The 144179-nt window shown below is 41.8% G+C and overlaps 3 protein-coding genes and 1 pseudogene across 6 annotated transcripts; 2 read left to right on the top strand and 2 right to left on the bottom strand.

Moving 5' to 3' along the window:
- Nucleotides 1-48031: 48031 nt before the first annotated feature.
- On the bottom strand, nucleotides 48032-71144 carry LOC147455816 (guanine nucleotide-binding protein subunit beta-like). Its single transcript, XM_086514458.1, has 6 exons — nucleotides 70680-71144; nucleotides 69880-69974; nucleotides 50091-50509; nucleotides 49577-49925; nucleotides 49256-49369; nucleotides 48032-48575 (listed from the first exon to the last, which is right to left on the bottom strand). Exons 1-6 carry the CDS (start codon nucleotides 70783-70785, stop codon nucleotides 48540-48542), a joined length of 1119 nt encoding a protein of 372 aa, XP_086370584.1. The 5' UTR covers nucleotides 70786-71144; the 3' UTR covers nucleotides 48032-48539.
- Nucleotides 71145-71346: 202 nt separating this feature from the next.
- LOC147455814 (uncharacterized) lies at nucleotides 71347-120672 on the top strand. Of its 4 annotated transcripts, none has more exons than XM_086514456.1 (6): nucleotides 71347-71566; nucleotides 72939-73006; nucleotides 73270-73308; nucleotides 119156-120126; nucleotides 120224-120325; nucleotides 120427-120672. In XM_086514456.1, exons 1-6 carry the CDS (start codon nucleotides 71439-71441, stop codon nucleotides 120469-120471), a joined length of 1353 nt encoding a protein of 450 aa, XP_086370582.1. In that variant the 5' UTR covers nucleotides 71347-71438; the 3' UTR covers nucleotides 120472-120672. The 4 variants fall into 4 exon arrangements, 2 of the variants coding, with proteins under 2 accessions (XP_086370582.1, XP_086370583.1); XM_086514457.1 differs by having other exon boundaries at nucleotides 71496-71566; nucleotides 73246-73308; XR_015188415.1 differs by lacking the exons at nucleotides 119156-120126; nucleotides 120224-120325; nucleotides 120427-120672 and adding exons at nucleotides 90461-90530; nucleotides 117654-117689 and having other exon boundaries at nucleotides 71496-71566; nucleotides 73246-73308.
- LOC147455815 (uncharacterized) lies at nucleotides 99779-105380 on the bottom strand (annotated as a pseudogene).
- A 132-nt stretch (nucleotides 120673-120804) lies between the features above and the next one.
- On the top strand, nucleotides 120805-122564 carry LOC147455813 (uncharacterized). Its single transcript, XM_086514459.1, has 3 exons — nucleotides 120805-121401; nucleotides 121495-121596; nucleotides 121698-122564. The coding sequence occupies exons 1-3, from the start codon at nucleotides 121162-121164 to the stop codon at nucleotides 121740-121742; spliced, it is 387 nt and encodes a 128-aa protein (XP_086370585.1). The 5' UTR covers nucleotides 120805-121161; the 3' UTR covers nucleotides 121743-122564.
- Nucleotides 122565-144179: the final 21615 nt, after the last annotated feature.

Here is a 144179-nt window from a genome sequence, read left to right as displayed (position 1 = left end):
GATAAAGGGAGTACATGACATGCCATTTAAAGACATAGATATGTTTACAAGGGTCAAATAAAGTACCTGGACAAGTTTTATCAAGTTTGGCACAACATAACTCCATCATTCACCCAAAAGCTCTGAAAGCGATAAAGCAGACACAAATTTCACTATAACTCTCACCACAAGTTCCAAAAGCTATCAAACTTTTTGCATATCACTTGCAACTCATACACTTCCTATGCATTCAATTTGGAACCAATTTGCATGCACATACACCCATCTGCATCTTAGGCAAGCTTAAGATAAACTTTGCCAAGATTGTGCTTTTTAGTACTCTTTTTTGCCTTATTAGCTTTTCTACTTGGTTGGGACTTGCCAGGTTCACTCTCATCTACTTCAAGATCTCCAAAGAAGAAGACCATGAAGAAAAGTTAGCAGAGCTGCCACCATATCAACTAGAGGAAGACTCACTAAAGGAAGCTAATGTCATATAGCTTGCAAAGGAGTAGCTAGAGAGTCAGCATGTCACTGTCTACCATGGAACCTTCAAAAGTTCTCAAGGATCCAGAGTGGAAGTCCAAATGTTGTCAAAGAAATCTCAAGACATGGCCAAAGAAGAGGTAGTCAAGCCACTTTGAGAGAAAATTGGACTCAAAGAATACATGGAGCTGGAGCCCTACAATGTAGACTACAAAAGAGCTTATGAGCTCTTACACAGCATCACAAAAGAAGGAAAGGCAAACATTTCAAACTTGAATGAATCTCTAATCAAAGTAAACATCATAGAACATCAAGTTGCACAAGCCCTAAAGCTACAGAAAGGAGAAAAACCAATGAGAGACCGGCGGCTTCCCACAACCAACATCTTCACAAGTAGATCAGCCTCATTCTTAGACCTAAAGCAAAAAGAGATAGAGTGGGCACTTAATCTCTATCACCAACACTTTCATTTCATGCAAAGTGACCTCCCACATACACGATTTCAAATCATGCATTGGCTTCCACATTTACTCAGGCATCAAAGAAAGAGGGAATGATTAAAGTAAACCATGCCCACTATGTTTACACAACGCTCACCCATGTGAAGAAGTTGGAGAGTATCAAATTCTTGGAAGCTCCAAAATTACTAACACAGATAGCCTATCATGCTATCATCTAGGTAGAGCAACTAATACCTACCCTTGAGTATACCCTATGGCTTTTAAACAAGGATGATTATGAGGAAGAAGTACCTGGACCAGAGCCCAACTAATGGCCACACGACTGAGGACAAGATTAGCCAATGTCCCAAGCCAAGAAACTACTATTGCAAAAAAGGCTTTGAAAAGCGACAAAGAGGAAGAAGAAAAGGACAAGGAGGATACTTCTCTCAAAAGGAAAAAGAGAGAAGAAGAGAAAGGTAAATTAGAGGAGGATGAGTCCAAAAAGCGGCCAAGACCTGCAATAGCAGCAAAAGAGCTAGCTCAAAAAAAAGAAAGAGTGGAAAGAGAGACGATAGCTTGTGAGCTTGAGAGAGGACTGAAAGGTAGCTTTGAGGAGAAATGGGAACCATCTCCCAAGAGGTTCAAAGTTCAAACCAAAAAACCCATGTACAATATGAATGACAATCCTATGGAAGGCTTATAACATCTCTATCAACAAGAAGAACGTCAACGAGAGCAAGCTATAGCTTGCACTAGCTTGGTCTCAGTTTTATACATCTGTTTGAGGGGAGGTGTTGAGTACCACTTGGATTAGAGATATTTTGTCCCTTGGATTGGGGATGGTCTCCTAGATTGGAAATGTTCTTTTTGCTCCTAGATTGGATTGTGCCAGAGTTGTCAGCTTCCTCAATTTATTCCTAGCCCAAACCTCAAGAGGAGAATTGTAAAGTCTGAGCGTTGTCCTAGAGTACAAGAGTATGAGTCAAGGAGAGGAAAGGTGGAATTATCCCACGTCGTAGAGCTACTTAAATCTCATTTCACGAATGAATAAGGGTGAAAGCATGTATAGGTGGCCTGGAAAGTAATGTCAAGGACATTGCTTTTTTGCGCTTAAAAGTGGCTGTTTCAAAAGTGCTTCAAATCTCAAAAAGAATATCACTCTCCTAAGGTACGTAAATTAAGTCTCCTAACGTACCACAATTAATGAGACTAAATATAATTTACTGATGAACGCTGGATTATTGTCCGCCTCTTCTTTCCCGCTACAACCTGTCTGAGTTTTCTTTGTTTCTGAGATCTCTCTTGGAGCTTTATCTAGCTCCTCTCTGTCTCTCTCTCACAGAGCTCTTGTTGAGCTTTCTGTATCGTTGAGCCTCTCTCTCTCTCTCTCTCTCTCTCTCTCTCTGTCTCTCTCTCTCTCTCTCTCTAAGCATGGCTCCTCTTGTGTCTGAGCTCGTGCTCATCTCTCTCTCTCTCAACACTCTTTCTCTCTCTCTCTCACGAACTCTATCTCTATAGGTTCCTCTTCTACTTGATGATTCTTGAGGTATGTAAACACTTATTATGCTTTGTTAGTATCTTGCTAATTAGTGCAATAAGTGCCATGTATTAATTAAAAGTATAGCATGTAGTTATGATTTGTATTGTATTTCTTGTAGAGCAATCCTTTGAAAGTACTGCAACAATGGAGCACAGTGAAGAACTGTCTATCATCTCATCGTCATTGAGTAGAGAAGCTCAACTTCAGCGCAAAAAATTAATGAGGGAATTTTGGGCTGCTCAAAAACGAAAGCAACGTAAGGCAACGTTCAACTTTGTGACGGAAAGCAATACGGGGGGGATGGATGAAAGAAAGAAACGAAGGATATGTCAATCTATGGTACAACACTTTGATACATTAACCGTGGGAATGGATGCAAGTGGCAGGAAGGAAATCTTTGATGAACTTCTTCAACATCCTTGCTTCCTTACTATGCAGAGTAAATCCAAAGAGTTGGAAGCAATTATGCTGAGAAACATCCGCAACACTTTGAATCATGTGAAGGTCCCAAGATCTTCAGACGAGTTTTTTGTGAAGAAATCAGCAATGTTGATGTTGGTGAATGGTGGAAGCAAGGAGCAAAACACTGACATGAGCATACCACAAGCTGCCAAGCTTATGGGGATCCACAAAAGAAACTTATATTCAGCCAAACATCACTTAATAGTGTCAAGTGAATCCGATGGTTCGTTCCCTGCATCTACGTGTCATAGAGATGATGCACGGAGAACTCACATCACTCAAACTGTTAAAGACATAGTCTTTCAATTTTGGACGGATGAGACGAGGGTGTCCCCCAACAAGAAAGATGTTTGCAGTAAGAGTCTAGCTAGATGTTCATATGTAAAGCATCCAATCCACCTTCTTGAGGAGCCTCAGGTAATTGATATATTTTTTAAGCACTTTTTATTCGTGCTACAACTCATATTCCTGCTACAACATTATGTTTCTATACCACTTTTTATTAATTCTACAACTCATTACTGCCACAACATTATGTTTCTATACTTATTTTTATTAGTGCTACAGCTTGTTTTGGTGTTTTGCACCACTTTCTAGTGGTGTTGCAACATTAAAAAGTGGTGAAACATTACTATACTGGTCTCTAATTGTATCTGAACCACTTCTAAAATTTGATCAATAGTTCTAAATGTTTTTGAAGCACTTTTACTTGTGTTTCCACACCACTTTTTAGTGTGTTTGAACCAGTTTTTAATGTTTTGTAGCAGGTTTTAATGTTTATGAAACAATTTTTACTAGAAATGCACCAATGCTGCACCGTAAACCCTACAAAGTGGTGTTCACCCACTAAAAAGTCTTGTTTACCCAATGCTAACAGACGTGTTTTACAAACTCGTAGGGGTGTACCAAGACCACTTGAAGAAGTATGTCACTCACAATTTTATATTTAGGTGGCAAGCACAACAGTTCAAGGACTGCATTTCTTTGTTTCTAGATGATGTGGTTGTCTCCGTCGTTGACTTTGCAGAGAACTACTCCTTCAAGGAGCAAAATGAGATCCAATCAATGCATTGGTACACTAAGCAGGTCACTATCTTTGTCCTGATTACTTATTTCCGCATCGCATCAAGTGCAATAAAGAAGACCATGCACTTATTTGTCTCAGATGATAAACAACATGACACCTTATTTGTGCATCATGCTTTTCTCTTACATGCTCAATGGTTGAGAGATCAAGGGCTAAGCTTTAAAAAACATTGGGTTTGGTCAGATGGCGCAGCTTCACAATTTAAATCAAAGCGATCGTTTTACTTTGTTGCTAGATATTGGAGCCTTACTGGCATGGAAATGAATTGGAATTTTTTTTGCTCGGGACATGGAAAGGGGGAACATGATGGGGCTGGGGTTGTCATTAAAAGGGCTCTAACTCATGAGAAATTGAAGAAAAATAGCGTGTGGTTGACTTGTGCAGTTGAAGTTGTCTCTTTTTTTAGAATGCATCTCAGTACTAGAGCAACTGCTATGTATGACAAGCAAAAGAGGGAGGTTAGTAGGGTGTTCTGGGAGGTCAAGCTAGGCGATGTTCAGCGATCCCATCAATGGGACTGCAAACCATTGAAGGGATCAAGAGAAATGCACTGTGTGAATGGGTATTCTGAGAACAACACTTGTGCATTGAGATCAAAACGGTTGTCATGCTTTTGTTTTCCTTGCAGGCTTGGCCATTGGAGAAGGTGTATGAACAGATCACATGTGGAGACGCGGCAATATCACACTTTGGAGCCACTTGCTAATGATTCCCAGTCATATGGAGACTCAGACGATGAGGAGTTCTATGGTGCCACTTATGCAAGTCATTATGACTCCTTAAGCGATGCTCTCACACCTGGAGACAATTTTGCTGTCACTTATGAAGAGAATAATGAGGAGGCGTTGACTTCTACATTTTGAAGTGTGTAGTAGCTAAGGGCCTAACAACTAACGAGCAAATTGATGCATGGGGCAACAAGATAGAGAAGCATACTTATATGGTCACGGGCCATTGGTATAAATCCCTACAAGCAAACTTGTATGAGCTGTGGGATAAGAAGCCAGTAGTTTTCATATATTCCCACTTGATAAGGGAAATAAAGTTCCCTATGGATCCTGTAGTGCTCGATGGCATAGGAGAAGTGTTCGAACTTTCCAATGAAAACCATGAGGCAATATACAATAGCATGCCCTTTGAATTGTAAATCAAATCTGATTTTATATCATCTAGTGAAATATTGAACAAGATGGAATTGGTGTAAACGTACGATGGAATTGACATGTTGGTTTTTGAGAATGCTTCACCACTCCCCCTTCCCCCCCCAAACATCACCACTAAAAAGTGTTGCAGTTCCAGAAAAACTCCATAAAAATTTACCACTTTTTAGTGGTGCTAAAGTGGTTTAGCACCACTAAAAAGTGGTTAAGAATGCTTCACCACTCCCCCCGAACATCACCATTAAATGGTGTTGCAGTTCCAGAAAAATTGTTGCAATAACACAATAAAAATTTAACCACGTTTTAGGCATTTAGCACCACTAAAAAGTGGTTCTGAGACATTCAGAAGTGTAGAGACATGTATAGTGCAGAGACATGTAAAGTGCCAGAACTTTTGTATATTACAAAAATTATCCAGAAACGTCTACATATCCACCAAGAATGTACAATATATAACGTTTCTTAAATTACAGATGTACAATCTCATTCATCTCCATTTATAACAAAGTGCTCAAAGACTAGACTCAAAAGTTCATCTTTGAGATTGCTGATGGGGTTTGCCTTTGTATACTTTAGGGAATTGGGGGTTAGTGCCCATCTACACAGCCATGGCAACAGCATGCGCGTGAGGTAATCAGGGTCTTGGTTTTCATCAAGAGGATCAAAGGTGGGTGGACATATACAGTTGTCCCAGACATTGCGCATATTTTTATATCTGGAGTCATCTACCAGCAATGTCCGAGAGGAGTCATATTCTGGAAACTTGTTCCAAACATGGTAAAGGGGCTTGAAAGACACAAGTTCACCTGCAAGGTCTCTTGGAGCTCTAGCAATCTCTTCAAAATACGACCACTTCTCACATTGCTAGTATGAGAAGAGATCCCTAAAGTAATAAGTCCTATGTTCCCATATGTCTGGCCAACATGTACTGAGGATTAGCTCAATGTTAGCAGCAGTACAAGTGCTCCAAATCATTGCATCTGCTATTTGCCTCAAATCCCAAACAAATTGCTCAACATCTCTACGGTAGTAGATCCACAACTTCTTGTCCACTCTTTTTAGTTTAAATCTATTGGAAGCTGGACGTGGAGGGTGTTTAAGTTGTCCAGTCTTTGGATCAAGTTTGCTTACATCTCGTTTCATGAATAGTCCATCGAGATCAAGGATGATGAGCTTTTTGATCTTGAAGAAATTCGAAACAAGATATCCCCATCCAGGGCAGTTTGGAAAAATCTCCTCAATTTCGGGGCAAACTTTTGGTTCTTGGTCTTCCTCTACTTTATCTGGTGTTACATCTGCATCCTGCTCAGCTGCTATGTCTTCAACCTTCTCATCTGGTTCTTGAACATCTCCAATCCAGCTAAGTTCTGCCATAGACAAGTACCATGCCTTAAAAACCTCAATCAGACTGACATATTAACCTTTTCAAAATACACTTGAAAAGTATACCTTCCAGGCTATTGATTTCCATTTCATTAATTTCTTGAACTTCTATGGCAACAACAGTCCACTTGGCGGGAGATACTGGAGAAAAAATAAGCTCTACTTGAAGATGCTCATGATGATGGCGGAAAGAACAATACGATTACAATAAATAGATAGTCAATGAACAATATGAGTACAATAAATGGACAATCAATGAGCAATAAACAACTAGTGAACGAAAAATAAAGCCGTCATTTCATTATCATCAAAATGAGGTACAAAGACCAAATTACAAAGAGGCTACAAAGCACAAAAGGTTAATAGGGGCTACAGAAGTTTCTTGTGGGACTTTGGTTTGGGAGGTTTAAGGTTGGGTGCTTGGAGGTTAGTCTTTTTCCGAGCAGATGAAGGCTCCTTGGATTTTTTACCTCCTGGAGTAGGCTCTGGAGGCTTGGATGCAACCTTAGCTTTTTTCTTTGGTGTGGCGCACTCTTCAGTGTTGCTCCTCTTTTTCCTACGCCCCAAAATCTCTGCACAAACATCTGAAATAGGAAGATCCGCGTCCTCATCAGACAAGTTCACTGTTGTATCCTTTTCAATTGGCTTCTCATATGATTTTTCAGCGTCCTCTACGTCCTTGTTCACTGCAGGTTCTGGATTCAGAGGCACCTCGGCTGACTCCTTGGATGCGTCACCTTGAGCTCCCACTACATCTGCTCTTTTTTCAGCCCTTTTTTCTGCCTTTTGTTGGTCTAGAGTGTCTTCACCTGCTTGTTTTTGGGATGCATTCTTATCCCCGCACCCACCACACATGCTATCAGTATTGGGCTTGCGTGATGACCCAGCTTGGGAGTGTGCTACATAAAAGACAATGTAATAATACTCAATATTAAGTTATGTGAACATTCAAAGAGAAGAATGTTCCACAGAATATTACCAATTCCATCAACAGGAGATCCAAAGATGCCTTCCATTGGATCTTTCTCTGCAATTACATGGAGAAAAGAAACAAAATGGTCAAGAAATGAATCTACAATCAGCTTCATATCATAAGGTATAAAAACATCGATTACCTGTACCAACATGCTCATCCATGTTTGCCTTTCCAGGTGCTAGCAACTTCAAAGCATTTTTTAAAGGTTCCTCACATCCATGAAATAGACACTGGCCGGTAGACTTACAGGCAGTTACAAAACAAAGTGGGTGATACGGATGTTGACACCGGAGCATGTAGACACCGGTAACAATAGTCTGCATGATAGACATCCCACAAGCAACACAATCACCTAATTGCACACAGCTATTGTCCGATCCCAAATGAATAGGTGGCCTGACAGGAAGGATAGGCATTCTTGACTTGAACAAATTAATAATCATTTCCACAAATCGAAGATGCCCTGTCACCACTTCTACTTCCCATAACAAAGTGTCATGTTGACCCTGTAAAAAAATAGCACTACGTACTTTATAAAACAGTATAAGTGTTTGTGCATTACTTTCAAGAGTCTTCATCACTTTATGTGGTACCACTTAAGAGTGTTATATAAACACATTTAAGTGGTCTTTTACCATATAAAATGGTCTCTAACCATTTTTTTTCTAATTAGAGTTTAACCACTTTTAAGTAATATCAAATACTACTAGATGAATCAATCAAGCTTACATACATGTAATTGTGCTGTCTCTTCACCTAGGTTATCGAGATTGTGCACTTCAATATCAAGTCCCATGTATTTGAGAGCCTCCTTTCTGATTTGAATGAAGGTCTCAAGCTTTGCCATTGCTTCCTCGTTTGGTACAAGCCCAGCCTTATGCAACTTGAGTTCCTCCATATCCTTGTTCAGTCTCTCTATGATCTTGGTGGCGCCTCACATCAAACCAACCTGCTCATCTCTCTTTGTCTTTGATTGATCTAAAGCAATTTTTATTGCTTTGAGACATTTCTACTTCTCTTTTAACGTTTCACAGTATTATCCTTCATGTTAGAAATAGCTGCTACATCAGCCGTTGACGCAGGAAATGTAGTCAAGGAAACATTTGACATTCCAAATGTTCCCATCGAGCCAAAGGCCCACTTCTTTAGAAATTCCTCCTTAGCCTGCCCTGAAAATTGATGTCCACCTGAGTATGTCTGCTAGTCAAAGCCTATGCCAGTACTGTCAGTGTAATTAGGCATATTTTCTGCATTAAATTTCCACTCGCTTCCAAGACATGGACTGTTTGTGGACCTCCATTTCTCCAATTTCCTATTTAAAGTTTTCTGTTGGCGTAACATTTTGATAACACCTTCAGCGTACACAGCCCATGCAACTAAACCTTCAGAATCTTCAGTGCCTTTGCACTTCTGCCACGTAAATCCATGTGCAAAATGCACGCCTACCTCGTTGTTTGGGGGAGCTCCCTGATATACTTTGTGGTATAGCAAGAGACATTCTTCATATATTTCAAGCCTCAACCCCTTTAAATGCATCTTCTCCTTTTGGTGGCGCTTGTAAAGCCATATCCTAAGCCACTCCTCATCTGAGAAATCATCATCACATAGGAGCTTCGGATCTTGGCCAACCAAGCATAGCCCATATTCGATATGAAAATCTTCCTTGGTGAAGCAAAATTTTGTTTGAGTGGGTAAGGCCACTCGTGGTACTGTCCACCTCCCTGTAAAAACATATATGAATGCATTTTAGTATGTAATGAGCCATAATTAAACTTGTTTTATCAACAAGAAGAAGTGGTTGAAATGATTTCTGCACCATTCTCAGTGGTACTGCAAAAATTTTAAGTGGTGGTGTACCACTAAATGGTTCTCAACCACTTAAAACTGGTTAGGTAACACTAAAAAGTCCTGCTACACCACTATTTGTTGGTGATACATCACCTTTTGGTGTTTCTTCACCACTTTAAAGTGGTGCTCCAGCACATAAACGTGGGCTGAACCACTGTTCAGTTGTGCTACACCGATGTGAATTGTTGTACACAACTTAAAACTGGTGCTACACTCCTAAAAAGTGGTGCTACACCAATAGAATGTGGTATCTCCTTGTAAAGCTTCATCACTTAAAAGCACTTAACCACCACTTTTAGCAAAGATGCAGAACTAAAGATTATTGCACTTTTGTAAAGCATCACTAAAAAGTGGTTCTACAGCACTGAAAGTGGTTGACCATCACGGACCACCACTTAAATGTGATTTGAACCACAAAAAGTGGTGAACACCACTTTATTGGTGTTTACCACTTTATACCAAATAACGTTCAGGTTAAGAAGCACCACTTTTCAATGGTTCTACACACTTTTAAGGTACCGAATAACGTTCTAGTTATAGTGGTGCTTCTTAACTAGAACGTTATTCGGTACCTTAAAAGTGTGTAGAACCATTGAAAAGTGGTGCACCATTGTGATGCTTCGCTTAAAAGTGATGCTTCACCACAAAATAGTTAGGGTTTTTCACTGGAAAGTGATGCACCCATTGTATCACCAGTTTTTACTAGAGCCTTACCTCTTTTTAGTGTTGCCCAGCACTTTAAAGTGGTCTAGTATCACATTTAAGAGATGGTGCACCATATTAGCATAACTATGTAGTGATGCAACCATGGTTTCTGCCCAACTTTAAAGGGTGCTGCAGGTGCACCACTTCAACACAGCCTATCAGTGGTGTTGTACCCATAAAAAGTGGGGTTCACCCACTTGATATTTACTAGTGGTGTGCACACTACTTTTTCCTGCTAAAGCAACACTTTAATTGAATCCATGGGGGAAATACCTGCATCTAACCTGCTGAACATTTTGCTTCTTAGGTGTACCCTTGGGGGACTCGGAAGTTCTTTTTGTAGCATGCATGTGCAAAAAATTCAAAAATTTTACAAGACATAAAACCAATTTTAGAAATGCATGCATGATGCATCTAACCTGTTTTGATAGGCGACTCCTGCATAGAGCTCTTTCCCTTCCTAGGTGTACCCTTATCAGAGTCTGAAGGTCCTTTTGTAGCCTCGTTCTTCATCCTAACAAAATCACAAATGCCACATAGATACAACATCAATAGTTAAATGCATTCATGCTTGAACCTGCATGATGCATTCGTATAAGCATGCAAACACAGTTGATAAAATCTGCATTCATGCTTCAAGCTGCATGATGCTTCAAACTGGATGATGCATTTTTATAAAGCATTCACAAGGGTGATCAATTAGATGTGCACAATGCATATACATTCCAAAAATAAATTCTAAACTCACACATGCATCATTAATAGTTACAATCCACGATTATCTTGTCACACATTCTTTTTTTTTTCTTTTTTTTTTGCAATGCCCTCCCCAACAGAGGGTAGACCATATCGCCAGGGGTTGAACTTGGGTCCTTACAAACCCACCCATTCACTTTAACCACTAGGACAAGCCCCCTTTGGTTATCTTGCCACACATTCACAGACAAGCATACAGCGCTTCTACATATGTATGAAGCATGTTAAAACATGGATCAATGCTATCTGGAAATGCTACCTAGGAAAACGAGCCACATTCAAATTCAACCAACATTCGAGATAGAATGCTTCAAGCTACATGATGACACATACCTGTTGCTGTTGCAAGGGATATTTACTGAAGTTGATGACCAGCCCAGCAAAAAGTACTCCTCCTGAATTTGCTTGATGTTGTTGTGATGTTGCTGCTTGTTGCTTCGGCTAGCAGAGAAACGCAAAGGAGGGAGGAAAGAGGGAATCAGAAACCTGAATGGCACGGGTGAGACAGAGAGAGGGGGGAGGAACGAGTGAGACAGAGAGGGAGGGACGAGACTCGAGAGAATATTTGCATTAAATGATTGAAAGTACCTTGAGGTGATCATTAACCACTAAGCGCTTTCACTTAGTACACGTCAAATTAACCCTTTTTTCCCATAAATTTTGAATTTAATCCCACTGTTTCAAACACCTAAACCACCCATTTTCTCAATCCCAAAAACCATATACTATATAGTGGCAAAAGCGGTCCACCTATACATGCTTTCACCCATAAATACAAGTCTATTTTGCATTACATCTCTCTTGTTTATAGTGAGCTTGTGATGGCTTAGCAAATACTCAAGATCGTATTTATGAGTCCAAGTTAATTGATCTTAGAACCTAATTCACTTGATTGATAACATATCCACACACACTCACTTGTGTGTAGTATGTTTCTCTTCCATCCACCATAGCTAGCATGATCCCATTCCCATTAGACACGTTGTCGAAAAATTTGCCGTCTTGCCAGGAAAGCACCAGGATTTTAGATGTGAGAGTTTGTGAGAGAACTCCAAAAACTATATAAAAGAGTTAAACCATAGATGCCATGAAGTTTAGGGTTTGGAAGGAAGTACAAACAAAGAAGCCCTACTCTTTCTCTCTTGTACTCACACACACAAAGAAATAACACAAAAGCGAATATCAAAACAACACAAAGATGAAAACATCAAGGCTATGGTCATATTGTATCATGGGTAATATGAAAGGGTTAATAGATGAGTTAACGGTGTTCAATCTTTGCCGACCAAACATTGTGTTCTTTGGAATTGTAATTTTGTGCTTACCATAATATATATGTTTTGTCTAGTGATTGGGATTAATTGTGTGTACAAATCCTCTTGTTTCATAGCAAAAAGAAAAGTTATAGTCTATAAGGGGTAGTATGATGGGATCCGGTGAAAGAATTATTTCATTGAGCCTTTCTGGACCAAAGAGAAACACTATACGTTGTTGAAAGTGTATTTTACGACTAATCCATACGTTAATTCTAATAGATCGCATAGAGTGGAAGCGATAGAAACTCACATCATTTGGATTATTCATCTAGGATAGTATGTGAGAAATGTAGATATGAGAGAAGTGAAGAGATAAGAAGTTTCCCGCTAGCCCTATTCTTGCTCGTAGACAATAAGGATATTGCGGGGAGAGATGACATGTATCAAGGAGACCCTAGAATTTGTAGAGAGAATGAATTTCTAGAGTGAAAGAGATAGGTCTAGTTAGAGAGGGAGATGAAATTAGAGATATGTGTTGGATTAGAGATGAAAAAGAAAACAAGAAGAAATCAACAAAATATCAAAGTAGAACACATCTTACTTGACAAACCCTTTGGGAGTTATTCACCATTTTTTACAAGATAGATTACAAGATTGGCTAGTCTTCCTCTAGGAGTAAGTGTAGGCTTAGGCTTATGTTTATGACTAAGTACAATTATGCAAGATTGGCTAGTCTTCCTCTAGGAGTAAGTGTAGGCTTAGGCTTATGTTTATGACTAAGTACAATTATGCATTACTACTCTCACTCCCTCATGAAATCATCATATGAATGGCTTGAATGGTTTTCAAGGAAGAAGAGGTCCCCTTTTATAGGTGAAGGGAACCCCCAACGGTTTACACAAGAAGGAGAAGAGCCAGTGTGAACACGAACTGGCAAGGTTTGAAATGAGTTATCCCTGCATGATATGGACAGACTGGGGTCCCGTATTTTGATCATATCTCCTCAACCGTGGCTCCAAATAAAGAAAAACAAAATGGGAGCAAAAATTCAGCTCATTAGCTATGACTCCCATTTTATATACTTTTTCCAATTCGGATTGGAACCTTGTGTAAAACAATCATTTTGGTAGCAAAAGTCTTCTTGTGGTCCCCTTAGCCTAGACTTTTATTTTATTTCAATGGACACCACAAGCCATATGAAATCATGACATTGCTCCTTGACAATTTTTGTGATCGTGCTTGCAATAATGCATTAAAATAGGTGTCCCACTAGGATTTGATTTCTTCCTAGTAGCTATTAAAAAAATATATAAGAAATATATGAAAATACATAGAATATATATATATTGGAAGTTACCCTAGATATAGGATCTAGCTAGGGTGTGAGATAATAATGAGATAGTTGAAAGAAAGAATCAATGTTTTTTGTCCCAAGTTACAGAGACGGAGCTATTGACGCTTTTTCCCATAGTACTTTCTAATGGTAAAGTAAGAATATGTTACCCTTGAGATAAATAATAGGATGAGATAAAAAGATTATTATTATACTTAGATATGCATATGTACATTATAAGAAATATACTTATGTATCTAAAAAGTTACAAAATAGATCTTGTAGCATTCATTCCCACTATGTACGTGTCACAGTCCGACATCCACCCCCTCTAAACCTGCACATCCTCCGGTATGTGCCACATTTTCTCTTTGTAAGATCAGCTCTCTTGTACATCTTCCTTGCTTTCTTCTTCACTGCATGATTCCAAAGCTTCATCTTCACCTATTTTTTGCTCTTCCTCCTCATCAACAGCTTTTGGATCATTGTCTCCTCTTCTCTTAGACATTTTGATCGTTTTTCTTACAATGGGAATATTTACTTCTATACCATCTAGTTTAGACAAGCTGTAAGTAGCATTTTCATGCACATGATTTACAACATACGGTCCAAACCATCTTTTTGAGAACTTATGCATGACTGTGTGCTGGTTATCAAGGCTACTATCATACACTAAAACCCAGTCACCTTTGTCAATTGCTTTGCTCCTCAGCTGATGTCTCTTATCAAAGTAGTCCTTGTTTTTCAACCTTGCATTTTTGAGTCGTTCTTTTGCAGCCTCAATGTCTCCAGGTCTTCTCTCTAGTTGCCGTATGCGCAATGCAAGGAGACCTTCCCTACTAAGCCCCTCTTGCCAAGGTAGTACATTCCATGTGGGAATTGTATCTTCAATTGGCATCACTGGCTTTAGACCATACATTAGCTCCGCATACATATAGCCAGTTACTGAGCTAGGTGTTGTACAATCAGCCCATAAATCATAAGGTAACAGTTTTGGCCACTCACCAACTCTTCCTTCACAAGCCTTGGCCAAAGCTTTGATGATAGAAGGATGCCCTCTTTCACTCTTTCCATTGCCTTATGGGTTGTAAGCTGTAGTAAGATCCTAAATTCTTGTTCAAACCAATCATCTTGTTTTGCTAGAGTACTCAAATAGCTTCCAATAAGAAGCCAATCACCTTCATAAAGCTCTTTCAAGAACAATTCAAGTGGATTAGTCATGCAGACATTGTTACCTTTAACATGAAAGATAGAATAGAACTTTGTGCCTACATCATCTCCCTCGTCAATCATCTATGACTCATCTTCATACCTTGCTCTTGATAGCATATCTACCACTGTATTGTCTTTACTCGCAATGTGCTTAAACTCGGTATTTAATGACTTAATGTAGGCAGTCCACCAGAACATAGCAATGTCTGGCAGTGAGCAGCTTGTAATCATCCCAAGAAGTGGAAGACAATATGTTTTTACAACCACACATGCACCAATTAGGTACTCTTTCACAGTTGTAACCATATCCCATAACTCTCTCTTTATCTGTGGATAGTTTCTTTGGTGAGCACTCAGTACCTTTGCTCCAAATCTGACCACATACCTGTGTCCTTCTTCATTATCTTGCCCTATTGTCCATCCAATTTCTGTAGGACTGGTGTCTACTGTCACAGTTACTGGCCTTTGACACACATAGTCTACCTTTCTCAAAGTTGGTGCTGACTAGAGCAACTCCTTTAGCTTTTTCATAGCTTTTACATGTGCTTCTGTCCATTAAACTTTTGATTCTTTCTAAGCAATTGATAAAGAGGATCATTTACATGTGCATAATGTGGAATCCAAATAACATAAAAGACACATGCTCCCAGAAACCTTCTAACCTCAGTGATGCTAGTGCATGTTTCTTTCATTCTTTGCATGGCATCTACCTTTGTTGGACAAGGTTTCCTACCATATGGCCTGCACATGTGCCCCACAATGAGCACTTCATTGACACCAAACATAGACTTTTTTCTTGACAAAGTAAGATTCACTTCCTCCAACCTAGATAGAATTTTATCACAATCATTTATGTGATTTACCACAAACCTACGACATCCCCTGAGATCCAGAGCTTCATCTTTTTGAATTTATTCACATCCTTTGATAGGAAAATCATCAATGAAAGGCATTGTGATTTGAGGAATAAAGTCACATAAGACCTTATTCATCCCATTCGTCATATGTGCAACCGAGTTGGTTGCTCCTTGCGGCAAGGTACATATCCTTACCAAACCCAAAGGTGTCCTCATGGTTGTCAAGTCTCTGCTTTCAATTGCAAGTTGAAATTGATCACACCCTAAGTAGAGATCCCCCATTGAGTAGATTGCCCTCTCTGCAAACACCTCTGCAAACTCATCCACATTTGGTCTTGTACCTACATTTCTAATTGTCACCTTGTTCACTGGTTGCATATCTTGGATGAAGCGTAGAGCACCATTCTTCTTCGGAACTGTGAACCACCTATTTGAATATGGAGCACAAGAAGACTCCAAAATCCCCATTTTGATCTTTTCATTCAATAGCTCTACTAACTTGGGCAAATGAGCCTTTGAAACTGGAATAGGCCTTAGCTTCCAAGGCACATGAGGTATTGTAAAAACTACCATAGGAGCTACAATATAAGGATTAACACATCCTATCTCATGTGGCTCAAATGCAAAAGCCTTACCATGCTTTGAAAGCATTTCTTTAAAGCACTTTGTCTCCTCCTGTGTTAGAAACTCCGCGCCACCAACTTGCAACTCTTGAAAAGACTCCTTTGTGAAAGTGTGCCCAATCTTTTTAGGATTCCTCAAACTTGGTTGCAAAGCAGCTTGCTCAATATTTTCCCTATTTTTGGGTGGTAAGGGTGAAGCTACTGGTTTCACCTTCTTTGCTACACTCTTGTATTTAGTTTCAACATGGATTATGGGCCAACTGTTTGCTTGAAACATTGGTTTTCTTTAAAGGCTTCTATGACTTGATACATTTCCATAGAGCATACTTCCACAACTTCATTTTCAAGATGCAAACTAGACTCCATTATAGCATCAAGCTCACCCATAGTATCTACAAAAAAACCTTGTTCACACAAACCCAAAACATTTTTAGTAGGCTCTAGCAACCCACTCTCTTTCATGCCTATTTGTACATTATGTACATATTTCCTCTCACATCTCTTCAAATCTTCAAGTTTTGTAAAACGTATTGATCCATTCCTTGTTACCAAGGAGCCCCTTGAGAAAGTTTCACCTATTTTTGGATCAGGTGACACCTTTTTTTTTTCTGTACCACTGCAATCCTGCTTCACAATGGTACTTAGCCAAAACCCATCATTTCCCTGTGATCATGAAACTCTTTGCTCACCTTTAAAATAAGATGGTCTCTAAGGTTGTCATGATTTGTTTCATGGTTTACAAAAACTGTGAGAAATTGGACAGCACGTTTACCATTTTTGTTGCGTATCCTAGCATATGCTGAACCATCGTCCAATTACCTTTGTTTCCATTCAAACTACCACAATGTAGGGTTGTCCAAGGATGAGATGATATGAAGATGTGTCCTGTATAAAGAAGTTTTGTTCAACCTTTACATCACCTATTGTTAGCTTTACACTTGGACATGCTGCATACAATTCACTTGATGAATTGTTTGTCACTCTGACCATCCAACCATGTTTTGTGTCCATTGTCCATTTACATTTGTTGTAAAGATTTTTTGACATTATATTTATTTCAGAACCATGGTCAATTAAGGCAAAAAATAGTTCTTCAAGATCACCTACCTTGATCAATGTCTCTATAGTAGCTCGTGCCCAATGGCTTCTAGAATAGTGGCTCCTAGGAATACTTTGAGATTCTTCCCCATTATCAGCAAATTTCACTTGCCTTACATTCCAAGAAGACTGGTAGCATCCCACCATAGCTTCATCACCTTCTTTAGTATGCACTTGTACTCCTTGTGTCTTCACAGTATCGCCTTTAGCTTGTGGGCGAATAGACTCTCCAAGTGTTTACTTCTTTCTCTTGATGATGTTGATAATTTCTTCATGGAATTCATGCTTGGCTATGCCAAGCACCTCACCCAAAGTAAATCAACCTTGCTATTCAGAATCCTCTCCTCAAGAACTTTCTTCAAGTCTGTAGCAAGCTCAATGTTATATTGTAGTTTGTAAGCTGGTCCTTTTGGCTTACCTCTTGTTGGCTCCTTTTTCTTTCCTGTTGTACTAATTCCTCCATGGTCACTTCAGGTGAAGGTTCCTCTTGTGTTGCTGGTGCTCGTAAAGGTGTTGTATCATTCCTCCCTCCACTTCTTGTAGCTCTTTTTGAAGACCCTTCATCACCATTTTCACGCCTACGCTTGTCTTCTACAATTGCTTCATGTCTTTGGCAGTTTGTAATGTAGGCATGGATAGACATTGAATCCATTGGATCACTCCACCCTGTTTTGGGACGTATGCAATCACATGCTTCATGTAGAATCTCTTTTGTAAGCTTTCCTTTTTTAGCTAATTCCATGACATTTAGCCAAAGTCGACCATGATGATCAATCACCTCTTCATCACTAAGATGCTCAATTTTTACTCCATAAGTAGATGCCTCAACTGAAGAGGTGGCATGGTTAGTTGCCATATCTTCAACTAAGGTTTGTATTTCCCCCTTCCCAAAGTTAGTTCTCAAGGGTAGACCTGTCTCTCTTAAGTGGATTTTACCATCCTTAAAAAAGACAACATCTTTTGTCAAAGCATCACTAAAACTATCACAATCCCTTCTTACATGGTCTGTACTATCACACCAAATGCATCTATTAACAAACCCTTCTTTGGGTTGTTGTCTTTGCCTAGGAACTAGCCCTGATGGTTGGCCTTTTTCTTCAAGCTTTGCAAGGTTCACCTTCAAGTTGCGCATTCCCTTCACAAGCTCATCTAGCATGGACTCATCAAACTTAGTAGCTATAAAATTAGGCTTTACCATTTTGTCAGAAGTTGAGGTGGAAGAACTTGTAGTGTTTACCACCATCTTGTCCCTTCTTCTTTGTCCTTTGGCAAGTAGTGAGACAGCACCTTCAACTTCATTCTAGTTGGTCTTTAGTCCTTGCTCAGCATCTTTATCTTCAATAAGAAGCTCCAAATTTTCTTGAAACTTTTTACCTGCAGCTTGTATGAGAAAAGATTTGTCTTCTATGCATCTAGTGTGGCCCTTTCTGTCATGGTGAGTTGTGCATAACGCCGCTCAAATTCCCTAAGTAGCTCTGTTATTGATAGTCCTTGCTTTGGCTTGACTACCCATTCTAAGAATGTCCTTTTGGTCACTCTCTTAGAGTCCTCCATGAAATATTCCTCCCTTAAAGCTACTTTGAGTTCTTCACAGTTTCTCCCATGCCCATCTTTAATTCCCCTAACATGTTCCCTAATTTCTGGAGCAACAATTAGCTCAAAGCTTTGAATCATCTCACCTTCTGACACGCAATGCAGCTCCATCTCCTTCATATACTATGTAAGTACTTGGTTACATCTTTTCCATTGAACTGATCCATTCTGTTGACGACCGCTTGTATGGCCTTGGTTGTTGAAATCTCCCTTCTTTCAATGGCATGTTGTTCTTGCATGAACATTGCAAATGCTTGAAACATTTGCATTTTTGCTGGGTCAAAATGCATACCCTGTTGCTCAACATGATCACCCATAATTACCAAAAAACTCTCACCCTGGCAGTTTCACGTCGGGTTCACCAAAAATATGTCAAGAAATTTGCGGCCTTGTCAGGAAAGCACCGAGCTTTTGGCTGTGAGAGTTTGTGAGAGAACTCCAAAAACTATATGAAGGAGTTAAACCATAGATGCCATGAAGTTTAGGGTTTGGAAGGAAGTACAATCAAAGAAGCCCTGCTCTTTCTCTCTTGCACTCACACACACAAAGAAAGAATACAAAAGAGAATATCAAAACAACACAAAGATGAAAACATCAAGGCTATGGTCATATCGTATCAGGGGTAATATAAAAGGGTTAATAGATGAGTTAATGGCGTTCAATCTTTGCCGACCAAACAGCTACATGTTGCTCTTTGAAATTGTAATTTTGTGCTTACTAATATATATGTTTTTTCTAGTGATTGGGATTGATTGTGTGTACAAATCCTCTTGGTTCATAGCAAGATAACTACACTTACGTCAAAAGAAAATTTATAGTCTATAAGGGGTAGTATGATGGAATCTAGTGAAAGAAGTATTTCATTGAGCCTTTCTAGGCCAAAGAGAAACACTATACATTGCTGAAAATATATTTTACGGCTAATCCATACATTAATTCTAATAGATCGCACAGAGTGGAAGCGATAGAAATTCACATCATTTGGATTATTCATCTAGGATAGTATGTGAAAAATGTAGATATGAGAGAGGTGAAGAGATCAGAAGTTTCCCTCCCAAGCCCTATTCTTGCCCGTAGACAATAAGGATATTGCGAGGAGAGATGTTTCTGTAGCAAGGAGAACCTAGAATTTGTAGAGAGAATGAATTTCTAGAGTAAGAGAGATAGGTTTAGTTAGAGAGGGAGATGAAATTAGAGATATATGTTGGACTAGAGATGAAAAAGAAAACAAGAAGAAATCAACAAAATATCAAAGTAGAACACATCTTTCTTGACAAACCCTTTGGGAGTTATTCACCATTTTTTATGGAGAGAGAAGAAGAGGGAAGACTTCAAGCCTTGATTGATGCACCAAGTTCAAGTCCTTCTTTGATTAGAGCTTATATTTCAAGGATAGGTTACAAGATTGGCTAGTCTTTCTCTAGGAGTAAGTGTAGGCTTAGGCTTATGTTTATGGCTAAGTATAATTAAGCATTACTACTCTCACTCCCTCATGAAATCATCTCATATATGGCTTGAATGGTTTTCAAGGAAGAAGAGGTCCCCTTTTGTAGGTGAAGGGAACCCCCAAGGGTTTACACAAGAAGGAGAAGAGCCAGAGTGAACAGGAACTGGGAAAGTTTGAAATGAGTTATTTCTGCATAATGTGGGCAGACTACTGGGGTCCAGTATCTTGATCATATCTCCTCAACCGTGGCTCCAAATAAAGAAAAAAATAGGAGCAGAAAATTCATCTCATTAGCTACGACTCCCATTTTATATACTTTTCCAATTTGGATTGGAACCTTGTGTAGAAAAATCACCAATATAGGGTTTAAACTTTGGCAGCAATAGTCGTCTTGTGGTCCTGCATGACCACAAGAGCTATCATGCATGATGTGGGCAGACTGAGGTCCAGTATTTTGATCATATCTCCTCAACCATGGCTCCAAATAAAGAAAAACAAAATAGGAGCAGAAAATTCAGCTCATTAGCTACGACTCCCATTTTAAATACTTTTTCCAATTTGGATTGGAACAATGTGTAAAAAATCATCAAAATAGGGTACATTTTTGGCAGCAAAAGTCTTCTTGTGGTCCCCTTAGCTTAGACTTTTATTTGATTCCAATGGACACTTCATACAATATCATAGCATGAAATTGCTCCTTGAGAAATTTTTGTAATCATGCTTGCAATAATGCATTAAAATAGGTGTATCTTTGAGAATCATGCAAGCTAGCTTCCCAGAAGGATTTGATTCCTTCCTAGTAGCTATTAAAAAGAAATATAAGAAATGTATGAAAAATACATAGATTGTATATATATGTTGGAAGTTACCCTAGATATAGCATCTAGCTAGGGTGTGCGATAATAATCAAATAATAAAAAGAAAGAACCAATTCTTTTTGCCCCAAGTTAAAGAGGCGGAACTATTGACGCTTCTTCCCATAGTACTTTCTAATGGTAAAGTAAGAATATGTTACCCTTCATATAAATAATAGGATGAGATAGAAAGATTATTATTATAGTTAAATATGCATATGTAAATTATAAGAAATATACTTATGTATCTAAAAAGATGCAAGAAAGATCTTGTAGCATTCGTTCCCACTATGTACGTGTCATAGTGTCGGGGGATAAGTATGCGAAAGGTGAGCCGGGAAGGCACCGGGCCCCTAGCTGTGAGAGGTGCAGGGAAAAGAGTTGCAGCAGACACAATTAACAAGAACAAAGCTCAAAACAGACAGTTTATATTAAGCCTAATAAACAACAGCATCCCTGCTTAATCAAATGTTAATGGAAATTTTTATGCTCTTTACAAAGTTAGCCTGTCTCAATCCAGGTGATAATCAAGACGATCATTAGGAACTGCCTTGGACTAACTTCTGCCTTCAACTCCAATGGCCTTGGTTGGTCCAATTTAATTTAAGGGTGCCGGATTAATTCTAGATTGAATGGCTTAGGGTTGCTAGCTAATGAATAAGAGATTAGGCTTAGGGATCGTGATCATCAAATCTTATGCTTAGTTTAATTAGGGGCGACATTAGGCTTAACAAATGAGAGTTAAGGATTATGACTTGTGGGATTAAGAGGTTCAAGATCATGCTTGGTCAATGAAAGCTTAGTTTTGGCTTAAGAGATTAGGCTAAGCTCAATGAGATTAAGATTACCTTCGCTTAGGCTTGGCTTGGTTCAAGAGATTAGGCTTCGGCTTAGCTCCGTTCAAGAGATCAGGCTTAGTTATTCCTCCTCCGGAGAAAAGACGATCCGTCCCCCAAAGAAGAGAGCTTTCCAAAGAAAATGAGAGAGAAGTTAATGAAAAGAGGAGAGAGCTTAAGAGGGAGTCGTCCTCTTTTTATATAGGTTGCATGCTTCTTTTCTAAATTTGGCCTACCCATTAGCGATGTCGTTAATGGGTAGCCACCCTTATGACGTGGCAGGCGGGGTTTTGGACCTTCATGAAAGTCAGTGTGGCTAGTACCAAACCTATGCGCAAGGAGATTCCAAGCGTTTTTCATTTCTACGGCGAAGTCACCTGAGGCCCCCCTTGACTGGCATGAGCCCCTTCTTTCTTCTCTACGCCCTCGACTGCTGCTGCCCGCCATGGGTTTTTTCTTTCACACTATGTATAATGTGTTTTTTGTTTATAACGGCCGGGCGGCCAACCTACCTAATGGTGGACGGCCCTTTGCTCCTTATATTGGGCGCCATTGGTTTTGGTTTGGGTGGGCATTGAATTAGGCCCTTGGGCATCCAGTCTTTGGCTTTACAAGGCACCATATTTGATACACATTTTGGCCGAGGCAAGGTATCAAATTCAGGCATACATACCGGCCATGCAATGTTTTCCAACAAGTAAAAGACTTCATGTTCGGTACACATGTCGGCCAAGGCAATGCCAAGCACAACATCTCACTTAAGCAGTCCCTGTCAACAATCTCATCATGAATGTGCTTTCCTTTATCAAATGGCTTCAATCACACTGCAAGCTTCCAAAATACCCATATATGCCACTCTGATACAATATCGGGCAAGGCATTGGTAAGCATAACACCTTTCCCCTAGCAGCCTCGTCGAGCAACCTCATCATGAAATTTGTTGCTTCTACTGCGTTCCAAACCCTGGCTGCTGCTCAAAATTCCAAAATGGCACACCGATCGAGCGGATTGGACTGGTATGGAACCGGCCCCCGGTGAATCTTAAACGGTCAATAACTTGACAATCGTAAATCTAATCAGTGATCTGAAAAGACCGACGCGCTCCTCAGAGTGAGCACTTCAGGCCCGTACATTCATTTCAATTCTGTCACCTTAGCTGCAGTTGTACAATCCGGTACGGATATGCAATCGGCTTGAACTTTAAACTACCATAACTTCTTCACCGTAGCTCCAATCGATGAGTCGTAAAGACAGGCTAGTAGAGCACATCGATCACTGAAGTTCTAGGTCACAATATCCCATCTGTGTCCACTTCAAGCATAACACTTATTAGCATCATTAAGGCATGTTTTGGGCCTTTCAGCCGCATTTGACATACATTCAACATTAAACTTGGCTTGTTACCATGCCTTAATCACTATTCATTAAACATATTAGGTTCAAAAAAACTTGATGTGCATTTTTCTGGCATCTTTCTTAGCATGGGAGCGGAGCTGCACGACAACCACCCCCTCTGAACCTGCATAGCCTCCGGTCTGTGCCCATTGCACTTAATCAGCTTCATTAAAATCATCATCAGACATATCATCTGATGTATACATAACATGATCCTATGGAGGTGGATCTGAATGGGAATCTTCACAAACAATCTCACCTTATCGCTTCTTGAACGACTTGATCATTTTCCTTGCAATAGGCACCTTAAGCATAGTACCATCTAGTTCACATAGTTGATATGTCGCATTATCAAAAACATGTTGCACCACATATGGTTCAAACCACCGTTTAACCATTTTTCGCATAGCAAAGTATTGGTTCTCCAAGCTACTGTCATAGACAAGTACCCAGTCACCATCTTTGATAGCATGTGGTCGTAGTTTATGCTTTCAATCAAATGCTGCCTTATTCTTCAATCTTGCCTCCTTAAGCTTCTCTTTAGCATGTTCGATATCCTCTTGACTCGCGTAACTGCTTCCTCTGTAGGCATAATGGGTTTTTTCCCATGCATCAATTCAAACGGCATAAATCTTGTAGCTGAACTGTGTGTAGTGCGATCAGCCCATAAAGCAAATGGCAAGAGTTTAGGCCAATCACCAATATGTCCTGCACACGCCTTCGCTAAAGCTTTAACAATAGGTGGATGTCCTCTTTCACTCTTCCCGTTACCTTCTGGATTATATGTTGTAGTGAGAGCAAGTTTAATGCCCATACGAGCAAAAAAATCTCGAGCGCCATTTGCATCCAGCTCTCCTCTATCTGCAGTAATTCTACCAACACATCCATACCTAGAGATAACATCTTCAAGAAAAAACTTACGTACTAAACTAGTAGCTTTGGTACGCAAAGCTCTACCTTCAACCTGATTAGTAAGATCTTCCCTGGAAAGAACAATATATCTCATCTGCCACACTCCTACTGGCATTGTAATAAGGTCCACCACCCACTTGTAGTGCATAGCCAGTGGATAGGTGGGATGAAATCCATCTCTATGTCGCAGATTAGAGTATTGTTGACATATTAAGCATGACTCCACAAATTGAACCACATCTTTGTACAAACCTTTCCACCAATACCGGTCTTTAATCTTAACAAAGGTTGCCCAGACTCCTCTATGTCCAGCCCATAGACTTTCATGAAACTCTTTAATCACCTGCTGCTGTTGAGTTTCTTTGTTGCAAATAATTCATTGTGGTACCCCTCCTGGGCGCTTTGGTTGCTTCCATAAATGTCCATCTTCAGGAAATAGCCACAGGCCTTTTTCTTGATCTTCTTGAATTCTTGGTCACTCCACCCTTCTTGTCTAGTGAGAGTACTTAGGTAGCGGCCAATCATAAGCCACTCTCCATCATAAAACTCTTCAGAAAAGACTTCAAAAACATGAGCAATATTTCCACAGTTGGCATGTAGATAAGAAGAAGTGTAGAACTTCAAGCCAACATCATCACTCATGGTCAACATCTCTTCTTCATCTTCAAACCTGGCTCTTGATAACATATCTGCAACAAGGTTATCTCTACCTGCAATATGACAAAATTCAGGGTTAAGAGATTTAATATAGGCTATCCATCATAGCATGGCAATGTCCGGAGTAGAGCAGTTTGCAATCATCCCTATCAGTGGCAAGCAATCATCCATATCAGTGGCAAGCAATTTGTCTCTACCACAATAGAAGCTCCAATAAAGTACTCTTTACCGGTCCTTAGAGTAGTAGCAACACCTCAAAGTTCCCTCTTAACCTGTGGATATCCTCGTTGACAAGCATTGAGCACCTTGGCTCCAAATCTCATTGCATACATGTGTCCTTCAGCATCATCTTGACCTATAGCCCATCCAATATTTGTCAGGCTAGTGTCAACTGTTAAAATAACTAGCCTGTCGCATTTATAATCAACTTTCCTCAAGGTCGGAGCCTCAAGAAGCATCTTCTTCAATTTCCTGATAGCTTGTGTTGAACTTCTTCCCAAACAAACCTTTTACCTTTTCGTAGCAATTGATGCAGCGCCTCTGCAACATGAGAAAACTGTGGCAACCAAATACGATAGAATACACACGCACCCAAGAATCGACGAACTTCAGTAACCGAAGAACATGTTTCCTTCATCTTTTGGATTGCTTCAACTTTTGTTGGACTTGGTCTTCTTCCTTCAGAACTGCACATATGTCCCACAATTAAGACCTCCTTAGCGCCAAAAGTCGATTTTTGACCTGAAAGTGTTAAGTTAACTTCTTCAAGCCTCAATAATATAGCATCACAGTCAGCAATATGTTGAGCAACAAATTGTCATCACCCCCTTTGGTCTTTTGTTTCATCTTTTGAACCTTCTTCATAGCCCTTAATTGGTAGATCATCAATGGAAGGCATAGTAACATGTGGGATAAAGTCCCTTAATACTTTATTCATGTTGTTCATCATATGAGCGACTGAATTAGTAGCACCCTGTGGCAGAGTGCACATCCTTACCAAACCAAGAGGAGTACGCATTGTAGTAAGATCCCTGCTCTCCAAAGCTAACTGGAATTGATCATATCCTAAATAAAGATCACCCATGGAGTAAATAGATCTACCTGCAAAGGCCTCATCAAATTCATCCACAATTGGGCCAGTACCCACATTGCAGATTGTTACCTTGTTAACTGGTTGCATATCTTGATTGAACCTTAATGTACCATTTTTCTTCGAGACATTAAACCATCGGTTAGAATATGGTGCACATGATGGCTCCAAAATTCCCATTTGAATCTTTTCATTAAGCAAATTGATAAGCTTTGGCAAGTGAGCTTTAGGAACTGGAATAGGACGTAAGCTCCATGGCATGTGTGGAACAGTGAAAATAACCATAGGTGAAACAACACTTGGATCCACACACCCAATCTCACTTGGATCAAAAGCGAAAGCTTTACCATGTTTTTTGAGCATACCTTGAAAACATTTGATCTCCTCTTCATTGAGGAAACCGTCTTCTCCAACCTTCAGCTGCTGCAGTGTCTCCTTAGTAAACTTATGCCCTATGTTCTTTGGATCCCCGAGTATAGGCTGTCGAGAAGCCTCCTTGATCATCCCATCACTTCCTTCTGGCAGCGGTGTAGCCACTGGCCTCACTTTCTTTGCAACAATCTTGTATTTTGTCTCTACCTGTGCTTCAACAATTTCACCTGAATCATCTTCAATTTCACCTGAATCATCTTCAATATGCGTAAGTGCTTCATATAAACTTAACTCATCATACATGTCCATTGAATGGACCTTAACTACTTCAATTCCACTTCGTAACCTGTTTTGCCTGATCTCCTCAAGCTCTGACATAGTATCTACATAAGATACCTCTTCAAAGACTCCTGAAATCACATCGTCTGATTCAAGCACATCACAACCTTGCAATTCACTTTGAATACCTTACACATACTGTTTTTCCACTTTGGCAAATCATTAAATTTTTTAAAAGAGATTGAACCTTCAGATGTTTACCCCAAGAACCCCGAAGAGAAAGCTTCTATTTGCGAGAACTTCTCCTCACTTGTACCACCATATTCCCGCTTTATAATGGCACTCCGAGAAAATCCTGTGCAAACCTGTGTTCTCTAAACTCCTTATGAATCTTCGGCATTGGATGATCATGTAGACTGTCCTTAATCCTGGCGTGGTCAACACATACAGTCAAGAATTGCATAGCTTTCTTACCATCTCGGCTTCGAACCCTGGCATAGGCCAAGCCATCATCCAGCACTTTGGTTTCTATTTGCACAACCATAATGTAGGATTTCCCCAGAATTAATGGATAAGAGGAATGATCCTGTATAAAGAAATTTTGCTCATCACAGACATCCCCTACCGTTACCTTAACATTGGCACATGCACCATTGAGGTCGCCTGGAAGCATATTGGCAGCTCAAATCCGCCAACCATGGTCCACATCAATAGGCCATTTCCCCATCTTGTGCAAGATTTTAGCCATCAAATTGATCTCCGATCCATGATCTATGAGTGCTAAGACCGGTTCTTCAATGTCACCAAGCTTCACAACAGTTTTGCTTGTTGCCCTTGCCCAATGAGTCCTTGAAAAGTGACTCCTTGGTATACTGTCACTATCTTCATATTCATTGAAATGAGCATGCCTTACCTCAGGTACGGTTGGATTTGACACCACCACAGACCTCGACTCTTCTTCTTCTTCAAGATTCGCCACATACTCTTCATACTCGTCCAAAATTACTTCAATGTGGCGAACACCTGGCTCTTAACTGACTCCAGCTCCTATTCACTTGGTATTTGCCGCTTTCTTTTGATGATATCTATTATCTCCTCATGAAACTCACGTTTGGCAATGCCCAAAATATCACCCAATGTGAGCTCCACTTTGCTATTCAGAATTTGCCCTTCAAAAACTTTCTTTAAATCTGAGCTAATTCAATGTCAAACTTAAGCTTATATGAGGGTCCCCTGGGTTTACCTTGCTTTTTGTCCTTAGGTGCATCCTCCATCACCACTTCAGGAGCGGGCTTAGGAGCAGGACCTTCTTCTTGCTTGATGTTGAACCTCGTTGTCCTTTTTGATGTCCCAAGAGCTTCTTCATCTCTTTTCTGCTTTTCCTTCACCATAGCCTCATTAGCTTGAGACTTCCCAATGAATGCATACACCGAGAGGGAATCCACTGGATCAGTCCACCATGTGGTTTCTTGAATTGAACTCCCTACTTGCCGCAGCTTCCCATAAGTTACCTGACCTGTTTCTGTTGTCTCCAAAGCATAAGGCCATAATTGACCCTTGGTACTTGCACCATCATCATCACCCTTCCCACAAACTTGCATCCCATATGTAGCTGCTTCTACAAGAGCAACATTATGCTGAATCTCTTCAACTATCTTTTTCATGCCGCCCCTACCGAAGTTCAGACGGAGCATCTCATCTATTGGCCTAAGGTGTATCTTCTTGTCCTTCCAGAACACCACGTTCCTTTTATAAGCTTCGTCAAAATCATCACATTCTTTAACGTACTTGTGGTCCACTATCACACCACATGCATCGGTCCCAGCCTTGCGTGGTGGCTGTTATCTAGGCTCAGATGTAGACCCCTTTGCAGCTAGTCCGTCAAATTTAACAGCTTTAAAATTCAAATTTAATTCTTGAATACCTTTCACCAATTCATCAAGAATGGCTCCTCCACTCTGGGTATTGCCGAGGTTGTTTTCTCTTTAGGTTCCTCTTCCGCAAGATCCATGATGTCAGCCACGATCAACTTATCGACTCTCATCTGTCGTTTCACAATCATGTTGACTGCTTCACTGACTAACTTCTAGTCGGATGTTAAGCCCAATTCTCCTATTGAATCCTCCAGCAACTGCACTAAACTCTTCTAAAGTCGAGGATCAGCAGCCTGAATGAACAGCTCAACCTTATGATCTCTCATTGAACGTTGCTCTGTCGAGGACAATTGCTCGAATTTCTTCTCAAATTCTCATAATAACCCTCGTGTAGATAGATTGTTCTTCTTCTTTTGCACCCACTTCATAAAGCTTTGCCTGGTTACTCTTTGCGAATCCTCAAGGAAGTATTCCTCCTGAAGCGCCTTCTTGAAATCCTGCCAATTCGGGCCTTGAACCGCCTGAATTTCTTTAATTCGAATCCTAAGTTCCGGCTCCGCAATTAAATGGAACCCTTCCACTGCATTTTGATCATCAATTCCATTCTCTTCCATTGCCTGCTCGTAGATATTGCAAAATTTGCTAATATCCCGGCCTTCAAATTGATGCAATTTCTCGGTAACCGTGTGCCGAGCTTTACGGATCCTCTCTTGCAAATTAAACTCTTGTTGGGCAGCCTGTTGTTGTTGCATGTAAGCAGCAAACTATTGCATCATTTGCTGCATGGCAACCTCTTGCGGTGTCGACATCTTCTTCCACCACACTGCTCACCCCGGCTCATTTCGCGTCGGGTTCACCTAGAATGTCGGGGGATAAGTATGCGAAAGGTGAGCCGGGAAGGCACCGGGCCCCTGGCTGTGAGAGGTGCAGGGAAAAGAGTTGCAGCAGACACAATTAACAAGAACAACGCTCAAAATAGATAGTTTAGATTAAGCCTAATAACCAACACCATCCCTGCTTAATCAAATGTTAATGGAATTTTTTATGCTCTTTACAAAGTTAACCTGTCTCAATCCAGGTGCTAATCAAGACGATCAATAGGAACTGCCTTGGACTGACTTCTGCCTTCAACTCCAATGGCCTTGGTTGGTCCAATTTAATTTAAGGGTGCCGGATTAATTCTGGATTGAATGGCTTAGGGTTGCTAGCTAATGAATAAGAGATTAGGCTTAGAGATCGTGATCATCAAATCTTATGCTTAGTTTAATTAGGGGCGACATTAGGCTTAACAAATGAGAGTTAAGGATTATGACTTGTGGGATTAAGAGGTTCAAGATCATGCTTGGTCAATGAAATCTTAGTTTTGGCTTAAGAGATTAGGTTAAGCTCAAAAAGATTAAGATTACCTTCGCTTAGGCTTGGCTTGGTTCAAGAGATTAGGCTTCGGCTTAGCTCCGTTCAAGAGATCAGGCTTAGTTATTCCTCCTCCGGAGAAAAGAGGATCCGTCCCCCAAAGAAGAGAGCTTTCCAAAGAAAATGAGAGAGAAGTTAATGAAAAGAGGAGAGAGCTTAAGAGGGAGTCGTCCTCTTTTTATATAGGTTGCATGCCTCTTTTCTAAATTTGACCTACCCATTAGCGATGTCGTTAATGGGTAGCCACCCTTATAACGTGGCAGGCGGGGTTTTGGACCTTCATGAAAGTCAGTGTGGCTAGTACCAAACCTGTGCGCGAGGAGATTCCAAGCGTTTTTCATTTCTATGACGAAGTCACCTAAGGCCCCCCTTGACTGGCATGAGCCCCTTCTTTCTTCTCTGCGCCCTCGACTGCTGCTGCCCGCCATGGGTTTTTTCCTTCACACTATGTATAATGTGTTTTTTGTTTATAACGGCCGGGCGGCCAACCTACCTAATGGTGGACGGACCTTTGCTCCTTATATTGGGCGCCATTGGTTTTGGTTTGGGTGGGCATTGAACTAGGCCCTTGGGCATCCAGTCTTTGGCTTTGCAAGGCACCATATTTGATACACATTTTGGCCGAGGCAAGGTATCAAATTCAGGCATACATACCGGCCATGCAATGTTTTCCAACAAGTAAAAGACTTCATGTTCGGTACACATGTCGGCCAAGGCAATGCCAAGCACAACATCTCACTTAAGCAGTCCCTGTCAACAATCTCGTCATGAATGTGCTTTCCTTTATCAAATGGCTTCAATCACACAGCAAGCTTCCAAAATACCCATATATGCCACTCTGATACAATATCGGGCAAGGCATTGGTAAGCATAACACCTTTCCCCTAGCAGCCTCGTCGAGCAACCTCGTCATGAAATTTGTTGCTTCTACTGCGTTCCAAACCCTGGCTGCTGCTCAAAATTCCAAAATGGCACACCGATCGAGCGGATTGGACTGGTACGGAACCGGCCCCCGGTGAATCTTAAACGGTCAATAACTTGACAACCGTAAATCTAATCAGTGATCTGAAAAGACCGACGCGCTCCTCAGAGTGAGCACTTCAGGCCCGTACATTCATTTCAATTCTGTCACCTTAGCTGCAGTTGTACAATCCGGTACGGATATGCAATCGGCTTGAACTTTAAACTACCATAACTTCTTCACCGTAGCTCCAATTGATGAGCCGTAAAGACAGGCTAGTAGAGCACATCGATCACTGAAGTTCTAGGTCACAATATCCCATCTGTGTCCACTTCAAGCATAACACTTATTAGCATCATTAAGGCATGTTTTGGTCCTTTCAGCCGCATTTGACATACATTCAGCATTAAACTTGGCTTGTTACCATGCCTTAATCACTATTCATTAAACATATTGGGTTCAAACAAACTTGATGTGCATTTTTCTAGCATCTTTCTTAGCATGGGAGCAGAGCTGCACGACAACAGCACGACAATGTCTCAGGTTTTCAAGCTCAAAAATTAAAACTAATATTTGATTTCAAATTTGACAGACCAATCCATAAACTTTAACAATCGTGATTCCTCTGCTCAAACTGTAGCTCGAACCTTGTTGCCTTTCACAACTTTCTGCCTATTGTTGTAAAAGAATTATCAAAGCTAGTATGTCCTACATATTTCATGAAATAGCACAAAGATGCTGAATCTTTTCAAGATGCTAGAAACGCAAAGGTGCACGATGACATGAGGATCAAAAAGCGGTGGGCATGTGTAACAAAGGAGATAGAGAGGGGAAGAGCTAACCAAGGTGACTCCAAGATCTTGTGCGATGCACACCTGGTAGGGACACAAGTGAAGTAGGTAAGCTTCTCTTTTTGTAATGAATATTGCTCATGGACTTTTTTGCACGTTAGCCTTTGTAGGGGATTGGCTTAGCTCAAAAACCTCTAATCACGATTGATCTCACTAAGCATAGTCTAGGTAATGAGCTTTTGGGTTTTGGGTTGTTTGATCTTGTAATGAGTGTTCTAGCTAGCTCAAGTTTCAATGTTTCAACTTGACCAGTATGTAGTCACCATTTTGGGTTCATTTTTTTTATCCATATCTTGAAAGGTGCTCTTAGTGGCTTCAAGGAAAAAAGGGAGAGAGAGAGAGAGAGAGAGAGAGAGAGAGAGAGAGAGAGAGAGAGAGAGAGAGAGAGAGAGGAGAGAGAGAGAGAGAGAGAGAGAGAGAGAGAGAGAGAGATAAAGAGAGAGAGAGAGATTCCATGCATAAGAGAGACGAGCAACACAGAGATTTTTTTTCTAGGTTTGATGCATCAATACGAGCTCAGAGACATATGTTTTTTTTGTGCTTTTATAGCCATGGTTTGTGTGTGTACTTTGCAACCTCTCTTGCTCATTGTCGATTGAGCCACAAGATGGCCTGCATCTGGGCTGCTTCTCAGTGCTAATGATAGATTTTCTACTTGTAGATTCTTCTTCATTATCTCTTGCAGTGCTTTCATAGCCCACCTTCGGCTCCCCTCTTGAATTGTCCTTCACTTCCAATTGGCCTCCCTTATTAGTAATGGCTTGCTCAATAGCTTTCGAGTGGACTCAACTCATATTGCACCTTGTCATCTCCTTCTCCGACTCCCTCTGCATGTCACCCCAGGTTCTACACACCCTCCCCCTTGTGTGCCTAGTATGGCGACCTCCTGCAGCACCTTAATGTGAGCCACTTCAGATGATGACTCGGTTGAGCACCATGGCAACCTCTTTTGCTTGGAGACACCTTTTTGCAGCTTTGTATCCCCTTCTCTCTCTCATGCTATGTTGAATGGCCTTGCAGAGATGTGAATCAAGGGAAAAGTGAGCAATGAGTGCTCCCAGCTAGTGTAGGGAGGCTTGCACAATGAATGGGCAGCAAATGGAGACTATTTGAAACCTTTTTTTGCATGAAAACACGTCATCTCATGAGGTTTCAAGTCAGGAGCTCAAGAGGTAATCGTGAACAAGCGATCAATTTTGTGCATCGGCTTGCCATAACGATGGCACCGAGGGGGTGAGAGAGAGAGAGGGGGGGGGGGGGGGGGGGGCACTCAAAGCAAGATTGCGACATGCTCTTCACTCTGCCTCCAAATTCTAGATTCTCCAAGAGATTGTTCGCTCTCTCTCTCTCTCTCTCTCTCTCTCTCTCTCTCTCTCTCTCTGTGTGTGTGTGTGTGTGTGTGTGTGTGTGTGTGTGTGTGTGTGTGTGTGTGTGTGTGTGTGCACGCGCGCATGCACAAGGCTCGAAGGTATGTGGAGAGGGAGATTGCAACGCATTGGAGGAGATGTGGAGGGAGGGATTCTAGATGGAGCATTGTACAATGGGAGGTGCCAAAAGCACTTGAGCAAGTGTGGAGGAGCTCACTGCAACATAGACAAGGTGTGGACGACAGCAGATGCAATGGAGTGAAGGAGAGGAGGGGGGGGGGGGGGGGGGGGGGGGGGGGCAACATGCAAGGTATGATGCTTGCAGAAGGGAAAGCAAAGAGCGACCAAATATTAAAAATTTGTGCTAATAAACTGGATGTAGAACCATTCATAGTAGAACTTAAGTTTTAGCATTTTCTCATGTAGAATAAGTACTACTTCGGGCATACAAATTTTAAAAAAAAGCTCCTATTCTTTCACTATGCAACATAAATTAACAATTCTTTCTCTATCACAAACTAACACACTCCAAAATTGAGTTTTGCACATGACAACTAGACCAAGTTTTTAAAGAAGTGGCATTGAACATGGCAACCCCCGCAATTAACCATCTAAGGCCCTTCAAGTTTCTTCAAATTCTACCTCTACCTCTAGAGCAAGGCATTTATGTTAACTTTACAATTCAAAAATAAATGTTTCCCATTCCTTTTCATACTCTTGATACCCATCTAACATTAAAAAATTTCCAAGTTCTCTGTATACTCCTGATTCATAGCACAATGCAACCTTTTTGAGTTAGTAGAATCAGACACCCAACCATTGGCAACAATGCAACCTAGCAAAGTTGACACCAATGGCCCAACCTAGCACAATGCAACCGCCACTCAAGAGCATGGTTCACAAAAATTTATCCCAAAATTTATAAATATGTCTTTATTGCTATAGGTATACAGAGACGAGCATACAAAAAAGGAAGGACGCATAGAATAGATCAAATGCAAGTGAAAGGTTGTTACAATGGCTTTCAACTAGAGAGAGATAAGGCAGCAAATTGGGGATAATACAAGGATTAGTTGTGGTTTCTTGAGCCAACATCACACTTTTCATTTGTAGCCCTCCACTTTAAGTACTCTTGCTTCGTATTACCATAGAACTACTTGCCTATGTCACCAGAAGAGGCGAGGACATAACTAGCCATAGTACCAAAGTATGCACTTCTTGAACCCATAAATCCCAAAGCAGGTCCGAAAACTCTAATGGCTTCTTGCTTCTCAAGAGTGCCTAATTTGAAAATATCATACAAACTTTTCAACCTTGTGCTCCTTGGTAAGGTCAGTAAAAACCTTCAAATAGTCAAGAATTTCATTGTTGAAGCCTTCTAGAAAGCTCTGCAAATCAAGGGGACATTAAACATTTCCCTGACATAGACAAACTTAGACAATTGCTTGCCTTGGTAGAGTAGGTCCATCAACCTGTTATCACTTGTCTCCTCAATGTCTCCAATGTCCACACCCCTCCAAACTCTTCATAGTCATCTTTTTTGCACAACGAGGAATAAACCTTAAAAAATGTTATACTTATGTTTAAAAAATATTTATATATTGAAATGTGTGTTGTGTTAACGCTTAAAAAAATTTCAAAGTTGTGTCTGAATCCTAAGCAAAAATAGTGTAGTCGAACACGTGTCCGACTACACTATATGCGCGTAGCAAAGAGAATATGTTTCAAAAAATATATATATATATATATATATAAATATTTGTCATGCTAACATTTAAAAAACAAATTGGGACTATGTCCTCCTTACACGAAATTAGTGTAGTTGAACGCCCGACTACACTATTTTTGCGTAGCAAAGACAATTTGCTTGAAAATAAAATGTCATTTTTGTGCCAAAATAGAGTACCCGGACGCATGTCCGGGTGCTCTAGTTTTACATAGAAAAGACATATGAAAGAAAAAACCTTCATTTTTACATTGTGTCACCTTTGTGTGATTTTGAAGTAAATGATAAGACATCCGTCCTCATTACTTTCACGTAGGGACGACACACCTTTAAAATTGCATTTTAAAAAATGTTATAAAAAAAACAAAAAGATAGGTACCTTTGGGTTTTGGCCTCAACATCATTTTGAGCTTTGAGTTCCATTAAAAAACCCTAATAAATTACAAAATACCAAACAAAAATGACATTTATCAGCTTTGATAGCTATAAATAGTTTTTCAATCATGCACCTCAAAGCTTGTGCACAACGGTCAAATTCATATATAATGGTCAAATTCATGCATCGTAATTTGTACCGATTCAAAATTTATCTTGGTAACTGTGCACTACTATGTATATAAGATTTTGCAATATATGTTTTTTGACCATTTTCTCTTATCAATTCCTTTCCTCTATCCACACAATTTATTTTTCTTAGCAAGGTCAATTTAATCCGTATTTTTTTCTACAAGAGTAATTTTTTCTCATTTTCTTTACTCAAAGCATTGGATATCATGGAATTATCGATTGTGAGGTGAACTTTTGAATTTGTATATGTATTCTATTTAAATTTTTCAACATAAAGTTTTTTCAATCTATGTCCTCCCTATGTGAAAATAGTTTAGTTGGAGCATGTCCGTCGAATACACTATTTTTGCATAGAGAAGACACAAAAGCTTTTGTGAAATTTTTTGAGGTTGTGTCCTCCCTACGCAAAAGCATTGTAGTCATACAAATGTCTGACTACACTATTTTCGTGTAGGGAGAATGCAAAATCTTTTGTGAATTCTTTTAAAGGTTGTCTCCTCCTTAAGCGAAAATAGAGTAGTCATGGCTACACTATTTCTATGTAGGAAGGACACAAAATCTTTTGTGAAGTTTTCTTGAGGTTGTGTCCTCCTTAAGTGAATATAGAGTAGTCATGTCTACACAAATTTCGCGAAGGGAGGACACAACCTCAATTTTTGGTGCAACTTTTTGAGGTTGTGTCCTCTTCAAGTGAATGAAGAGTAAGTTTAAGACAATGTAATAATTTTGAAGCTAAAACTAAAGTGGCTATATATTTTCTTTTTTTAGGTATAGTCTTTAGATATAGCAAGGACCAAACAAACTAAAAGGAAGCTTCCTAGAGAAGATGTCAAATCAGGAGATGTCAAAGGAACACCAAACTATATCAAATCAATCATAAATTTGAGAGATCTAAAGGAGATAAAGGTGAGCTCTCAAAGGGGGGTAAATGTGAGAGTTGAAAGTGAGATAAAGAAGCTGCATCTTCAAAGCAACCAAACAAAAAGGGAGTTGGTATGAAACTCCCACTTGTAAAGAAAAGGATATTCTCTTAGAAGATAAGATGCTTGAGGGAGATAAGGAGAGCACTGAAGGCGCTTACAATTTCAATTCCAGGACTTCCTTTTCAAAGACTCTATAAACAACTAGCAGAGCTGTTTAAGATTGATATGAGGTGGACAAGAGGTGCCTTGGCATGTATGCAGAGGCTACTGAGGAATTTCTAAGTGAGGTCTTCCAAGATGCATACATATGTGCAATCCACTCTCGTAGGATCACACTAATGGACAAATATATGATTATCTTGAGAAAATTAAGGTACACATTCAACAAAATTCTTGAACCAGTACCTCTTCAAGATGAGAAAACCTTTAACATCCTCAACATACCCCCATGGAGAAAGGCAAAAGAGCCTAAAAGTGATTATTGAGGAAATCATAGAGGAGGAGGATTTTTTGGAATAAGGGGAGGAGATTAAAGTTGACATGGAGGAGCTTGAAAGAAGAAACTCAGGGATATTGAAGCTCAACTCCCCTCATTGTTGAGAAGTGTCAATCCCAATGGCTTTAGAGTGGCTCCCTTCTTAGAGGTGACCTTCTTCAAAAGAAAAGATTATATTTCCATGGATGGTGAGTCTGTTGACATTCTCAAAGATTGCCAAAAAGAGATCAATGATCGTATTATCCTGGTATCCTTAAGGTTTGCCTTACCATCAACATTCTATATGTGTTTTTGCATGTTGTTCATAGTAAATAAGTGTTCTTTAAATTTTTTGTAGATTCTTGATGCATGGCTATAAGTTAGATGTCCAACATAAAGTGGACATGGTTGACCCAACCATCTCTCACTATTTGAGAATTGATTTTGACATAAGGAATTGGCTATCCAATATTGATTTTGAGACTTGTGAGCTCCTTCTCTGCCCGTATCATGAGAGATATGTTTTTCTACAACCCTAGCACAGTTTTAGTTTTTCATTTTTGCGGCTTTTGACAATGACTAATGGTCTTTCCACAGCTCACGTTGGAGTCTTATTGCAATTGTTATCATTGATAAAACATGTTCTATATTGAACTCTATTTAGGCCACCATCTAGCTGTAAGTGTAATTATCCAATAATTTAACCAGTGCTCCAACTTTTAGTTATTTTCTCTTTGATTAAGCCAATGATTTGGATCATTTTAAATAGGGCTACCTCAAGGCTGATAAAGGAAATTGAGCAATGCCTCCCATCAAAAAGCTCATGGATGACATACAAATCTTAAATGTGAAGGTATGGTGTTGTTAGGTTGTAAGTAAATACACTTTAAAATAGTGTATTTATCTTTCCCCTTTTGTTTGTGTAGCCACCCTTGCGGAAGGAGGCTTTCTCATGTGGATGGAGAGTGATAACAAATGCAAAGCTAGTGGTTGACTACACCTACTGCAACCCAAAAGAGAATATTAGGTTAAAAATTTGACCATATAAATATAGCTATTACTGAATTCTTTTAAAGATCCAACACACTAAAAGGAAGAGAGGCCCAAGGAGGAAGAGAAGCCCAAGGAGGTTCCAAAGGAAGAGAAGAAGGCAAAGAAGTTTGTTGCCTCCAGAAAGAGCCCCAAAAAAACACAAACTCATGCGAAAGAGGATTAGAAGAAGGACACAAAGAAGAAGAAAAGGAAATAAAAGGAACCAAAGCCCAAGGAGGAAGAGAAGCAAAAAAACACAGCCAAAGAGAGATAGCCTAAGGAGGACGAACAGAAATAAGAAGAGCCAAAAACACCAAGGAAGAGCCCAAGAAGAACAAAAGTATTTTGCAAACCAACATTTTGTAAATAGCAAAGTAGTATATATACCCTTTCATTTTGCACAACACATTAGAGTAAACGTTCACATAGATAGAAATATCTTTTTCCAATAACTCATTGTTTTTATGTTTGGTGCAGAAAGACTCAGGGAAATATTGGCATCGCCCAATCCAATCATACTGCCACTCATCAATTATGAAACTTATTTTGATGTTTATGTGTTCATTTTGTTTTAAAGGCAGGAACAAGGAGTGGTGAAGGGGTGCTCAAGAGCTACATGAAGGAACAAGGTCTTCAAACCGGCAACAAAGAGTAGCACATGAATCAAGATCAAACCAATGAACCTTTTAGGCCTATTGCCCATCAATCTATTCACATAATCATTGCAACTAAGTTTAGGTTTTAATCTATAATAAGAAGGATATTTGGATCCACTCACCTCAATGAGATCAATGCCTCAGTCAATCCATTTATCTTACCTATGATAAAAGACCAATTAACAATGGGCATGTACATTTTCATTTTAATGTAATCAGCTTTATAGTGTCAACAATCTTATGTTGCCCATAAGAGAAAATATTCTTGAAAAAATAATCAAAAATCTAAACAAAATGTCAAGTGCTTTTATGCAAGAAATGGAGAAGATGCTCAAGAGTTTCTTGACAAATTAGAGATGGCACATATCAAATCTGGGAGAGATGAAGAGAAGGTGAAGCTACGAGCCTTCTCACTTGTTCTCTAAGAAGAATCTAAAGCATGGTATGAGACCTTACAACCTCAAATCAAGTCAAACTAGGAGAGATTGTGAGCAAGCTTCCTCAAGCCAAGTTTGGGCAAGGTGATACTCTAGAAGGACTTTGGAAATTTCTAATTGGACATAAGTAGGTATCACTTGAAGACTATCCCTCTTATGAGGCAACCTTTGTCAGTCTATGGAATAGGTGGGAGGCTACACTAGAAAACCATGGTGGTGCACCCAACTTTCTTAAAAAAGAGAGACTCGTGGTTGATTTGTATCCACTTCTAAAGCTAAAGTAGAGTTAAAATTCCCTTCCGCCGTTGAAGAAACATGCAAGGTAGCCATCATCAAGTTTAGAAAGATACATTTTCAAGCACATAGAGCAAAGGGTGTAATTAAAGTGATTGAGAGGGAGTCTTTACTAGGGGCCCTCTTGCACAATCTTCACAAATAGGAGATAATTCTCAACAAGAGGTCTTACAAAGGTTAACTCAATAGCTTGAGAACCTCGCCTTGAATTTAGTACAGAGCCTACCCTAATGACAACCAAGAGAAGGGAATCGCAACCAACAATGGCAAGCTCAAGAGTTGCAATGGATTGAAATTGTAACGAAGTGGACCATGGCATGTACAATTGTCCGCACCCAAGGCGACTCCTTAGAGACATATATCCCCCACACTCCCACCTCTCATTGAATAAAGAGAAGAAAAGATCAAAGCGAAGGAAAATAGGTATCAACAACTTCCCATTGGGGAAAGAGCTAAGAGCCCAACAACATTTTGGAGGATCTGCAAACTCAAAAGCCCAACATTTTGTGGCGCAACTTCTACATCTATCAGCCAAAGTTACAAGGTAATTGCCAAAATTGGTAAGTACAAGAATTCCAAAGATGAAAGCAAATGTTTCCACACCCAAATTTCTTAGAGAATGGGTGTGAAGAAGAGCTTAAATTCATATCAAACGCTTTGAGAAGGCCAAATTTGCTTTTTGAAGCATGTCATTCTGAGCTACATGTCAAAACTTATGGTGAAAACAATGTAAATTTGTCCCAATCACAGCAAAAGAGGATTGTAAATCAGGTAAATCAAGAGGGTAATATCTTACCCTACCCCTCTTCTAGAAGTTGAATGAGTGTCTTAAGGTCACATGCATGTGATGGGACCGATCTAAAGATGTAGGCCAAGATAGACAAGTTGAGATACCCTACAGGAGCCACCCATAGGGCGTCATGGTGGGGCCCACATACATTATGCAACCCTACGAAGCCTTCATGGTCTAAAATGATATTTTCTATGAGTAAAATAATCCCTTCTATGTCCAATAGTCGTGGTCAAAGGACACTTAATTAGGACTAATCACTCACCCTCATTAAGTGTACCATAATTTCACTCTTGCACAGCTATAAATAGCCTCTCTTGGAGAGACTCAAACACTACACACACAGACCTATCCCAACTCCATTTTGTTCTTGATCAATAATAGAGAAACCCCTAAACTCTCTCTCACTCACATCTTAATCTCTCGATCCTAGCCCTCCTCATTGAAGGAAGTTTCATTCTATCCCCCTCTCCCTATACTATAATCTCTTATCCCATCAATCCAATAAATGTTGTAGCACCTCAATAATATGTAAATACATCATGATCTCTCTCATTCCTATGGTTAATGAGCATTGCAACTAGTGATGGTTTGCAAAAGTTTGTTCTCCCCTTAAACTTGTGCGAAATCGAGGAAGTGTTCTAATCAAATTAATTAAAGATCATTCTTGCTCCAAATCTCTTTTTTTTCATTGCATATGCATGTGGCTCACCCTCATGGTGATCTTATTTGTGGTGGCATTTCATAGATGGAGATTACCTCTCTATGCAATGCGTGCTAGTTTGTTGTAAGTAATTTCTTTGTGGGAGACGAAATTATGTGCATATGATCTTTGATGTGTATTTATGTGAAGACAAGTGTAGATATCTTATGTGTTTAGTTTATGGGAGAAGTTTAAAACAAGTCCATGAATTGCATATTTGCTTTCAGTGTGTCAGCTTGTGTTTGCTTAATTTGTTGGTGGTGTCAAGTGTCCAAAACATGTATGGTAAGGGGTTCTCAAAGCTCATTGCTTGAGTGGGTGTGTGCATGAGTTGTTTCTTTCGTTTCCTTCTCTATTCCCAAAAGAAGGTGGTGCCCCAAGTAGTGTGTGCACATCATTCATGTGTATTTTGTGAGGGCCGGCTCATTGGTTTGGGTTTAGAGGCCCCATTTAAAAAAGTCCACTCTCAATAACTTGGGAGGTTTCACCACTTTTCATGTGGTAGTTTCTAGAGTACAAGGACCCCCCCCCGGACAACAACATTGAGGTATGTTTACTTCCCTCAAACAACAATCAAAATGGGACAACAAGAACTCAAACCAAACTAATAACTTGGGAGGTCTTACCACTTAGTGAAGCAATCCTTTATTTGATGATTGTTGTGCCCACAAATTGCACAAGATCTAGTACCGGTGAACATTCTCGTTGAAGCGAAGGTAGAAGTGCAACCACATACTTCATTTGCAATAGAAATTCTAAAAGAAATGGCATAAGATTCTATTTTCTCCTCTTCCTACAAGGATTAATAATACCATCCAAATAAGGTAGAGGATATTTCTCTTTTAAGATGGTTACAATTTGATGAAATTCAATAGGTAAGCTATTGAGTAAAACAGTTATAAGATCTTCACCAGGTACTAGAGCTTCAACATACACTAGCTGAGTTTTGATGCTCTTCACTCTATTACCTAATGCTACTATATTTTCATTAGCATGCATGGTTAGAGAGTATAATTCCATGGCTCATCATTGAAAATTTGGCCTTGGCACCAAAAAGAGTCTCTAATTCTATCCAAGCAGCACTATAAGATGTAATATCATCCAAATAATGAATAAAATTGTCTTTTAAAAAAGTCAAAATAATGCCCAATGCTTGCTTATTTTTCCTCTCTTTTCAGCAGATAAAGCTCTAATGATTGTATTCATTGTTCCCGCTTCGTCCGTTGAAAATTTGATCCATCAAACTTGACGATTTTGGATGCCATATTTGGATCTTTAAAGAATCAATGTTTGTCCACCCAGTGGATCAGACTTTACCAAGCATGATGTCGCATGGGCTTTTAAAATTGTTAATTTATGCTTTTTGGATAATTGCTAACCGCTTAGACTCCTCCAAAACACAATATGTTTTGATATAATTGCTGAAAAACCTACCTATGTCCTTATCACCGCTTGGAAAACCCCTTTGAAGTCGTTAAGCTCAAGAAAAACCGTTGTCAAATGGCTTTTGAGAAATTCGAAGCTTGTTTTGGATGCTCACCTCTCTATTATTAGCAACATTGTGAGAGTTTGCCTATCTTGAATGTTGTCCTCTCTACTACTCTGTGCCACCACCAGTGTGCTTGCTTACTAGTAGCATTCTGAGACACTATCTGTAAAGAGCTCACCACTTGGGAGCATTTTGGTATGCCACACCTAGATCCTCCACAATCGCCAAATGGTGTTTGAGAATGCATACCAGAACGCTACACCACCTAGGCTTGAAAAGGATGCCACCAAGGCTCTGATACCATTTTTGGGTGCACATAGCTATGGAGGATGGTAAAGAGGAAGAACCATGGTGGGAGAGTGTGCAAATAAAATGAGAGAGAGAGAGAGAGAGAGAGAGAGAGAGAGAGAGAGAGAGAAGACTTCAATGACAAGACAAAAATGAATGCTATACGATTATTGATTTGAAGTTCTTTACATATAGAGTAGCCAAGCTATTGTTAGCCACACCTTTTTTACTATGCAAAACTAATCAAAATAGTGGCCTATTCTAAGCTTTGAGATGGCTATTTCCCATAGGCTAGAGAAAATAGGGCTTGAACCCAACTAGCAACAACATGATGATAAAAACTCCCTCGATTTCATATGAGTTTCATTAAAAAAATTGATCACCAAAGAGAAAAAAAGCACACTAAGAACTCTCTTTGATTTTAGGTTTAAACATAACAAATGATGAAATCACGAGGCCTACTTATAAATGGAGAGCTATAGTAAACTAACTATATATATTATATAAACAAGTGTATGACCCATCCTAAGAGGAGGAGAGAGAGAGAGAGAGAGACGGTGAAGTTACGAACCATTTCTCCATATTATTGTGAAGTCTAGGTAGGTCCTGTTAGGAAATAAGACGTAGCTAAATAGATTTTTGAGTAGATTACTTAATGGAGAGAGATAGATTTCACACACAAGAGATTATAGAGTAGAGAGAGAGAGAGAGAGAGAGAGAGTACACACGATATACGTGGTTCACCCAATGTGGGCTACGTCCACGGGAAAGCAGCCACTCAATGGCTTTAGCACTTCAAAAGAAGAAGTAGTTTACAAAGGGATTAAACCCTTGATAGAGCTCCCGTCTTGCTTCACTCTCACCACCTCACACTCACCTTGTTGCATCAACTTCACACTATGAAATGTGTGTAGAAATGGCCTCCTTTTATAGGCCAAAAGGCCTGCCCTCTCTTATGAGAGGCAGCCATGTGTAGCCGCCCTTGTGCGAATAAGTCCAAATCGGACCCTCCAATCCGCCCATGTGTGGCCGCCCTTGAGAAGACAAGTCCGCTTTTGAATTCGGTTACCGGCCATTGAATTCGGCCACCAGCCACCGGCCATTGACTTCCGACCACCGGCCACCGGCCATTGACTACAAGCCACCGGCCAACTGACCGGTTGTTTTCCGATCACTTTCCAGCCGCCGGCCGGCCATAATATTCCGACGAAAAGGAATATTCCGGCAAAAAAAAAGTCTCGGGGGCCTTTGCCCCCGAGGCCTCTAAAGTTACCCCTGATTCTTGTCCGTGAAAATTTTGGTTTCCGGTGAGTGATTTTCCTTCACGCACAATGGCTTCTCCTCATAATGGGGGCCTTACAAATGTACGCTTTTACCATAGAAAATTACAAGGGTAAATCAGGCTCCATACTTAACAGTTCCAACATAAGCTAATACTTCACTCCCATAAAAGCTACCTTTCTTAGAATAACAAAGCCTGAACCATGTTATAAAGACACAATATCAAAAAGTAAGTCATCTAACCATTCTAGTTGGCTCACACTCAAACTAAGTGGAAACATTTGCTGCCCACAAGTCAACTCACCACTCTCTCTAATTTTGGCAAGTTTGCCTTCAACCAAATGCAGTGACATGTAAAAGTCTGAAAGGGAACGTGAGTGTTTATGAACCGGTTGAAAAAGCCTTAATTTGGCCATTTCTTTTAAAAGAAACAAGAGAAAAAGGTTTTTAATAACCATTGACCACTATTTTCATCTCCCCCCCTTCTCTCTCTCTCTCTCTCTCTCTCTCTCTCTCTCTCTCTCTCTCTCTAGCTAGCTAGTCACCTCCACAGAGGACTTGAAGGATCGTGCAGTGCTATGCACACCAATCCACAATGTGCAAGGATGCGAAAACAACATCTATTGCTAGAGTACCAAGCAAGGCAACAACAGGTTCAATGTTTACTACACAAGTGCTACATTAGAAGAGGTTGGGTTTGGAGCAAGGTGCAATTGAGAGCCAAGGCAACAATATGCTGAGCAGGGCTAAATAAATATGGGTCAGCCTATGCAGAGGGGTTAAAGCATGGTAGGGTGGTACAAATACTTGTGTCCATGGACACCAGCTATTGAGCTATTCCTCTGATATAGAGTGTCAAAAATTAAAGTACAGTGGCATGTAACTGAAGCAAGAAAATGGGGCCACACAATGTGCACAACTCTCTCTCTCTCTCTCTCTCTCTCTCTCTCTCACACACACACACACACACACACACACACATCAATTTTGATAGAATGTGGTTGGTCAGAACTGATGTTTTCTAAGCATGTTCTTCTTCAATGGGAGAATTTTAGGAAGAAAGGTTGGACGAATTCTCCCTTTGCAGATGGAAACATCAAGGATGTCTTCGAAGAGGTATTAGTTGTGGAGCAAAGTTTTGAGGGCTTGTCATCGACTGGTGGTCATATGTCTCCATTCCCATTCTTGCCAATATCAATGGGTGAAGGTTTCTCTTGTGAACATAAATGAAGGGATTTCCTTGATGAGCATGAAATCTTATCAGTGAGGAAGTATGAATGTAAAGTCGAACAAGAGTATCGAAGAAGACACTCACCCAAATACGAGCGCAAATTGTTGATGTTGAAGATGCAAAACTTCAAGCAAGCAAGAAGAAAACCGCTAATCAAATTGTTCAATACATTCTAAGGAGCTTAAGTGGTCATGACAAAGAGGATCAGATAATTATAATGTAGGCAGTGCTAGGTGACAAGAGTATCGAGGAGTACACAAATAGGACACATGACCATTCTATCAACCTTGCAAACGCTTTGAGATTCTCCCTCCAATTGCTAGAAAGTCCCAGAAGAAATGATGAATAGTTTTTGAAGTGAACCACTGCTCCCTTTTGTGCAACTTTGATGATGTGGCACCTTAAAGGGCCCAAAAATGAGCTCAAATTTTTCCTAATGTCAAGGTGAGAGACCATCCTTGGGTGAAGTAAGCAATCCACCATAGGGGAGGAAGGTGAGCATTAAACTTGTATCGTACCCGTAGTGCAAAAGAAAATGTGGGTACAATGGGTTGCAGTTCATCACGACAAGGGCGGAGCGCATTAACCCTATAATAGAGACAAAAAGAAAGCTCAATTTTGGCACAATGGAAGAAAAATGGGAACCTCCCATCAATTTAGTGATATATTAAATAAGGGGATAATCCCATAGGTAGCAACTATAACCATAAGCTCCAATACGTATAGCATAAGCCAGATTCACCCCTTGAGGGAAATGCAAGGTAAAAATTGTTAGCAAGGAGACCCAAGAACTAGTATGATCCGGGCACCATAAGACCCCCCAGTCCGAGGTATACAATGCAAGGTAAAGCCGCATGGTATCACCCATAAGATAGCCGTCAACTCCATCATGCATAAGCCAGATAGTGTAACCTGAAGTGAGAAAGTGAGTGTGTACAGTAGTAAGGTCACCAAAAGAATTTAGCAGGATAAAGCAATCACAACCAAGTACTAGGACCAAGTGTGTGTGTGTGTGTGTGTGTGTGTGTGTGTGTGTGTGTGTGTGTGTGTGTGTGTGTTTTATACAAGGGGCTTCAAAACCATTCCATGCAGGTATAGAGTGTTTTTGAGTGGCTTGCAAACTAGTCCATGTCAACAAGGAGTGTGTCATACATGAGAATTCTTAGGCAGTATACTATCCACATTGCCTCCAACTATACAATATTATTGGGAAGGTGCATGCATGTAAAATGCTTTTCTAGCACAATGAAATAAATAAGCCATATAGCTAGATGAGTGTATCATACACACATGCACACGCGCACACATACATTTATACATACATATGATTACACATGGACAGTAATGTAAAGCGATATTTAAGCACATGTACGTGTGTGTGTGTGTGTGTGTGTGTGTGTGTGTGTGTGTGTGTGTACGTGCACGCGCACGCGTGTGTGTGTGTGTAGAGAACACGCACATGTATTTGGAAAAGTTGTTGCAATTGATAGTGGTGCTTATCACCATATATGAAAAAAGGGCAAAGGAAACTGCCATTATAATGTCCATTCTTGTAGAGAAGTTTAACCATTGAGTGAAGGCAATTGCAAAAATAAGAACAAAGGAATTTGATACGAACTTGGATGATTGTGCCCTATTCTGATGGCCATAGCCTCAATCAGCCCCAAAGAGTGCATAAGCTTCAACTAGATATCATTCGACTTCTTATTAAGGTCCCGTGAATTTGCAAATCAGTAGAGTGCCATGAATTTGTAAACCTATTTCCGTGCATAAGACCCAAAGTTGGAAGAGGAGCATGAAGAGGTGATGTTGGAGGACCCCCTAATATGAAAGGACAACAATGAAATAGGATTTACTTACTCCGTGGAGACCCTAATTTTGAGCCATTCATCAGGTTTGGACCAATAGAGCCCCGTATCCGGGTAATGAGACATGAGTATACTACATGAAGGCAATGTTTAATTGTGCTCTCTTTATGAGGGGTGCAACATTTTGAACATATGCTTACAAGGATATCAGGCTGGTCATGTTACTAACTTCTTATGTACAAAGGATCCACTCCTCTTTCCAACGAAGCCACCTTGATGTCACTCTACTCGCTCGCATTGCTTCTACGCGGTGAAAGCTTGAGCGGATCAAAGACTGAGCAAGTAGCCCCAATCACTAGTGGGACAAGTACAAACACACACTAGTGACGATAGGAAAAACGAAGCTTCTAATTTCTGCTGGAAAAACTTGAATGCTACTGGGCATGCAGCAACAAGCAGCAGCCAACAATTTTGTTAGGCATAAAGGTGTACTATCAACAATGGAACAGGCGCGATTACGCATGCTACTTTATATCTTGGGATGCACACGCTCATGCACGTACACAATTGTACCTCTGTACCTACCGATTATATGTGCTGCATGAGTATATGTGCATACATGTGTAATCAATAGCAAAGCAAACCAAATTCCCATTCTAAGACATTCCAATGTTTGCTTTGTGGCTTTGAAAACAGCTCTTGAAACACGATTCCTCGGTCGAGGGCGTTACAGGTTAGTCGAGGGCCAAGGTGGATAAGAGGCATCAAATGCAATACGCAAGTACAAAAAAAAAACTTTGTACAGTATTGGACACCCTCTTCATCCATCATAATCAAGATTCAATAAGCCTTGAAGGCTTGGCTCATCAATCTTAATAAAAACGTCTCTAGGACGATGCAATAATAGCAACCTTCAAAATTATTTACAAATAAAAACAACCAGTACGAAAGTATTGGATGACCAATCCATACTGTATAGAATTTAACATCTTGCGTCTTGGACAATAGATATGGAATTTATGGTTGATTACGACTGCTCTAGCTTAGACTCTCATCACCACTCTCAGAGCAATTAATTCACACTCAGTTTCCAATGAGTTAGTCCAAAACACATAACAGCTTATTTTTAGAGTATTGGGAGAAGGGAGAGAAATTAAATCACAAAACTCAATGGAAAGTTCACTGTTCAATCACAAACTACTTGCTACCTGGTCGAATAGTAGCCATTTCACACCCAAAAGCCCCATAAAATCAATTATCAAGATACCTTGGTTTATAGAAATGTTTTGCAGTCGAATCTAATGGTACAACAAGAAAATGAAGAGCTAAAACTATGCAAGCTGGTAAAGGTTTGCGCGAACGCACTCCTGCCAAGTAATTCTAGAGCAAATTTATTAGTGAGAAGATGATAACATGATGTGCACTCTAAACGTTACAAGCACATCCCAGGCCCTTGAAGACTTCTTTGGCGATGAGGGCATATATTTGCTTTGCTGACAATCTATGACTTCATTTCTTTGGCTTCTTAGAAGCAGCTCTGCTAAGCTGATAACTTGAAGGTGCTACAGTCAGTCCTCCACAGAATACTACTGCGGATATGATGAAGCAGATCACGACTTGCTCAAAAGAATACAAGCACAAAGCTTGTAAAGATATATCTATAGTAAATTGGAAATGTATGATTATATATTGGAAATGTATGATTGAAATATTGGACGACTATCAAGCAACATGTTAATTTCTCCTCGACTCAGTATCACATGCCCAAATCTGCAAATGAGTTCATGAGCAAACATCAGTCAAAATGGCAAGAAAGAACATCAGTAGAAATCGCAAGAAAGCTTCTCAAAAGACTGCACAGAGGTGAACTGGAAGCAGTCAAAGAATCATTAAAAGACCAGCTATGCATAGCAACTACAGGACAACTTTATGTCATCAGGCATTGCAGATCGAGACAGAAAACTTTCCTTTAAATCTCTTTTATGTCAAGTGGGTAGCCCCGGATGTCATCAATTCAGCTCAAAATCAATGCAGCCAATAAAACAAGTGGATGACCATGCATTACTAACTGATAAGTAGCACAAACAGATTATTTATGAAATGCCACTATAGAATGCACAAATCAGGGCCCCCCCCCCCCCAACACACACACACACACACACACACACACAAAAACAAAAAAAACAAAACCCAAAAACATATATATATTTCTATATTAAAATAATATCTTCATAAGGTCAGAACACAAAATTATAACAGAGGCCAAACCACTCACCAAAAACACAAAAGCAAGGGACACAAGAAAACGGATAAAGAAAAAACTAAATCGTTCTATTTGTTACTAAACCCAACCAGAAAAACATGTTTATTTTTAAATAACAAAAATGACTATTACAAATTTCACCCCTTCATGCTTGACAAACATAATATTGATAACAACATTGGCATACCTTCAAGCATCGGTCCCAGCTTCCTGTGCTCAAAGCGCTTCCATCAGAGGACAAACCTAGGCAGCTTACAAGCTGTGAGTGCGAGTCTGGGAAGCTTTTAATATTAGAAATTAGCTGCACAGACAAGAAATCTAGAGTAAAGCTCACATTCTTCCATCAGATCGCCACAATTTCAGCATAAGCTCTTGTGGAGGCTCATTTCACCTAGATAAAAAGGTCTCGATGAAAATTCACCAAGACTAACGCACGTACACAAGCCTGAAATGTCGTCGAGAACCTACAAGTCTTACAACATCGACAGTAAAGAGAGGATGCACTCACATCAGCAGTTAATGTATCCCATATGTAGCAGTCTGCATTCGAATACGCAGCAAAAAGTAAGCGACCAGAATGCGAGAATGCAATAGAGTTTGCCCTGACAGTCTGATTAGAATGCTTATATTGTTGTAGCTCATGCCCTGTTCGGGTGTCAAAGATTCTGCAGGTGCTGTCATCAGATCCCGTCCCAAATCGAAGACCGTCCGGAAAAAACTGCACTGTGTTCACATCTGCCTCATGACCCTCATACGTCTGTGCCGCTCTGCCCGGTGCCCGTATGTCCCAAAGCCTTGCTGTCCGGTCACATGAGCCTGATACAAATTGCTGTGTATTTGCTGAGCTGATCGATAAACTGAACAAAAACCAAACAAAATAAATATACCTCTAATTTATAGATACCTGTAAATCATCTTTAGCCCCACAATTTACAAGGATAGTGAAAAATAAAGAAACATCTGTAGATCTAGTTCCCCTTAATAGTTTGGAAGCTTAGTTGCAAAAGTGAGTAAAACCTCACCTCATTACATCAGCAGAATGGCCTGCTGATGTATCCCCTCCAAATGTCATCAATTTCTGGCCGACATCTGTGTCCCATAAAGCACATGTGCGATCCCCTGAGCTCGTGAGAAGCTGGTTGTCTTTGTCTGGTATATACTTGCAGCAAGATACATACCCTTTATGTCCAGTTAGCACTTTGGAATCAGGTAACGCAGAACCCTGTTGAGAACTCAGTGTATAGACCGTGCAGACACTATCAAGTCCCCCACATGCCACCGCATGGCCACTCGGTGAAAATGCACAAGTCATTACCCAAGAGCAAGCTAATTTGATTGCATGCATCTTCTGGCTTGTCAAGGCATTCCAAACAATGAGATGGCCATCTTGTGATGCACTCACAATGCGATCCTTTCCTCGAGCCCAATCTAACGAATAAATCTAAAATCCAAACAGCAGAATGAAACTTAAATTAGTCGTCTATGTTAACTGGTTGTTGAATTTGATATCAGCACAATTTTTTTATATACCAATGCTAATAATTACTCTAGGGAGACAATTTACAGACCAAATACATCAGTCGATTAATTAGCCATAGATCTTGTACCACTACACTTACAAACAATGGAAGTGTCAAGATTAATGCCATTCCTTCAAAAAATATTCACAAGAAAGGACTCCTCTCTAATAAGAAGGCAGTGCATCTATCTCACACATTGAAAGGCTCTAACAAAAGGTTCTCGGACCTATTGGATATCGTTACCATCAAATTCACCCTTTGTTTTGATTGGATGCCTCAAAAAACTTGCCAAATGTGTCTACACCCCTTTTTGTGGCCCCTCATCATCGTTATGGGAAGCGAGGAAACATGAACAAGAATGGAAACGGAAACAGATACAGAAACAATAGTTTTTGGGGAGTTTCTCATCTGCACGCAGTCTCAAAGAGTTGGACCCTCCATCTCTCTATTTTCAAGTTGTTTTTGTCACAAAGTGATGACGTGGCGGACAGCAGAAACCCTAATTTCTGCCAGAAACCCTTCAAAAAACCTGCAAACTCTAATTTCTGCCACAAACCCTAATTTTTGAAAATCCCGGAGGTCCATTTTAAAAAAAAAATGGGGATATTTTTGAGCGACGCAAATCTCAGCTCTTGGCCAGAAAAGCATAATTGCTTTTTATTGCTCTCATTGAGAGAGAGAGAGAGAGAGAGAGAGAGAGAGAGAGAGAGAGAGAATTTGCTTTTGCTTTCAGAAACTCTCAGTGAGAGAGGGAAAAGAGCTTTTGCTTTCAGGGCTTTTGATTTTGAAGCTTTTGGGGCTCTGCTTTTGGGCATCCCTTGTAATCTTTAAATTAGTGGTGAGGGCCTTACTTCTCAGAGCATCTGGACGCAGAGTCTGAGAGTGAAACCCTAACCGCTCTCTTGTACTTTGATCTGATTAATATAAAAAGAAATACCGAAAGGGGCACCAGTCTTTGGGGCCAATATCTCTCGGCACGGAACTCCGCCGGGCCAGTGCAAATCTATTGTGATCTGTGAATTGTTTTGAAGTGGTTATTTGGTGTTGTCGCGGTTGATTCTTGACTTGGAGTGTCCAAGTCTATTACAGTGGTATCAGAGCACGGCCGATTTCTCTTCTACGGGAAATCCGATCCCCAATTTTTTTTCTGCGGCACCTATGGCTTCAGGCAATGATCAGTCGACTCCCTCTGCATCTGGAGATGCGGGCAAGGATCACAACGAAGATTCTGGCACGGAGTATGGCCCGCCTAGGCCTGCTCAGGCGGAGCAGCAAGAGATGGAGCGTCGTCAATTGATTGGCGATGCAACAAAGATGATGCTCAATTTTGCCAAGGACACGAAGATGGCAAAATATATGAACCAGACCTCTTTGGAAGAGGTACAGACGGAGTGGCAAAGAACCACAACACCACTCCCGAAACCCGCTCTCAAGAAACCTTCTGCCTCCAAGAAATATACGGAGAAGGAACTGGAGAACGTGGTTGATGCATGGATTGCTCAGTTTTTCGACGTGCAAAAGACAAAAAGCACGGCAAAAAGCAGAAGAAAGGCACTGACTTCCCAGGATATTTGGGTCGTCGGTCGACATTCGACAAGGCAAAGAAACAGAAGAAGCGTGTCAAGTTTGAAGGCTTACCCAGTTCTTCTTCTTCTTCTCACAGTTCTTCTAGCTCTTCAAACTCGAGCGAAGAAGACAGAAAAAGCAAAAAGCGAAGCAAGAAACAAAGCTTCGGAAAGGGCAAGAAAAAGGCAAAGAAGGCTACATCTCGCCCAGAGACTGACAGTTCTACTAAGGACTTGTCTACAGACAGCTCAGATTCCGATGACGGAAACTTTTATGCGAGCAAGAATAATTTTTTTTACAAAGCTAACCAGTATGACTTTCTCGAAGATAAAAGCAAGAAAGTCCGAGAGTTTAAGGAAGGTGGCCACTCGATCAAGTTTGATTCTTTTTCAGGATACTCGGATGCTTCGAAGGCTTTGTCTTTTATACAGCAGTTTGACATTGCTTTCGCAAGAGGACGCTATTCAGAGCACTCTAAGATTCGAAGAGCTGCCTCTTATTTTAAGGGGAATGCTCGCACTTGGTGGTCCACGCTTCTATTAAGCAAGACTGTGTCAGTTACATGGCTGAAATTCAAGAGGCTTTTTATTTCTTCTTCGTTGACTCAAGAGTTTGAGCGAGATATACGAGCTGCTTGGAACCATCTCCGGATGACCAAGAGCGATACAGTGAATTCTTACTGTGACCAAGACCTCTTGGAAAAGGGTCTTGTCCAACCTAGTACTTCACCGTATTGCTCTCCAATGTTGTTGGTTTTGAAGAAAGACGGATCTTGGAGAATGTGCATCGATTATAGCGCTCTCAACGAAATCACCATCAAGAACAGATTTCCGATTCCTAGGATCGATGATATACTCGACAGCTTATAGGGATCCTCGTGCTTTAGCAGGATTGACTTGAAGAGTGGATATCATCAGATCAAGATAGCGCCAGGAGATGTCTACAAGACAGCTTTTCGGACGACTTTTGGGTTATTTGAGTTTTTGGTGATGCCTTTTGGCTTAACCAATGCTCCTGCGACATTTAACCGGATGATGGACAGAATTTTTCGAGAGTACAGGCTATTTGTTGGCACTTTCTTTGACAACATCATTGTTTTCTCCAAGAATGAGGCAGAATACAGAGATCCTCTACTTCAAGTCTTTCAGGCATTACGAGATCACACGTTGGTGATTAATGCAAAGAAAAGTGAATTTTTCCTACCAAAGATACACTTTTTGGGACACATTGTGTCAGCAGGAGTGCAAATGGACCCGGCCAAGATAGAGACTATCCGTGATTGGCCCAATTTGAGGAATGTCCATGAAGTTAGAAGCTTCTTGGGACTGTTTTCGTACTACAGACGGTTCATACGAAAGTTTACAGAGGTTGCTTCCCCTTTGCATATCTTGACACAGAAAGGAGTCCCTTTCTCGTGGGGATTCACAAAAGTGACTGCCTTTCAGACATTGAAGAGAAATTGACTACGGGACCAGTTTTGACTTTGCCGGACTTGCAAAAGTCATTTGAAGTATATTGTGATGCTTGTGGTCGTAGTCTGGGTGCGGTCTTGATGCAAGAAGGCCATGTCATTGCTTACGAGAGCCGATTGTTTCTCTAGGCCGGGATGACAGCACAGATATATGAGAAAGAGCTTTTGGCAGTGATCCATGCTCTTGCTCAGTGGCAGCACTACCTACTCGGAGCAAATTTTACTGTCTTTACAGACCATCAGAGTTTGCGCTACTTCTTGTCATAGAAGCAGCTTTCGGAAAAGCAGATGCGGTGGGCGAACATCTTGTCACAGTTTCACTTCCAGATTGTCCATGAGCAGGGACAGAAGAATGTGGTGGCAAATGCTTTGTCTCGGAAGCCGTTGGATCTGGCTATTTCCACGATACATCATAGGAGTTTCGAGGATATGGTCGATCAGTATGCCACAGATACAGATTTTGCAGATATTTTCACACGGATAAGGGATGGTGAGACAGTAGCTGGATACTCCCTTCGGGAAGGCTACTTGATGAAAAAGACTATGTTGTGCGTTACACAACTGTTGAGGGAAAAGGTTATGACTAAATGCCACTGTCCACCTTTTACGAGTCACCGCGGCATTGCTACCACCATGAAGGGGGTAGAGAGATACTTCTTTGGGCCGAGACTCAAAAAAAAAAGGATGTGGAAGAGTTTGTGCACAGTTGCTTAGTATGCCAAAAGATCAATTTTGACAGGCATAAGGCACAGGGATTGTTAAAGCCTTTACCCATACCCACCCGCCCCTGGAAAAGTATTGAAATGGATTTCATTTTTGATCTCCCGAGAACACAGAATGATCACGATGATTTTCCGATTACATGGCACGTCTGAGACGATTGTCTTCGATAGAGACCCCAGATTTATGAGTTTGTTTTGGAAGGCAATTTGGGAGAACATTGGCACGCGGTTGCAGTTCTCGTCATCGTTCCACTTGCAGATTTGAGATTGCCAATTCAGTGATTTTAGATTTATTGAAGTCTTGTATCTCGGATCAGAAGACTCAATGGGAAACGAACTTACCTTTGGTAGAATTTGCCTACAATAACACGATACACTCTTCGACGGGGAAGGCGCCATGTGAGATTGTTGAAAGTGCTACGAAGGTTCCATCCTTTCTGAGCACGAAAGATAAGATCTTTGAAGCGGATGAATACACGCGAGATCTGGATACGGCTTTTGCCAAGGTTCGCGAGACTTTGAAGAAGTCTCAAGAACGACAGAAAAAGGCAGCGGATCGCCATCGTCGCGACATGAAACTGAAGGAGGATGATTGGGCGCTCTTACTTTTGAGAAGGCACGCCTAAGAAAGAAAAAGGGAAAGGAGAGGCTTTTTCCAAAGCTTAGTAGGCGATACTACAGACCTTTCCAGATTACTGAAAAGATAAATGATGTCTCCTTTTGATTGAAACTGCCAGATATTTGGAGGATTCACAATGCATTGCATGTGAGTCTCGAAACCTATTAAGGGTGATGTGCCTGATGATGGGGAGCCTGATGAGCAACCCGAAGTGGAAGAAAACGAGGAGATCCTTGTTCTTGAATAGATTTGGCACATAAGAATACGAAGACTAAAGGTAAAGTCCGAAGGTGGTTCTTGGTTAAGTTCAAGAACTTTCCTGCATTTGATGTGAAGTGGATGATGGAGGAGGACCTAGCAGATACTCCTCGGATTGTGAAACTTTACCTCGATGTTTTGGTTTAGCATAGTCTACTCCAAATGGAACCCACAATTCAGCTTGGCCGGAGATCTAGTGCAGTGGGATGCACAAGAGGGGAGTCACTCCGCTCCCTTGTCAACAGATGCCTCGATTTTGATACTAAAGTCATTGATGTCTCTTTGAGTTTCAGGGATACTGAGAGCTGACAGTATTCTGCTAGATGACTTTATGAAATGGAATTCCTGATTATGATACTGATTTGTTCTTGACTTCTTGTGAGTGCAAGAACTGATAGACAAAATGACTGCAGCAATTTGTTCTACTTGATCTCGAATAGACATGGTTGCAATAGGGTTAGTCAATCGGACATCGATGAGGTCCCGATTGGACCTAGATGTGATTGCTAGCTACATTGCCGATAAATCATGGTCTAAGATCCGAATGAATGTTGAATGTCATGTGATGTCCTCTGATGTCTGGTGATGTCTTGTGATGTGACTGTCGATTTGGTACATGTGCTAGATGTGTGTCCCTAGTACGTAGGTACTAACAGTCAGTGTCTGCTAAGACGGTTTATGGCTTTTGTTGGTTTTGCAGGCGTAATTGCGGTCGATTACAATGCTTTCGAGAGGGGAGTATGTCACAAAGTGATGACATGGCGCACAGCAAAAACCCTAATTTCTGCCAAAAACCCTTAAAAAAACCTGCAAACCCTAATTTCTGCCACAAACCCTAATTTTCGAAAATCGCAGAGGTCCATTAAAAAAAAAATGGGGATATTTTTGAGCGACGCAAATCTCAGCTTTTGGCCAGAAAAGCATAATTGCTTTTCATTGCTCTCATTGAGAGAGAGAGAGAGAGAGAGAGAGAGAGAGAGAGAGAGAGAGAGAGAGAGAGAGAGAGAGAGAGAGAATTTGCTTTTGCTTTCAAAAACTCTCTGTGAGAGAGGGAAAAGAGCTTTTGCTTTCAGGGCTTTTGATTTTGAAGCTTTTGGGGCTCTGCTTTTGGGCATCCCTTGTAATCTTTAAATTAGTGGTGAGGGCCTCACTTCTCAGAGCATGTGGACGCAGAGTCTGAGAGTGAAACCCTAACCGCTCTCTTGTACTTTGATCTGATTAATATAAAAAGAAATACCGAAAGGGGTGCCAGTCTTTGGGGCCAATATCTCTCGGCACGGAACTCCGCCGGGCCAGTGCAAATCTATTGTGATCTGTGAATTGTTTTGAAGTGGTTATTTGGTGCTGTCGCGGTTGATTCTTGACTTGGAGTGTCCAAGTCTGTTACAGTTTTGAAGTACTAAAAGTGTTACCAAGTGTGTAGATTATGGTTATCTCTGTGTTTCCGTCCAATAACTCGCCGGAAGTGATTACAATTGGCCCCAGCGACTAGGGCCCCTTTTGGTATTTCTTTATTATAGCTTTGCAAAGGTGAGAGAGAGAGAGAGAGAGAGAGAGCACGGCGGAGTTTCGAGCCAAGACACGTTGGCCCCAAAGATTGGCACCCCTTTCCGCATTTCTTTATTATTGATCTGCAAAAGTATAACTCTCGTTAGATCCAGATCTTCCAGCTTTGCGTACAGATGCTCTTGAGAAATGACCCTCTACGCACTTATAAATAGTACAAGGGATGCCAAAAGCAAAGTCCCAAAAACTATTGTCCTAAAAGCATCTTATCCCAAAAGCATCTGTTCCTAAAAGCTAACACTAAACACTACTAGAATCAACCAACGTAAAAAGCAGAAATCCGTACAATCTGTCGCATCATCAACAACAGCGCGAAACGCGGAAATCTATACAGGAGGTGTCGCATGTCACTTCACCGCAAATCGCGGAAATAGCCATAGAGCTTGCCACATCATCATGTTGCATGCGATATGTACTCTTTGTGTGTGTGCGTGTGTGTGTGTGTCCTTTTATAATTTAGACACCTTCACAAAAACCCGTAAGTTGGTATTTCTTCTCAGTCTTCTTCATGCCACGTCATAATTTTGTGACACCGACTGTCCAGAAGGTTTTGGACGGAATCAAGAAGCCGCAAGGAACAAATGTCGATGGGCATAAAGAAAATCCTGTCGGTGGTAACAACCCACAAGGAGAAAACGCGGAACGAGGTGCCAAAGCGCACAAGGGATCTCCAGAGCGGAACAAACAACCTTCCAAGAGCAAGGGCTAGGAAAAAGAATTTTCTCTATTGAATGAAACCAAGGCATAGTTACCAGAACGAAAACTGAAACGGCTAACGACTGTTAGATTTACACCACTCTACTACTTCACACAGGTCTAGGGCACTTCCTTGTATGGCTAGTGTCTCCAAGCTGGCCACCCATAGTCTAGGTTGTACCTTGTCCGACCGCCCGAGTGTGGGGCCGGCCACCCACTTGAGTTGGGCGCCCACCTTGGGCACTCCTATATATGGAGTCAGTTTCACAAACTGGTGATGTGGCAGAGCCACCAGACATACACACGCGTGCTGACGTGGCAGTACGGATTTCCAAGTGTGGTGCTGACAATGCTGACGTGGCAATACGACGGCTGACGTGGCAGACAGTACAACATTTTGGGATTTGTGCTGACAAGTGATGACGTGGCAGCCTGTACGGATTTCCGCAAATAGCACTGATGCTTTTTCTGCCAGCTTTTGGGACCAATAGCTTTTGGAGATTATTGCTTTTGATTTTGAAAGCTTTGGGGGCTCTGCTTTTAGCATCCCTTGTAATGTTTACAAGTGGCCTTAAGGGCTCACTTTGCAGAGCATCTAGACGCAGAGTCTGAGAGCAAGCACCCACGGCCTCAGTTGTACTTTTCTCAAAAATTAATATAAAAATAAAATACCGAAAGGGGCGCCAGTCTTTGGGGCCAATATCTTTTGGCACGGAACTACGGTGGGCCGTGTCGACTTTCTTGTAAACTATGAAGAAATTTGAAGTGAATCTCTGTTGTGTCTTGACTTGGGGTGTCCAAGTTTGTTATGGTGGTATCAAAGCACGGCCTATTTATCTTCTACCGAGAAATTTGATCCCTTATTTCGCGACACTTATGGATTCTGAAAAGAATCAGTCGACTTCTTCTGCATCCGCCGAGGCAAGAGGAGACCAAGCAGAAGATTTAAACGAATTAACAAAAGAAGAGTACGGGCCACCTAGGCCTACTCAGTAGGAACTTCAAGAGATGCAGCATCAACAGCAAGTTGACGAGTGCACAAAGCTGATGATTCAATTTGCGAACGACCCTCAGTTTGCAAAATTTTTGTCTCAGCAATCCATCGTTGAAGTGCGCACTTAGTGGCAAAAAGCCATTGAACCACCAATCAAACCGGCACTCAAGAAACCTTCTTCTTCGAGGATGTTTACAGAACAAGAATTGCAAGAGGTGGTTCAGACTCAGCTCAATCAGCTTTTGGACACGAAGAGTTAATCCAAAAAGCATTTGAAAAAGCGCAAGAAGGGGACTAAGTTCTAACTACCCTAGTTGGGCCGTCAATCTTCTTTTGCATCTGCAAGAAAGCAGAAGAAGCGTGTACGCTTTGATGGACTACCCAGCTCTTCTTCTTCCTCTTCTTCTGACACCTCTTCTAGCTCTTCTTCTTCCTCTTCTTCTGACACCTCTTCTAGCTCTTCTCACTCGAGCGAGGAGAGAGACTCGAGAAGGATGTGATACTTCTTTTGGCTGAGACTCGAGAAGGATGTGGATGAGTTTGTGCACAGTTGCTTGGTATGCCAAAAGGTCAAGTTTGACAAGCATAAAGCACAAGGATTGTTACAGCCTTTGCCCATACCCACCCGCCCCTGCCCATACCCACCCGCCCCTGGGAAAGTATTGCAATGGATTTCATTTTTGATTTCCCGAGAACACAGAGTGGTCACGATGGTATCTGGACTATTATTCACAGATTTAGCAAGCAAGCTCAATTCATTCGAGTGAAGAAAACAGTCAAGCCGGATCACTTAACGAGACTGTTTGTGGCCCAGATTTTCAGATTACATGGCATGCCCGAGATGGTTGTCTTCGAGAGCGACCCTTGATTCTATTGGAAGGCTATCTGGGAGAACATTGGCACGCGGTTGCAGTTCTCATCGTCTTTCCACCCAGCTCTTCTTCTTCCTCTTCTTCTGACAGCTCTTCTAGCTCTTCTCACTCGAGCGAGGAGACAGAAAGGGTAAAAAGCGAAGCAAAAAGCAAAGCTTCGGAAAGGGCAAGAAATAGGCAAAGAAACTCAGATTCCGCCCAGTTTCTGATAGCTCTATGGAGGAGTCATCCTCTGACAGTTCGGACTCCGATGACCATATGTTTTATGCAAAGAAGAAGCACTCTTATAGAGCCAGCCAATATGACTTCCTCCAAGACAAGCAAGAAAACAAAAAATTTAAACAAGGTGGACAGTCCATAAAATTTGAATCCTTTTCTGGATTCCGAGATGCTCCGAGGGCTTTGGCCTTCATCCAGTAGTTTGACATAGCCTTCTCTAGAGGTTATTACTCAGAGCACTCCAAGATTAGGAGGGCTGCATCTTTTCTCAAAGGAAATGCTCGAACATGGTGGTCCACTCTTCTTCTGAGGAAAGAAGCTCTAGTCAAGTGGTTGAAATTTAAAAGGCTCTTTATTTCTTCTTGGCTGACCCGGGAGTACGAACGGGATGTAAGAACCGCTTGAAACCATCTTCGGATGACCAAGGGAGATTCTTTGGACGCTTATAGCGAGAGGTTTTGGGACTTTTTCTACCAACCTCTTAGTTTGAGAAGGTCACTTTTAAGGAACAAATTGAGCAGTTTTGCTACGGACTCCCTACGGAGATTCGAGACAACTGCCTTGAACACCAAGAATTAATGGGTCATGTGAAACAGGGGTTCTCGATACATTCGGGGAATTTGACTTGCCCCACTAATGCACCAGACAGACCTCCAGCAATGAAAGTAGAAAGAAAAAGAGTTTCCAAGAAAAGAAGGATACACGACCCCGACTGACTCCTCGAGAGAGGGCTAAGCAAAGTGCTCCATAAAGGCAAAGTAAGGACAAACTGAAGACGAGACAGAGAGTTCTAGAGCAACAAAGGAACATGGCAGAAAAGGCAAGATGAAAGCAGGACTGGTACCAAATTGCATGGGTACTGACCCAAGCCTGATAGATGAAAGTATAGGACTTTGTCGAGCTTGGGGCAAAGCGAAAGATCAAGAAACCCTTCTTTTCTTCGATGGAGGAGCCAATGCCAACTTCATTTCACCTGAATTGGCGGCGCGGCTCGAGATTACACCCGGCAGGATGGGACCACCAGTAGAGGCAGTTCTAGCGGCACCCGGACGGGACATAGCCATTACGTCTGTCATTGGCAAACTTCGTTTGCATTGTCAGGGGTATTTAGGGCATGAAGACTTTTACATCATGCCTTTGGAAGGGTGCAACGTCCTCCTAGGGCTTCCCCTTTGCATATCTTGACACAAAAAGGAGTCCCTTTCTCGTGGGGACCCACAGAGGTGACTGCCTTTCAAACATTGAAAGAGAAATTGACTACACGACCAGTTTTGACTTTGCCAGCCTTGCAGAAGTCATTTGAAGTATATTGTGATGCTTGTGATTGTAGTCTGGGTACGGTCTTACTACAAGAAGGCCATGTCATTGCCTACGAAAGCTTCAAGGCCGAAATTGATAGCCCAGATTTATGAGAAAGAGCTTTTGGCGGTTATCCATGCTCTTACTCAGTGGCGACATTACCTACTCAGAGCGGATTTTATTGTCTTCACAGACCATCTTGTCACAGTTTCACTTCCAGATTGTCCATGTGCAGGGATAGAAGAATTTGGTGGCGGATGCTTTGTCCTAGAAGCCGTTGGTTCTCGCTATTTCCGTTATACATCATAGCAGCTTCGAGGATATGGTCGATCAGTATGCCACACATACAGATTTTGCAAATATTTTCACTCGGATCCGGAATGGCGAGATAGTAGCGGGGTATTCCATTCGGGATGGCTACTTGATGAGGACATGTTGTGCGTTACACAGCCGTTGAGGAAAAAGGTTATGACCAAATGCCACTGCCCACCTTTTACGGGTCATCGCGGCATTGCTACCACCTTGAGAGGGGTAGAGAGATACTTCTTTTGGCTAAGACTCAAGAAGGATGTGGACGAGTTTGTGCACATTTGCTTGGTATGCCAAAAGGTCAAGTTTGACAAGCATAAAGCACAAGGATTGTTACAGCCTTTGCCCATACCCACCCGCCCCTGGTAAAGTATTGCAATGGATTTCAATTTTGATCTCCCGAGAACACAGAGTGGTCACGATGGTATCTGGACTATTATTCACAGATTTAGCAAGCAAGCTCATTTCATTCCAATGAAGAAAACAGTCGAGCCGGATCACTTAACGAGACTGTTTGTGGCCCAGATTTTCAGATTACATGGCATGCCCGAGACGATTGTCTCCGGCAAGGACCCTTGATTCACGAGTTTGTTTTGGAAGGCTATTTGGGAGAACATTGGTACGCGGTTGCAGTTCTCATCGTCTTTCCACCCAACTCTTCTTCTTCCTCTTCTTCTGGCAACTCTTCTAGCTCTTCTCACTCGAGCGAGGAGACAGAAAGGGTAAAAAGCGAAGCAAAAAGCAAAGCTTTGGAAAGGGCAAGAAATAGGCAAAGAAACTCAGATTCCGCCCAGTTTCTGATAGCTCTATGGAGGAGTCATCCTCTGACAATTCGGACTCCGATGACCATATGTTTTATGCAAAGAAGCACTACTTCTATAGAGCCAACCAATATGACTTCCTCCGAGATGAGCAAGAAAACAAAAAATTTAAACAAGGTGGACAGTCCATAAAATTTGAATCCTTTTCTGGATTCCGAGATGCTCCGAGGGCTTTGGTCTTCATCCAACAGTTTGACATAGCCTTCTCTAGAGGTTGTTACTCAGAGCACTCCAAGATTAGGATCCTAGGGCTGCATCTTTTCTCAAAGGAAATGCTCGAACATGGTGGTCCACTCTTCTTCTGAGGAAAGAAGCTCTAGTCAAGTGGTTGAAATTTAAAAGGCTCTTTATTTCTTCTTGGCTGCCCCGGAAGTACGAACGGGATGTAAGAACCGCTTGGAACCATCTTTGGATGACCAAGGGAGATTCTTTGGACGCTTATTGCGAGAGGTTTTGGGACTTTTTCTACCAACCTCTTCGTTTGAGAAGGTCACTTTTTAAGGAACAGATTGAGCGGTCTTGCTACGGACTCCCTGCGGAGATCCGAGAGTACTATCTTGAACACCAAGAATTAATGGGTCATGCGAAACAGGTTTCTCGATACATTTGGGGAATTTGGCGTACCCCACTGATGCACCAGACAGAACTCCAGCAACGAAAGAAGAAAGAAAAAGCGTTTCCAAGAAAAGAAGGATACACGACCGCGACTGACTCCTCGAGAAAGGGCTAACTATCTCAAAGAGGAGAAGTGTTTTGATTGCGCGGAACAAGGGCACATATCCGCAAAGTGCCCCAAAAAAGCACAGCAAGGACAGACTGAAGACAGGCCAGAGAGTTCTAGACAGGCCAGACAGGCCAGAAGTGTTTTGATTGCGCGGAACAAGGGCACATATCCGCAAAGTGCCCCAAAAAAGCACAGCAAGGACAGACTGAAAACAGGCCAGAGAGTTCTAGAGCAACAGAGGAACATGGCAGAAAAGGCAAGATGAAAGCAGGACTGGTACCAGATTCCATGGGTACTGACCCAAGCCTGATAGATGGAAGTACAGAACTTTGCCGAGCTTGGGACAAAATGAAAGATCAAGAAGCTCTTATTTTCTTCGATGGAGGAGCCAATGCCAACTTCATTTCACCTGAATTAGCGGCGCGGCTCGAGATTACACCCGACAGGATGGGACCACCAGTAGAGGCAGTTCTAGCGGCGCCCGGACGGGACATAGCCATTACGCCTGTCATTGGCAAACTTTGTTTGCATTGTCAGGGGTATTTAGGGCACGAGGACTTTTACATCATGCCTTTGGAAGGGTGTGACGTTTTCCTAGGGCTTCCCCTTTGCATATCTTGACACAGATCAAAAGGGTGTGACGTCCTCCTAGGGCTTCCCCTTTGCATATCTTGACACAAAAAGGAGTCCCTTTCTCGTGGGGACCCATAGAGGTGACTGCCTTTCAGACATTGAAAGAGAAATTGACTACAGGACCAGTTTTGACTTTGCCGAACTTGCAGAAGTCATTTGAAGTATATTGTGATGCTTGTGGTCGTAGTCTGGATACGGTCTTATTGCAAGAACGCCATGTCATTGCCTACGAAAGCTTCAAAGCCGAAATTGACAGCACAGATTTATGAGAAAGAGCTTTTGGCGGTTATCCATGCTCTTACTCAGTGGCGACATTACCTACTCAGAGCGGATTTTACTGTCTTCACAGACCATCAAAGTTTACACAACTTCTTGTCACAAAAGCAGCTATCAGAAAATCAGATGCGATGGGCGAACATCTTGTCACAGTTTCACTTCCAGACTGTCCATGTGCAGGGACAGAAGAATTTGGTAGCGGATGCTTTGTCTCGGAAGCCACTGGTTCTGGATATTTCCGCTATACATCATAGGAGCTTCGAGGATATGGTCGATCAGTATGCCACAGATACAGATTTTGCAAATATTTTCACTCAGATACAGAATGGGGAGATAGTAGCGGGGTATTCCATTCGGGATGGCTACTTGATGAGGAAAACCATGCTGTGCGTTACACAGCCGTTGAGGGAAAAGGTTATGACCGAATGCCACTGCCCACCTTTTACGGGTCATCGCGGCATTGCTACCACCTTGAAAGGGGTAGAGAGATACTTCTTTTGGCTGAGACTCAAGAAGGATGTGGACGAGTTTGTGCGCAGTTGCTTGGTATGCCAGTTTGACAGGCATAAAGCACAAGGATTGTTACAGCCTTTGCCCATACCCACCCGCCCCTGGTAAAGTATTGCAATGGATTTCATTTTTGATCTCCCGAGAACACAGAGTGGTCACGATGGTATCTTGACTGTTATTGACAGATTTAGCAAGCAAGCTCATTTCATTCCAGTGAAGAAAACAGTCAAGCCGGATCACTTAACGAGACTGTTTGTGGCCCAGATTTTCATATTACATGGCATGCTCGAGACGATTGTCTCCACAGGGACCCTTGATTCACGAGTTTGTTTGGGAAGACTATTTGGGAGAACATTGGCACGCGGTTGCAGTTCTCATCGTCTTTCCACCCGCAATGTTAGGTGCAACGGAATGAATGTTTTATTTTTCTCAAGATTAGTGATCTTTATTGCTCAAGGTTCCTTTTAGTTCTTAGGGAAAGAGAGAGCTTTCCGTCTTATGGAGAGTGCTATGATCACGGACAAAGTGAGTGGATATTGTGCGTGCAAGTGAATGAGACTGAGAGAAGGAGAGAGCAGAGATACGACACCCGAGAGGTTGTAAAACCCTCCTCCGAAGGCCCCACTCTCGTCGGCGAGAGTGGTCTATTCTTTGATTGCACAAAGGTGTACAATGCGTATGCCGGACTATGCAACTTGGTCTATGCCGATGACGACGACAGTGACGACGACGACAATGACGATGACGACGGCTGAAATCTGAGATCTTCTAATCGCTGAATTTCGGGACTGTTTTGGTGGCTGAAAATGACTGTTTTGGCTGCATTTTTATGGCTGAAAAATGAGGTTTCTTAGGGCTGAAAACCGATGGTCTTTACGGGCTGAATCTGCTACACTTTAGGTGAATAAAGCCGGTCTTCATTTGCTGCTGAAATCCAAAAACGCCAGGGGCTGAAATTGGTCCTTCTGTCGCCGGGGTTCTGCAAATGCAAAAACACTAGGCTGATCTGCTGCATCGTGATGACGCCGGGGCTGATCTGCTGTGCACAAATCGCCAAGGCTGGTCTGATGCAAAAACGCTAGGTCTTCTGTGGAGAAAACGCCAGAGTAGTCGCGGGGGTTGGTCTTGCTGAGAAGTTGCCTGTTGAGCAAGGTGCTCCTGCTGCCTCTTCTGCCAGAAAGTGTGAACTTTGGTTTGCTTATATATTAACTTAGCAAAATTGCCCTACCTACTTTTGTTGGAAAGTCGCTTAAAAATAATAAGTGAAAATAACCAATAAATGGAAAAATAGGCTAAATGCACTGGAAAATTCCCCTAACTGATGCTAATGGATTCTGATGGGAATTCTAATGGTCATGCTGTGTGCAACCGGAGGATATGCATCTATGCTAAGTAACTGGGCATGCACGGTCTACGAAGACTCACAAAAGTGCCAGATCACTGCTAATCTAGACTTGACTGAACTGATTGAACCCTGCTGTGGTGTAGCTTGTCCACGGACACATAGGGTTGGGATGTCACGTGACATCCCCTCCTTTTCAAAGTGAGGTACTGGTACAGAACTGTATGGCGTCGTGGGAGACCGCCAATAACATCCGGAATCCTGGAAGGGACTCTTCGCCGGCCCACTCTGATGTGTGGGTCGTGCGGTACTTGAACTTCATAAAGGTCTGCAACGCTTGCTTCTTTGGGCCACGCCGAAAGCGACACAGTCTTTTGTGGCTCCTTCAATGCTTCAACTTTGTCTAGAGTCCTGCTTCTTTCGTCTTCAAGAATCTCCATGGCTGAAAAATCCTGAAACCATCTCCAACACAAAGCCATGAACATACCCATTCCATGTAAAGTGAAGGAAAAAAATCTTGTCTTTGCTAAAGACTGTGTATGCAATGTAGATGAACATAGAGACGGAGTGACAACCCGTTCATCAAACACATGAACATAGAGACGGAGTGACAATGAGATCGAATCTTTTCTGTTTGATCAAAATCAATCAACTGTGGCAAATCACAATGGAAATGCCCATGCTGGGTGCTCATACTATCATGTGCTCTTTCGGAAACTGTCATGCCAAGGAAGAGACATGGAATGTGACTTCCTGACATACAAACTTTTCAGCTTTTCATGCACAATCCGCATATATTCGTGCTCATTTATGAGAGAAACGTGCTCAACATACAATATGTCATGCCTAGAAAAAGGGATCACATAACGATGCTGACTAAAATACAGGAAACCTTCACGAATGAAACACTCGAACAATGCGTGCGTATCAATCATGCGAACACATAATACTTCCTGTGATGGTTCTTTGGACCAAGGCTCGAGAGCCCAGATCGGTTCTTCTTGAATGATCGAATCGTCCTGTGGGGGTTCTTTGAACCTCGACTCGAAAGCCAAGATCGGATCTTCGCGATCTACCGAATCTACAACGAGGTTAGCTTCGCTAGGAAAAGCATCCACTAACACATCATCCTGGTGAACAATCACATCTTCTTCATGCAACTCATCATGCTTGTGAGAAATCACATCTTGATCATGCAAATCAGCATGCTTGTCATTCATATCATCATGCAAATCATTGTCAATCAAATCATCATCATGCTTCACACAATCATGCAAATCCTGTGTATCATGCTTTGGAGAAGAAGAGACTGAGAGAGTCTTCTTTTCTCGAATTTGTTGCATCTGTGCTTGGATTCAAGAAAAGAGTCGCAACATCTCTTGCATTCTTGCTTTGGTCTCGCGATCAAATCTTGCTTGACTTTCTCTTTCTTCCAAGTCGAACTGACGCTCTATGGCTGCCATTTCTTCTTCGTAGGCCTTTCTGTCTGCTTCTCTTGCTTGGTCCAACTCCTCCATAAGAGTTAGTGCAATCTTTGTCATACATGGAAAAGGGGGAGGGTCGGAAAAACCTCCTCGTGGGGAAAATTCTTCTTCGCCTCTCTCATGCTCATCACCTCCAAGCGAAGTATCCATTCCGCTTCGAGTGATGATCATTTTGCAATCGTGGTTCTTGTGGGTTCTTGTGTTCTTAAGTCCACGAGGGACTTGGTTTCTTGTGGGTCTTGGGTTCTTAAGTTCACGAGGAACTTGGGTTCTTGGGGGTCTTGGTTCTTGAGGCTCTTGAGGTTTTCTTTCGCTTGCAAATCGCGTTGGAGAAGGATCTTCTCTTCACCGGAGTTCTACTCCTTTCTGCGGGCGCACCCCTTGGCGGCCTTGCGCTCACACCAAGGTTGCTTTTTCCCACCTCACGTCGATTGGCCGGCCGCTAAGTGCACGGTCCGCTCTCAATGAGTGAAAAGAGACTTCAGGGGAGGCTAGACAAGCCCTTCTTTCTTGGGATTCCTGTCACTCTTCAACAAAACACGATTAGGGATCGCCACGACCAAGTAAACTTGGGTTCGTGCGATTGCAACAAGCAAAAAAATTCTTGTGGTTCTTTCCTTGAGTAATGCAGAACACTTCCAAAGCTCTGATACCAATGTTAAGTGCAGCGGAATGAATGTTGTATTTTCTCAAGATTAGTGATCTTTATTGCTCAAGGTTCCTTTTAGTTCTTAGGGAAAGAGAGAGCTTTCCATCTTATGGAGAGTGCTATGATCACGGACAAAGTGAGTGGATATTGTGCGTGCAAGTGAATGAGACTGAGAGAAGGAGAGAGCAGAGATACGACACCCGAGAGGTTGTAAAACCCTCCTCCAAAGGCCCCACTCTCGTCGGCGAGAGTGGTCTATTCTTTGATTGCACAAAGGTGTACAATGCGTATGCAATGGACTATGCAACTTGGTCTATGCCAATGACGACGACGGTAACGACGACGATGATGACGATGACAACGGCTGAAATCTGAGATCTTCTAATCGCTGAATTTCGGGACTGGTTCGGTGGCTGAAAATGACTGTTTTGGCTGCGTTTTTATGGCTGAAAAATGAGGTTTCTTAGGGCTGAAAACTGATGGTCTTTACGGGCTGAATCTGCTACACTTTAGGTGAATAAAGCCGGTCTTCATTTGCTGCTGAAATCCAAAAACGCCAGGGGCTGAAATTGGTCCTTCTGTCGCCGGGGTAGCCCACTTGGGGTTGTGCCAGGGATTCACCATCCTTCTCATACCCTCTGCACTCCTCCGGACCCTTCTGGGAGCATACGAGCACGCTGAAAATCGTTGGACAGCAGCGTTTTCATCACCTCGCAGTTGCATTTATGGGTAGACAGTAGCCTCTTGGCTCGTGTTTTTCACAGAGGATGAAGTTACCTCCTGCAAGGACACCATCCAATGGTGGTCCGTGGGGTCTCTCTGTGACTGCTGCAGCACACGGTATCTTCGACATCAGCTTGATCATCTACGGGCATACGATCCTTGGGAGATCCATTCATTCCAGCCCTTCTTCGGCGGTTGCGCACTCTAGAGGGGGTGGTGACTTGTGGTTTGCTATGGACACACCTATGCACTCATAAGAGGAGTTCACACGAGATATGGCCATGCTCATGGAATATGGGATTCCGACATTCCTAGGGAAGACACCACCATCTTGGGTGGACAGACACTTACCACGTGACCTCGACACATCAGATCACTTGCTTACACAGGAGCATCTATATGGACTTACGAAGAGGATCTTGGATCTCTTCTTGAACAAGTTCATTGCTTTGATCCACAAATTAGAGTGGGACTTCAGTGCTTTGGACTCTCTTGGAGAGTTTACCCGCGAGATGCGTGAGATCAAGCATCCCGCCACTACATCCGGAGTCACCCGGAGCTTGGCTTGGATGGTAGTGCAGTTGCTCTTCTGCACTCCTGATCATTTGGATTGCTACCTTCAGAGTTGCTTACACTCACCCTCGGTAACCTTACAACAGACTTGTCCCCCGACCAAGGCAGTAGGCCACTCCCAGCTCATTCACATTGAGAGCCACACCGAGGTGCGGTTTGGTGGTGTTGTTGGCACGGATTCTGTTTTGGTTTGACACCGGAGGATTGGAGGTAGTATATACAGGCAAGACGACGCAGACAGATTGGTCTGGCCTTTCCTCTTCTCAGAGATTACTCAGAACACAAGATCAGGATGTGATTGCTAAGTAAGGCATGATGATTCCCAATTCATGTCTAATATCTCAATGGGGATGATGATCTGAAGGCAATTCATGTCTATTGAGTTGGTTCACAGTTTACTATTTACTTTCTATTTTGCACGTGTAAAGGAGGGTGATTACTCCTAAGGGGGTATGTCACAAAGTGATGACGTGGTATGACCGATTGCGCCCCACGACCGAAACAAGAAGAGCTCACCTGCAACCCCCGCAATTCACAATGTGAAAATGCCGCGAGAGAGCGACATGAAAGGCAAGCTGCTGCCGTGGCATTGCTTTTCCGGCTAAAGGTATTGAAAACATTGACTTTTGAGGACGCCAAAGCTTTTGGGCGCCTGCTTTTAATAGCAGTTGCTTTCGGGCCTGCGTGCCTATAAAAGAATGCCTAAAATGTTACTCATTGGCAGATCAGTGTATCGTTACGTAGAGCAGAGTGACTCCCCCAGCAATTGTACTCGATGACTGTACCATCTGCCCTAGGGGCCAATGCATCTAGGAGGGAAAGTCCACCACTTCGTGTCTCATCTCGCCGCCTTGCCAGTGGCTTGCCGGTTATAGGCCTCACTTTTGTTTCAAGAACGCACACACTAAATGTTATAACATTCTTGGCAATCTTCAATTCTTGCAGTTTATAGGCAACAAACTTACTTTGCCTGTATGTCCTTGCAAGGTCCTGCAGCAAGTGAAGTCTTGCGAACGCAATTGGATGGTGCTATATCCATTCTCCCGAGCATATGTAGCAACTGCCAATAGCAAAAAGAGAAACTTTATTAGAAACTCTTTGAAGCGTACAAATCTGACCAGCAGGCCTTAAAAGTTTCAAGTAACGCTGATACCCTTGACTAACATGTTGCAGCTCAAAAAGCGCATTAGCTGTCATTCCTTACCCCTCTTCATAAAAATAAGCAATTGTTCCCTATTCACTTGCAGGTCATATTCCTCTCGTTTCCTGGCTTAGTGACAGGGGATGGTCATTTTCAGATAGAAGCTCGTCGCAAAGACAACATCTTCCCTAATGCATGTCACTATAAAGTAATAGGAAATGGCCTTTCCCAACTTTTTCCTGTTGCAATTGTCAACTGTGTTTACTACTTACTATCAAACTACAATAACGTGGATATTTGTGCTGCCCTTTCCAGACCTTTTGAAAGACGCATGAAATAGCTTTCTTTCACCCCAACTCACAACATCAAGCCATCATCAAAATTAGGCATGCACGTTTCTCCTTTTGAACTTGCTATCCATGTTCTGTTACATGAATACAGGCAGCTGTTGGGTGTCTTTGATTTTGGTCTAGCTCCTTCCACAGAAGATGTTCTTGATGCAACGATTGTTAGTTCAATTAGATGGTCTCCAAAATACAAGATTTTGATATACATGTGTGATAGAGGCAAATAGATCTAGCTAAACTCTACAAGTAAGGAAGAGGAAGGAAGGTAGCCACTGACCATTAGTGTCTACAAGCTCCATGCGCTTCTGCTGCACTCTCTCTCTCCTAATTTTGACTTCCTGAGTTGCCTGCTTGAGCTTTTCTATAAGCTCTGCCATGGACATCTTTGTATTTGTGTGCGCGTCAACACTCAATCCCGTGTAGTTGTCTGGGTCCCCACTTGTTTACTATGTCCCTTACGTACTTGGATCGAAAGCCCAGACTCTAGAACCCACCGAGCGTTGCATTTTAGCATTACGCTAATCCTTCTGCATCCTCTAAATGCTGAGTATCCATCTCCGCAAACAAAACCTGCCGTCACAAAAGCATTTGCCCATTTCGAGTATGTTGCAGAAACTGCATCTCCTCCTTCAAATGTGCACAATCTCCTTGCACCTTCAAGGCCCCTGATCTGATAGTCCTGTCCTGGTTGAGCCGACTCTCTCTCTCAGAGTCAAAAACCTTCAACGCCTGCTTCTAAGTACTCTCTTTCAAGTTCGCACTGTACCAAAGTGACAATGGTGAACTAGGCCTAGAAGTCGTTATACTTTAGAAGTCTGCAAACATATTCACACCAGGTAAGTGATACCATATTTACTCGGTGAGCCAAAGGACCTTTTTGCTCTATCTGATCGCACAATCCACCACGTGGCACATTCTCATTGGTAGCTTTTCACGCTAGCAAAAAGCTGAAACACCTAGCGAACAACGTTCGCAGAGTTGCAGTGAAGCCTCAATACGCCTCAGTAGAAACGTGCGGCTCCCAGGTAGCGCAGGTATGTTGGCAACTTGCAGGTTCGAGAAGCAGGTTCCCCAGAAGCAGCAGCTTTGCAGCTCGCAGGCAGCACAAGTAACGCCAACTAATCATCGATTGAGATCTAATATTGTCTGCTTCAGAAGCAGCAGGTTTGTCTGTGAGAGAGAGATAGGGAGAGAGAGAGAGAGAGAGAGAGAGAGAGAGAGAGAGAGACATACGCAATAACTTTTGGTAATTCGACTCCAGATTATGCCAACTGATCATCGATTTAAATCTGTTATCTTTTGTTTCAATAGCGCTAGAACAGACCTGATCTGCCATGGCTTGATCGCACGAAATATCTGAACTTTGAGAGTGCTCATCACGTCGGCAAGCATCCGAAGTACCTTCCATCTTGATGATCTGCGAAATATAACCAGCTCTGCCATGGCTTGTTGATCGCCCCCAATGAGGTTATGCTGGGGAAAAAAACATTGAGGAGAGCTCTTCTTCATTCTCTCTCTCTCTCTCTCTCTCTCTCTCTCTCTCTCTCTCTCTGCCTCGAGTCCAGTATTATGCCAGAATAAACTGGTGCAACCTTTTTGTGGGCTTTTTCGGTATGTGCATCTTGGTTTGCAGAGCTACTGGACAGCCACAGTAGCAATTGAATGTCGTGGAAGGCCGAAAGGAGGAGCAGGGGATCTGAAGAGGAAATCAAAAGCAAACATGAAACACGAAGAGAGAGAGAGAGAGAGAGAGAGTTTTCTTTCATCATCTGCTCCTCTCCCTGCTTTTGCTTCTGCTTCAGCTTCTGCGACAAGTCTGTGGCTATGCATGTCTCTTACATGAGCGGCTGACCTTCCTGAGCCCACTGCTCTTGTGATTACTTGAGTCCACAAGCAGCCGCTTTGTATGACCAAAGCCATTGCCCTTTACCTTAATCAGATGGCTTCAAATAATAGGGCATGCTTTTATATTATCTAACTAAAAATCAAAGCGGCGACTTGATCTCCTTATCCCACAACTGTCTCCTTTTCTGACCTCCTTCATGGATGACATTGTACGTACTACCCATACACGATTATCAGGTTGGTAGTACAATATAATTTTTCTAATTTGTTGATGCTTTTTTACTTTTTGAGTTTGTCAATGCTCATTCTTGATCATTGTATCTATTTAGTTTGCCAATGCACTTTGCATTTCTTTACTTAAGTGCTAGATTCTTGATATCATTATGCATATATTCTATTATGTTGCATTGATGATGACGATGAATATTGTCTATCATTGTCAGGACAAAAGTATGGAGCAACCCCCTAAGCTCACTGACATTCGTGTTGTGCGTCGTCCTAAACGCAAACAAAGCATTCACATTGAGCGCTTTTCAGTGTCCCTGATGAGAGAGAGAGAGAGAGAGAGAGAGAGAGAAGCTAATAATGATCAAAGGACATAGAACATAAAGTTACATCTGCTCCCCTTTAAGCTTAATCAATATCCTACATCTTCTGTATTCGCCTTAATGTGTGTTTTGTGTATGGCAAGGAGGACATATATTCACAACACTGGACATTGTGATTGCAAGCGCGTCTCCATCTCAACAACACTACAAGGTTCGTTATTTGCATCCAATTTCCCATGCGCATGCGTTTGCTTGGTGCAACACATAAACGCTACGGGGCAGGGCACGGCTTCCGTTTCTTATATTTTTTTGGAGAGACCACAGTGCCAGCTCTCCACCATACTTTTGTATGGCACCTCTGCATGACATGCACTGTATATTTTGCACTTTCAGTATGTGAGGTTTCATTATAAGACGATATGTTTAACTATTCACATCGCTTTTTTATAGCTTGACTCAAATATTGGCCTATAGATTGGACAATCCGCAAAAAGCACAAGTACAACATTGCAGGTCAGTAAAGCACCTCATTTCTTGTTGCAGTTCATTGATGCACTTAACGTTGTATCCTTCCATAACACAATAACAATTTTAAAATGTGCGTGCTTCTCTTTAAAAATCAACTAACTCTCTTAAAAATCACCCCTATAATCTCTATTAGTTGATGCCACTTATTTGTCTCTAACCAAAAATATAATAACATTTTCTAAATGTATTTCCCTCTCAAGCCATTGCGGAGTTAGACACAATCTCGTTTCCTTTAGTGCTAGATGATAAATGTCAATTTGCATATGTCCTGTTATATTCTATAGTTGTTATATAGCAAGGCCCGCCAAGCAAGACTAGTTCTTGAAATGCTTTCTTGAGTGGAATCTTCTAAGATTCTGTGGGTGAAGGCACTGAAAGATAGAATGAGGGCAATTCTCATCATGCACAATCTCGGTCTCTCTCTCTCTCTCTCTCTCTCTCTCTCTCTCTCTCTCTCTCTCACTCAAATGCTTTTTGGAGTTGAATCTTCTAAGATTTTGTGGGCAAAGTCAATGAAAAGTAGTGCGGAGGCATTTGTCATCATGCAGTGCCACCATGCAAGGTGATATATCTCGTCTGCATGAGTGCAATTTTGCCCTCATCAAGTAGTGGAGTGGATTTTTGCCTCTCACTCTTAGACTAAGAGGTCCTCCCTCTCTCTGTCTCTCACTCTGTCTATTAGAGCATGCACCTCTCTCTCTCTCTCTCTCTCTCTCTCTCTCTCTCTCTCTCTCTCTATATATATATATATATATATATATATATATATATATATATATATATGCTTTTTGAAGTGGAATATAATAAGATTTCATGGGCAAAGTAGTGTAAAGGCATTTGTCACCATGCAAGGTGATATATCTCGTCTGCATGAGGGCAATTTTTGCCTCATCATGTGGTGGAGTGGCTTTTTGCCTCTCGCTGTTAGGCTAAGAGGTTCTCCCTCTCTCTGTCTCTCGCTCTGTCTATTAGAGCCTACCTCTCTCTCTCTCTCTCTCTCTCTCTCTCTCTCTCTCTCTCTCTCTCTCTCTCTCTCTCTCTTCCTTGATTGTCTAAGACTGTTTAGACAATGGAGCATGGGGAGTGTGGCCACTTGGCAACATTTCATTGGAAATAGAATAAAGGGAAGATCTAAAATAAAGCTTCCACAATAAAAGAACGAACATTGCATGGAGATTGCCGGACCTTCTATATCTTAGGATGAGCAAGAAGGGGGTTGTCACTTTTCGCTCTGTGCTGGCCTCTGGCAATGGATGGAACCATAGTCGTGGACCTTCCAAGGGCAAGCACGTTTGTAAGACACTCAAGATCACCCTGCTGTGTGGGTTTGTAACGATTCTTACCATTGGTCTAGGGTTGGTGGAGCGACATCAGAAGACTCCACCGAGATTATGCAAGAGGTAGGGGATCCAAATCTGCTTGAGGGCAAGGCCATGGATGTTGAGGAGAAGGAAGAAGTAGAGTTTGAGAGAGAGAGAGAGAGAGAGAGAGAGAGAGAGAGAGAGAGAGAGAGCTTAATGATACTTACAACATTAGCAGAGGTGTGCTTAGTCAACGGAGAATCTTGAAATTGGTAGCTTGGATCAGCACGTCATTCAAGACCTATTCTTGCAAAGGCAAAACCGCTCAAGGCATGCTTCATGCCAAGTGTGCTACTCTTGTTGGGGACCACAACAGGTAATTGACTATCTGTTGGTCAAAGTTGTCTTCTCTTGCGGGACATTGTAGTCGCCTATTCGAAGGCAAGTGGTATTATGCATGGCCACAAGCTCGGGCATGTAATAGTAGGCAAGAACTTGACACATGCATGGCCAAGGACTCCTAGAAAAACTGTCCATCATTGAAATGCTTTGGACATGTATGTCAAAATGTGGTGTAATTTTGAGAACACAAATGTTATTGATGAGATTTTTATTTGGGAAACAAGATTTGGGAACACAAAATGGGAAAAAATAACGTGGAACTACAAAGGGAAAGAAACTATCAAAACGAGAAAAGGATCTGGGATCCCAAAGATGGCCATTTCCATTGACTATGGTCTCTTGGAATGTGTTGATTGTAGGATACGCCCAGCATGGGTGGCACCACAAACATAGGGCCAAGAAGCAAGAGTTGCTCAAAGTGGGTTGGGTGAAGAGGAGCTACATTGCGATCACCTATGCTTGCACCTTGAAGGCATCCAAAGGCATGTGGTATTATGCATGGCCATGGGCTCTTGGTTGTTTTTATTGAGTGCGAAGTGAGGGACTCTCTCCAAATATGATTGTCTATGCCTTCATCTTGAAGGCATGTGGCATGTTGCATCATGCATCACAATGTGGACAAATAATTAAAAATGAGCTCGTTGCTCAAGGGCTACTGAGTGCTTTCCAATTTCTTGGGTTGCATGTGGCAAAATTCAGGATGTTGGCATGGGTAAACGAATTCATTATGAGAATAATACTCAAAAGGCTATTAGAAAATGACATTATGCTTGGTAATGCTTTCATTGACATGTGTGCAGAATGCCATCAATTGATCACCCATTAGGGCACTACCAAGAAGCTTTTGGTTGATTTCAATAACTATGAAATGAGTCAGTGCTTTTGTATCTGTTTGAAGAACGAGCCACACACTCGAAGTGTGAAGCTACTTTATTGAGCAGTGATTTTGGAGACTATATTTCAACAAATGCAAAGTGAGAGCCTCCACACTCTTAAAGCGTGAAGCTACTTTATTGAGCAGTGATTTTGGAGACTATATTTCAGCAAATGCAAAGTGAGGGCCTTTGTCCAGATGCAATCACCTATCCGTGCATCTTGAAGGCATGTGGCTCTACGCAAGATAATGACATGGGCTTAAAAATTTACTCTAATATTGATAGATAGGGGCTATTGCAAAATTTTGGGTGCTAAGCAATGCCTTGGTCAATATGTATGCCAAATGTGGTGCTCCTGTGTGGGATTCATCTCTTGGAACACATTGATTGCAGGATATGCGAGAGGGACAGGGCCAAGAAGCTTTGGGTTGTTTTCAGCAGATGCAAAGCAGGTGCGAAGCGAGGGTCTTTCTCCATACGTTATCACCTATGCGTGCATCTTTAAGGCATGTGGCTCTATGCAAGATGCTATTGAAAAGAGGAATCTTTCTAAGCATTGCCTTGGTCAATATGTATGTCAAATGTTGGTGCACTTCATAGGGCACAGAAACTGCTTGAGGAGCTTCCTATCCGGGATGTTGTCTCTTGGAGTGCATTGATTGCGGGATATGTGCAACAAAAGCAAGGCCAGAAATCTCTAGGCTGTTTTTAGCAGATGTTTTGCTAAATTAGACGGTTGGCCAACAAGGATGGTCCATTCAAAGCCATTGTCTGCAATGTAGTGCTTGGCAACCTTGTCTTCGTCTACTCCACCGACCTTGTCAATAGATATTTTTAGTAGTATGCGAAGTGAGGGCCTTTGTCCATATGAAATCACCTACACGTGCGTCTTGAAGGCATGTGGCTCTATGTAAGATGCTGATATGGGCTTAAAAATTCATTCTGATATTGTTAGTCTTGGGTTGTTGCACAAAAATGTCGTGCTTGACAATGTCTTGGTTGATATGTATGCCAAATGTGGTGCACTTCAAAGAGCACAAAAAGAGCTTGAGGAGGTTCTTGTCTGGAATGTTGTCCCTTGGAGTGCATTGATTGTGGGATATGCACAACAAGGCCAGGGCCAAAAATCTCTAGGCTATTTTGAGCGGATGCAAAGCGAGGGCCTTTCTCGTGATGCAATCATATACGCATGCATCTTGAAGGCATGCGGCTCTACGGAAGGTGCTGATATGGGCATAAAAAATCACAATGATATTGTTAGTCCGAGGTTGTTAAAAGAGATGTCGTGCTTGTGACTGCCTTGGTTGATAAGTATGCCAAGCACTCATTGCAGGATATGCACAACAGTCGCACGACAAGAAAGCTCTAGGCTATTTTCAACAGATGCAAAGTAAGGGCCTCTGTCCATATGAAATCACCTACGCGTGCATCTTCAAGATACGTGTCTCTATGCAAGATGCTAATATGGGCTTAAAAATTCAGTCCGATATCGTTAGTCTTGGGTTGTTGCAAAAAAAATGTCATGCTTGGCAATGCCTTCGTCAATACGTCTGCCAACCGTGGTGCACTTCAGAGAGCATAGAAAGTGCTTGAGGAGCTTCCTCCAGAATGTTGTCTCTTGGAGTGCATTGATTGCAGGATATGCACAACAAGAACAGGGTCAACTCTCTAGGCTGTTTTGAGCGGATGCAAAGCAAGGGCCTCTCTTGTGATGCAATCACATACGCATGCATCTTGAAGGTATGTGGCTCTACAAAAGGGAATAAAAGTTCACGTTGATGCTGCAAAGGCAACGGCTGTTGAAAAAGCTGTCGTGCTTGGCAATGCCTTGGTTGACATGTTTGTTAAACGTGGTGCACTTCAGAGAGCACCATTACTTCTTGAAAAGCTTCTTGTCCAGAGTGTGGACTCTTGGAATGCACAAATTGCAGGATTTTCCCACACGAGGGCAAGGCCAGAAAGCTCTAGTCTGCTTTTAGCAGATGCAAAGCAATGGCCTCTGTAATAAAATATAATATCTAACTTTACCAAATGATTTTCTCATATTAAACTGATCATGGGAGAATAAACGGGAACAAGAGTTAGAATAGAAACATGTGCTTCTAGACCTATCTCAACACGGGACAAAAAGGAGAGATGGTTGCATCTCAATAGGGTCCAAAAGGAGCTAGTTTACCAAAGAGCAATGTGCAATAAGTGCTTCCAGACTTACCTCAGCAGGGGACCAAGAGGAGAGATGGTTACATCTCAATAGGGGTCCAAAAGGAGGTAGTCTATCAAAGAGCAACGTGCATCTAATGCAGCTTAAAAGACCTTACAGTTAGCTTCATTAAATACCTCCAATGGTTAGTGTTAAAAGTCCTTTGACTTTAGGCAAGCTAGGACTGAGCTTGAGGTGGGAACCTGACCTAAGCTTGAGGTGCTTGTCGTGCTTGATGACTAAGGTGCTTGAGGTGCTTGTCATGCTTGATGACTAAGGTACTTGAGGTGCTTTTCATACTTAATGAGGAAGGTGCTTGAGAAGCTTCCCATGCATGGGGGGTAAGGTGCTTGAGTCAAAAAGAGACCTTGCAAACTTAATGAGGAAGGTGCTTGAGAAGCTTCCCATGCATGGGGGGTTAAGGCGCTTGAGTCAAAAAGAGACCCTACAAAATAATGAGGAAGGTGCTTGAGAAGCTTCCTATGCATGAAAGTCCCAAAGTTAGGGGAATCTTTGACTTAACCTTCCACTCACCCAAAGGGCACCCATTTTCTCAAAGGGCACATGGGACACATGTCAGACCCTCCCTATGCTTAACCACATGGTGTGCTTGCATGCTATTGGTTGGGCTAAAGAGGGGTCCATGAGCTTATAGTTCCATCCAACAAATATCTAGATATTTTCAAGCTCTCTCTCTCTAAGGGGTAAGGAGGACACTTGTCCAAAGACTACCCATGTACTTGAATGCATGCCGCATGTGATTGGCTAGGGAGGAGAGGGGTCCAATGAGCTTGAAACATGTGTAAAAGCTACAACTCGCCCCAAGCAAGCAAGGGGGGTGATGGGGGGATATACACCACACGCACACACTCATTTTGTGGATTCATTCTCACTTGGTGAAAGTTGAGGAACTCCACCTCCTTCTCCAAGCTTGTAAGAAGTGAGAGCCTACACCAACACTCTTGGCTATGGAATGCAAATCAAACCAAGAGCCATGCTTCAATGCTTAAGCTTGCCATCTTCTCCATCTTCATTACTATGCTATTATGTATGCTAGCAAGAAGAGTAATGATAAGTGAGGAACTATTTCTTTCTTCTATGGAATGTTTCTTCTTCCTCTTCCCTATCCTCATTCCCCGCTATCTCTCTCCACCTTCGAAGGTGTTTGAGGCCTTGGGACCGAGGCTTGGGATAGTTAATGTTTTCTACAAAGTTTATGTTATGCTTGCGATGCATGAAGATTTCCATCTTCATTGCATCACCTGGTCACAAGGAAACAAAGATTGTATTGTACCAAGTCTCTCTTGATGGGAGAAACTATAATACAAATGCCTATTGGAGGGGGGACTGGCTCCGTATGATTCCGGTCCTCAACTATTGTCATGTTCTCTAAACTCTCTCTCTTGCAAAAGTATTGTTCATGCCAAGTTAACTAAGTACCATGTTTATGTTACTACCATCAATTAAGTTCACCCGCTATGCTCACAAAGTAATCTCACAAAAGTGCTTTATCTAATTTTCTAATTCCGCTACTCTCAAAGTTCATAGGCCGTTTCCATTACATTGGTATCAGAGCATTTGGTTTCTCTTTTCTTGCTTAAGAAGAGAGGTCCTTAAATAGCCTAATGGTTGATTTTGTTAATTATATTAGGGTAAGTGGGACTGGGATCTATTATCGTTTTTGTTGAGCCCACTATGTGGGAAATGGTGCACACCTCGGGAGCTTTGGTCTTAATAATGGAGTCTTTTTAGACTTGTCTACGGCTTTACCATTATTGAGCCATAAGAAGTACGAAAGGAGTTGTCGCTCGGCAACTTCGCTACGTTAGACTCACTCCACTACTCTCTATAATTAACCAATTCGAGCCGTGGGTATAGATACTTAAGTGCCTATTTTCAAAGGCTAAGAGGAGTAGCAACTAAGGTTTTGAATTGCCAAAGCATACACCAAATAAACACACAAGTTTTGTTAACATGGCTGACAATAACCAAGAGAGTAGAATGAACATTGATAACTTTGATTTTGCACATGAAGGTGCTAATGATGATGCCCCCATGTTTGTTAATTATCTTGTTACTAGGTTGCAACAAGCTATGTGCAACCCTGCATTGCAAGCCGAAGTTACTCAACAACTACGTGCTTATGGGATTACCCTTCCTCTCCAAGAGGAGAGAGAGCTTAGGAGGCCTCTTGATGAGACCCCCAAAAGAAGACTCTCTCCCATAGGAGAAGAGGAATCCAAAAAACACGAAAGTAATGAATCCCTAAGTTCCTCTGAAGATATGGCTCCACGAAGATGGCGGTCTAAACAATCGCCAACTCCTCCCAAGAGGAAACTTGAAAGGGCGGTGGTAATGCGTGTGTTAGTCTCCACCCAACCGTGCTATCTTATAGCCTCCCTTTAGCCTGTCGAATTTCACTCCAATCTGAGTTGGTGACTCTAGCCTCCTACAGTGGTGCCCCGAGCCTTGATCTGAGCTCTGATACCAGTTGAAGGAGTACGAGCGAAAGTGCGACACGAGAGAGAGTGCGAGAAGAAGAGCACGACGATATGGTGAACTCGCTCTACTGTAATGTGTAGAGCATAGTGAGTTCTTATTAGGTTTTTACAAAAGAATATGTGTACATACCTAGCGGCCCGCCCACTTACCTGGGCGACCACATTGGGCTTTATACCCCAACAGTCTCCACCCAACCGTGCTATCTTATAGCCTCCCCCTAGCGTACACACTATCCGGCCGTGCCGGTGGCCTTGCCCATAGGACGCATGTCCTTACAAAACCGTTAACCCATAGTCCTTCTCCTTGTCACTCCAAAAGGGAAGAGAGGAAACAAAGGAAGAAAAGGGCAAGAAAGAGGTCACTCTCTTCTCTTTCTTCACCTTCCTCCTCTATCGATGAAATCTATGGCTATTCTTCTAGAGAATACCAGAGGGGAGGACATCATAAATCTTACCCTGCATGGCAAAGGTCACAAAAGCTAAAGAAGTTCAAAGAGGGAGGAAAGAGTATCTCTTTTCTCACCTATGATGGCACCTTTGGTGCTTCTGACAAAGTATTGGCCTTCATCCAAGAATTTGATGCGGCCTTTGGAGACGAGTGCTTCACGGAGTCCTCCAAGCTACGCCATGTAGCTATGCACTTCCAAAAATTGTCTCGTCAATGGTGGGCTAGCCTTCGTGGCAACGACGAAGCCCCAAAGACATGGAAAACTCTACGAGTTTCCATCATGAAGCAATTCCTTGCAAGCGATGCAAAGGACAAAGTGCTCATTGGTGGCAGAGTTTGAGGCTTCTCTCTCATGAGTCTATCCACCACAAATATGTGAACAAGTTTTGGGATTTACATCTCAGGCTACTATCTTTCAAAAGATAGACTTCGCCGAGCAAAAGCAACAATTCTATGCGGGATTACCCAAAGAAATGGCCTCAACTCTCAACAGCCTGGTTCTATCACTGAAGTAATCCACCACACCATGGTTGCTTTGCACATCAATTTCCAACAAGTGGCTAGACGGAATGTCAAGCCCGTGGAAAATAAAGGCAAAGTGATGCCATGAGGAAAACCAATGCCCAAAATTCTTACCAAGGCTATTCCAACAACAACAACAATCGGTCCAAGGAGAAAGGAGTTTACAAAGGTAAATATAAACTCTCTCCTAAAGAGCTAGAAGCTTTTCGTAAGGACCACAAATGTTTTAAGTGTGGGAAGCAAAGCCATGGTTATCATCCTTGCCCCAAGAGAATTGCCCGCAATGAGACTCCTAGAGCCTCTATGTTTGAAGCTCCAAAATTGGATGCTCATTGCCAAGGATTTCTCCTTTCCTATGCTTGGGGAAAGATGGAAGAGCATGATGCCTTTATTTTGTTTGACCCTGGTTCAACTCACAACTTCATATACACGGAGTTGACCACTAAGCTAGGCATATAAGACCATGATATGGGAGATGCATTGAAAGCCAATGGAGCTATCAAGGGACAAGACGTCTCAGTTACTTCCTTAATTGGAAAATTAAGGCTTCATGTCCAAAGCTATGTGGACAAAAAGGATTTCTTCATCTCCCCTCTAAAACATGAGAATGTTATTGTTGGGGCACCATGGTTTAACCACATGGCTTCCAACATGAAGCTCCTTGAAAGGAGAATCTACTTGAACTATAGGGAAGAGAGCATGCACAGAGATGCTAATGAGTCGGGGAACACCATATCCTTGCAATAAAGGGAATCAATAGAAATTAGAGTTGTCTAATTTCCTAAATGGATCCCAAGATGTTTTCCTTGATGACATCCCTAGTCTAAAATGAGGGATGATGACCATGCAATTGAACTCCTACTAGGAAACTCACTGCCTAACAAGCCTCCTTATCAAGTTTCACAAGCTCAACAAGAGGAGATCATGAGGCAAGTGCATGAATTGGTGGAAAAAGGGATGGTGAGGTCTAGCTCCTCTCCATTTGTTCACCATTACTTTTAGTGCAAAAGAAAAATGACACATATCACACGTGTGTCGACTATAGAGCACTAAATAAGATTACTATTAAAAATAGATTTCCCGTGCCGCATGTAGAAGATCTATTTGATAATTTACAAGTTTTGGCCTGACAAATGCTCCAGACGCATTCAAATTCATGATGGAAAAAAATATTCGGGCCATTCAAATTCTCTTGAGGAGTACAAGCGACACCTCCAGGTCACATTATCTCTAAAGATGGCACCCGTATGGATCCAACAAAGCTAGAGATAATAAAAGGATGGCCTAATGCAAGGAATCTACAAGAGGTACGAAGCTTCATAGGTATGTGTACATACTATAGATGCTTCATTAAAAAAATTCTCGCTAATAACAAGCCCATTACATGACTTAAAAAAAAAGAACGTTAAGTATTCATGGACTGCAAAAGTGCAAGAAGCTTTTGAGAAGCTTGTCTCTCAAAGCCATTTGAGGTCCAATGTGATGCTTGTGGTGATTGCCTTGGAGCTATTTTTCTTCAAGAAGGACATGCCATAGCATATGAGAGTCAAAGACTCAACTTGGATAAGTGAGTATTTGGCAAATACAAAAAAGAGCTACTAGCTATTCTATATGCCCTAAACAAGTGGAAACACTATCTCTTGGGGACTCCATTCATCCTACAAATGGATCACAAAGCCTCAAGAACTTCATGACGCAAACCAAGCTCTCCGACAAACAAATGAGGTGGGAAAATTTTCTTTTTCAATTTAAATTTCATATTGCTCACATGGCTAACAAGCACAATCAAGTGGTCGACGCACTTTCACAACGACCAAGGGTAACTGTGGTGTTTATAGCAACCCACAATGATCTATCTTTTATGATAGATGAGTATGCTACTGACTGAAACTTTAACTACGTAATTACAGCCTTTGCAATAGGAAAAAAAAAAGAACCATTCACCTTGAAGGATCGTTATCTTCCAAACGGCAATAGGCTATGTGTTACTCACCCATACAATAAGAAAGTCATGTATGAATCCCATACTTCTCCATATGCAGGGCAAAAAGGGAATTCATAATCTGCTCTTCAAGGCGTAGAAATGTATTTCTGTTGGTCTATCATGAAAAGTAAACATACAAGAATATGTTTCAAAATGTGTGGTATACCAAAAGTTGAAATTTGATCGAGGGAAGCAACTTGGATTGTTTCAGTCGACAGGCTTAACAAGAAAACACACTCTATGCCTGTCAAAAAGACTATTAAGGCACATCAAATGGCAACCCTCTTCCGATCTCAAATTTTCAAGCATCATGGCTTTCTAAGACGCATAGTGTCGGACAAAGATCCTAGAATGACTAGTAAGTTCCAGAAGAGACCAGACAAAGATCCTAGAATGACCGGTAAGTTCCAAAAGGGTCTCTTTGAGAATCTAAGAAGTAGATTAAATTTCTCTTTCGGCCTGTCATCCACAAACGGATGACCAAAGTGAAATAGCTAATCTAACGATTCTTGATATACTAAAAGCCTATGTCATGGACGTAGATCAATGTTCTCAATGATAGAAGTACCTACCTCTTATTGAGTATGCGTACAATGATATTGTACATACTTCTTTGGGGAAAGTACCTTTTGAGGTTAAAGAAGGAAGATCCAAAATTCCCTTACTACTTAAAGTACATGGGAAGATCTTCGCTACTAATGATAGCCGAGACATACAATAATCTTTTCCAAAGATGAAAGGGGTTATATCCATCCCACAGGAAAGGCAAAAAGGTTTTTTGCTAATAAGCACATAATAGCCTTAGCCTTTAAGGAAAATGATTGGGTCTTGCTAAAGTTTCTCAAGGCTCATCTGAGGCATACTACAGACAAGAGTCCTACGGACCACCAAGAGTATGATGCTAAACTAGCAAAAAGATACTATGGTCCTTAGAAATTTTAAGCCAGTCAATGAGATTACTTATCAATTGAAGTTGCCCAACCATTGGCTCATGCACAATGTTTTCCATGAGAACCTACATAAGTCTTACAAAGGAGTGCCTTAAAAAGAAGCAATAGTTGCAGACCCAAAAATCGAAGATCAAGAAGAAGTACTTCAATTTGAGTCCATCCTACAACATCAAGACAAGGTATTAAGAAATGGTAAGATTATCTGACAATATCTCATTAAGTTTAAGTATTATTCTTTTAAAGATGCTAGATGGATGCAAAGAACCTAGCTTAAGGATAATATGAACCTTGTCAATGCTTACAATGTTGCACTAGATTAAGCATATGAAAATGCATTTTAAATGAAAAATGTTTTTGTCTTATAAGACTAGTTCTCTTTTTATTGCACACAAATTTAAATAGTATGCATGCTTATAATCATGTTTGTGGTGACGACGTCTCCCAAACACCAAGTAGAACTTATCACTCTACTTTGGAAGTATGATATGGACTAAAGAGTCTTAGACATGCTTGCGGAAACTATGTCTCCCAAGCACCAAATGGATTAGTCATCCATCTTGGAATGCTGTCGTAGGGTAAAAAGGGATCCTCTACCCGCTAAGAAACATGGACTAATGACTATGCTTTATCTTCTCTACCTCATAGTCGAGGACGACTATGATTTCAAGAGAGAGGTAATGTCATAAAATATAATATCTAACTTTACTATATGATTTTCTCATATTAAACTGATCATTTAATATGGGAGAATAAACGGGAACAACAGTTAGAATAGAGACATGTGCTTCTAGACCTATCTCAACACGGGATAAAAAGGAGAGATGGTTGCATCTCAATGGGGGTCCAAAAGGAGATGGTCTATCAAAGAGCAATGTGCAATAAGTGCTTCTAGACTTACCTCAGCGGGGACCAAGAGGAGAGATGGTTACATCTCAATAGGGGTCCAAAAGGAGGTAGTCTATCAAAGAGCAATGTGCATCTAATGGAGCTTAAAAGACCTTACGGTTAGCTTCATTAAATAACTCCAATGGTTAGTGTTAAAAGTCCTTTGACCTTAGGCTTTGACCTTAGGCAAACTAGGACTGAGCTTGAGGTGGGAACTTGACCTAAGCTTGAGGTGCTTGTCATGCTTGATGACTAAGGTGCTAGAGGTGCTTGTCGTGCTTGATGACTAAGGTGCTTGTACTTGAGGTGCTTTTCATACTTAATGAGGAAGGTGCTTGAGAAGCTTCCCATGCATGGGGGTTAAGGTGCTTGAGTCAAAACGAGACCCTACAAACTTAACGAGAAAGGTGCTTGAGAAGCTTCCCATGCATGGAAGAGTAAGGTGCTTGAGTCAAAAAGAGATCCTACAAACTTAATGAGGAAGGTGCTTGAGAAGCTTCCTATGCATGAAACCCGAGGGATTCACTCTATATACGTAATGGGATGCCACCTGCGAGCGGACAACTTTGATAAAACCCCTATATACGACTCATATTAGGGAATATGACCCCCCTTTCTACGCTTATACAAAAATCAAGAAAGAAAACTATAATATCCCTATCTTACATATAAAATTTAGGTCTCACATGATCTAACTAAGTAAACTAGTCAAAGATTGTGTAGCATAGTGACTGGCAATGTACTAAGGAACCACTTCTATTGATAACTAGATGTACTGTCAATGTTTCTTAGTTTGACTTTCAAACTAGGTGCGCGATCAGTCTGCACTCTGGTTACTCATGCAATTCTGACCCATCCAAAGCTAGTATAAATCAACCCTTGACCTGCTAATCAGCCCTTATCTATAATTGACTTGATGCAAAATTTGATGTGTGACCTGATAAAAAACTTTCCCAAAATTCATCCGAGTTCTAGTGCACATCGATGACCAATAATTATAAGTAATCAACTCGGCTCAAGTCTCCCTCCCCCTAAATATGATACCCCCTCCCTTATTTTTAAGCTTGAGAGATAAATTATTGGAGGCCTGCCCCTAACTTATACACTTATTTAACTTGTAAAAAAATACCCCACCCCTGCACTTACGTGGTGCGATAAGTTTTCCATGGTGAATCCCCCGGGAGTTAAATAAGCATATAAGTTAGGGGCAGGCCTCCAATAATTTATCTGTCAAGCTTAAAAATAAGGGAGGGGGTATCATATTTAGGGGGAGGGAGACTTGAGCCGGATTGATTGCTTATAATTATTGGTCATCGCTGTGCACTAGAACTCAGATGAATTTTGGGGAAGTTTTTTATCAGGTCACACATCAAATTTTGCATCAAGTCAATCATAGATAAGGGCTGATTAGCAGATCAAGGGTTGATTTATACTTGCTTTGGATGGGTCAAAATTGCATGAGTAACCAGAGTGCAGGCTGATCGCGCACATAGTTTGAAAGTCAAACTAAGAAACATTGACGGTACATCTAGTTATCAATAGAAGTGGTTCCTTAGTACATTGCTAGTCACTATGCTACACAATCTTTGACTAGTTTACTTAGTTAGATCATGTGAGACCTAAATTTTATATGTAAGATAGGGGTATTATAGTTTTCTTTCTTGATTTTTGCATAAGCGTAGAAAGGGGGGTCATATTTCCTAATATGAGTCGTATATAGGGGTTTTATCAAAGTTGTCCGCTCGCAGGTGGCATCCCATTACGTATATAGAGTGAATCCCCCACGATTTAACTTGTAAAAAAATACCCCTCCCCTGCACTTAGGTGGTGCAATAAGTTTTCCACTATGAATCCCCCGGGGCATGAAAGTCCCAAAGTTAGGGGAATCTTTGACTTAAACTTCCACTCACCCAAAGGGCACCCCTTTTCTCAAAGGGCACATGGGACACATGTCAGACCCTTCCTATGCTTAACCACATGGTGTGCTTGAATGCTATTGTTTGGGCTAAAGAGGGGTCCAATGAGCTTATAGTTCCATCCAACAAATATCTAGATATTTTTAAGCTCTCTCTCTCTCTAAGGGGTAAGGAGGACACTTGTCCAAAGACTACCCATGTACTTGAATGCATGCCGCATGTGATTGGATAGGGGGGAGAGGGGTCCAATGAGCTTGAAACATGTGTAAAATCTACAACTCGCCCCAAGCAAGCAAGGGGGATATACACCACACACACACACACACACACACACACACACACACACACACACACACACACACACACTCATTTTGTGGATTCATTCTCACTTGGTGAAAGTTGAGGGACTCCATCTCCTTATCCAAGCTTGTGAGAAGTGAGAGCCTACACCAACACTCTTGGCTATGGAATGCAAATCCAACCAAGAGCCATGCTTCAATGCTTAAGCTTGACATATTCTTCATTTAATCTTCATTACTATGCTATTATGTATGCTAGCAAGAAGAGTGATGATAAGTGAGGAACTATTTCTTTCTCCTATGGAATGTTTCTTCTTCGTCTTCCCTATCCTCATTCCCCGCTAGCTCTCTCCACCTTCGAAGGTGTTTGAGGCCTTGGGACCGAGGCTTGGGATAGTTAATGTTTTCTACAAATTTTATGTTATGCTTGTGATGCATGAAGCTTTCCATCTTCATTGCATCACCTAGGTCACAAGGAAACAAAGACTGTATTGTACCAAGTCTCTCTTGATGGGAGAAACTATAATACAAATGCCTATTGGAGGGGGGACTGGCTCCGTATGAATCCGGTCCTCAACTATTGTCATGTTCTCTAAACTCTCTCTCTTGCAAAAGTATTGTTCTTGCCAAGTTAACTAAGTACCAAGTTTATGTTGCTACCATCAATTAAGTTCACCTGTTATGCTCACAAAGTGATCTCACAAAAATTCTTTATCTAATTTCCTAATTCTGCTACTCTCAAAGTTCATAGGCCATTTCCATTATAGCCTCCCTCTTGATTGCAGGATTTTCTCCACAGGGGCAAGGCCAGAAATCTTTAGGTTGTTTTCAACAGATGTGAAGCGAGGGCCTCTCTCCAAGACTTCTTGAGGAGCTTCTTGTCTGGAGTGTGGACTCTTGGAATGCACTAAATGCAAGATTCTCTCCACAGGGCAGGGCTAGAAAGCTCTAGTCTGTTTCCAACAGATGCAAAGCGGGGAGTGGTTAAATTTGGCTTGCTTGTATTTGTGTAGGTGGAGCTGAGCTGCAGGGCTTTTTGGGGTGGCACCACAAGCTTTGAAAATATAAAGCACATGCATCTATCGCAGGTGCACGTAGCCAGCGTAGCGGTAAGGGCAACGCCTCGTGGGAGGGAGGTCATGTGTTCGACTTGGTTGTGACCACTTTGTGTGTTGAATTTTTGGTCAAAGATTGCCAGCAAATTACATTCAATCGGCAACCGCTAGCTTGGCCTGCTTCGCCACAAGAGCTAGCAAGCCAAAATTTAACGAAAACTTGCAAAGCGAGGGCCTTTCTCCTGATTGCAAGAAGTTTGTCCCACAAGAACAGGGCCATAAAGCTCTAGTCTATTTTCATCAGATGCGAAGCCAGGGCTTCTCTCCAGATGCAATCACCTATGCATGCATCTTGAAGACATGTGGCTATACGCAGAATGTTGACATGGGCTTAAAAATTCACTTTGATATTTAGTATGGGTTCTAGCATTAAAAAAATTATGCTTGGCAATGCCTTAGACGATATGTATGCCAAATGTGATGCACTTCAGAAGGCATAGAAAGTGCTTGAGGAGCTTCCTATCCATAATGTCTTCTCTTGGGGTGCATTGATTGCAGTATACTTGCAATAAGAGCACGGTCAGAAAGCTCTAGGCTATTTTCAATGAGTGCAAAGTAAGGACCTCTCTCTTGATGCAATCATATACCCGTGCATCTTGAAGGCATGTGTCTCTACGTAACATGCCAAGTCAAAGGCCAGGCTGCATCTTGAAGGCTTGTGACCTTACACAAGATGCTAACATGATTGAGGAAATTCATGATACCATTGCTCGTCAGGGGCTGTTGGAGAAAGATGTGCTTGCTAGTGCTTTGTTCGATATGTATGCCAAATGTGGTGCAATCATGAAAGGACAAGAAGTTTTTCATGGGATTCTTCTCTCAAATGCCGTCACTTGGATGTGATGATTGCAATATATGCCCAATGTGGCTTTCTCCAACCTCTGAGTACACCTCTAAAGCATGTGCCCTTAGGGGCTCTTGGAGAAAGATGTTGTGTTTGGCCGTGTTTTGATTGATATGTATGCGAGATAGGGTGCCCCAAAGACTACTAGTTTGTGAATGTGTGTGTGAGCCTACGGACGAACATTACATCAGACTCAGCATGTCCTAGGACCATGAACATCATAAGTGATGCAGGTATTGGTAGGCATGATAGCAAAAGTGAATGTGACAGTCGACATGTTGCAAAAGTCGTAGAAGAGGGAACTATGGTAGAACACATACTAGTGGGAAGGTGGTGGAAGGAGCTGATTTATCCAAGATTGTGCTTTGATGCAGATGACCAATACCAAAGGTGAACTTATATTTCGTATTTTGATTTCCTTTTTGTGATCTCAAAAGTACTTAGATTACATCATGTACACATGAAAGCAATGAATTTACATCATTAAGATTGTAGATGAAGGTGGCTGAAGAATTGTTATGCCCAACAGAGGGACACGTGGACAATACACCACGACATGGCAACGTGGAATGATACATGTTTCTATAAAACATCGATAATGAGTACTTCCTTGGACAACTGCAATAATTTTACAATATAAAGGTCCCTCCAACAATAAAGGAGAGGCATAAGTCCCCCTTCAACACTTGAGGGGATAAAAGTGGCAAAAGAAGGACACATTCCCTACGGTATTATCATAAATGTGGAGAATGGTGCCAACTCCACACCATACATATGTATGGTTTTTTTTTTTGGGGCACAAGCATTGCAAATGCACGAAACTCATCTCTCTCCATCTTTATTATAATGTGCAAATTTTCACTCTTAATGCAAAATCTCATTTGTGTGATGAAAGGTCATAGAGTTTTTGGCAAAAGCTTCAAGGAGAGATGCTATCAAGCCATCATCACGAGCTATGCTATGCGGTAAAATCCACAACACTATCACTTTTTTACTTACTATATACATAGTGAAGCCATCAAGGCAAACTAGTTCAAAACTTGTGTAGAGGATGGTCCTTTAAGAGCATGCACCCTTTCCCTCTCTCTTTGTGTGTCTTTCATAAAGCCTTCACTCCCACTCACAATCTGCACTCGATGTCAAAGCATGTGCTCCTATGGGAGTCAATATGGGGGGGCAGAAGTGAAGTTTTAACATTATAGGAACAATCCCAAGAGACCTCAAAGATCTATAGAGAAGAAAACGAAGGAGAAAAGAAGAAGAAGAAGAAGAAGAATCCAAAGAGACCTCAACGATCTATGAAACAAGTCTCCAACTCGAGACGTGTTACTAAAGGAAAGTGAGATAAGTAATCTACCACACTTGGTAAGCTGGTTGATAGAATAGATAGAGAGAAGGAATGGAGAATTATCTTGTGTTTTAGAACTAAAGACATGTTACTAAAGGAAAGTGAGATAAGTAATCTACTACACTTGGTAAGTTGGTTGATAGAATAGATAGAGAGAAAGAACAAAGGATTATCTTATGTTTTAGAAAACCCCCAAACACTTAAGAATACCCCCCCCCCCCCCCCCCCCCCCCCCCCCCCCCACACACACACACACACACACACACCCAAAAAAAAGATAGACTTTAGCTCTGCTACATGCAACCATCCTCTTCTCCCTCTTGGCTCGATATGTGTTCATACCCCCTTCCCTACCACGAGTATGGTGAGGTTCTGCGTACATACCCCTTGCCCCCCCCTCCCCCCCGTATTGACTCCCATAGGACACTTGTTTTGACACTACTCCCCCCTTATGGAAGAGAATTCATCCTTTAAAAAAAAACGTGGAAAACTCTTTTTGAGAATGCCAATGTTTTTTTGAGTAGAAACTTCCATAGGTCGATTTTTGCACTTGACAAGTATTTGTTTTCTTGCATGATGTTGCATTCATTACTCATGATAGTCAAGAATAAGTTTTGGCTCATGAGGCTAAACTAGAGGTTCAATGAAAGCTACAAGCATGCCTCGATCAACCACATTGTTCATCATGATGAGCTATTCCCTAAAAAAAAAAAAAGATGGACACAACAACAAGCGGATAACTGTAACTTTTAGGCACCTTCACCTAGCTTCTCTAGTATTGTGAAAGGGCCACAATACTTGGGAAATAGCTTGAGTAATTCTCCAAAGGGTAATAAGGGTAAAACAAGGGCAGAGTATCATTAAACTACAATTTCACCTTCCCTTTTGACTCCCTTTTGAGTATTATGGAAGGGCCAAGTCATGGGAAACAACTTGAATACTACCCAAAGGTTAATAAGGGTTAAACAAAGGTGATGTATCATTGAGTAGAGTTTATGCAATTTATAGATGATGGAAAATGTCTTATTTGATTATCACATTATATCTTTGAAAATTGTAAAGTAACTTCTTTGAACATGCTTTAGAAAGTTCATGATCGTTCCTTGTCTAATAGGCCAAACAATTTCCATTATCACAACTTTATAGTTACCATGTAGACATTAAGAATAAAGCTTTGTTACAGTCATCTGTAGCATATTTCATTGTTGATTTTTTATTTCATTAATGTGTCCTTTGAAGCAACTTATCCTCCTTGCTTTTATCATGTTGTCTTTTTTAATTCCTTGCCCATTGGTTCCATCCAAATCCGCATCGAGGTGACTATATTGTTGTTGATTTTTTATTTTCTTTTTTGTTATCACTGTTACTACTTTTGGACATTTTATCAATTCTTCTTATGGTTCATTCTAAAAAATCATTCAAAAGAAGCAATGTAAATAGAACTCCCATTTATCTAGTATTTTGAGACTTTTAAATAAAAAGCAACCATTTTATTTGGGTGCATGTATGTACGTGATAAAACGAGAAAGATATCTCAAAATCGCGTCATCATGTGCACCCCACTTTCTTAGCAGGAATCATCTTCTTGACCCTCCACGAGGAAAATAAGTTCTCTGGGAGTATCTTGAAGCATATGACCTATTGTTTTATCCCCCTTTTAAAGCCAACAAAGCCATCAGAATCTCAATTAGAGCCAAGCTATAGAAGATACACTTTTGCCTCTTTTTATGCTAATTTTCTCTCTTAATCATGGCATACACTATCTTGGTTACGTAGCTCATACCCTTACTTTTCATATAGTGAAGGTATTTTTGTGATTTTTTTTGGAGTGGGTTCACACCGATTTGGAGAGGCTTGCATGAAAATATTTATTTATATAATAAAGAGTATGTACAATGTAAGAGAATCACGTACATAATATACTTATGTAGATAACACACACCTAGGTAAAAATATTTAAATAAACACCAAAATAATTATGAAAAATCCCTATTTTTAGGCCCTATATACCATAAAATATTTACACACAAATGGACCATAATATATTTTTCACTTTGTTTTTATTTATTTATTTGGCTCAACGAGTCCAATGACTAGCTAGCTGAGGGCTTTGAGGAGATAAGAGAAAAGTCCCCTAACTCACACATGCTTATCTACAGTGAAAGTGTGAGGATATCCACAGGTTTTTAGTGATTTTGATAGGGTGAGGTAGATCACTATAGCAATTTCGGATAGCCAAAAAATGGCTATCAGTACTTCTACTTCTCAGCTACATAGTCTCTTATGTATATAAGTTAGAATTGATGATGATGGTTTTGTTACATGATGATGGAATCACATATGATTTCATTTTACACATGTTGCAAGTAAAAATTTCATATGACTCCCATGAATTATAAAAGTAAAAGAAGATTTTCAAGGAACCAAATTAAATTATGTGTATATGGTAAAAGATTTGCAATACCAATTAGGAGACTTCATTGAATCATGAGATTTCCTAGTAGCACCATTATAGAACACATATTTAATTTTGGGTATGTCTTAGAAATATTTTTTTAATCCAAAGATTGACTATGATAAGCATACACTTATTGTCACACATAATGAAAAATCTTTCCCATTATAAGCTAACCAAAAGCTAGGATTAGAACCTCTTCTTAGTCATACTCAAGATAAAAGATTAGCTTGAAAAGATAACAAACAATTTTTGGTTCTAATCAATTAAAGTGAAACACACAAAAACCAATTATCTTCTTCTGAAGATAAATTTGTTATGAAATATAAAGAATTTTTTATTGAAGATCTACTTCCAGGATTACCTCGTTTTAGAGTGAAAGACCACCCAATAGAGTTGATTCCAAGAATTGTATCACCTTATCAAGCACCGTATCATCCAAATTAAATTGAACAAAGAGAAATTTAACATCAAATTGAGGAGTTTTTAAATCATGGTCTAATTAAGCCAAGTAGTTCATCTTTTGATACACCAATTCTCTTAATTTTAAAAAAAATGGTACCTATCAATTGTGCATTAGCTATAGAGCACTTAATAAAATCACAATAAAGAATTGTTTACTATTCATCTTGTTGATGTTTTGTTTGATAAGTTAAGTAGTGTATCCATTCTTAGTAAGATATATTTTAAACCTGGATATTACCACGTGCATATTGTTAAGTATGGAGCCTGATTTACCCTTGTAATTTTCTGCGGTAAAAGCGCAAGAACTCAGCCTTTCATTCAAGGACAAAGCACATTGAGGTGAGATATCACTTCATACGCACTCTTTTGGAAGAGGGACAGCTAAAGCTAGGAAAGGTGCATACAAGTGAAAATCCTGCAGACATGTTTACAAAGGTGGTCACTTTTTTTTCCCTCGTCGGAATATTCCTTTTTGCTGGAATATTATGGCCGGACGGCGGCCGAAAAGTGGTCGAAAAACAACCGTCGGTTGGCCGGTGGTCGGAAGTCAATGGCCGGTGGCCGAATTCAAAAGCGGACTTGTCTTCTCAAGGGTGGCCACACATGGGCGGATTGAAGGGTCCGATTTGGACTTATCTACACAAGGGCGGCTACACATGGTTGTCTCTCATGAGAGAGGGCAACCCTTTTGGCCTATAAAAGGAAGCCATTTCTACACACATTTCATAGTGTGAAGTTGATGCAACAAGGTGAGTGTGAGGTGGTGAGAGTGAAGCAAGGCGGGAGCTCCATTAAGGGTATAATCCCTTCGTAAACTACTTCTTGTTTTGAAGTACTAAAGCCATTGAGTGGCTGTTTTTCCGTGGACGTAGCCCACATTGGGTGAACCACGTATATCGTGTGTACTCTCTCTCTCTCTCTCTACTCTATAATCTCTTGTGTGTGAAATCTATCTCTCTCCATTAAGTAATCTACTCAAATATCTATTTAGCTACGTCTTATTTCCTAACAACTAGTATCAGAGCAAGGTTTGCTCGTAGCTAAATTATCTCAAGGAAAGGATTCCTTGAATTGAGTGGGAGTTATGGCGGAGGAAGGGAAGCTCAAGATTGAGAAGTTCAATGGCAAAAACTACCAACATTGGAAGATGCAGATTGAAGAATATCTCTACCAGAAGGACCTCTATTTACCACTAGGCGGTCTTGCAAAGAAGCCCGCAACGATGGCAGATGAAGCATGGATTGTCCTTGATCGAAAGGCACTGGGAACAATCCGGTTAATCTTGGCGTCAATGCTGACCTTCAATGTTTTGGAGATGAAGACCACGGAGGACTTGATGAAGTCACTTGACGACTTCTACGAGAAATCATCGGCATCCAATAAGGTATTTCTTATGAAGCGCTTGTTCAATCCAAAGATGGCAGAGAATGGTTCAGTTGCAGAACACCTAAATGACTTTAACACAAACATAAGTCAACTTCGATCGGTGAAAATCAATTTCGATGACGAAGTGCGAGCTCTCCTTATACTATCATCTCTACCGGATAGTTGGGACAGCCTTGTGATGGCTGTAAGTAATTCTATTTGTGACACAAATACTCTTAAGTTTGATGATGTTGTGGGTGTTCTCCTAAGCGAGGAAATACGAAGGAGAAGCACAGGAGAATCATCAAGTGCTGCATTGTCAGTGGAAACAAGAGGAGGGCCTAAGGAGAGGTTCAAAAACCAAAAGGGTCGTGATCGCTCAAGACGGAGCAAGTCACGCACAAAGTCAGTTCTTGAATGTTGGAACAGCGGCAAGAAGGGCCACGCCAAGAAGGATTCCTGGTCCAAGAAGAAGAAAGAGAATGAGTCTCAAGACAACAAGCCAACATCGGAGGCCAATGTGGCAGGTAAAGTAGAGCAAGATGCTCTAATTCTCTCATTAGACAATGTGTTTAATTCCTGGATAGTAGATTCTGTGGCTTCATTCCATGCGACACCACACAAGCAACATTTTCAAGACTACACCAAAGGTAATTTTGGGTATGTATACTTGGGAGATGATGAAGCTTGTGAGATTGTCGGCAAAGGTACAATTTCTGTCAAAACTACTAACGAAAATGAATGGAAGCTTAAAGATGTTAGTCATGTTCCTTCTCTTCGCAAAAATTTGACCTCTACAGGACAATTGGACGATGAAGGTCACAACATTTCATTCGGAATCAAACTGTGGAAGATCTCAAAAGGATCTTTGGTGGTTGCCAAGGGAGAAAAGGTCGGTACACTTTACTTGTGTACTGTTAGCACGCAACCTTCAGCTTGTGCAACAACTACAGAAGTTGATAGTGCGGTGTGGCACTATCGGCTTGGGCATATGAGTGCCAAAGGAATGCAAATCTTTCAAACAAAGAAGCTTCTACCAGGTTTGAAAGAAGTGGACTTACAGTTCTGTGAAGATTGTGTTTATGGTAAACAAAAGAGGGTGAAATTTCAAAAATCAGGAAATGAAAGAAAAAATAAAAAACTTGAGTTGGTTCATTCTGATGTTTGGGGTCCTGCAAGTACACCATCACTTGGTGGCTCATTGTACTATGTAACATTCATAGACGATGCGACTAGAAAAACATGGGTTTATGTCATGAAGAATAAATCCGATCTATTTTTTATATTTCAAAGGTGGAAAGCCTTTGTGGAGAATGAAACAGGTACCAAGGTTAAATGCCTCAGATCCGACAATGGAGGTGAATATTGCAGCCAAGCTTTTGTGCTAGCAATGGCATTCGGAGGCAAAGGACAACCCCAAGGACACCTCAACAAAATGGTATTTCGGAAAGGATGAACAGGACAATCATGGAGCGAGCACGAAGCATGCGGCGACATGCTGGCCTATCGCTTGAGCTTTGGGCGGAAGCTGTAAGTACGTCTGTGTACTTAATCAACCGGTCACCCTCAACTGCATTGGATGGGGGAGTTCCAGAAGAGGCATGGACAGGTAAACCGGTGAATTATGCATTTCTCAAAGTGTTTGGGTGTGCGGCTTTCATGCACATAGATAGAAGCCTAAGATAAAAGCTAGATGCAAAGTCCAAAAAGTGTTTCTTCATTGGCTATGGAGAAGGTGACTTTGGGTATCGCCTATGGAATCTTGAAGATGGTAAAATCTTAAGGAGTAGGGATGTAATTTTTAACGAACAAAATATGTACAAAGATTACTTGGAAAGAAATCAAACAAAAGAAACAGGTGATGAGTACATGGAGCTTGAGGACGGTGAAGACTCAAGGACTGCAAACGGTGACAATGTGCAACAACGTCAACAAAATGAGGAGCCTCAACCTATTCCCCAAAGATCTACAAGAGCAAGTAGAACTCCAGAAAGGTTTGTTCCTTCCTTCAACCATCTCTTGATCTCAGATTCTGGAGAGTCGGAATCATACGAAGAAGCTATGCAACACGAATCCAAAGAAGAATGGACGAAGAGCATGCAAGTGGAGATGGACTCACTATATCGCAACCAAACATGGGAATTGGTTGAGTTGCCTAAAGGTAAGCGGGCACTTCAAAACAAATGGGTGTACAAGCTGAAGGAAGAAGAAGGTGGGAAGAAAAGGCTTGTCTTAAGCCTTGTGGCTGCTCATGATCTAAATCTCAAGCAAATGGATGTAAATATGTCATTCCCTCACGGTGACTTAGATGAGGAAATCTACATGCTTCAACCAAAGGGGTATGAAGTAAAAGGTAAGGAGAAAATGGTTTGCAGATTAAAGAAGAGCTTGTATGGTTTAAAGCAAGCATCAAGACAATGGTACTTGAAGTTTGATCGATGGATGTTGGATCATGGATTCACAAGATGCAACTCGGATCACGGCGTCTACACAAAAAATTTGGGAGATGGGAAATTCATCATCCTAATGCTGTATGTTGATGATATGTTGATTGCAAGTGCTAACATGCAGGACATCAAAGACCTAAAAGAGGAGCTGTCTAAATCTTTTTCAATGAAAGAGTTAGTTGCTGCAAAGAGGATACTTGGTATGAAAATATCAAGGGATAGGATGAAGAAGACAATAAAACTATCTCAAGAAGATTACATCAAGAAGGTACTAGAAAGGTTTGCAATGAAAAATGAAAAACCAGTTTCTACACCTTTGGCTGGTCATTTTAAACTAACGAAGGATATGTGTCCAAAGACACAAGAGGAGATAGCCTATATGTCTAAAGTTCCATATGCTGCAGCGGTAGGTTCTCTAATGTATGCTATGGTCTGGACAAGGCTAGACATTGCACATGCAATGGGAGTTGTAATTAGTAGGTTCATGGACAACCTAGGTAAAGAGCATTGGCAAGCTGTGAAGTGGATACTTAGGTATCTAAAAGGGAAAAAAACAAATGCTTTGTATTTTGGAGGAACTGATATTTTTCTAGAAGGGAATGCTAATGCAGATATGGCAGGTGACAAAGATACTCGAAGGAGCACTACTGGCTATGTGTTCACGATTGGAGGCACAATAGTAAGCTGGGCTTCAAAGTTGTAGAAAGTGGTCTCACTTTCTACCATGGAAGCAGAGTATGTAGCAATGACGGAGGCAAGCAAAGAAATTATGTGGCTTCACAGATTCTTAGAAGAGCTTGGATTCAAACAAGACAATTGTGTCTTGTACAGTGATAGCCAAAGCGCTATCCATCTTGCGAAGAACTCAGCCTTTCATTCAAGGACAAAACACATTGAGGTGAGATATCACTTCATACGCACTCTTTTGGAAGAGGGACAACTAAAGCTAGGAAAGGTGCATACAAGTGAAAATCCTGCAGACATGTTTACAAAGGTGGTCACTTTTTTCCCCCCTCGCCGGAATATTCTTTTTCGCCGGAATATTATGGCCGGACGGCGGCCGAAAAGTGGTCGAAAAACAACCGTCGGTTGGCTGGTAGTCAATGACCGGTGGCCGGTGGTCGGAAGTCAATGGCCGATGGCCGGTGGCCGAATTCAAAAGCGGACTTGTCTTCTCAAGGGTGGCCACACATGGGCGGATTGAAGGGTCGGATTTGGACTTATCTACACAAGGGCGGCTACACATGGTTGCCTCTCATGAGAGAGGGCAGCCCTTTTGGCCTATAAAAGGAGGCCATTTCTACACACATTTTATAGTGTGAAGTTGATGCAACAAGGTGAGTGTGAGGTGGTGAGAGTGAAGCAAGGCGGGAGCTCCATTAAGGGTATAATCCCTTTGTAAACTACTTCTTGTTTTGAAGTACTAAAGCCATTGAGTGGCTGCTTTCCCATGGACGTAGCCCACATTGGGTGAACCACGTATATCGTGTGTACTCTCTCTCTCTCTCTCTCTCTCTCTACTCTATAATCTCTTGTGTGTGAAATCTATCTCTCTCCATTAAGTAATCTACTCAAATATCTATTTAGCTACGTCTTATTTCCTAACACATATGATGACAAGTGATGTCTATAAAACTATGTATTAAACACAAATTGGTCATTATGAATTTCTTGTAATAAGTTTTGGTTTAATAAATGTACTTGCTATCTTTTCACATATGATGAATCGCATCTTTTTGAAGCATCGAGATTGTGTTATGGTTTTCTTTGAGTCTTACCAAATGGCGAGCGAACATTCTTGAGCAAAGAGAAAACCGAGCGACTTTCTCACAAACATTGAGCAAAACTCCATGTGCTTCAGAACCTTTTTAGATTCCAGCAAGATTATTGAGAAGTCTACATTTGAATATCCTTAGACATCAAACATTTCGTAGTCATAGTCATCTAAGGGATTTTGTAGTCAAAGTTCTCGAAGGGATTGAATATGTATAGAGCAATCAATCCAAAGTTATGGTCACACACACACACACACACACACACACACACACACACACACACAGAGAGAGAGAGAGAGAGAGAGAGAGAGAGAGAGAGAGAGAGAGAGAGAGAGAGAGAGGGCATGGTTGTGGCATCAAACCTCCCAATACTAGACAAAAACCCTTGAAACAGTCAACGTGGATTGTTTCAAGGTTTTATTTTTTTAGTTTTTGGAGGACTCTTTAATGAGGGTATCTTAACCATAACCATAGCAAAACCATAACCATAGCACGATTGCCAAAACCATAACCATAACCATAACCATAACCATAACCATAACCATAACCATAACCATAACCATAACCTTGCACAACCATAACCATAACCATAACCATAACCATAACCATAAACCATAAACATAAGTTGATTGTCAAACCTTAACCATACCATAAACATAACCATAAACCATAATATAAGTACTACAAAACTATACATATGCAAGAGGTCACTGAGTGAGAAGCCCTCATGGTAATGCCTCGCAATCGGCGTCCTCTCTCTCCTCCTCCAGCTGGGTCAAAAGGGCCACAAGTCCATGCTTGTACCCATACTTCTCCTCTTGGCATGTCGGAAGGCGCTTCACGGCAACTTCCTGCAAAATTATGGTTTAATCATTAGATAAATCTTCAAATAACATATATCATAATTTAAAGCATACGTATAATACTTACAAAATCATGTCGAAGCGTATTGTAGCCTCCACTCCCAAGATGTGACGCGCCAACAGACTCCAAACATGCTCTGGCTGCATTTCTCTGCTCTGCTGAAATCTATTGGGATTGTCTTGTGTCTCTCGCGCAATCCCAATCCACTCCTCTGTGTCCAACCATGCTGGCTTGGGATCGCCGTCGTTGAATCTGTCTCTGGCCTCTGATCGACGGTGTGACATTGTGGACCTCGTCACGCTCAAAATCCAGGCGCTCAAGACCTTGTTGTATCCCTTTGCCGGCCTGTACTCTCTCTGAATGGTGTCGACAATGTAATTCTCTCTCAAGGTCGAGATTTTCCCAAATCTCCATCACAGTATGACCAAACTGAATCGTACAGAGCTGTCGAATCCTCTGTTGCATTTTCTTTCCCACCTTTTGTGCCACAACAGCCCCATCCCTGCTCCTATACACCTTGCTAAGATCATGCTCGTGTGATCCCCAAGGTGTACGTGGTGTACCCATCGATGAACTATCTATTGAAGAGAGTGGTGGGCGCTCTCTCGGTGGTGTGGATGCATCGCTAGAACCGCTATCACAACAACCATCACCTCCAGAATGACGGCAACGTCGTCTCGAGGATGGACCACCCGTCGGTGTACAGGGCACATGAGTCCTAGGTGTAGGCAACACACCAGACTGAGGTGTGGGGCCGCTCGGTGTAGGGACCACACTAGTCCCGGGCGTAGGGTCGGCCGTAGTAGGTCTAGAGGCACCTGCACCTGCACCTACACCCCAAAGGTGTTGTGCCATGGCGATCTGCTCAGGTGTGAACTAGAACAAAAACGAGCCCATCTGCTTGGGTGACATGCTGGTCGGAGTGACTGGGAAACTAAAACTATGAGAGTAGGGCTCATCGTCATCTGCCATGACTAATCATACACAAACAAAACCCACAAAATATGTTAGTTTACGTAAGAAATGCTTAATCAATACAAACAACAAATCAATGAAACTGCTACATAAATGACCAAAATCTAAAGTGTATTGTAGACTAATAAAAAGAGCCATGCAAAAGGTTTCCTAACAAAAGTCATTAGTTAATCTCTCATCCTCTATGAGATCTGATGCACCAAAGATGTCTATCTCAATCTGTACTTCTGCATCTTCGTCATCGAACTCTACTTCTTCGTCGCTCTCCGCATCAGCTTCACTATTTGACAGCTCATCTCTAGGTTTAGACAATTGCTCAATGTTGACGTCCACCTCAAAATCTAAACTTAAAGTTGGAGTCGGTCCCACGCTTTGTTCATGAATCACCTCTTCAACCTCAACATCCAATCCTTCACACACTTGCTTGCTACGTGGAGCAACTTGAGCGACATAGAGCCAGCAGGGTTTAGACAGATCATTCTCATCATTTTTTGTCCATAGTGGATCGTGTATGCACACAACTTGTTCACAATGCTACGGAAGTACGAATGTATCCTGCACATTTGTCCACACCCGCCTAGAGTTCACTTGAATCAATCCACTCTTGTCTTTGCGCACAGTTGCATTAGGGCCGCTGGCAATAACTTTGAACCACTTAACATCAAAGATAAACATGTCAAACTTTCTAAAGCTAATCTTCAAGATGTCTTGGATGTAGCCAAAGTATTCAAGCTGTCCAATCTCTGTATTATCATCCCTAGCACTACTCCTAATTTCTTGGACAAAGCTTGCCCTAACACCACTGTCGAAAGTGACCCTTTGTTCGTCGATCCGTTGCACTCTGAAGTGCTTCCTATGCGACCACAAAGCTCCATATTTGTGATACTGCAGCAACAAAATTGAGACAGACTAAAAGTTATTAAAGCAAACTAATTTTCATGTACAGCTCGAAAAGAAAGTTGTGAAATGTACATCTCAATCGCAACCCCTTGACATCTCCTCTTCCTCTTCAGTAAATAACACTCCACTCCTCTTTGCCTCTGAGAGTGTCGCATCTAACCACCGCCCAGTTGGAAAGTCAGGCAATTTCTGAAGATGGTCTGGAAAAGGAAGGTTTCTAGTTGCACGGTTGCGCTTGAATTGAAGGCGATCTATCAAACATTGTTGCTTTTCCCCTTCGTACCTCTCTAGCCACTTTTGCATGATGTCTTGAGTTGAGAAAGCAAAATCTCATAACCTTTTCTCGCATTGTGATGTCCATCTTCCTAACAATGCCTTGTCCCTGCGGCTCGTCCCCTGTCACCTTGACGTTGACCTCAGTAGTCCACATTCGGGGTATCTTTGGATCAATTGAGACCAAAAATTCACTAATGAGGACAAGAGACTCTTGTACAAGCCATCCTTCGGCCATGCTACCCTCGAGGCGAGCCCTTCGACGAACAAACCCCTTTAAAGTCTCTCTAAGAAGAACATCCACCTGCTATGGACCACCCCTGCAACAACTGCAACTTCATCGACCACATGCACAAGTACATGCATTTGGATGGTAAGAATGTTTGTTGGAAAGTAATTCTCCACCATGCATAGTGCTTCAATAGCATTTAAACGTGCTGCATTGATGCTGTCTTCTCTTATCTCTTTTGAACTGATCCAGCGTACCAACTCACTGATTTTGTAGATTGTTCTTCTAATGTCATCTGTCAAACAACCCTTTATGGCAATTGGTAAGATGAACTGTAAAAATTTGTGCCAATCGTGGGACTTAAGACCACTGAGATTGTCATCTCTCATAAATGCCGTTTTCAACATCGCATGCACCCTGTGGGAGTCTTGAATGAAGATATAGTTTTCTTCACTTGTTGCTCTTCTGCGCGACTCAGAACCCATGGACCTTTTGGTATAGACCACTTCCCATTGGGTTTAAGTCGAGGCTCAAGTCACCTGCTCTCACATCCTCTCAGATCATGCAGACATACAGTTGGTGCTGCACCCACGTGGTGCTCCTGCCCACCATGCAGCCCTCAGCTCTTTGATGGCATCTCCTGCATGCACTCTCTTGGTTTGCTTGCCCTCCAAATGGCGGAACCTCCTCCCCTTTCCCTTGTTGCGTTGCTGCAGGTCGTAGCGCCACCACCTTCTATCAATAGAATTACTTCTTTTTGTTTAACTTTCAGCTTTCAGCTCCATTAATTTTTAAAAGATCCCTATTAGGCCTCATTTCACACACGCCTTCAACTGTCAAAGGTTGAAAACCCTTCACCACATTACAAAGAACATGCTTAACTCCTTGCCACTCTGCTTAAAGCTTTGCCTCGCATGAAGCTTTGTTGAAAAGAGCATTTCTCACGTTAATAACCATAACTCTTTCTGCACAATGTATCTCATATGAAAAGCATCTCATTGTGAGTGGCATGACTACCATGACCAGTGACAAACTAGAGCCACCATACCCCCCATGGGAGAGCTGCCAGCAATTGATCTTCAAGCCTTCTAAGAGATTTCAACTTGTCGAAATGGAGTTGTCATTTTGCATACACTAGGGATCGATCTGATAGAGATATCCACCAACTTTACCATTCTTAAGCTTCGACTAACAAAGCTTGAAAACCACATCTGGTCTGTTAAATACCTCATTTGACATACACATCCTGGCAAGTAGAGTGTCCTGCAGACATCTCACTCGAAATCCCATATCATAAACTTCATAGCACCTGTATCCAACATCCCTTGTCTCGTTCCCAATATTGTGATATATCAACATTTGCTCATGTCACATGTGATAGCAAAAAACACTTGCAGCTTCTACTAGCGTATGCTCCATCCTAGCTGCATCAAATATTTGCTCAATGTCCTTGTCATTGGCCTGCTAACGACAATGCCTGGGCTTCTTGTACTTCCATAGGCTGACCATCTTCAGCTGTACCGTCATTGCTCAACCCCCTATTAAGCATTCATGCTCAACCATTGTATTATTTAGATAAGATATGATTGCATATTAGAAAACTGACACTTAGTATGTACATAAGCAGTAGATAGATAGAGAGATATATTTTATTAGATGTAGAACCCCCCGGATCACATGGAAAGCCATAGGCTCTCCCAACTTTGATACAAACTCCGCCAGAATCAAATACATGGCATTGAACACAACCATCCGTCTGTAGTACATGCATAAGCAACCATTTTTTTGCACCTATAAACCCAAAAACAAGCGTCTCGTGCAGATTGGCATAGCATAAACTTTCAACATGTATCCATACACCAGATTCATACTCAAAATAAGCCTATAAACCAACTTGTGAAGCATTTGCACCATACATCATTATCCTTTCACCTGCCAGAGAGCACTCCATAGCATAGTCCACTTCAAAAAAACTTCATACTCAAAATAAGCCTATAAACCAACCTGTGAAGCATTTGCACCATACATCATTATCCTCTCACCTGCCAGAGAGCACTCCATAGCATAGTCCACTTCAAAAAAACTTGGCAACCGATACAAAGATACCTATAGAGAAACCTTCAACACCACATGTATCCATAGTATAGCATAAAGTAGCAATCCCCTGCAATTTGCCTCCACCTTCTGCATAGCCAAGCCTACATGTTTTCCAAGCATACCCTCTGTTGTAGGTCGTTCAAATGGCACACACGCCATACCTGACTCACCATGCCAATCTTCGTCCACCATAGCCTTTGATGCTTCATCTTCAATCACTTCATGCGAGAGCAAATCGGATTGCTCAACCACCTTTGCCTGCTCTTCAAGGGCTTCTTCTATGACAATATCATCTGCTAAGCAAGAAATAAAGCTATGATATATTACCTCGCTCTCTGGTATGTTGACATCGGCCACACCTTCTGCAATGCACTATCGCTCTTCAACACAATCGGTAGGCCAAGGTTGCCCAACCCCTTGGCTAGCTTCTTCCTGCATAGACGCAACCATCGGTTTGCCAACATCTTTAAACTTGTTCTGTGAGATCTGATCCATAGCTTCATTTGATTCTTCATTTATACACACTTCGACCAAGACCGCATCCTTACTAACCAGGCTAATAGACTCTTGTACAACAAGATACCAAACTATAGGTACAAATTCACTACAAGAGGCTATTCATATTAGCGACGCTCACACAGCGACGCTCAAAAAAAATAATCCTGGCGTCGCTATGAGCGTCGCAAATTTCTTTGTTAATTTGCGACGCTCATAGCGACGCCGGCTGGGCTAAAAAAATAACCGAGCGCGCCCAAAAACTCAGATCTGAGTTTTTCGGCGCCCTCAAGCAAGGAGCAGGTAACGCTCTCCCTCTCTCTCTCTCTCTCTCTCTCTCTCTTTCTTCTCCACACACACACACACACACACACACGAGGAGAGGAAGGTATGCTCCTTCCCTCTCCTCATTCTCATGTTCCCTTCCCCTCTTTCTCTCTCCCTCTCTCTCTCTCTCACACACACACATACACACACACACATAGTGTTTTTGAAAGAGAGAGAGAGAGAGAGAGAGAGAGAGAGAGAGAGAGAGAGAGAGAGTACAAACATAAACAAAAACGCACACACACATACATAAACAAAGAATGCACACACACATTGAGAGAGGAAAAGAGAGAGAGAGCATGCATAAACAAAAAACGCACGCATTGAGAGAGGAAAAGAGAGAGAGAACATGCATAAACAAAAAACGCACACATTGAGAGAGGAAAAGAGAGAGAAAACATGCATACGATCCAAAAAAACTCACACACATTGAGAGAGAAAGAGAGAGAAACTAATTTAACATCGTAGGAAACTAATTAAAATTAAAAGACCTAAAGATCTAGCCGACGAGGAGTTGAACTCAAGACCTATTATTCAAGAGGGAAATGGCATAATCAATCTATCATACTTGGCATGGGTGATAGAAAGGTTATACCATTTATCTCTTTTTATTGGCACACACATCCACACACGCGCACACACACAAGAAGAAGAGAGTTATAACGTCGTAGGAAACTATCTTAAAAGACGTTAAAGATTAGGTTATATGTAGACTTACATTAAATTAGATTTAGGTTTATTTTTAACTAGATTTACATTTATTTACGCTAGATTTAGATTTACGTTATATTAGATTAGATTTAGGTCTCCATAGACTGCGATGCCTGCATGAAGCGGGTGAAGAAAACCCTCAATGGAATATAGGGAATTGCTGCCTTCACTCATGGTGGGCTCCGTCGATCCAAAAGTACTGGTGAAATGTCTTCAGAAGATAGGGAAGAAGGTGGATCTTCAGGGCGGCAAGAGTCACTACATCCCCGACACAATGACCATCTAGACAACCTCTAGTCATTCAACAGCAACTTCAAAGTTAGTAACAAGAGCAAGAACGGTCTAAAGGGCCAATTGCTGTCGTCAGATGTGGATGGAGATGAGGCAGCGTCACCGCCGGAAGTTAACTCTCACATCTTTAGTGATGAGAATGCCAACTCTTGCCGAGTTATGTGAAAAATTATGTGTTAAATCAGTTTTAAGGTTCTTATAATCCCTGTTAGTTTAGTTGATCTTTGTTTTTAATATAACATAATTTACGTTAGATTTAGATTTATGTTATACTAGATTAGACTTAGGTTTATTTAAGTTTACCCACACACACACACACACACACACAAGAAGAAGAGAGTTTTAACGTCGTAGGAAACTATCCCAAAAGACGTTAAAGATTAGGTTAGATGTAGACTTACGTTAAATTAGATTTAGGTTTATTTTTAGTTAGATTTACGTTTATTTAGATTTACGCTTATTTACGTTCGATCGATTCCACGCAAGAATTACTTACGGTTTAGGGTTTAGGGTTAGACGAACAGTGAAAAGATCTACTGTGACAAGATGTTAAGATGCTGTGAAGTGCTACAGCTAGAGAAGAGGCAAAGGGGTTTTGTCCACTACATGCAATATCATGCAGACGTGGGTGTGTAGATTTCTTGTACCCACAAATATAGGTATTGACCAATAAAGACGAGATTATAACCCGGTGGTTCTGATCTCCGTGCACCTCTAGACCGAGGTGTGCGGGGATTGGACATGACTAGAGAATGTGAGGTAGAGAGAGAGAGAGAGAGAGAGAGAGAGAGAGAGAGAGAGAGAGAGAGAGATAAGACGAAGAATGCCAATAGAATATTAAATTTGTTGTCCAGGTTATAAGTTTTTTATCCTCATTATGAGTAGTGACGAGGATGTGGGACCGTCCAACCGAAACACCTATCTCTCAACGAGGGTCTTATGTCCTTGTAATCAATGCAAGCATGCTGTACGACGGACAAGACGTGTTTCTCTGCAGCACGTTCGCGAATTTGGCGAGTTCGATCCATCTATTATAGATCGAGTTGTTGCCAATTATAACTCGTCGGACTCTGACGCTGGCCACCAAGCAGCAATCTTGCAACCCAATAGACATGTTCGTAGGCGCTTTGGTCAAGCAGCATATGTGAGGCCACAAGATGTAGCCTCTGACAGCTCGGGGGATGATCATGCAGAGCACATTCCCAACGAGGCAATGTTTGAGCCCGAGATTGATGAAATGATCGAGACGATCATGGATTCAGAAAGGCTTATCTATGATGATATGAAAAGTGAAGCCGATACGCCATTGTATAATGGAGCACGTATGTCTAGATTGAAAGCACTCCTGGTTCTTCTCAACATGCAGGCAAAGTTTGGATGGAGTGACACTAGCGTCACAGCGCTTTTCAGGTGATATATTATAATTAGTTTACTTTAATAAAACTCTAAATGTATAATGATCTGATAGATTTTTACACGACTGTATCATATTTTTATGTTGTGTAGATTGTTGAAAGAGCACATACTACCAGCTGACAATGTGATGCCAGATTCCCGAGATGAAGCAAGAAAGATTTTGCGAAACTTGGGGATGGATTACAATTCTATCCACGCTTGTCCTAATGACTGCATTCTTTTCAGAGGGGAATACATAGACATGGAGAAGTGTCCGAAATGTGATTCCGAAAGATATCGAGTAGATCTCCACGGGACAAAAATTCCACAAAAGGTTTTGCGATATTTCCCTCTGCTTCCTCGCATCAAGCATTTCTTCGAATGTAAGTCCATGGCCGCCCTAGCATCATGGCATGAGGAGAATAAATCTTCGGATGGTGTGCTACGAATTCCTGCAGATTGCGTAGCGTGGAAACATATAGATGGAACATGGTCGGATTTTGCCAGGGAAGGTCGAAATTTGCGCTTAGGCCTGGCTATGGATGGCGTAAATCCATTTGGTCAAAGATCAACATCTTACAGTGTATGGCCCGTTGTCATCGTCAACTACAACATTCCCCCGTGGTTGACTACGAAGAAGGGGCACCTATGGCTAAGCTTGATTGTGCCAGGGCGATATAAAGTGGGGAATATGGATGTGTATCTTCGTCCACTATTGGAAGAGCTACAACAATTGTGGATTGGCATAGAGGTGGTGGATATGAGCCGGCACACAGGACGACGGAATGCTTTGATCAGAGGCATTCTAATGTGGACCATGCATGACTATCCCGGGCTAACAGAATGCTCATGTGATCTATTGACACTCCTCACTCAGACACTGTAAATCTTGTTTTTTCCCATAGTTGATCTATTATCATGTGTATACATGCAGGGCTTCAAACAAGCGGATACAGAGCATGTGTCACATGTGGACCTAGACTGAATGCACGTAGGGCACCCTCACTGAAGAAGCAAATCTACGAAGGTCATCAAGCGTATCTTCCAGAGAATTATGTGTTACGCGACGGCTTTTTGGGAAGAGAGCCACCAAGGATGTCTGCACAAGCATGGTTAGAGCAGAAGGAGATGTGCGATGACGGATTGCCTCCAGGGATGAAGAGACTATCTCTATGGTACGAGTTACCATACTGGCCCCGACTCATGATCAATCACTTGCTCGATCCAATGCACATATTCAAGAATGTGGGTAATCTACTATGGGACCATCTGACCGGCAAGAAAGATACTTTGGGAGCCAGAGTTGACCTTAGAAATGTGGATCGTATGGAGCAATATTGGCCGCAAACAGCATCTGATGGATCGATAAAACTCCCCAAAGCACCATGAATTTTCACAGGAGCCCAAGAACGCAAAGTAAAAGAGACCATTCGATCTTTGCGGACCCCCACTGGCGTAATGCACTTGCTCCGAACGTGTTTTACTAAAGAAGGAAAGCTTACCGGTTTCAAGTCACACGATTGGCATAAAATGTGTCAGGTACGTTCATAGTGGACTTTAATATCATTGCATAAAATGTGGACTTTAATATCATTGCTGCACATGCTTTACAGTTTATTTTACCGGTTGCCATTGAGGGATGTTTGTCTCTCGACATCCGTAACACAATCTACAAACTTGCAAAGCTGGTGCAATGGATCTCACAAAAGGAGATCAACGTAGACTCCATACCATTCGCCAAACTAAATGTTGCGGAGCTTGTGTGTATGTTTGAGAAACATTTTCCTACTACAATGCTAACCATTCAGGTGCATCTTCTTGTTCACATAGTTGATGAGGTGGAAATAGCTGGCAGTACTGTTCATTCCAGATGGATGTTCTTCTTAGAACGTTTCATGAAAACGCTTAAGGGATATGTGCGTCAAAAGGCACGTCCGGAGGGTAGCATGGCAGAAGGTTGGTTGGTATCAGAGTCCCTAGTGTACATTGGAGAGTGGCTAGACGGATTTGATAAATCCCGGGACACGCTATGGCGAACCATAGATGATGAGCGCATATCTGGGATTGTCATGTGCAATCTCGGTGTTGAGAAGAAGATGACAGAAGATCTAGAGGCTAAAATCAACCGATTTTGCATGCTTCACAATCCAGTGATGCAAAAGTGGATTTCACAATATGAGGATGCAAAGCAAGAGCGACAAAGGGCACGAATCGAGTGGAGACGGGGAAGACGACCACCGATGCACTATCCAGCGGTTCTGGAGAGCCTACCAACCTTCATGAGCTTAAGATGGTTGCACAACCAATTGAAAAGCGCACAACAATGCGGTGACGAAGTGACTGAGGAAGAGTGGGAGTACTCTCGGGGTTGCGCGACCAAGGTAAGTTTGCAATGTACGACTAGCTAGTGACTTTATTTCTAAACGTTTGAACGGCCACTCATAATCTTTGTTCGTTGTAGTATAAGTCATACACAGCAGCATGGTGTAAAGGTCGACATTTTAGGGTGGAACGAATCGACAAAAAGCGTTTTACTCAAGATTGTGGAATCATGGCAAAATTTGAACAGTCTAGTCGACGACGTTCCTCTGATGCAGATCCTGTGGTGGCGGAACTCACTTACTTCGGCACGCTGCAAGAGATTTTGAGGATCGATTATAGAGGATTTTTTGTCGACTTGTTCGACGTGCAATGGTTCAAGATAATCATGGAGGGTCGCAACGCTACTGTGCGTAGAGGAGAGTTTGGTTTTCTTGAGGTGGATTCTACTAAGAAATGGACTGACCTAAGAGACACTTTCGTACTACCACTACAAGAAGCTCTTCACATTAGCGACGCTCACACAGCGACGCTCAAAAAAAAAATTCCCGGCGTCGCTATGAGCGTCGCTATAAGCGTCGCTATGAGCGTCGCAAATTTCTTTGTAAATTTGCGACGCTCATAGCGACGCTCATAGCGACGCTCATAGCGACGCCAGCTGGGGTAAAAAAAATAACCGAGCGCGCCCAAAAACTCAGATCTCAGATCTGAGTTTTTCGGCGCCCTCAAGCAAAGAGCAGGTAACGCTCTCCCTCACTCTCTCTCTCTCTCTCTCTCTCTTTTTCTTTTACACACACACACACACACACACACACACGCACGAGGAGAAGAAGGAGAGACAGGTATGCTCCTTCCCTCTCCTCATTCTCATGTTCCCTTCCTTTCTTTCTCTCTCCCTCGCTCTCTCTCTCACACACACACACATACACACACACATATAGTGTTTTTGAGAGAGAGAGAGAGAGAGAGAGAGAGAGAGAGAGAGAGAGTGCAAAAACGCACACACATACATAAACAAAGAATGCACACACACATTGAGAGAGAAAAAGAGAGAGAGAGCATGCATAAACAAAAAACGCACGCATTGAGAGAGGAAAAGAGAGAGAGAACATGCATAAACAAAAAACGCACACATTGAGAGAGGAAAAGAGAGAGAAAACATGCATACGATCCAAAAAAACGCACACACATTGAAAGAGAAAGAAAGAGAAACTAAGGGAGCGTCGTAGGAAACTAATTAAAATTAAAAGACCTAAAGATCTAACCGACAAGGAGTTGAACTGAAGACCTATTATTCAAGAGAGAAATGGCATAATCAATCTATCATACTTGGCATGGGTGATAGAAAGGTTATACCATTTATCTCTTTTTATTGGCACACACATCCACACACGCGCACACACACAGGAAGAAGAGAGTTATAACGTCGTAGGAAACTATTTTAAAAAAACGTTAAAGATTAGGTTATATGTAGACTTACATTAAATTAGATTTAGGTTTATTTTTAACTAGATTTACATTTATTTAAGCTAGATTTAGATTTATGTTATATTAGATTAGATGCGGGTCTCCATAGACTGCGATGCCTGCATGAAGCGGGTGAAGAAAGCCCTCAATGGAATATAGGGTATTGCTGCCTTCTCTCATAGTGGGCTCCGTCGATCCAAAAGTACTGGTGAAATGTCTTCAGAAGATAGGGAAGAAGGTGGATCTTCAGGGCGGCAAGAGTCACTACATCCCCGACACAATGACCATCTAGACAACCTCTAGTCATTAGACTTACGTTAAATTAGATTTAGCTTTATTTTTAGTTAGATTTACGTTTATTTAGATTTACGCTTATTTACGTTAGATCGAGTCCACGCAAGAATTACTTACGGTTTAGGGTTTAGAGTTAGACGAACAGTGAAAAGATCTACTGTGAAAAGATGTTAAGATGAAGTGAAGTGCTACAGCTAGAGAAGAGGCAAAGGGATTTTGTCCACTACATGCAGTATCATGTAGACGTGGGTGTCTAGATTTCTTGTACCCACAAATATAGGTATTGACCAATAAAGACGAGATTATAACCCGGTGGTTCTGATCTCCGTGCACCTCTAGACCGAGGGTGCGGGGATTGGACATGACTAGAGAATGTGAGGTAAAGAGAGAGAGAGAGAGAGAGAGAGAGAGAGAGAGAGAGAGAGAGAGAGAGAGAGAGAGAGAGAGAGAGAGAGAGAGAGAGATAAGACGAAGAATGCCAATAGAATATTAAATTTGTTGTCTAGGTTATAAGTTTTTTATCCTCATTATGAGTAGCGACGAGGATGTGGGACCGTCCAACCGAAACACCTATCTCTCAACGAGGGTCTTATGTCCTTGTAATCAATGCAAGCATGCTGTGCGACGGACAAGACGTGTTTCTTTGCAGCACGTTCGTGAATTTGGCGAGTTCGATTCATCTATTATAGATCAAGTTGTTGCCAATTATAACTCGTCGGACTCTGACGCTGGCCAACAAGCAGCAATCTTGCAACCCAATAGACGTATTCGCAGGCGCTTTGGTCAAGCAGCATATGTGAGGCCACAAGATGTAGCCTCTGACAGCTCGGGGGATGATCATGCAGAGCACATTCCCAACGAGGCAATGTTTGAGCCCGAGATTGATGAAATGATCGAGACGATCATGGATTCAGAAAGGCTTATCTATGATGATATGAAAAGTGAAGCCGATACATCATTGTATAATGGAGCACGTATGTCTAGATTGAAAGCACTCCTAGTTCTTCTCAACATGCAGGCAAAGTTTGGATGGAGTGACACTAGCGTCACAGCGCTTTTCAGGTGATCTATTACAATTAGTTTACTTTAATAGAACTCATGGTGTATAATGATCTGATAGATTTTTACACGACTGTATCATATTTTTATGTTGTGTAGATTGCTGAAAGAGCACATTCTACCAGCTGACAATGTGATGCCAGATTCCCGAGATGAAGCAAGAAAGATTTTGCGAAACTTGGGGATGGATTACAATTCTATCCACGCTTGTCCTAATGACTGCATTCTTTTCAGAGGGGAATACACAGACATGGAGAAGTGTCCGAAATGTGATTCCGAAAGATATCGAGTAGATCTCCACGGGACAAAAATTCCACAAAAGGTTTTGCGACATTTTCCTTTGCTTCCTCGCATCAAGCATTTCTTCGAATGTAAGTCCATGGCCGCCCTAGCATCATGGCATGAGGAGAATAAATCTTCGGATGGTGTGCTACGAATTCCTGCAGATTGCGCAGCCTGGAAACATATAGATGGAACATGGTCGGATTTTGCCAGGGAAGCTCGAAATTTGCGCTTAGGCCTGGCTATGGATGGCGTAAATCCATTTGGTCAAAGATCAACATCTTACAGTGTATGGCCCGTTGTCATCGTCAACTACAACATTCCCCCGTGGTTGACTACGAAGAAGGGGCACCTATGGCTAAGCTTGATTGTGCCAGGGCGATATAAAGTGGGGAATATGGATGTGTATCTTCGTCCACTATTGGAAGAGCTACAACAATTGTGGATTGGCATAGAGGTGGTGGATATGAGCCGACACACAGGACGACGGAATGCTTTGATCAGAGGTATTCTAATGTGGACCATGCATGACTATCCCGGGCTAACAGAATGCTCAGGTGATCTATTGACACTCCTCTCTCAGACACTGTAAATCTGGTTTTTCCCCATAGTTGATCTATTATCATGTGTATACATGCAGGGCTTCAAACAAGCGGATACAGAGCATGTGTCACATGTGGACCTAGACTGAATGCACGTAGGGCACCCTCACTGAAGAAGCAAATCTACGAAGGTCATCAAGCGTATCTTCCGGAGAATCATGTGTTACGCGACGGCTTTTTGGGAAGAGAGCCACCAAGGATGTCTGCACAAGCATGGTTAGAGCAGAAGGAGATGTGCGATGACGGATTGCCTCCAGGGATGAAGAGACTATCTCTATGGTACGAGTTACCATACTGGCCTCGACTCGTGATCAATCACTTGCTCGATCCAATGCACATATTCAAGAATGTGGGTAATCTACTATGGGACCATTTGACCGGCAAGAAAGATACTTTGGGAGCCAGAGTTGACCTTAGAAATGTGGATCGTATGGAGCAATATTGGCCGCAAACAGCGTCTGATGGATCGATAAAACTTCCTAAAGCACCATGGATTTTCACAGGAGCCCAAGAACGCAAAGTAAAAGAGGCCATTCGATCTTTGCGGACCCCCACTGGCGTAATGCACTCGCTCCGAACGTGTTTTACTAAAGAAGGAAAGCTTACCGGTTTGAAGTCACACGATTGGCATAAAATGTGTCAGGTACGTTCATAGTGGACTTTAATATCATTGCATAAAATGTGGACTTTAATATCATTGCTGCACATACTTTACAGTTTATTTTACCGGTTGCCATTGAGGGATGTTTGTCTCTCGACATCCGTAACACAATCTACAAACTTGCAAAGCTGGTGCAATGGATCTCACAAAAGGAGATCGACGTAGACTCCATACCATTCGCCAAACTAAATGCTGCGGAGCTTGTGTGCATGTTTGAGAAACATTTTCCTACTACAATGCTAACCATTCAGGTGCATCTTCTTATTCACATAGTTGATGAGGTGGAAATAGCTGGCACAGTTCATTCCAGATGGATGTTCTTCTTAGAGCGTTTCATGAAAACGCTTAAGGGATATGTGCGTCAAAAGGCACGTCCGGAGGGTAGCATGGCAGAAGGTTGGTTGGTATCAGAGTCCCTAGTGTACATTGGAGAGTGGCTAGACGGATTTGATAAATCCCGGGACACGCTATGGCGAACCATAGATGATGAGCGCATATCTGGGATTGTCATGTGCAATCTCGGTGTTGAGAAGAAGATGACGGAAGATCTAGAGGCTAAAATCAACCGATTTTGCATGCTTCACAATCCAGTGATGCAAAAGTGGATTTCACAATATGAGGATGCAAAGCAAGAGCGACAAAGGGCACGAATCGAGTGGAGACGGGGAAGACGACCACCGATGCACTATCCAGCGGTTCTGGAGAGCCTACCAACCTTCATGAGCTTAAGATGGTTGCACAACCAATTGAAAAGCGCACAACAATGCGGTGACGAAGTGACTGAAGAAGAGTGGGAGTACTCTCGGGGTTGCGCGACCAAGGTAAGTTTGCAATGTACGACTAGCAAGTGACTTTATTTATAAACGTTTGAACGGCCACTCATAATCTTTGTTCGTTGTAGTATAAGTCATACACAGCAGCATGGTGTAAAGGTCGACATTTTAGGGTGGAACGAATCGACAAAAAGCGTTTTACTCAAGATTGTGGAATCATGGCAAAATTTGAACAGTCTAGTCGACGACGTTCCTCTGATGCAGATCCCGTGGTGGCGGAACTCACTTACTTCGGCACGCTGCAAGAGATTTTGAGGATCGATTACAGAGGATTTTTTGTCGACTTGTTCGACGTGCAATGGTTCAAGATAATCATGGAGGGTCGAAACGCTACTGTGCGTAGAGGAGAGTCTGGTTTTCTTGAGGTGGATTCTACTAAGAAATGGACCGACCTAAGAGACACTTTCGTACTACCCGAGCATTGTGAACAAGTAAGTATATAAATAGTTAACATCCCCCTTTTACAAGTTATGTGCTTGAAAGCTCTCATGTAAGTTATGTGGCTTTGGCAGGTAGTATTTCATCCTACAAAGTCTACATCAAACTGGTGGTACGTCATAGAGTTAGCCCCTCGTAGTGCAAGGACGTATGAAGGCTACCATGTGCCAATCACAACGACATCAATGGAGGAGATCAGAGAAGATGCTCAATCAGAAGCCGCTGCGGTGGTGCCAGACGAGCATCAAGATGCTACTGCTCTATATGGGGTGCATGCAGAGGAGCTACAAAATGAAACAGAGGATATGTGTTTAAACGGAGAGCTCTATATAGATATAGGAAGTTATGCTGAGTTATGCGAGGATGAGAGAGAGATCTCTTAAAGCCACAAATATTGTATTTGAACAATTTTGCTCCGTGCTGTAAAAGCTCTAGCTCTCTAAGTAGCTTCCATGGTGTGTAACGCTCTTTTCTACTCGCGCTCACATCTTTTGATTGAAAATTCTGAGTTTTCGACTTGCCTCTTCTACCACTCGATTCATTGCGTCATTGTATTTATATGCGTCATTACGTCATTGTATTTAATGGTCTTTGCGTCATTGTCTACTCTATTCATTCAATATTAAGTTTAAATATTCGTGTGTTTAATGCAGGTATGGATGATGAGGAGTTTCTTTCCTCTTTGTCACCGCAGCAGAGACAGTGGTACGTGGAGCGTCATCGCTCTGGCGCATCATCGCGCGTTCCTACACCATCCGCATCTCCCTCTCTTTCGGAGCATTCGGCGCGCTCCGAAGCTTCGGCGTCGACGAGACGAGCGTCACACTCTTCTAGACACCGGCGCTCTAGTGGTGGCGGTGGCGGTTGTTGTGGGGATTCCGCCACCGATGCCTCCACACCGCCTCGTGTTCGACGAGGCTCTTTACCCTCCCCTTCTTTGCCCGCCCCCACACCAGCCACAGCATCGCCGTCTACGCCAGGTTTTGCACGGCTGACTGTTCCTAGAAGCTACACACCTCTACCTACTCCGCCAGGAGCCACCCCACTCGACACTCCTCGCTTCGGGGCCCAGACGCCGGTGGAGACACCTGACGTCCGTACCCCCATCGACACGCCGCTAGAGACCCCTGCCGGGACACCCAGGTTCACGCGTCACCGGCCAGAGGGCTTGCCTTACTCCGTCGACATCAGCGGCGGCATCATCATGGATGATGACGGCAAGAAGGTGATCTCGCGCATGCGTGGTCTTTGCTCTCAGCTGTTTAGACACTATATACTAAACAAATGGAGTGAAGTACCAAGTGATTTAAAAAACAGAGTCATCAGCATACTTCATGATGAGTTTCCCGTTCCAACACGGGATCAGCGCTTCAATGAAGACCTGATGAAGATTCGAATGCGCGAATACTGCAAACACAAGCGTTCCGAAGTGCAAAAAGCAATCAAGAATGGGTGGAATAGGCCAGATTGGCTGGCCAAAGAAGATTGGAAGAATGCGAAGAAAGCAGCGCGCGAGAATCCCGACAAGTGGAAGCAACAAAAGGATGCAGCCAGAGCGCGAGTAGAGGCAGGGAGCTCGCACCACTTGGGGAGCGGTGGATGGGCATCATTTGAGGCCGATTTTGTAAGTCTTTTCACATTGCTCTTTATGCATGTTCGATAGTTTAGGGTTTATGAGTTTTTTAGTTCTAACATAATGAAATCTTTGTATGTTTTGACAGTGGTCGATGACAGGACGTGATCCCACACCGTACGAGCGCGAGTACGCAGGCAGGAAGGGCTTAAACGCCCTGATGGACATTCTCAGTTCTCGCAGCGGCATGGTTAGTATTAGGGTTTACTCTTTTTTATTTTTTGTATTGTTTTATAAATGTCGTTATATGTTTATACTTACTGAAAACTGTCTTATTGTCTTTTTTTGCAGAATCCGACAGATACGCCGCTTGGACGCGATGAGACGTCTGATTAGACGACGTCAGTTTAGCCGTATCTAGATAGCATTAGTTTAGGGTTTCTCATAGCTTATGTATCATGAGACGGATTTTATACGTCTTTTTGAACCATGTATATTATTACATTTGTCACCGCAATTCCTTTTGCCAATCAATTCTTTATGCCTATGATGTTGTACAATTGTCATTATTACATTTGCCAATCAATTCAGTTTGTCTATGATGTGTACAATTGTCAATTTTGCAAACAATGCGTCTTGTGGGTGACTATTTTGGGTCTATTATTTACCTTTGCACTTTTTTTAAAAAGTGAATCAAGTACAATATGGTTGATGGGTGGCAGGCATTCAATGCCCTGCCACCAAAAAAATATTCTCTCAGGCGTCGCTATATGCGTCGCTATTTATGGCTCTGTAGCGTCGCTATATGCGTCGCTATACTCTTCTGTGAGAGCGACGCTTATAACGACGCATATAGCGACGCTCTCTTAGCGACGCTTTTAGCGACGCTTATAGCGACGCCGGGGGTTATAAAAACCCAGTGTATTTCCGTCGCTAAGAGCGTCACAAGAGTACATAACCTCTTGTAGTGTACCCGAGCATTGTGAACAAGTAAGTATGTAAATAGTTAACATCCCCCTTTTACAAGTTATGTGCTTGAAAGCTCTCATGTAAGTTATGTGGCTCTGGCAGGTAATATTTCATTCTACAAAGTCTACATCAAACTGGTGGTACGTCATAGAGGTAGCCCCTCGTAGTGCAAGGACGTATGAAGGCTACCATGTGCCAATCACAATGGCATCAATGGAGGAGATCAGAGAAGATGCTCAATCAGAAGCCGCTGCGGTGGTGCCAGACGAGCATCAAGATGCTACTACTCTATATGGGGTGCATGCAGAGGAGCTACAAAATGAAACAGAGGATATGTGTTTAAACGGAGAGCTCTATATAGATATAGGAAGTTATGCTGAGTTATGCGAGGATGAGAGAGAGATCTCTTAAAGCCACAAATATTGTATTTGAACAATTTTGCTCCGTGTTGTAAAAGCTCTGGCTCTCTAAGTACCTTCCATGGTGTATAACGCTCTTTTCTACTCGCGCTCACATCTTTTGATTGAAAATTCTGAGTTTTCGACTTGCCTCTTCTATCACTCGATTCATTGCGTCATTGTATTTATATGCGTCATTACGTCATTGTATTTAATGGTCTTTGCGTCATTGTCTACTCTATTCATTCAATATTAAGTTTAAATATTCGTGTGTTTAATGCAGGTATGGATGATGAGGAGTTTCTTTCTTCTTTGTCACCGCAGCAGAGACAGTGGTACGTGGAGCGTCATCGCTCTGGCGCATCATCACGCGTTCCTACTCCATCCGCATCTCCCTCTCTTTCGGAGCATTCGGTGCGCTCCGAAGCTTCGGCGTCGACGAGACGAGCTTCACACTCGTCTAGACACCGGCGCTCTAGTGGTGGCGGTGGCGGTTGTTGTGGGGATTCCGCCACCGATGCCTCCACACCGCCTCGTGTTCGACGAGGCTCTTTACCCTCCCCTTCTTTGCCCGCCCCCACACCAGCCACAACATCGCCATCTACGCTAGGTTTTGCACGGCTGATTGTTCCTAGAAGCTACACACCTCTACCTACTCCGCCAGAAGCCACCCCACTCGACACTCCTCGCTTCGGGGCCCAGACGCCGGTGGAGACACCTGACGTCCGTACCCCCATCGACACGCCGCTAGAGACCCCTGCCGGGACACCCAGGTTCACGCGTCACCGGCCAGAGGGCTTGCCTTACTCCGTCGACATCAGCGGCGGCATCATCATGGATGAAGACGGCAAGAAGGTGATCTCGCGCATGCGTGGTCTTTGCTCTCAGCTGTTTAAACACTACATACTAAACAAATGGAGTGAAGTACCAAGTGATTTAAAAAACAGAGTCATCAGCATACTTCATGATGAGTTTCCCGTTCCAACACGGGATCAGCGCTTCAATGAAGACCTGATGAAGATTCGAATGCGCGAATACTGCAAACACAAGCGTTCCGAAGTGCAAAAAGCAATCAAGAATGGGTGGAACAAGCCAGATTGGCTGGCCAAAGAAGATTGGAAGAATGCGAAGAAAGCAGCGCGCGAGAATCCCGACAAGTGGAAGCAACAAAAGGATGCAGCCAGAGCGCGAGTAGAGTCAGGGAGCTCGCACCACTTGGAGAGCGGTGGATGGGCATCATTTGAGGCCGATTTTGTAAGTGTTTTCACATTGCTCTTTATGCATGTTCGATAGTTTAGGGTTTATGAGTTTTTTAGTTCTAACATAATGAAATCTTTGTATGTTTTGACAGTGGTCGATGACAGGACGTGATCCCACACCGTACGAGCGCGAGTACGCAGGCAGGAAGGGCTTAAACGCCCTGATGGACATTCTCAGTTCTCGCGGCGGCATGGTTAGTATTAGGGTTTACTTTTTTTTATTTTTTGTATTGTTTTATAAATGTCGTTATATGTTTATACTTACTGAAAGCTGTCTTATTGTCTTTTTTTGCAGAATCCGACAGATACGCCGCTTGGACGCGATGAGACGTCTGACTAGACGACGTCAGTTTAGCCGTAGCTAGATAGTATTAGTTTAGGGTTTCTCATAGCTTATGTATCATGAGACGGATTTTATACGTCTTTTTGAACCATGTATATTATTACATTTGTCACCGCAGTTCCTTTTGCCAATCAATTCTTTATGCCTATGATGTTGTACAATTGTCATTATTACATTTGCCAATCAATTCATTTTGCCTATGATGTGTACAATTGTCAATTTTGCAAACAATGCGTCTTGTGGGTGACTATTTTGGGTCTATTATCTACCCTTGCACTTTTTTTAAAAAGTGAATCAAGTACAATATGGTTGATGGGTGACAGGGCATCCAATGCCCTGCCACCAAAAAAAATTTCTCTCGGGCGTCGCTATAAGCATCGCTATTTATGGCTCTGTAGCGTCGCTATGAGCTTCTCTATAGTCTTCTGTGTATGCGTCGCTATACGCGTCGCTATATAGCGACGCTCATAGTGACGCATATAGCGACGCTCTCGTAGCGACGCTTGTAGCGACGGTTTTAGCGACGCCGGGGGTTATAAAAACCCAGTGTATTTCCGTCGCTAACAGCGTCACAAGAGCACACAACCTGTTGTAGTGGTACCAAGTGATTTAAAAAACAGAGTCATCAGCATACTTCATGATGAGTTTCCCGTTCCAACACGGGATCAGCGCTTCAATGAAGACCTGATGAAGATTCGAATGCGCGAATACTGCAAACACAAGCGTTCCGAAGTGCAAAAAGCAATCAAGAATGGGTGGAACAGGCCAGATTGGCTGGCCAAAGAAGATTGGAAGAATGCGAAGAAAGCAGCGCGCGAGAATCCCGACAAGTGGAAGCAACAAAAGGATGCAGCCAGAGCGCGAGTAGAGGCAGGGAGCTCGCACCACTTGGGGAGCGGTGGATGGGCATCATTTGAGGCCGATTTTGTAAGTGTTTTCACATTGCTCTTTATGTTCGATAGTTTAGGGTTTATGAGTTTTTTAATTCTAACATAATGAAATCTTTGTATGTTTTGATAGTGGTCGATGACAGGACGTGATCCCACACCGTACGAGCGTGAGTACGCAGGCAGGAAGGGCTTAAACGCCCTGATGGACATTCTCAGTTCTCGCGGCGGCATGGTTAGTATTAGGGTTTACTCTTTTTTATTTTTTGTATTGTTTTATAAATGTCGTTATATGTTTATACTTACTGAAAGCTGTCTTATTGTCTTTTTTTGCAGAATCCGACAGATACACCGCTTGGACGCGATGAGACGTCTGACTAGACGACGTCAGTTTAGCCGTAGCTAGATAGTATTAGTTTAGGGTTTCTCATAGCTTATGTATCATGAGACGGATTTTATACGTCTTTTTGAACCATGTATATTATTACATTTGTCACCGCAGTTTCTTTTGCCAATCAATTCTTTATGCCTATGATGTTGTACAATTGTCATTATTACATTTGCCAATCAATTCATTTTGCCTATGATGTGTACAATTGTCAATTTTGCAAACAATGCGTCTTGTGGGTGACTATTTTGGGTCTATTATCTACCCTTGCACTTTTTTTAAAAAGTGAATCAAGTACAATATGGTTGATGGGTGGCAGGGCATCCAATGCCCTGCCACCAAAAAAAAATTCTCTCGGGCGTCGCTATAAGCATCGCTATTTATGGCTCTGTAGCGTCGCTATGAGCTTCTCTATAGTCTTCTGTGTATGCGTCGCTATACGCGTCGCTATATAGCGACGCTCATAGTGACGCATATAGCGACGCTCTCGTAGCGACGCTTGTAGCGACGGTTTTAGCGACGCCGGGGGTTATAAAAACCCAGTGTATTTCCGTCGCTAACAACGTCACAAGAGCACACAACCTGTTGTAGTGGTACCAAGTGATTTAAAAAACAGAGTCATCAGCATACTTCATGATGAGTTTCCCGTTCCAACACGGGATCAGCGCTTCAATGAAGACCTGATGAAGATTCGAATGCGCGAATACTGCAAACACAAGCGTTCCGAAGTGCAAAAAGCAATCAAGAATGGGTGGAACAGGCCAGATTGGCTGGCCAAAGAAGATTGGAAGAATGCGAAGAAAGCAGCGCGCGAGAATCCCGACAAGTGGAAGCAACAAAAGGATGCAGCCAGAGCGCGAGTAGAGGCAGGGAGCTCGCACCACTTGGGGAGCGGTGGATGGGCATCATTTGAGGCCGATTTTGTAAGTGTTTTCACATTGCTCTTTATGCTCGATAGTTTAGGGTTTATGAGTTTTTTAATTCTAACATAATGAAATCTTTGTATGTTTTGATAGTGGTCGATGACAGGACGTGATCCCACACCGTACGAGCGCGAGTACGCAGGCAGGAAGGGCTTAAACGCCCTGATGGACATTCTCAGTTCTCGCGGCGGCATGGTTAGTATTAGGGTTTACTCTTTTTTATTTTTTGTATTGTTTTATAAATGTCGTTATATGTTTATACTTACTGAAAGCTGTCTTATTGTCTTTTTTTGCAGAATCCGACAGATACACCGCTTGGACGCGATGAGACGTCTGACTAGACGACGTCAGTTTAGCCGTAGCTAGATAGCATTAGTTTAGGGTTTCTCATAGCTTACGTCTTTTTGAACCATGTATATTATTACATTTGTTACCGCAGTTCCTTTTGCCAATCAATTCTTTATGCCTATGATGTTGTACAATTGTCATTATTACATTTGCCAATCAATTCATTTTGCCTATGATGTGTACAATTGTCAATTTTGCAAACAATGCGTCTTGTGGGTGACTATTTTGGGTCTATTATCTACCCTTGCACTTTTTTAAAAAAGTGAATCAAGTACAATATGGTTGATGGGTGGCAGTGCATTCAATGCCCTGCCACCAAAAAAAAATTCTTTCGGGCGTCGCTACAACCGTCGCTATTTATGGCTCTGTAGCGTCGCTATGAGCGTCGCTATAGTCTTCAGTGTAAACGTCGCTATGAGCGTCGCTATGAGCGTCGCTATTAGCGTCGCTATATAGCGACCCTGATAGCGACGCTTATAGCGACGCATATAGCGACGCTCTCGTAACGACGGTTTTAGCGACGCCGGGGGTTATAAAAACCCAGTGTATTTCCGTCGCTAATAGCGTCACAAGAGCACACAACCTCTTGTAGTGAAATTGAAACGAATGACCAGAATGGCTTACCAATGGCAAAGCAGCTACCTCTTTGACGCTTGAAGTTTCTTTTGGCACATGATGAAGATCCGTTGTCGAGCTATACCCATAAATTGCAAGCTTCAACAAGCCCATCTCCAGCTTCCTCTTTGCTTTCCTGCTCTTTACCTTCGCTAAGGAAACCATTTGCGCATAGTTCTCTGCATCACCACACTTGACCTTCTCCTTGATTTGCGAACACAAGCAAGCTAGAGACTGCTCTTGCTTGAAATGATCTCCATTTTGCACACATGTAATAGCAGCTAGTCTCTCCCAAATAGACTCAAATTTATCAAAAAACAAAGCAAAATCTTCACTTACATCCTGCTTAAGCTTGGTCAATTGTTCACCCAAGTCCAATGGAGAAACCCGCTTCTGAAAAGCTTCAATGAAACAAACCGCTTGCAAATCTCGCTCAGCGACTGCCAATCTGCAACCTTCAATCCTTGAAGCCAGTCTTTGGATCGTCCTTGTAGAACTAATGGTAGTGCCTTCACTTTGGCTTCATCTCCACAAATTCTCATCTGCAATAGGTATAGCTCTAGATCGGAAAACCAATCTGCAGCCTCTTCTCCAGGAAGCACCAATTCGATATCAAGCATCATATTCAAGTTTAAATCTTCACCGAGAAGCAATCAATAGATCCTTAGTGGGGACACCACTGATGGAAAGGGGGAACACACCCAACACACTCCAAGCTTGCCTCTCTATAGCCCATGATAAATTCTACACTCCTAACCACACAGAATCTCACACACACACACTCTTTTTGCCAACCTACAATGCATCGGCTCGCCTTCAAGCACCACCAGCTACACACAATCACTTATCGACAAACCACCATCATACATTGTAAACACACCCACATCGGGAGGCTACACATGCCTCGACCACCTTCAGAATCCACACACACAATCTCCCCCCTCTCTGCCTCTGCACACTTACAACATATCAAGAGCCACAACTGCCATGGATGCTATGCATGCGACAAGACGAACAAACGAGAAGATTGGTGGCAAATCCAACACAAAAATAACCCAACCGGATCATAACTCCACTTATGCATAGCAAAAAAAACTCGGGTACAATGATGGTTAATATTGACTATGTGCTTTGATGCAATCCTTGGCGGCCCTTGGCTCTCGTTGTCCAACTACTTCTCGAACTGTCACCCCTTGGCAACAACAAACTCCCTCTGGCAGTCCTCCAAAGTCTTGGCCCACCTTGTTGAAGGCGGCCCTTGGCAACCTGTGGCGAGCCCCACCACGCTGTATAGAATCCCTGTTGATCGGACCGGCCCCGAGCCCTGGCGGCTTCAATCCTTTCCCTTGTGGGCTATGGCAGATCACAGCCCTCTTTGGCCCACCATGCTTTGCTACTTGCTGGCGACTTTTTCCCTCTGGCTGCAGCTCGCCCTTCTCACCATGGATTCGTTCTCCAAGTGCTGCCCCCCTGATGGATTTTAATACTCCCAGAAACCTCTTTTTGCTCACGATAATGGCCTTTCATGCTTTCTGCAATGTTCGGCCCTACCAGCTCATGGAAAATGCCCTCTTGTAGGCCGTGGTGTCCTCTCCCAGGAGATAGCGCCCATCCTCCTCTTGCTCTCTCGCTCACGTCCTTCAATGCTCACGTGCAGCCCTCGGACCTGCAGATGGTGCAACCCTTCCACTCTTGCCCGCCATGCAGCATTGGCCCCTTGATGGCATCTCTTGCATGCACTCTCCACCTTGGTCCCCGTTCTCGGCTACTGCATGTGACACACCGCCATGCTCATCTGCTCCGCAGCTCACGGCTCTCACCCCCCAGCAGATGGCGGCCTCTCTCTTGGTCATGGCCCAGCTGGCTGCAATAGCGCCATGTTTTTCTTCTCTCTGGCGCTCTCTCTCATAGTGCAACAAGAGGCCCCCCTGTTCATGCAACCTTGCCACCCCTACCGCTCTTGAGCAGCCGCTGGATCAGCTTCTCCTTCTCCCCGTTGATGGCTCCTTGTGTCTTTACACAGTCCCTGAGGGTGGTGCCCCCCTTTCTACCTGCAATTGGTGACCTTGCTCAGTAGGTAGCTCCTACACACGGCCTCTCTCTCCTCTGCCTCGTTCATGGCCAGGCCCCTGGCGGCCTTCCTGTGGCTTGCAGCTCAAGTCACCTGCTCTCACATCCTCCCAGATCATGCTGCCATACAGTTGGCGATCCACCCACGTGGTGATCCTGCCCGCCATGCAGCCCTCAGCTCCTCGATGGCATCTCCTGCATGCACTCTCCCGGTTTGCTTGCCCTCCAGATGGCGGAACCTCCTCTCCTTTCCCTTAATGTTGCGTTGCTACAGGTCGTAGCGCCGCCACCTTCTATCCATAGAATTACATCTTTTTGTTTAACTTTCAGCTTTCAGCTCCATTACTTTTTAAAAGATCCCTATTAGGCCTTGTTTCATGCATGCCTGCAGCTGTCAAAGGTCTAAAAACCTTCACCACATTACAAAGCACATGCTTAACTCCTTGCCGCAGCGCTTAAAGCTTTGCCTCGCATGATGCTTTGTTAAAAAGAGCATTTCTCACGCCAATAACCATAACTCTTTCTGCACAATGTATCTCATATGAAAAGCATCTAACCGGGAGTGGCATGACTACCAATTGACAAACTAGAGCCACCATACCCCTCCATTGGAGAGCTGCTAGACATCGATCTTCAAGCCTTCTAAGAGCTTTCAACTCGTCGAATGGAGTTGTCATTTTGCATACACTATGGCTCAATTTGAAGAGATATCCACCAACTTTACCATCCTTAAGCTTCGACTAACAAAGCTTGAAACCACATCTGGTCTGTTAAATACCTCATTTGGCATACACATCCTGGCAAGTAGAGTGTCTTACAGACATCTCACTCAAAATCCCATATCATAAACTTCATAGCACCTATATCCAGCATCCCTTGTCTTGTTCCCAATCTTGTGATATCAACATTTGCTCGTGTCACCTGTGATAGCAAAAAACACGTGTAGCTTCTACTAGCGAGTGCTCCATCCCTATATACCTGTCTCCTAGCTGCATCAAATATCTGCTCAATGTCCCTGTCATTGGCGTGCTAACGACAATGCCTGGGCTTCTTGCACTTCCATAGGCTGACCATCTTCAGCTCTACTAACGTGTGTGTTTTTAATTTTAAACTAAGACTTATACAGTAAAGGACATATCAGTTCAAAAGACAACTGGCTTAAATAAAGAACAAGGATTAGCACAAAAATGACTCATTCTTTGATTCATTTTTGTACATCATAGTGAATTTTACATTAGATAGTTAAGAACAACTAATACTTAAGTCACAGAGGCCAAGTTTGACAATGATGGACAACAACAAAGCCAAAAAGATCCTAAGTAAAAAATAGAGTCCTCACCTCCATCCATACAAACAAGAAAACATATTCATTAACCTTGAATATGTTTTACAAGTGTCAACGAACCCTATCAATTGTTATCCATGTCCTACTTAAAAACTTTTTAAGCTACACCTATCATCCATTTAGTACAAAATATCCGCACGTATCCATTCTCAAAACAATTGATATGACTATTTTGTATCAGAAGGCCATTACCCTTCCTGATTTAAGTGTAAAGTGTTTCACTTTTAATTCCTTTTAGTTTGTTTTAATTTGTGATCTTAAGGTCATCACTCCTTCTGACCCAAATGCGATCATAGTTTATAATTAAGGTTACTAGTAACCTCATTTTTTAAGGAATATATACATATTTATTTAAATAGATTATTTTTTGATCAGAAGTCCATCACCCCTTCTGATCCAATTGCTTACCCAATCTTTTGTTCGAGGGAAGTTCGTATATGAAGTATTTTCACCAAACCATTACCAATTTACAATTGTTCATGTTTATACAAGAAATGAAAAATCAAAAGATGTTCTGAAGTCATAATATCTTAGATATTTAGTGCTAGCAAGGTGATTGTGTACCTTAGTGCTCAAAAAACTGCCAAAGTTGATACCACTCCTATGTGAGTTTCTCAAATCATACCAATAGAACCAAGTAACTTAAAGACTTCCCTGTTTTATCAAAATTTCAAGTAGTACTAGGAAAAAAAAACAAAAGCCATTAGAGAAATCGAAGTGCCTATTTGCTGACATCATCAAAACAAAACTTCTAGAAATAAAATCCACACTAGGCTATCCACGACATGTTGACATCAACTATCAAAGAATATAACAAGTGAGTTTGAAAACACTTGAGATGAGGTATATACTATGTTCAACAAGCATAACACTTTTGCCATAGCAAACATGCACAACTTCCCACACACTCACTCTCTCAAAAAGTATTACAAGCCTAAGTGAGGGGAAAAGGAATCCCTCACTAGTTCTATAGGTTCCAACAATGTGTTGTGAGTGGGTTCTAGCTGAGTGCCAAACTCCTGACAGCCTCGACAGTAGAAAGAGGTCATGCAACTCAGCAAGGGAATCCACAAGCAGGGCTTTAAGAAGAGGCAACTATATTCTCAAGAAACGGGGGTATTCAAGGTAAGAGACGAGGCTTGGGTGAAGTAAGCAGTCCACCATAGGAGGCGAAGGTGAGCATTAAACCTATATTGTACCCATATTGCATGAGAAAATGGGGGTAAAATGGGTTGCAATCCATGGTGATGAGGGCGTAGTGCATTAAACTCTGTAATAGAGGAAAAAAAGCCTCATCTCACTAGAATGGGAAAATAATAGAAACCTCTTATCAATTTAGAGAGAGTTTAGATATACTTATCCAACAATTATAACCATCATCACAAATAAGGATAGGATAAGCGAGATTCACCCCTTGAGTGAATTACAAAGGCGAAGACTCTTAGCAAGGAGACCCAAGACCTAATATGATTAAGGCATCAGAATACCCCTCCAATCCAAGGCATATAGTGCGAGGTAAAGCCTCACAATAATCACCCATAAGATAGCCATCAACTCCATCATGCATAAGCCAGATAGTGTAACCTGAAGTGACAAAGAGTGTGTATATTAGTAAGGCCACAAGAAGAATAGAGAAAAATAAAGCAATCACAACCAAGTAAAGTGACCAAGCTTGTGTGTGTGGGTGTGTGTGTGTGTTTCTCTTTTTAAAGTATACTTATACACAAAAGAACATATCAATTCAAACGACAACTGGCTTTAGATAAAGGACAAGGATTAGCACAAAAATGAATTAGTCGATCTTTGATTCACTTTTGTACATCATAGTGAGAATGAGGTATCATTCTAGTAATTTCTACATAAGACAGTTAATGACAACTAATACTAAAGTGATAGAGGCCAAGTTTGACGATGACGGATGACAGCCAAAAAGATCCTACGTAAAGATAGTGTCCTCTCCTCCATCCATATAAACAAGACAACACATTTGTTAGCCTTAAATCTGTTTTACACGTGTCAAGGAACCCTATCAATTGTTATCCATGTCCTACTGAAAACCTTTTTAACTTACACTTGCCATCCAATTATTACAAAATATTCACATGTAACCATCCTCAAAACAATTGATATGAAGCTATCAATGTTTTGTATCAGAAGGCCATTACCCTTCCTGATTTAAGTCTAAAGTGTTTCACTCTAAATTCCTTTTAGTTTTTTTTTAATCTGTGATCTAAAGGTCATCACTCCTTCAGACCCAAATGAGATTATATGTTACAATTAAGGTTAGTAGTAACCCTATTCTTTAAAAGAATTTATACATATTTATTTAAATTACATTAAGTTCTGATCAGAAGGCCATCACCCCTTTTGATCCAAGTGTCTTACCCAATCTTTTGTCCTAGAGAAGTTCAAATATGAAGTATTCTGGAAAAACCATTACGAGTTTACAATTGTCCATGTTTATACAAAAAATGAAAAATCAAGAGATGTGTCAAAGTCATAATCACTTAACTATTTAGTGCTAGCAAGGTGATTGGTGAACTTAAATGCTCAAAAAACCATCAAAGTCGATACCATTGCTATGTGAGTTTCTAAATCATACCAACACGACCGAGCAACTTAAAGACTTCTCAGTTTTATCAAAACTACAAGTAGTACTATAAAAAAAACCCATAGCCATCCAATTGTCTTTTCTCATCTTAACAAAGGTTCTTTTCAAAATACCAGTTTTAAAATTTCCTAACACATAAAGTGCAATAAACCTGTTTTATTTTTTAGTAACCTAAAGCTACCATAGGATAAAATCTTTCTAGGTAATTGACCCATCAAGTTTTTCAAGGTTGCTAACCCAGCACTACGTAAGTTAAGAAATATCAAATATATGCACCTATGATTACCTTGGTTTGAGGTAAATAACACCCCTTAAAAAAGGATATTTAAAAATTGAATGGTTTAAAGAACTACAACTCAATTGTTTAGAGTTTAAATCCTCCCTTGTCAAATCCTAAAAATTAGTGAGGTTGTAAAATAATCATTGATACAAAAGCGGTTAAAAAAATAGCCTTCGTTGTGATAAGAATTTGTTGTATTTCCAAGCAATAATGCGGTCTACTTAAAATTAGAACAACCTAAATAAAGCAGTACAACTGCTTTGTTTTAGGGATCCAAAGATTTTAGATTTAAATTATCCCTAGTAACCGACCCAGATTAGGGTTTAAATCTTTCTTGGTTACCAACACAACACTAGTCAAATTGAGAACCATCAATCCACAAAGTGTGTACTCGTGGTTATCTCGGTTTGAGATAAAACACACCCTTTCTAATTCTTAAGGGAATATGAGTAGAGTTTTAAAGTCAAACACCCAAACAATATCGACTAAGAGATCTTAGTAGCTCCATCTTAGCTAAGCAATCCGAGCCAGCAAATGACCAATTTCACCTAGAAGTTATAAAAAAGCAACGTCTGAATTTTTTTCTTTTTTTTCAAACCTAATGGGAAGGAGCTCACATTTCTCAATCAATCTCATGGTGTTATATACTATGAAACGGACAAAGCCTTTTTTAGCACAATCTTTCATTAAAACACATAATGTATCAGTACCTCCACAATGGTAGTTTAATCACATATACAAGATCAGTCAATACCAGATCAATTTAAATTTTTCCAAACCAAAAAAGGTAAAATAGTTCATCCTTAGCCACCAACATCATCATTCAGTCAAGGAAGAGAGCATTAGATTGAAAAGGTTTTAATTTTTTCCAAAGTCAAAAAGCAAAAACAGTTTGGCCTCGGCCAACATGTTTAGTTGCTTCTCAGTAGAAGGTAGGTCATTGGGGGGTGGAGAGCAATAACATGCATATTAATGCTAACAATATACCAAATCCAAGTTGCCACATACTAAAAATTAACAGTGCAAATAGATTTATGCACCAACCTAAGAAGCTTCTGTCAGGACACGGGTCCTACGGGCAGGGCCCTACCCTAAAGGGGGGTCACGGACCTCGGCCACGGGCCAGCTAGCAGTGTGGACAGGGGATCCTAGGGCTAAGAGCCTATAAGTATGGGCGGTTGGGTGGAGGATCCAAGTCTCTACCTCCTAGGGTTCTAACATTGGTATCAGAGCTTAGGGGAGAAGCAGGGGAGCTATGGAGGAGGGATGCACAGCGACTCTTCTCTCTCTCGTTCTCTCTCTCTCTCTCTCTCTCTCTCTCTCTCTCTCTCTCTCTCTCTCTCTCTCTCTCTCTCTCTCTCTCTCTCTCTCTCTCTCTCTCTCTCTCTCTCTCTCTCTCTCTCTCTCTCTCTCTCTGTGGGCGAGTTTGCAAGCAAGAGGAAAGCCGGTTATGGTTGCATCGAAAGCCAGCTATGGCTGCATGTTTAAGCGTGGCCTCTATTTCTCTATCTCTGGCTTGGAGGAAGGAGGGACGAGCAGACAAGCATCATGCAAAGGCCATGCAAAGTCGGGGTTTCTCAATCAAGGAAGGAGCAATCACAGGCGTGTGTATGCCAGCTCGGGTCGGGAAGGGCAGTTTTTTGACCACCCCAGAAACGCATGGGGTTTAGCTTGATGGATGCGCGCCGACATCTGCAATGTTTTTTGCTTCTGCAGCACTGCCCGATTCTGGCCCATGCACAAGCGGGGTCTTCATCTTCTCCTGCGCAGTCGACAGTCGCCATGGCGCCACAGGTTTCACATGCAAATTGCCTTTTTATTTTTTACACCAAAATGTGGCCCTTTCTTTTTGGCCGCCCAAGGGGTGGCCTAGCTAGGGTCTTCCTAAGCGCCCCCTCCCACGCAGGGAGGAGGTTGCCTGCGATGTGTAAGATTGCACACGATCGCCATGATGCCGCATGTTTCAGAGATTGCAGCGTGATTACATCTGCTGGCAAGCATACCATGCAAGGTCATGCCTGGTTCTCCGCAAAGGAAACCGCGGATCTTGTGGATTGCATGTCCAGGCCTGCAACCATGCATGCACATAGGGCATGGCATGCTTGGCATGCAACCAAGGCCATGCCATAATTCTGTAGGGAAAGAAAATTCTGATGTTTTTTTCGCTGAAGCAAGCTTCTCAATTTACCGCTGATTGTTAGTAAGCGACGGAGCCAACATGGTACGACCATGTCGGCACACGGCTATGTAGGTACGGCTATTCACGGGATCGAGCTTTCCAAGGGAGCTTTCATCACCGAATCAGTTACGATTGTAGCAAACCACTTCACAAGCAAAAGCAATGCGAGCAAGGCTTCATGACAGCAGTCAAAAGGTTTGGCTTGGCCGACTAAGAGCAGGATCCTTCAACGACGATGATGCCTTCACGGATTTTCGCCATGATTCTAGGTATCCTTCAACGGCTATGATGCCTTCACGGATTTTCGCCATGATTCCAGGTATTTTTGTTTATGTTTCGGCATTACTTTTTGCATTCTTTATACAATCATCTGCACTTAGTTTGGTTTGGTGAATTCTGACTGGTGCAATGGTTGCCGCCAAGTGATAGGTAGAATTTATCAAGCAAGGCTTGAATGATTCTCTGGCAACGCTCTTGTTCAAGGTGGACAGAACTCGGTAGGGCCGACGCATGGTTTGTGTAACACCACTGGAGCATTGAAGTTGCTCACAAGATTTCAAATGGGTTGCGAATTGGGCAAGGCCCTTGAAAGCATGTGCTTCGTAACTCTCGTATGCAATGGAATGAATGATCACGGCTATCATTCATAATGCCAAGCAGGTATGAGATGCATCACTTGCACGTGTTTTACTGTTTTTCCATTACGTTTATAATTCGACACGGTCAATTTTTTGTGCATGATCGACAAGGTCGACTCTCTTTGCTATGCCATCTGTCGCTAATAGCATTTGTTGGCAATGAGGCCAGACATAGATATATGAAGCATGGCTTCTCCTGAGTACCTTGATAGAGCACGCTCGTCACAGGTTACCTTTTGCTTCAAGGGCCGGGCCAAGGGCCAATTTCTCAGTATCTCAAGGAGACAAGATATTTTAGGGCGTGTATATGATACATAGGCCCACTCTTTTTTGCACAACAGAGATGGTTATGTGCTACATTTGAGCGAGTTTTCTTCCACGGAATCTCGGGAAAACTGGTTACAGTAACAACCAGGTTAGCCAAGTTTAAGTTTTTCTTGTTTTTTCCATGTTTACACTTTGCTTGGCAATTACTGTCATTGTGCAAAGCAAAGTGCTTTGGTAATTTTACATGAAGCAAGGCTTCTCCCTTGTGCGAAGGTACTGCCCAATGACTTGGAGTCAACAGCATTGGCACACAAGTTTGGGGAGCTAGCAAATTAGGGAATATTCACTCACACAATCCCTACCAGTTCAAACTGTGCAAGGCACTTATGGTTGTGGCTCTCACATTTGAAACCGTCATAGTAGCCAAGGGCTTATGATTTTGCATGCAAGGCATGCTAAGCAGGTGGCATGGATTCCACCATTTCATGCTTTATGCTTCCGCTCTAGCACTCGCAACTCTGTCAAGGACAGACTACGTGATGGATTGTTGAACCTGATGGTTGGTTGCTATCAACACCCAACAACACTAAATGGAACCTAAATCTAGGACTTAATTCACAGGCAAAGTGCCCATGCTAAGTCATTTTCATGCAATCACGACCCTGCAAGGCAGGTAGATCAAGATGTGGTTGTGTTTTTGTGTTATCTCTCTCAATGAACAAGTCATACCGGACAATTGTGGAATGCTTATACGATAGGCTGCAAGTCAGGCATAAGATGCGTAAGAGCATACAGCTTGGGCACACACTCCAGAAACTTAAGAAAAGTTCCTCAGCCCAACATGCTCTCCTTCTCTATCTTTCTTATTTCTCTCAAAGAATAATGAAAACTTTCTAAGAATCTTTTGATACACGTTTTGCTCATGAGTCAGCCTGAGTCAAGGTGCTCTAACTCTCAGCTAGAAAGTGGCCAAGACGCCACCCAAATTAGTCTTCATCGATTTGTCGATTGAACACTAATTTATTATTGGCATAAGGGCTATAAGCCACACAAGCTAAGAGCCATTGTCAGACCTAGGGTAAGACCCAAATGTTGGCATTTCTTGGGTGATTGTTCTCCAGCTTGAACAGATCTACCCAGTGGAGTCCCCATCGATGTTAATGGCCAAGCAAGAGTCTTGCCGTTACAGATCTTTTGGGTGTTCTGTAAGCACTACGTGTTTTTTAGTGCGACACTTGAGTTGAGTTTCGGATACCCGTAAACTCACATCAGCTGATCTATACCATGCCGTCTCGAGGCAACAAAAAGTTGAGACATCATGGCCATCCACAAGAGCTAGGCAGTTCAGTTGGGTGGATTTCCTGCTCTCTCTATAGCACTATGGAGTGTCTATGGACATATTGTTTGGGGTACGACCCAGCGGGTGACTGCTAAATCACCCCATAGGCATTAAGGATCACAATTTGATCTCTCCCAATTAGACTTGCAAGGAGAGAATTCTACAATCTACCACGCCGTAGCAGACAAACTCAACTTTTCAAGTTGATTCCAATCATTATGTACACGGTTAACTATGTTGGTTACCGTTATCTGCTAGTTGAGCAGTTTCTACAAAGGGTCTTACCAAGGGGTTTGACTACATAGATTTTAACCAAAGGGGTTGAATTGCGAAGGCTACACCAATGGTTCCCAGTGCAATACTGTTTGTTTTTTCAGGTAGGAGACGTGCTCCTCTCCGTTTGAATACGGGTAAGTGAACATTACGTTCAAATCTCCAGGTACGCATCTATTGATTTGGTGTTATTCCTTTTTCAGTATGCTTTACTTGGTTTCTCAAGACGTATAAGTACGCTTGAATGTTACAGAGCCATGCCAAGGGCATGTCGGCACAAAGTATTTTGGGCCAAGTGTCCAATCTATTTTTCTGCCTTATGCTGTTATGAACCTACTTGTAGGGTTCAATTTGACACATGTTGTCACATGGGATACAACATGGTCTAGGAACTCAAGGAGTTCGGTTTAGCCAATGTGGAGCATGATAATGAGGGTCCCTCTCACTCTTGTCGCAGAGTGTTATCAGTTACCTCCACACACAAGTACAACTCGTACTTGATGGATGTCACTTTTCCTGACATCCTTACTTGAGACATATTCCACATGTGGAGAATATGAGTCTCTGGGACTGACACTGGTGCCCAATTCTTAATGATGTGTCGCGACGAAGTCCCTAGGTGCTGGTCGCATCCGTTCATTAGACCATTCGCAGCACACAGTATTAGGTACAATTTCAGTGGCCAAAAATTGTCGGGTACTAAGTACAGACTTGTTGTGATTACAAGTGCTGTGAAACCACCTTAACGGAGGGTTGTTTCTACATATAGCAAAGTATGCTACGTTCATGAGAAGGTCTCATGGTTGGTTCCTAGATGTGACCGGGTTGTCACATTCTATTATGGTCCAACTTTTGTTGCAAGATTTTCACGTAAGTACAGTGGAAAGTCTCGTCATGGAATTGCGGTTCGGATATGTTTGTGTTAAATGCATGCACACTAGGTGTTATGGGCCCTAGTGTTTAACACAAATTTATTCGGAGCGGCTTGCAAATTCATGGACATTATTGTTTCTGCAATTTTTTGCAATGTCAGTGCAATTTCTCTTGCAGATTTAGTATGGGTGCCATACAAGGTGATGGCTAAGTATGGGTGTTTGTGATTGGATGCTTGAAACTCCAATCTGCTTTCAACCTAGTTGGTTGTCTCCATTCCATATCGAGTATATGGCTGGATACTCAATGATTGAGTCATAGTTTGTCCTCAGTCGTGGGCGACTTTCTGTAAGTGGTTGGGGGAAAAGCACCTCACTCTTACTACTGCTATTCATCCCGAGTAGGATGGGCAGTTTACAGGCATTCTATTTAGTACTAAAGGATATGCAAAGTGCATACGTTAAATCACACTAAAGGCTATGCTAAGTGCATACGTTAGCAAGAAGCGAAACAACTGGATTGGTTACCTTTCTGGTTTGGAGTTTGCTTCATATGATGAAAGGCATGTTACGGCTAGTTTTAGTCTCTGCCTATTATTCTCAAGTTATCAACCTTAATCATCAGTTTGGATGAGGTTGACTATTGGCAAGAAACCACCGCAAGTCAAGGACTTGGTTGCTGCTGATGAATATGTGAGCATAGTACTTTCATGGAAAGATGAGCCGAGGTTATATTGCACATTCCAGTACCTTCAGAAAGTCTGAAACCTGGGTATGCATTTAGACATCTCTTAGTTGTGATAACTCGTTTAGCATTCTCAAGTGAGTTCTAAACGGATCCTTCATGCTCTTTTGATTATGAGACGGTTAACCAAGACGGTTGCACAGGGACAACAATGTAGAAAATCAAGATGTTACTCTTGATTTCATTGAACCTCCCAATGCACCGAGTTCCGATTCAACGAACCGTTGGATCCATGAGGGATGCCATGGTGGAAAACATTAGTGTTCTTATGAAGATACCACCACTTGTGTTTTTGAGGACGAAAACTCTTCCAAAGGGGGGAGTAATGTCAGGACACGGGTCCTACGGGCAGGGCCCTACCCTAAAGGGGGGTCACGGACCCCGGCCACGGGCCAGTTAGCAGTGTGGACAGGGGATCCTAGGGCTAAGAGCCTATAAGTATGGGCGGTTGGGTGGAGGATCCAAGTCTCTAGCTCCTAGGGTTCTAACAGCTTCACCCTTTTTAGAGAGTTCCATATCAAAGACAACAAATCACTCAGCAACTATGGCCCTCACTCATATAATGCAAGACGATACAAGATTCAAAGCTAAGTGAGGGGAAGATAACCCTCACCTTTGTTAATTAGACAGTCCTTCATCAAGTGGAGAACACCTCGGCAGCATGCAAACCAACACGGAAAATGTACACGCCCACAAGAGGAGCCTCTAAGTTAACACCGAGTCCATTAGCAGGATCCCAATATACCCAAGGAATGCTGGAAGCTGTGTGTGTTGTTATCATAACATTAGTGTAGGGGAGATCATCCCAATCCATAGCTTGGGTACACCAAGTATTGGTGGAGAGGAGAAACATAATGTTATCAAAGAGAGCAGAAGAACAGAGTCGGTGTATCAATCAGGTTGTAGTCCTGGATAGATTTGAGAGAGAGAAGGTGATATATGTAGTAAGCACTAATTGGGTATAGGGGGGTAGGGACGTATGTCGAGGTTGGCTGTGATGCAATGCATGAGTAGAGGCACAACAACTACGCAAGTACAATACTACTAAGTGGTAGGTGGGAAAGCCATTATAGAGCGACCCATCATACTCGGGACGGAGGATCTCCTTCAAGGGTCTGTACAAAATTATGCCAAAGTAATTATACCCATTGAAAGTAAGTCTTTTAGGGAAGTGTTCACACCACTACAGAGTAACATCTTAATACAAGCGTGTTTAGGGGTGCATTCTACGTGATGCATACAAACCAAAGAGCCTTGAGCGAAAAAGTGTTGGTTTGTACGAAAACAATTCTTCATTCGACTCATTTTTTTTACAATATGATCAAAATGACGTCTCATTCCAGTTATCCTATACAACATGACTAAATCATATTCTGAGGATAAAATATTCCTTCATCTTCTAGGCCGAACTGCAACAAAGCTAAACCTTTTTAGGCAAAGATAGAATTATCACCTGCATCCATATAAATAAGGCAACACATTTATTAGCCTTGAATACATTTTACATGTGTTAACAAATGTATCAGTTGTTATCCTTATCCTACTCAAATTTTTTAAACTTAAAGTACTTTCCTAAAAAGTTTAAAGAATATATTTAAAGTATGTAAAATGTAAGGCATTAGAGGGCCATCACCCCTTCCGATGCAAATGGCAATACTTGTATATAATATTTTGGACCACTAAGCAAATGTGTTTTTCAGACATACCTAATTTAGTTTGTATTTATAAAAGTAATATGTTGTTCATAGATTTGAGTTAATCAACTCAATTTTTTTGTTCGCATTGATGACCATGGCATAGAGTTGAAGAGAAAACCAAGGCAAAAAAACAAGGAAAAATGTATATGGATAAAAACGGAACTCAGTATTACAAGTTGAAAACCCTGATGTGATAGACAAATGGAGGTTAGAAGTAAATACCATAATTCCAAATATGGCAGCAAAAGAAGGACCACAGACTTTAGAATTTGAGGGATATGATCATGTTGATTTGAAGCCTTTGAAACGGCTTAGCACTGATAATCCTAGGATCGGAGTCTATTGTTGGGAGGATAGAACGTCAAAGATATTCTATGGACTTCTCATGCCAAATCAGGGCAGTTAACACCCGTGAAGATCATCTATATCTTATAAATCAAAGACAAGGGTTTAACAGATCTACCAATCTACCTATTTAGGGATTGTTATAACAATAACTTTGTTATGATGAGCCCTGAGGAGGTGGAACAAACAAAATACCAAGGGTACTCCATTAGAGATTGGATATTGGGTAAAGGACCAAAAATTATTCCAAGAGAGGAACTCCACGAGAGATATTTTGGGAGCAATGTTAAAAAACCCGAACCTGCCTCACCATAAAGAAAACCGCGTACACCAAAGCCAGTACCGGGCTACATGAGTCACTATTTCCAATAGGCTGGTTTGAAGGATTGGAGACAGGACCAACTGCCAGCAGACCGAGAGTTGAACCAAATAGACGAGTTAATTAGACCATCTGATTTTAAAAATGGGTCAAAAAATATAGTGTATCTAGGGATCCATATGACCACTTAGCAAGCTTTAAGCAAGTGCTAAGAGCAGAATGTGTTGAGCTTATATGTGAAGCTACTCAATATATGGCTTCTCTATATATGGCACCCAGGTCCCCTCTATATATACATCATCTCATGTGTGTATTCTACACAATTTGGGGTTCTATTCCTGTGCTCTCTCTCTCTCTCTCTCTCTCTCTCTCTCTCTCTCTCTCTCTCTCTCTCTCTCTCTCTCTCTCTCTCTCAACATGGTATCAGAGCAGTATGTTTTTGTTTTCAATTTTTCTCATGATCTGAAATGATTTTGCAAAAACTACCCGTCTAAAGGCACCGGAATCGATGTGGTCTACAACTTTGTAGAAGGACGTTTTTTCAAATTCTGCACCGATTTTAAGTTATCGTTCGCGGACTGCGTACATACCTGAAAAGCAACTTCGCTTTTTGTTTTTGATTTTTCTGCTAATTCGAAACGATTTTGCAGAAAATACCCGTGGGCGGGACTGGAATTGATGTGGTCTACAACTTTGTAGAAGGAAGTTTTTTCAAATTCTGCACCGATTTTGAGTTATTGTTCGCGGACTGCAAACTACCCGCGTGAGGGACTGGAATCGATGTAGTCTACAACTTTGCAGAAAGAAGTTTTTTTTTCTTCAAATTCTACACTAATTTTTAGTTATCGTTTGCGGACTGCGTACATGCCTAAGAAGCAACTTTTGTTTTTGGTTTTATGTTTTTGATTTTTCTGCTAATTGTAAATGATTTTGCAGAAACTATTCACTTGAGCCATCGAAATCGATATGGTGTATAACTTTGTAGAAGAAAGTTTCTCTAAATTGTGCATCGATTTTGGGTTATCGTTCTTGTACTGCGAATATGTTTGAAAAGCAAATCTTACTTTTTGCTTTTGATTTTCCTCATAATTGAAAACTTCTCAATTATATTTTCTCTTCATCAATCATATATTTGTTCCTGACATAACTTTGTTGCAGAAGCCAGTTACATTTCGTTCCGATTCAGTCGAGCCGTTGATGATCGTCCAAATTCTATCGAGCTACTGTTGGTACATGATCTTTTGTTATATGACATACTCGTTCATTGATTCTCGTATAATTATTCTTCTAGAGATATAGTTTACACCGTTTTATTGATAGTCTCTCGTTGATACCATAGTGATTTTGATGGCACCATGATGATGTTTTGTTAGTACTTTGGTCATGGTGATTTTCGTTGATACCATGATGATATTTCGTTGATACCATGGTTATTCTCGGTGATGCCATGATGATATTTCGTTGATTCCATGGTTATTCTCTGTGATACCATGATGTTGTTTCGTTGATACCATGGTTATTCTCGGTGATACCATGACGTTGTTTCGTTGATACAATGATTATTCTCAGTGATATCATGATGTTGTTTCGTTGATACCATGGTTATTCTTGGTGATATCATGATGTTGTTTCGTTGGTACAATGATTATTCTCAGTGATATCATGATGTTGTTTCGTTGATACCATGGTTATTCTCGGTGATGCCATGACGTTGTTTCGTTGATACAATGATTATTCTATGATGCCTTTCGTTGATACCATGATGTTTTTTTATTGATACAATGATGATATTTTGTTAATACTTTGATGATACTCATTGATATCACTACATTGATAAATGTCGTTTTATGTAGTATATACACATGTCATTTGCATCACGTATCATGCATCTTGTAATTTTTTTTTTATGTTCATACTTTATGTCCACATATGTTGTCGTGCATATATATGTCGTCAAAAGAGTGGCGTCGGGAACCATCTCTTATGGCATTGTGAATGTAATTATTTCACTAACGATGCTAATAATTTTCATGACAATAAAAGATTTATGAAGACATGTTTGGTGATGCTATATTGATGACAACATGAAGATATGTTTGGTGATGCGATAGTGATGACAAGCTACACAACAGATTCTTGGAGACACTTCTGATTACGAGCTAATCGATAGCCTTTACACCTCTTCATTGAACCTTTGTATTCATTATTGTATTTGATAGGATATGAGTAATGTAACTCTTCATAAAACATTCATTGTAAAAGGAGTGATGTAGCTCCTCATAAAATATTCATTGTAAAAGGAGTGATGTAGCTCCTCATGAACATTTGTATATTCAATGATTTTTATAATATAACGGTGGGTGTATATAGAGCTGTGGGTTTTTCCCTTGATCCCCCAAGGGTTTTTTCATCCACAGTTAGGGACCCTTATTTGAGCGGGGGTGTTGAGCTTATATGTGAAGCTACTCAATATATGGCTTGTCTATATATGGCACCCAGGTCCCCTCTATATATACATCATCTCATGTGTGTATTCTACACACTTTGGGGTTCTATTCCTGTGCTCTCTCTCTCTCTCTCTCTCTCTCTCTCTCTCTCTCTCAACAGAATGCATATTCAATTTCCATACTCAATTTGAGAGATTTGGAATGACATTAGAAGGAAAAGCACGTACAGGGTTCAAAAACATTCCACCAAGTTCAATCATGGACTTAAATACATTAGCTCAAGGATTTGTACCTGCATGTTTCAAAATGGGGATCAAACATAATACTGTGCTCAAATCTATAGATTTAAATAGAAACAAGGTGAATTTGTTAGGGATTGTGCAACTAAATGAAGCAATACATTGCAAGATGCCCATAACTAGAAATACCTGTAGAAGAAAGATTAGTATCATTGTTTCTAGAGGGATTTCTAAACAAAGAACTTCATGCTATATTGTATAGCAAGAAACATATGACCCTAGAAGAGTGTGTGTCAGATGCTACTGACTTAAGAGACAATTGTAATATTTTCAGTGAAGGAGATGTCCCTAAGGATAATCAAAGCAAGAAAACAACATCCACCAAACTAGCACAAGTGGGAACGGCTGCTGTAGCACCGCTTATAGCCATAGAAGACATGCTCAAAAGGATGAACGAAATGATGAATAACATGTAAAAATCACCTATGAGGGGACCAAGGCAAGGGATACCTCAACAGGGACAACCAATTAGGCAAAATCTGTGCAATCGAGGGTAAATGGACCAACCATGAGACCATGAGTGCTATTACCGACTAAAGTATGATGGAAATGTTCAATATGTGCCTGTGAGGCAATACGGACAACCCATGTACAGATATCAGCCTAATATTGCCCCAACTCAAAGACCACCAATGGGTATGGAAAGACCTCAACCCACGTTGGGTCAAAAATCTCCATATCTTGGACATAATGCAGTGCCTATAAAGTACATGCATTCAGAGGGAGTCATAGATGAACAAGCACTAGTGCCTATTACACCCTATGTTGAGCCTAGTCCATCTGCAATAATGGTAGAAGGAGATTGGAATAATTCATATCACCACCAATGGAAGAACCTGTGACTTATACTACACAAGAGCTTGCACCGATGTACTATGTAGCTAACCAAGGTATTAGACATCCGATGGTAAGACCCATGATTAAGCCAAGAACTGGAAACTTTCATAACTGTGGTGCAGATGATCATTGGAAAAATGAAAGCCTCGAGCCTGACAAGGACATTAAGACAATTGAAGCTTTTTGTATACAATGTTGCAAAAAGGGAGGACACTTCTCTGAAGATTGTCCAAAAAATCCTTTAAATAAGGGTAAAACAATAGTGAACGTAGTCCAAGTGATACCTAGTAGCTCATCAAAGAGTGAACCCATTGTTCCAATCAATGTAATCACCAGAGCCCATGCTAAGAAAAAGAAACATAGCTCCTTTGATGATTCGGAGAATACAAAAGTTTCCTCTCAAAAGACCAAGAGAAGCAGAAGCCAAAGGTATAAGATAAGAAAACAAAAACAAAGGGTTGAAATTGAGGAGAAAGAAGAAACTATTCCATGAAAAAGTGAAAGAAACTAGAAGTGAAATCATGGAAACCACATTGAAATCTGGAGGATCAATTTTGGTAGACAAAAATTTTGAGCCAATCAATGCAGCCTTGGAAGCTTACCAAGCGGGACTTAAATCAGACTAAACCATGGAAAACAAATGGAAAAACTATCCTTCTCCAGATATGGAAGCAGCTAAGCTTGAAGCTTATCAAAATCTGGTAAGAATTACTCAAGAAATGCTAAAAAAACAACAACCCAAGCTTGGGAGTATTGCAAAACTTGAGGAGCTTGTGGTAGGAACCAGTAAAGAGAAATATGAAGTGGTGGTAGAACCCGACCTTGAAACTAAAGAGACAGAACTCATAGTTCCTGACAACGAAGATGCCTTAGATGGAATTTTGTTCATAGAAGAAGACTGACCAGGACACTTATGGGAAAAAGCTAGAGAGATTAATGATTGGATCCTAACTTTGAAGTCAGCTCCTATAGAGGAAGTTTGGTTAGAAAATCTACCTTCCAATATAGACATGGATGTACAATCTTTGTATGGGGATTGCGGCTCTGAAGCTTCAAGAATGTCTAACCAATGACTCTGAAAAGACTACCCTCTTACTTGGGAGATAACAAAGACGAATACATAGTGTGTACAACCACTCAAAGAAAAAGAGTAGAACAGATCCTAGAGGTAGACAACATCCATTCAATCATGTCTACACCCATTCAATACACTCTTACTTTAGGAGAATTGTTAAAAATTAGACCATATTTATGGAATGATCTACAGAAAACTCTAGAGAAGGTGGGTATAACAAGGCTAATTATGAAAAATTTGAAAAATTTGAAACACGAATTGGATAACAAAGAGATTGAATCCATCCCAATGAACAAAGTCGGCAATACTATGAAAGGAAAGAAGGAAACACAACCCTTCCAGTTAGATATAATGATATAGAAACCATGGCGATACTGGATAGTGAGGTAGGCATAGGGATAGCCACGAAAGAAGTATGGGAGTCATGGAAAAAACCAGCCATTAGATAAACTTGAATGAAATTGCAATTGGCTGATGGATACATCAAAAAACCTGTAGGACTGATTGGAAAAGTGATAGTTAGTTCCTGTGGAATTGATTATCAACATACTTTTGCAATAGTGGACTGTGGGAAGAAACTCAATTATGAAATCATCTTGGGAAGACCTTTCATGCGACAAGTACAACTTATCCAGGATTGGGAAAACAATTATCTATACTTGAAATAAGTGGGATCAATAACAAGGGTTAAACTAAAAGATCACACTTATAGAGATGTCATGAAAACACCCACACAAGAATTTGACCCAGTCTCTTCGGCTGAAACTAACTTAAAACGAGAATAATGTATCTTAGAAAGGGATTGCACAGATGAAGCTTATGTACCTGAACCCTTTTCGGAGCATTTGTTTGAGCCATTTGAGTGGACTCAAATTTTAGCAACAATGGATGTGTGTGTAAAGACAT

Source organism: Adiantum capillus-veneris, chromosome 6 (genome assembly GCF_014529385.1).
Source record: "Adiantum capillus-veneris isolate H3 chromosome 6, ASM1452938v2, whole genome shotgun sequence".
Lineage (NCBI taxonomy): Eukaryota > Viridiplantae > Streptophyta > Polypodiopsida > Polypodiales > Pteridaceae > Adiantum > Adiantum capillus-veneris.
Note: the sequence above shows the minus strand (reverse complement) of the source record. Positions and strands in the feature narration are given on the sequence as shown.

What these genes read in the sequence shown, in the direction of transcription:
- LOC147455816 (XM_086514458.1), bottom strand. Translation starts at nt 70,785, where the DNA reads ATGTCCATGGCAGAGCTTATAGAAAAGCTCAAGCAGGCAACTCAGGAA. An exon ending in GGAGCTTGTAGACACTAATG is followed by an intron (nt 69,975 to 70,679) that starts GTCAGTGGCTAC and finishes TGCTATTGGCAG; the next exon opens with TTGCTACATATGCTCGGGAG. An exon ending in TGCAAGGACATACAGGCAAA is followed by an intron (nt 50,510 to 69,879) that starts GTAAGTTTGTTG and finishes TTTGGATTTTAG; the next exon opens with ATTTATTCGTTAGATTGGGC.
- LOC147455814 (XM_086514456.1), top strand. Translation starts at nt 71,439, where the DNA reads ATGTTGGCAACTTGCAGGTTCGAGAAGCAGGTTCCCCAGAAGCAGCAG. An exon ending in CATCTCAACAACACTACAAG is followed by an intron (nt 73,007 to 73,269) that starts GTTCGTTATTTG and finishes ATTGGCCTATAG; the next exon opens with ATTGGACAATCCGCAAAAAG. An exon ending in TCAGTTCTCGCGGCGGCATG is followed by an intron (nt 120,326 to 120,426) that starts GTTAGTATTAGG and finishes CTTTTTTTGCAG; the next exon opens with AATCCGACAGATACGCCGCT.
- LOC147455813 (XM_086514459.1), top strand. Translation starts at nt 121,162, where the DNA reads ATGAAGATTCGAATGCGCGAATACTGCAAACACAAGCGTTCCGAAGTG. An exon ending in CATCATTTGAGGCCGATTTT is followed by an intron (nt 121,402 to 121,494) that starts GTAAGTGTTTTC and finishes ATGTTTTGATAG; the next exon opens with TGGTCGATGACAGGACGTGA. An exon ending in TCAGTTCTCGCGGCGGCATG is followed by an intron (nt 121,597 to 121,697) that starts GTTAGTATTAGG and finishes CTTTTTTTGCAG; the next exon opens with AATCCGACAGATACACCGCT.